This window comes from Lutra lutra, chromosome 17, assembly GCF_902655055.1.
Source record: "Lutra lutra chromosome 17, mLutLut1.2, whole genome shotgun sequence".
In the NCBI taxonomy this organism is placed as follows: domain Eukaryota; kingdom Metazoa; phylum Chordata; class Mammalia; order Carnivora; family Mustelidae; genus Lutra; species Lutra lutra.
Genome location: NC_062294.1, coordinates 33126031 through 33269600, shown reverse-complemented (window position 1 = coordinate 33269600; position 143570 = coordinate 33126031). Strand labels below are relative to the sequence as shown.

Genomic DNA, 143570 nt, shown 5'->3' with positions numbered 1-143570 from the left:
GGGTGGCCTCCAGAGACTGGCCTGGGCTGTTTCTAATCCTCCTCCAGGCTCCCCTCTCTTTGTACCTGTGGTTCCAGAACAGAGAACCCAGATGATGGGACAAAGCGGCTGAGACTCCTATAACAGAGGCTGCCGTCTGGAGTCCCCACAGGGCTTGCCAAGGAACTCCATGAGGATGCAGCCCGGGGCACCCCTGCCCTCTTTACCCGTTTACCCCCGGGCTCACTCGTCACTCCTACCAACATAAAAGTGTGTCCCTTCCCTATTGAAACTTGCTCTCTCTGTCTCTCTGACTTGTCCATTTTGTCAGAGTCACAAGAAGAGATAATTCCCTTTCCCACCAACTCCACCATAAGCAAAGCAGTAATGCAAACCCAGTAATCAACGGCTTCGGGGCCAGACAGGCAATAGGGAGCAGTGGGGTCTGCAGCTCTATCTTGAAGGGTCTGGGGCTGCCTCTTGTTTCCAGCCGACCTGCAGTGAAAACATCAGCCGCTGTAACCCAAGGTTCTGATTGTACAGTAAAAGCTGGATATCCGGAAGCACATGAGAAATCTCCTCCTTTCTTAATCTGAGTAACCAATTCAGACACCAAACGGTCATGGCTCAGGCCAAAGAAAACATGTCTGTAAGCAGGATTGGCTCAAAAGCACAGAAGGAAGGGTGAGTTCGCTCCAACCTACCAGGGATGAGTCAGGCTGGAAACCAGAAATCAAGGACGGGACTCCGGCTGGTGAGATGGGGTGTCGGGAAATGAGGAGCAACAGAGCGAAGGCCCGGCGGCCAGACCACGTCTGCTGTGGCTAGGGCTGGCCAGCGGGCCATCAGTGTGGCCGTGACAGCCAGAGCGTGCCCAGAGGAACTGGCCCCAAAGAGAGGCCGAAGGATCTAGAATTTATCCTGCCTGGCTTTTGCATTCCATGGGAGGGTTTCTAAATCTTTAAGGTTTTAAGGAGACTTTTGCTAAATCCTTAGCCATGCCCCTCCTTCCTCCCCCAGAAATCCAGGCACCCCTTCCCTCTGGCAATCTCCATAGCTCACTCATAAATTATGAGCGCGTTCATTTGCATGTCAGAAGCTCCGCCAAGAAATTAGATAAAATTGATCCGCCACAATTTATTCTCTCTATTTTTCCAAGAAATGGCCTCCCTCCCATGTTTTATTCATGGAGACACCCAGCTCTCTCTTTTATCTCCAACTCTCAGTAACATTTTCAATTTACTCAATTTATAGCTGCAAGACGTCCTTGGGCTGGGCAGGAGGGGAGGCCACCCAGAATGGGCCGCAGCTCTCCCACTCCGGCGGCCGCGGCTCCAGGTTCCCTCAGCCCCCAGCGCTCTCAACCGAGACGGAAGGTGGTTCCAGCAAGAGCTCGCCAGCCCTGGGTTCGGGAGAAAGGTTTCAGGGGGCAGCCTGGAAAGACGTCTCAGAGCACTAATGAGGAGGGCCTCTGCTCCGGGGTGAGCCGAGTGGGGAGCTGGGTCACTGCTGACTCTGGAGAAGCTTCCAGCTGCTGCTGGGGCCTCAGGGAGGGAGGCCCACCTTTGGCCTGACACAGGGGGCATCTGCTGGGGAGAGAGAAATGCCTGCCTCTGACAGCCTGGCCTGTCTCCACATGCCAGAGAAGGCCGGAGAGGCCTTCTCAAGGAAAGAAGTTGAGAAAGGATATTTTCACATCTTCAGCGTCTCCTTTGGAGAAAAGCAGATTTGTAGAAGGCCATAGTATGGGTTGGGTTTACCTTTTTATTTCAGAGCCATCTTCCTTTCTGAGAGGCACAAGTTCGAGGGAATTGGCATCTAGAAGGGGGATTTGGGGCAGGGGTCGGCTTGTGGTGTACACAGAGCCCCCCCAACACCCATCCAGTGACACCCCCCACCTTCCCGCAGCTCGGCTTCCATAAGCAGAGATTGCAAACTCAAATGCTCTCCAGGGCCGTGCAGGTAGGAGTGGTGTGAGGCGACAGGGCTTGGTAGGGACTGCGGCAAATGGGAGGGCACCCCCTTGTCCAGCCTACTATTGCCATGAGGAAGTGATGCAGACCTGCTGTTGCCAGAGCTTCAAATGTTTCCAGAGTCTCCAGAAGTCCAGATCATACATGATTTGTTTAAGTTTCAAGGATGGCAGGTTTTTTCCTTGTTAAACATTCTGTTGCAGAACAATTCATAACTGTGACAGCCATTTCTGTTGTGGTCCGCCATCCACACTAGACTTGAGATTAACGAGCATGTCCTATTTATCTGTATGTGTCACAGCCTAGCCCTGTGCCTGGTATACACTGGGTACTCAGAAAATAAACCAATGGAGGTCGAATGCCTCGTAGTAGAAGCTGCTCTTTACTTTCCCCAACAGCCATTCTTTCTGTACTCTTTCAGAAAGTTATCAAACCTTCGTTTTTAGGTGGTCGTGAAAATTATGGCCTAGAAGACACATTTCTCAGCTTCCCTTGTAACAAGGACTATGTTCCAGCTGGTGAGAAGGGAGCGTAAGTGTTGAGTGGGATTTCCTGGAAGGATGTTGAAAAAGGACCAACAGATCTGAGAGGAGTTCCTGTTTGCTCTTCTGCATTTTCACATTCCTATGATCCTGGTCATGATGGCTGGAGCTCTGGCAGCCATCTTGGACCATGAGTGACAGGCAATTGAAAGCCAGTGCCAAGGTTGGTGGGGCAGGAAAGGAAAAGGAGCCTGGATCACTGATGGTAGAGCTGTCCTCTCATCATGGACTATTCACATTTGGACTTGTTTTGCAAGAGAGAAATTAACTTTACTGTCTTTAAGCCACTATCATTTTGAAGTTTTCTTTTATATGCAGCTAAACCAAATCCTAGCTTATGTACCTGTTTCCAAGATATGACTGACTGCTCAATACCACATCCACAATTCTCCACCTGGGAAAAGAAGGTGTCCCCAGAGGAAACTGCCCCAGCTTTCTGAGGCCTGAGGCTTTCCCCCACACGCTGGGCTGTGGGCAGTGCTTCAGCAGAGCTGTTCCAGAATACAGCACAGAGCCTGTTTCCCCGTCCCTGCTGGGCCATGTGCATGACAACACTCTCTATGGCCTGGGACAGCAGGGTAGGAGACAAATATGCCAGGCTCAGAAACAGCAAAGGCACAAAGACACTGCAGGGAGCTCAGACCTAGGGGTGCCTGGGCGGCTCAGTGGGTTAAGCATCTGCCTTCAGCTCAGGTCATGATCCCAGAGTCCTGGGATTGAGCCCCAGTTCCAGCTCCCTGCTCCTCAGGGAGTCTGCGTGCTTCTCCCTCTCCCTCTGCCTGCCACTTCCTCCGCTTGTTCTCTCTCTCTCTCTCTCTCTCTCTCTCTCTCACTGTCAAATAAATAAATTCCTTTTTTTTGTTTTTTTTTAAGATTTTATTTATTTATTTGACAGAGATTACAAGTAGGCAGAGAGAGAGAGAGAGAGAGGGAAGGAGGAAGCAGGCTCCCCGCTGAGCAGAGAGCCTGATGCGGGGCTCTATCCCTGGACCCTGAGATCATGACCTGAGCTGAAGGCAGAGGCTTTAACCCACTGAGCCACACAGGCACCCCTCAAATAAATAAATTCTTTAAAAAAAAAAAGGAAGAAAAAGCAGCCCTCAGACCTAGAGTCTGTGTTCCCCCTAGGTCTCAGCTCCACCACTTTCTAGGTGGGTGATCTTGGGCTGATTAGTGATTTTGGTTACAAGTAATGGAAGACCCAACTCGAAATGGCTTAAACAATGAGCTGGGGGTTTTTTGTTTGTTTTTTGTTTTTTGTTTTTTGTTTTTTGTTTTTTTAAATAGTAGTCTCCCCGCCCAACATGGAGCCCAGCTCAGGACTTGAACTCATGACCCTGAGATCAAGACTTGAGCTGAGATCAAGAGTTGGAGCTTAATCAACTGAGCCACCCAGGTGCCCCAACCCTTTTTTTCTTGAATAGCCAAAAGCTCCAAGGTAGAAGGCTCCAGGCTTGGCTAATTCAGCAACTCAATCGCATCATCAAGGAGCCATTCCTTCTCTCTTTCTGCTCTGCTTCTTATGGTAGACTGGGACAAAGGCCCCACTGTTTACCCCCTCATCCATGCCCTCTGCCCTGTGACCTGGCAGTGGCCACGTTCCAAGAGGAGTCACCAGCTCTGCCCCCTTTGACACTAGGCTAAGCCAGGTGGCTTGCTTTGGTAATAGTACCCAGATACAGGCAGAGGCTTGAAATGGTCATGCCCATGGAGGTTTGCCCTTTGCCCCTCTGCTGTGGCCCTGAGACCCTGCAGAGGATGAGCCAGCCTAGATCAGCCAACTCCAATCACATGAGCAGTAAATGCTTCTTGCTGAACGCCTCTTGGGTTTTGAGGTTGTTTGTTATGCAGCATTACGGGGGCCGTAGCTAACTGATACACATCCTCAGCATATCAACTTGCACCTTATTCTGACTCTCTTCATGGCTCTACTGGCTACCACAGTTCCAGAAATTAAATGCAGCCAACAATGACCAGAGGCAAAAGATAAAAGGGAGTCACCCTGACATGGGTCTTTTTATCAAAGCAAGGAAAACCTCCCTATCACACCCCAATGGGCTTCTCTGCCACCCTGCATCTCCTTCCCATGCTCAATGCTGGGCAAGAGGAGGAGATCAACATGTCTTGGTCAGCCAAAAATCACCCCCCGTGCAATGGAGTGACCCACTTCCTTTGGGCGAAAACACAAGGAAGGAAAATGGGGGTGAAGAAGGGTATGTGTTGGTATGAGGGGTGGGGATGGCTGTGGAACAGGCAACCAACATCATCTCCCACTCACAGTGTCTTGGAAACTCAGTTTTCCCATCTGTCAAATGGAAGTAATACTCGCTCTACCCACTTCCCTAAGTGAAACAAGTCCAAACAGGAAAGCAGATGTTATAATTATATGACTATAATAGAGAGAGCCCATACGTCCACCAGATATTAGTCCTATCCCCTGATAGAGTTTCTAGGGGCACCTGGATGGCTCAGTTGGTTAAGCGACTGCCTTCGGCTCAGGTCATGATCCGGGAGCCCTGGGATGGAGTCCTGCATCTGGCTCCCAGCTCCATGGAGAGTCTCCTTCTCCCTCTGACCTCCCCTCTCATGCTCTTTCTCTCTCTCTCTCTCTCTCTCAAATAAATAAATAAAATCTTTATTTATTTATTTTTAAAAGATTTTTATTTATGTATTATTTGACAGAGAGAGAGAGATCACAAGCAGGCAGAGAGGCAGGCAGAGGCAGAGGGAGAAGCAGGCTCCCTGCTGAGCAGAGAGCCCGATGCGGGGCTCGATCCCGGGACCCCCCAGATCATGACCTGAGCTGAAGGCAGAGGCTTTAACCCACTGAGCCACCCCGGCGCCCCTAAAATCTTTATTTAAAAAAAAAGAGTTTCGAACAATGGGGACCAGAAACTTGCTGGACTATTTCCTCAGCCTTGCCCCTGCCCCAGGGGTGAGAGCTCCCGTACGGTGACAGTGTGGTTGAGTTGCCTATGTCACAGCTTGTCCAACAGGACCCCTCCTCCTTTGGGCACAGCACCTCACTGCCATCATCTGCAGAAGCGGGGAGGGGGTCATGTCCAGGGAGGAACCAGGAACAGGCTGGCATTGGCAGGTAGGACAGGTCCGCAGGGGCCTTACTTGCAGGGTACTAGGGGCCAGACAGTACTTTCTCCCGAAGAGGGAGTGGTGGGGCAGAGCCCCTGAGGGAGCCCTTATGAAATAGGCACCCTCTTCAGGCACCCCTGCCATCAACAGTTTCCAAAGGAGCAGGAAGCCCAGGCAGGAGAGGTTCTCTAGGGACCAGCTGCCCCAACCCCCTGTCCCTCCAGTGTGGACCCCTGGGAATCCAGAAGTTTCTTCACTCGGGTGATGGCAAGGTCTGGACGTCTGTAAAATTCATTTTCGTATGTGCTTCAGCTCACACCACAGGCAGGTGCAAAATAAGGTTCAGGCTGAGGAAGATTGCTCGTGAGTCAAGTCAGCAAAGCCAAGCCCTGAAACCATCGCTACAGGTCTCAGGCCTGCCGGCCCCCACCCCACCCCTCATTATGGCTCAGTCAGGGACAAAGGCACAGACTACTCAGGCTGAGAGCATTGTTACTGCAGGTCCCTGACTTAATACAGGAGCCTGTGGGGTGCCTTCCACTCGGCAAGCAAGTGCACACAGGAGCCAGGCTACGGCTACAGCACTGTGTGGGCACTTGGATGTCTGCTGGCAGGGGACTGGCTAGCAGAGCACAGACCATCGGCACAACTAGATTTTTTGTTAATAAATAAAAGCTGTTATTATCATTATTATTATTATTATCCACACTATAGGGCAAGTCTCCCCTTCCTCTCATCCCAACTCTGCAGGATCTTCCAAGAGGGACACACAGAACCCACACTCTGTTTCTTCCTTCCTCTCCAATCCACCTCATCCCTTACTTCCCCACCGGTGCCGCCCCCTCCCCTTAGCCCCGCCCCTTGCCCCCTCCCTTCTCCCTTTGCCCCTCCCATCAGCCCTGCTGTGGCGCGGTGCTGACCAGGCTTTCCATATAGTTTTGTGGGATGGCGACGAAGCCCACGTGTTTGGGGGTAGGCACGGAAAAGGAAGAAGCCCCGCTCCAGGAATGGACATAGAAGAGCTCCATGGTGTAGGCCTAACGGGGCAAAAAAACTAAGTCCAGAGCAGTGTGTGCGCAAACTGGGGCTCGGGCGGCTTTCTCTGGAAAAATACGCACTAGAAGCTGCTAAGAGGCTGCCTCTTGGGGGAGCAAGGAAGGAGCAGCAGAGCAAGGGCAGGAAGAACACCTACTCTGTATCTGAGAGCCTGATTTTGAAAAAGCATCATTTGAAAACGTCATGGGAGCCTTTTCCCTGTTTAAAATAAACAGACTCATTTTCAAAGTGTTTTAACGACTCCTCTCTCTCTCTTTTTTTAAGATGTTACTTATTCATTTGAGAGAGGGAGAGACAGAGAGAGCACAAGCGGGGGGGGGGGGGGAGGCAGAGGGAGAGAGAGAGAAGTTGACTCCCCGCTGGGCTGGCAGCCCAACCTGGGCCTCGATCCCAGGACCCAGAGATTGTGACCTGAGCTAAAGGCAGACACTTACCCCATTGAGCCACCCAGGCACCCCAATCACTCCCCTCTTGATCTCATCAGACCCTCCCTGTGGGGGAGGTATGGTTATCGCTATTTAAAAGAAAAGAAGGCTGAATCCCCAAGACAAAGTAACTGGCCATGGTCCCCAGGAAGACTCCAGTCAGGCCTGGACCAGCACCAGCCTCCTCGCTCCCCTTCGGGAAGGGTTCCCAGTGTCGGCATGGAAGCTCCCTTCAGCATGAGACCCTCTTTGGCGAGCTTCCCCAGCTGCCAATAGCCTGGCTTGCAGGCGCCCTCCAGTCTGGGCCCTGAGGGGCTGGGATGCTGAGCCAGGGACTGCTGAGCCCCTACGAGGGTCTGCATCAGACCGTCCTGACCCAGCTCAGTGGCAAGGCCTCCACTAGCCCGCCAACCCTGTTCCCAGCACAGTGCATTGCTTATAAAATACGTTCTTAAAACGCCTGTCACATTTTATCTGATGTTTAAAATTGATTTTCTTTTTGGATGACACACAATACGAACCGACTGCTCAATGATCTCTTTATCAGCCATAGACTCCAGCATGACACTCATCATCCATGTCTGGGCGCAGGGAGCAGCCCTGGAACTGGCCCAGACACGGCGTTCTGGGAAGGCTTTGAACCTGGTGCGAGTGTGGGGCCGAGGAAACTGCCCAGAGGGTTTTCCAGTGACAAACAGGGCTCCTGTTTACTTGCTGAGACCACTGAAACCTTCTTCTTGCAACACTGTCACAAGATAGGCAGCTCAGAGCCCCCCAAAAACCCAAATCCACATGTGTATTGAGCAGCTACTAAGAACTGGGGTCTGCACTTGGCACTGTCAGCCTCTCACTCCCTCTACTCTGTGTAACAGCCAGTGAGGCTTGAATAACTTCTTTTGATTTCTAGAAGGAGTCTTCCTGAAGCTAGCACAAATCACTGTTGGGGGAAGGGATGGGGCAGGGGGGACGTCCCAGAGTGACAAGGATGACAGACTCTTGTGGGAACTCCGTGGTTCCTTCAACAAATATCTGGTGAAGGTCTGTGAGGAGTTAGGCACCTTTCTGGGTGCCCCGGTTACATCAAAGACCAAGTGAAAAAGAAAAAAAAAATCCCCCCTGGAGTGGTAGGCACTTTACATTTTTAATTTATTTTTTAAAACTTTTTAATATCAAAGTTGAATTTTATTGTTTTAACTGAAGTATAACAGTGCTATGTAAGTTTCAGGTGTAGAATATAGTGAGTCAACAATTCTTTTTTTTTTTTAAAGATTTTATTTATTTATTTGACAGACTGAGATCACAAGTAGGCAGAGAGGTAGGCAGAGAGAGAGGGGGAAGCAGGCTCCCTGCTGAGCAGAGAGCCCACCCAAAGCAGCCTTATCCATCCCAGGACCCAGAGATCATGACCTGAGCTGAAGGCAGAGACTTTAACCCACTGAGCCACCCAGGCGCCCCTGAGTCAACAATTCTATACATCACGGTCTTTATCGTGGTAAGTGTCCTCTTAATGCCCTTCACCTATCTACCCCCCGCCCCCGCACTCACCGCCCCTCCCCACCAGTTTGTTCTCTGCGTTTAAGAGGCTATTTTGGGGGCCCCTGTGTGGCTCAGTGGGTTAAAAATCTGCCTTCGGCTCAGGTCATGATCCTGAGGTCCTGGGCTCGAGCCCTGCTCAGTGGGGAGGCTGCTTCTCTCTCTCCCTCTGCCTAACATTCTGCGTACTTCTTCTCTCTCTCTGTGCAATAAATAAAATCTTTTTTTAAAGAGTCTATTTTTTTCTCCTTTTTTCTTCATTTGCTCAGTTTCTTGAATTCCACATGTGAGTGAAATCATACAGTATTTGCCTTTGTCTGACTTATTTCACTTAGCTTAATACCCTCTAGGTCCAACCAGGTCACAATGGCAAGATTCCATTTCTTTTATAGCTGAGTGATATTCTGTTGCATGGGTGTGTGCGTGGGTGTGTGCACATGTATATATCACATCTTCTTTATCCGTTTGTCTTTCAATGGACATGAGAGCTGCTTCTCTATCTTGGCTATTGTAAATGCTGCAATAAACATCAAGGTACATGCATCTTTTCCAGTTAGTGTTTCCATTTTCTTTGCGTAAACACCCAATAGTGCAAGTACTGGGTCATACGATCCTTGAATTTTAATATTTTGAGGAACCTCCCTATATTTTCCACAGTGGACGCACCAGCTCGCATTCCCACCGACAGGGCAGGACGTTTCCCCTTTCTCCACCACCTCACCAACACTTGTTATTTCTTGTGTTTTGATTTTAGCCATTCTGATAACTTATGGTGGTTTTCCTTTGCATTTCCAGGGGTGCGCAGTTTGAAACTGGAAGGTTCCCGCGAGGACGCACGGTCACATCTGAAGGACAGCAGGGGCCAGGCTGAGGAGGACCTGGAGTATGGAGAGTGGAGACAGCCTGGTCACAGCGGCATTGGCCCCAAGTCACAGCATCAACTGTTGCCAGCCTGTGACCGGCGGCCCTGCGTCAGGAGCCCGCCCCTGGCCCAATCAGCGGTGGCCAGGGCGTGTCCTGAGGGGGGTGTGTCCCGCGGAGGCAGAGCTGATTCACTGGGAGGGGCTGTGGGTGGCCACCCCCCAAGCAAGGAAAGACCACCTTCTTTCTACAAATGGACCCTCGAGGTGCGTCTGGGTGGCTCAGTGGGTTAAGCCTCTGCTGGTTCAGGTCATGATCTCAGGGTCCTCGGATCGAGCCCCACATCAGGCTCTCTGCTCAGCAGGGAGTCTGCTTCCCGCCCCCTCTCTGCCTACTGGTGATCTCTGTCAAATAAATAAATAAAATCTTAAAAAACAAACAAAAAACCAAGTGGGCCCTCGGAGGGCTTACTTCAGAAGCTGCCCGGTCAAATAGTCCTTCCTGGTGTCTTGTTCTAATTGAGCCAGCACTTAACATGGGAAATCTCATGTAACAACTCAGGTTTTTTAAAAAAATTCTCCTGAAAATAATCATCAGCTCTGACAACTCCGGCCGCTCAATTTTTCTCCCAGGTACCAGGAGGCCAAAGTAACCAGCCCTGCAGGTGGGGCTCAGCTGGGGCTCTTCTGGGTCACCCCAGGGACTCTTCTGCCCCCTGCTGCTATTTGATGCGCAAGGTTAAGCCAATGGTTTGTCTGAGGTCACAGAGGACCTGCTGGGTACCAGGACAGGGCCTCTGATCCCGGGGCGCTATTTGGTTGTGCCTTTTGCCACTTGCCCCCGACTGCTCTGGCAGCCATTCCAGGGTGTCCTTACTGCATCCTGCCCCTAAAAGATGTCCTGAACCAACAGCAAAAAGGGCAGGCTCCCGGGGGGCTCCCCCCTCACTTCTGCTGGTGACATGTCATTCTTGATGGCTTAGAGTTGAGTCCTCTAATCCCTTCCCCTGGGCCACTAAAACTTATTTCTTTAGAAGTTTCTCCAAGCAGAAAGTCTAAGCACTTTTGGGATAAGCTTGGGATCTGGGGAGCAGGGCTGATTATCCCTCCTCTTGGTATCCTCCAAGTCTGAGCACTGCATGGCTCAAAGCGCCAGCCTGAATGGTGACCGAGTAACGGGCCGTTGCTGCATACCAAGTCCAGAGGTCCCACCGAGGGACCCAGAAGGAACATCTTTCCCTCCGGCAAAGGGCTAGAGGTGGAATTCAGGGGAATGGAGTGCTGGGGCCTCCACTTTCCGAGGCAGGTGGGCTTGGGACAGGGGTTGAAGATGGTGGGATGAGTGAGGTCTGAGAAGCAAAGCCTACCTCTCTCTGACTAGCTCCAGACTATGACCAGGGGGGCTCCCTGCCTGGGAATTCGCAGACAGACAGATCAGCCCGATCCCTGCAGGAAGCCGTAGATCTGTGGGAAATGAGCAAGGTGAATTTCTAGGACAGGGAGGAGCGAGCCCCTGGTGTGGCCTTGAGTATGGCTCAGATGCCTGCCTACGTACCCTTGGGTTTAAGGCCAAGCTTCCCACTCAGCAAGCCTCTCCTTGAGGGAGCAGACAGATGCCTCGGGGCTCCTCTGTGCCCCTCATCCATTCCTGCCTGTCTTCAGGTACATTTGTTGAGCACCTACTAAGCATCTGGCACTGAGCTGGCCATGGGACTCAGAGTTGCCACTGACCAGTGGTGACGCCAACAGCCATGAGATTTAGAACAGAACAGAGAGCTTGGAGACAGGACGAAGGGTCCGGGTGGCCAGGGAAGCCCTCAGAGGAGTCACACCAAAACTGACACCAAGGGCAAAGAGGTATTGGCTGCACGGAGCAGAGGAGGGTCAGGCAGAGGCAGAGCAATGCATGACGGTCCAAAGGCAAGGCAAGGGTTCAGGAGACCCAGAAGCAGTCCAGGTGGCTGGCAGTGAAGGGGAGGGAAGTGGGGGGAGGCCGGTGACCCCAGGTGAGGAAGGCGGGCAGGGCAGGTAAAGGCCTGGACTCCATCCTGAGACCGTGGGAGTCACGGGAAGCCTTTCAGCTGGGGGCCAGCCTGGGGCTTGGGAAGAGGCCTGGGGCTGCAGGTGGAGGACTGGCTGGCTGGGAGTCAAGCCTCTACACAGGGACGCCAACATTTGCGCCACGACCTGGGACAGCGTGTGCAGGAGGGATGCCAAAAATATCAGGGTTCCCTGGAGCCCCAGGTGACACAGTGAGGCCTCTCCTGGTGGATGAGTCTGGGTTGGTGGGGCTTTTCCTAATTCTGGTGTGAAAATCCATCATCACCCTGGGAAATCCAGGGCCCTTCAAAGGCCCAAGCTGGAGCTCGCATTAATCTGGGCAGACACCCTCTCGTGGCTGCGTGTCCAGCTTGTGTCACTTTAAAATTCTCTTTGTTTCAGCCACCTGAGAGCCTGGGCTGCCGGGGGTGGGGAATCCACAAAAAGACTCAATGTAGGCAGGGACCAGGGTCTGGGACGCTGGCTGCTGGGCTCAAGGAGAACGTACTGCTGAGGAGCCTGTCCACAAGGAACACCCAGCAGCCCCCCCTTATACCCCCCCACCCCCCCGCCACCGCCATGGTTGCTGGGGAGCAGGGGACTGGCTGTTAGGGAGCTGGAGGGAGGCACCAAGTCTCCCAGCACGCCAGCCTGGAACTGTGATGCAGGAGGATGTCCCGGAAATCTGCATCTCTGCCCTCCACAGTGTGCTGGCTCTGGAGGTCTCCAGGGCCTGAAGGGCGTCCCTGAGCAGTGGCTAGGCTTACGGGTGGCTTGGGGCAACTTAAGCCCACCCAGAAGCTCCGGCAGCTTCTCCAGCCACCTCAAGTAAATACACAACAGGTAGAGCTAGTTTCCTGTTCTTCAGCCTCAGGACCAACCCCCAGCACGCCCACTCATAGCCAGCCTGCCGACCTCCAAGCTGGTCCTGTGGGATGACCTGACGCAAGCATGGGGTTGGTTGGGCTCCTCTGAACCAGATCACACCTGAAGCTCTGGAAGAGTCAGGCCCAGCCCACAGGTTCCCAGCTTGTCCTGAGGTGGTCCTGGTCTTGGAGGCGGCCTGGCACCTCTGTCCCCTCCCGCCAGCATCCTCATTCACCCATTGTGTCCCGGGCTTCAGAAGTCACAGTCTGCCCCCTTCTGGTGGCCAGGAATTCTCAGGAAGCCTCGGGCTGGCAGGAGCTCCATCCAGCCCAGGTGATGGGATGAAGGTGCTGGGCTGAACCCGCCTTGGCATTGCCTCCTTGGTGCCCCTCCCAAGCACTGACTGAGGGGGCGGGGGCTTGGGCCCACGACAAGGGCCTCAAATGTATGACCTTCCCTCCAGATGCTGTTATGCATGGCCCACAGAAACAGGATGGAAATGAGCAACATTCTCCAACTTGAAACTTGTGTCCCATCACCAGGCAAGGCTGCCTTCAGTGACCTATAAGTTAATTTTTTAAAAAGGGAAATGTTAATTACCCTGACACAGTTCAACTGCACAGTCATGTGTGTGTTAGGAGCATTCACGGGTTAAATCTATTCATATGAAGCAGACGACAATGGCAGAGATTTGTTTCAATGCTTTCTCACCCTGTAACATATGGAAGCCACAAAACATATGCTTGCACACTGTGTGGGACCAAATGCCAACTGGAGGGCTTGCATCTTGGTGAGGTCTGGAGCCTGGGGCAGGATCTGTGTTGCCTCTGCACCCTCAAAGGGACCAGAGCTCTGGGGTCAGCCAATCTGGGCTCAAGAGCAATCTTCTTGCTGTGTGGCATTTGGCCAGTGACTTAACTGCACTGTGCCTCGGTTTCTTCATCTGTAAATGGGGCTAATAAAGCAGTCTTGTCGCTCCAGTAGCAGAGCAGATTAGATGAAACCGCACACATAAAGTGTGTGGCCCAAGGTGATTGTCCACTGAGAAGGCTCTGTGTTAGTTCCACATGCTAAGGCCACCAGTGCCTTCCCTAGCACACCAAGGGCCAGGCTTGTGATCTTCTTGCCATGGGTAAGGCCGCAGGAGCTCGGAAGAGGCCCAAACAAATCACGGGATCTTTGCAGAGCCACACTGCCTTCCTTTAGATCTGTTCTCCAAGTCCAGTGCTCTCTCCTTGTCACAAGCCTTCCCTTGTCTAGATTTCCAGATGATCCTGTTTCCTGCTGGGCTGTTTTCCTTTTTCCATTCAGCTCACCAAGCAGTTGGCAAGTGGCAGGCAGGGTACCAGAGCCTATGAGGAAGGGTGACTGGGCTCCAGCTCCCCCTAGACCCCCACTTTCCCAGAAGGGGACAGACAGGCAGACAGACGCCCAAGCAGCCGTGTTCCTGGGAGGCACTACTCTGCGATACCAAGGCAGGGCCACAGGTGGGTAATGGGGCTTGGAGGGCTTTAAGGTCAGCCCCAGGGATGAGTGTTGGGAGTTAGCAGGGAGTAATGGGAAAGGCTCAGGTTTGGGGGGAGTTTCAAGATTTTATTTGTCAGTTGGGGCGCCTGGGTGGCTCAGTGGGTTAAAGCCTCTGCCTTCGGCTCAGGCCATGATCCCAGGGACCTGGAATCGAGGCCCACATGGGGGGGGTGTCTCTGCTCAGCAGGGAGCCTGCTTCCTCCTCTCTCTCTGCCTGCCTCTCTGCGTACTTGTGATCTCTCTGTGTCAAATAAATAAAATCTAAAAAAAAAAATTTATTTGTCATAGAGAGAGCACGAGCGAGCACAAGGAGGGAGAGGCAGGGAGAGGGAGAAGCAGGCTGAGCAAGGGGCCCAATGTGGGACTTGATCCCAGGAGCCTGTGGGATCATGACCTGATCCGAGGGCAGAAGGCTTAGGCGACTGAGCCACCCAGGCGTCCCAAGGCTGGGGTTTTAGGGAAGAGAAAGTCCTCTTTCCTGAGCGTCTGGAGTTTGCCTTTCCAGAACCAGGCGTGAGCAGACAGCCCTCTGCCGTTCCTAAAGGGATGCCAGTTTGGCCTCATTCACTTTGGGGTGACACCACTCAAACTGGATTAAGTATAAAAGGGTAAAAGATTTACGGGCTCGTGGAACTGAAAATGCCAGGGCATGGCTGCCCTCCAGGTACCACCCAGGGCTTCAGGCAGTCACGTCAGACCCAGGTTCTCTGCCACCTCTGGCCTGGGCTCTCTGCGGTGGCTCATTCTCGAGCATCCCACGCCCTCCCTTGGGTGCTACTTCCTAATCCCAGCTCCAGGACAACAGCCTACACCTGGCGCCCACACTTGGCAACCCCATCAAAACCGCCTCGATCAGCTGGTTCTCAGTGAGTTCTTCCGGAAGTCCTGGGGAGGACTCTCATTGGACCAGCTGGAGTCCTTTGAACCAATCACAGAGGTCAGGCCAGGGGGTAATGCTGATTGGCCCGGCCCCGGTCACGTGACCCCCACCTGTTGGCGCTGAACTGGGCAGTCAGTACCTTGGGCTGGGAGTTGGGAAGGGGTGGTTCTCCAAAGGGTTATCAAGGCGGAGTCCCCAGGTGAATGCAGCAGTTGTCTACTGCAAAGGTGACGGGTTCTGTTAGCTCGGGTTTATTTTTTCCTCTGTCTTGCTTTCATGCCCAAAAGCTGCTACTTTATGCCAAACAGAGAGCAGAGTTATCAGCACCAGACTGGAGCTACCCAAGGCTCCTGTAGTGGCCGCTTGGAAAAGCCTCCAGAGTGGAGAGGAGCTGCCGCCGCTCAGTCTCCGGTCCTGGAACACCAGGCTTTTTGCCTCGCACAGATCGGAGACAGCCATGACACCCATGGCCCCGCAGACTGGGTAGGTCTTAGCTGCCAGGACCCGTGGTTGGCATCCTGAGACCACAGCGCCAACACTGAGACATCTTCTACTCCAAGAAGCAGTGCAGGGTACACTGCGCTTCTAGGAAAAAGCATGATCTACGATGCATGCTTTCTCACAAGATATACTAAGTATATGAAATTAGGATACGCTTTACATTATCATGCATCTTTCAGACCCTCGTCTCCCCAAATCTTTCCTGAGGTAGATGACCAAAGTAGCAAATAATTTTAAAAAATTTTAAAACTGATTGTTCTGCTTCTCTATGTGGAAAATCCAAAAGAATCAACAAAAAAAGCTCCTGGAGGGGCACCTGGGTGGCTCAGTGGGTTAAAGCCTCTGCCTTTGGCTCAGGTCATGATCTCAGGGTCCTGGGATCGAGCCCCTTATCTGGCTCTCTGCTCAGCAGGGAGCCTGCTTTCCCCTCTTTTTCTGCCTGCCTCCTTGCCTACTTGTGATCTCTGTCTCTCAAATAAATAAAATATTTAAAAAAAAAATCCTTGTTCAGGTCACAGAGAGGCCTTCTGCCAGGTGGTTTCGGCCTGGTCATCAATTAGAAGGTTGCTAAGTGTGGCCTTACCAGGGGCCCTCTCTGCCCCTGCCCTCCCACCAACTTCCCCTTTCTCCTGGCCAGCTTTGGTTCATCAGCCCTGGGCCCATGGTACTCCCTAAGGAGTACCTCCTCTTTTCCACATGAGGACCCTGGAGCTCGCCAGGTCTTAAGAGCTCAGGCCTGCGAGCTGCTTTGATTAGGACATCTGGCCCTTGAGCGTGAGGCCCCATCCCTCGCCCTGCTGGGCCATCTCTGCCTCACCTGCTCTAAGCCAGAGCCAGTCACCTCCCTTGGTCCCTATGCCTCCTTCAGCTTTGCTTGGGCTCACCCACATCCCATCCCACACTGTCTGGCCAGCCCCCCAGGCGCTCAATTTCCTTCTAGGGCTCGGTAGCCACAGGCCCTCATTCAGAGCCGGGGAGCCAGTGCCCGGGCGTACTGCCCAGCACCCCCTCTCCTGCCAAGCATGATCCCGGCCCTGCTGTGCTCATGCGCAGAGACCCCACTGTCCTGCCCTCCACAGGAGCTGCTGGGTCCTCACCAGGTGTTGGCTTCCTCTCAAAAGCTCTTCTGCCAATGATTACGTATCACCCAGGCCCGAGATACATGGTTAGGCAGCGGTAAGCTGTCTGTGTGCCTGCGTGTCGTCAGGCAGGGTTGTGGGCTTCAGGGGCACAAGGACGTCCTTTGTTACCTGCCGCCGCTCCCAGCACATACCGGCACTCACCTGCTGAATGCACGAGCGACAGGATGAACGAACAAATGAACGGACAAGGTCTTAAGAGTTGAGTCGCCGTCTGCCTGTTAAGGGAGCTAAGCGTTACCCCAACCCCAACCATACCTCCCACAGGTCGCTTCGGACTGGGCCAAAACCTGCTTGCAGCTTTCTTCAAGGTTTAACACGGTGGACTTGGCAGAGCTGCCTCCCTCCTCTTCCCGCCTTGTCACCCCCACCCGTCTCCACCCCCACCCCCCCCACCCCCACAACCATTGTCACCCCCACCTGGCCACAGCACAGCCAGACGCTGGTCAAGCAGCGGAAATCATCTTGCAGCTCAGACTTTAAAAGTTAATGTTTGCTTCTTAGGCATGCATATAATGCACACTTTAAAATGAATGGATGGATGGATAGAAAGGAGGGAGGGAGGGGAAGAAAAGAAAGAAATTACAGAATGAAATTCACCCATATCTCCAGGACATAATTACTATGAACATTTCTGTGTATTTTCTTTCAGTATTTTTCAAAGCACTCAGGCTTGTGTTTGCACAGTTGAAAGTATACAACATACGTATGTTGTAACCTATTTTTTCCAAAGCATTCTAGCATGAATACTATCATTAAATTCTCTCCATAAATTTAATACTAACGTATGTTTTAATGGCTGCCTAATATTCCATCTTATGAATACGCCACAATTCAAGCCATTCTTCCAGAGCTGATCCTTTGTTTGGCATCTTTTTCGTGAGGTTGTAAGCAAGTCACGGGCTTTGCAGCCTGCCCGCCCAACACCCATCCTTCTTTTGGCAAAACCACATCCGCCCAAATGCCCTGGAACCCTTCCCCTTCCCAGAGGGGTGCAGGTGCACAGGGCCTTATTTGACATCCAGCTCCGGGAGAGGACGTGACTGAGGGCTGACCAGTTGGCGTCGCCCACCCCCTGGCCACAGGATTGGATCCAGAATGAACATGTGGCCCCATCAAATCCGGATGGCTGACAACTCTTGCAAAGAGAGGCGTGCTCATTCTCTGCTGTTCCTGGTAAGTTAGGGTGAAAGTTGGGAGATGCCGGTGTGCATCTTGCCACCAAGGGAAGAGCAAAAGCAGCACGTGAGCCCCTGCAACCATTTGCGCCTAATGCTGGTGCTTTTCCTTTTTTTTTTTTTTTTTTAAGATTTTATTTATTTATTTGACAGAGATCACAAGTAGGCAGAGAGGTAGGCAGAGAGAGAGGAAGGGAAGCAGGGTCCCCGCTGAGCAAAGAGCCCAATGCGGGGCTGGATCCCAGGACCCTGGGATCATGACCTGAGCCGAAGGCTGAGGCTTCACCCACTGAGCCACCAGGCGCCCCTCTTTCTTTTTTTAAAATCACATGAGCTAGTAAATTCCCATTCTGTCACTTCGAGTTGGGTTCCTGACCTTAAGTCTTATTGAATTATTTGTCAGACACATACTTTTCTATGATGCCAATCCTTCATTTCCTTAAAAGATGGACGCAAAAGTGTAAATTGTGGATCAAAGCAGAGTGTTTTTATTTTTATTTTTTTTTTGAAGATTTTATTTATTTGACAGAGAGAGAGATCACAAGTAGGCAGAAAGGCAGATAGAGCGGGAGGAGGAAGCAGGCTCCCCGCTGAGCAGAGAGCCCAATGCGGGGCTCGATCCCAGGACCCTGGGACCATGACCTAAGCTGAAGGGAGAGGCTTTAACCCACTGAGCCACCCAGGCGCCCCAAAGCAGAGTGTTTTTAAAGCTGTTAATATGGGGGCGCCTGGGTGGTTCTGGTCATGATCTCAGTGTCCTGGGATGGAGTCCCACATCAGGCTCCCTGCTCAGCAGGAAGTCTGCTTCTCCCTCTCCCTCTGCTGCTCCCCCTCCTTGTGCGCTCTGTCAAATAAACAGAATCTTAAAAAAAAAACTAAATAAAGTTCCTAACACGTACAGACAGATTGTTTTCCAGGCAGTCTGACGATTGATCCCCCCTTCCCGAGTAGGGAGAGATGCCGCACTGTGCTCCCAGCGTGACCTCTGCATGTTTGGAAACAACCATGCTGGAATGCTGGTGCCAAAAGAGGCGTGGACCCAACACTCAGCCTGCAACTGCCCAGCATGCAGGGGATGGACTGTGGAGCCAACACCTGGGGCTGGATGTGAAGGGACCCTGCAGCCTGGGACCTTGAAGCAATGCCTGGGTCACAGTATAGTAAGACACACACAAGGGACAGCAAGCAGGTGGTACCAGAAGGTGACAGCTGCCAGGAACCCATTCAGCAAGTCACTCGGGGCCAACAGTCACTATTGTGTGTCCCATTCCCTAACCTCCCTGCCCCACCCCGATAATGGTCATTTCTCTTCTACTAACCCCTCTTGCTCAGTGTTTGGAGTGGCCCAGAATCCTTTTCTCCCGAGAATCAAGAGCCAAAGACGAACTCTCAGTGAGCAAGGGCATTCATTTCTAGGAAGAGTCTAGATGGAATAGTCACTCGGCCAAATGCATCAGGAGGGAAAGGATATTGGGAAACGTTGAAGGCGATTCAGAAACATCAGAACTACCCACATGAATCAGAGGACTGAGCCCGCTCATTTCACTGCCTGTTTTGAAAGCCTGGGACGCGGGGCGCCTGCTGCTCCCTCAATCCTGTGGCAGGCAGCAGAAGAGCTCTTATGGCTCTCACCCATTCAGCAGGTGCCTGTCCACTGTCACTGCACTCCTCCCTCAAAGGACGGGCTGCAAGTCCGGCAAGACACCTGAGCTGGTTGTTCTCTGCTTGCCTCCTCCACTTACCAGCCTGCTCTGTGCCCTGGGAGCGAACACATGGTACCCCTCCCCTGCATGTTCAACGGCCCAGCCGCCATTCCTACATGTGCAGGGGGGAACGGACTTGCGAGGCTGTGGGGGGGGGGGGGGGGGGGGGGGGAGGGGATGGCCAGGGGGCACTTCTGGGCTCTGGCGGTGGCTGTCTCTCTTAAAGGCCACAGCTCCCAGCCATTTCTCTCCCACTGCTCCAGCTTTGGCTGAGCTCCATTAACTGCACTGCCTCTCCTGGCCCCTCCAGGCTGTGCGGCGGTAATGGCTTTGTGTGTTCCTAGTCTCCGAGCCCTCACTATGCTTTACCGGGTCCCCACATCTCAGTAACCAGCCCCCTCATTAGCCGCTCTTGAGTTAAAACCCTTTCAATATGCCATGTATGTGTCTCCTGACATCAAAATAGCTCAAACACCCCAGAATTCTAACATGCAGAGCTCTGCAAGTCTTCGAGAGGGTTATCTTTTCTCGCTGTTCAAACGGGAAAACTGCAGACCAGAGAAGGGACTGGTCCTGGTCAGGCAGTATAATTCACAAGGTAAAGCCAGAGTGAGAAGGGAACCCACTCCCTCACAAGATCCCCCTGCTCGGGGCACAGGACTGACACAGTGGGTTTGCAGTTCTGCTATTCAGCTGTGTGACCTTGCCCAAGTGACCCAGCCTCTCTGAGATGATAACGTGTACTCACTTCAGAAACTACGTGTGGGGATTAAATGAAATGATACACCTAAGCAGTTAACACAGTTTATACACATAACTTGCAGCTGTCGTGGCTCTCAAAGAGTTTGGTGGCGAGGTCTGACAGCTGCAGGGTGAGAACGACCAGCCCTAGACACCTCCCCTAGCATTACAACGGGCCACTTAAACGAACTATGAAGATACAGAAATTAGCCAGCTTGCTGCTGTGGAGGAACAGAATGGACTCTAAGAAGGCCTTCTTTCCTGGATCTGTTAATGACCGTGAACTCCATGACGTTAGGGACCCCTATTCCAGAGGAGCCCAGGTGTCCCTACTGAAGGACTCTTGCATATGGCGGAGATGACAGAGAAGGGTGTGGTGTCGGACCTGGAAGGGAGAGGGTATTCATCAACTCTCTGCGTCCCTGGGTCTTCTAGGAGTGGGGTATACAGTGGGGAATGAAACGAGACCTTGACCATGTCAGGCTCACCTAAGATCCTATAACCTAATTCTGCATTTTAACAACGAGGAAGCTGGGGTCCTGGACAGGGACTGCCTCCCGTCAGAGATTCACACATAGTCAGTCAAGCCACTGATGTTGAAATGCCGTGTCCTTCCATGTTCTGCTTCGGGTTTGGTCTGCACTCAGTGATGGACAGGAGGCAGAGGCAACTGGTTCATTTAACTTTTTTTTTTTTTTCTTTTTAGAGAGAGCATGAGGATGCACACTGTGGGGAGGGGTAGAGGGAGAAAGGGAACTTTTTTTTTTGCCTTAAGATTTGTTTTAGTGAGAGAGGGAGAGAGAATCTCAAGCAGACTCCCCACTGAGTGCAGAGCCTGACACGACGTTCAATCCCATGACCCTGAGATCAAAACCTGAGCCAAAATCAAGAGTCGGATGCTCAACCAACTGAGCCACCCAGGTGGCCCTGTTTCATTTAACTTTTGTAGGATTCTGTTAGGGAGGTTTGGCAGCTGGTCAGAAAATAACTTCCTCCCAAACATTAGGAGAAGCATCCTGTCCAATCCCAATCACCTGCTCTTTCAACACTGAAAGGGTACGAATGCCAGATACCCTTCAGATATCAAGTGGAGACGAATGAAAATCTTTCAGGCCGTTACATGAAAAAAAGCAAAGCACTTAACAGTGCTTTAGGACACTCTATTCCTAGGAAAACAGTAAGGACATAGCTATATGTTTGCACAGCCATAGAATATTTCTAGAAGCGCACACACACACACGAAACTGTTAACATCGGTTGCCTCTGGGAGAAGACTAGGGTCTGGGGGCGGAGGGAGATGTACTTATCATTCTGAACTGTTTTTCACACCAGGTGCAAATTTTTCCATGAATTACATTTCCAGTTAAAACAGGGAAAATTAGGGGCGCCTGGGTGGCTCAGTGGGTTAAGCCGCTGCCTTCGGCTCAGGTCATGATCCCAGGTCCTGGGTTCGAGCCCCGCGTCGGGCTCTCTGCTCCGCAGGGAGCCTGCTTCCTCCCCTCTCTCTCTCTGCCTGCCTCTCTGCCTACTTGTGATTTCTCTCTGTCAAATAAATAAATAAAATCTTTAAAAAAAAAAAAAAACAGGGAAAATTAGGACAGAAACAAGCAAAAGCCATAAATAGAACAACTCCTTCTTTGAATCTGAGTGTAAGAGAGGAGCCAAGGTGGTGACAGTGACAAGGCTGTTTGGGAATCCCTGGCTGCTGACACGCATTTGGCCTCTAAAGGGGCAGCTCTTCGCAACAGCTGTGCCGGTCTCAGCCCTTCAAGTTTAACAACAAAGTCTATGGTCTCCATTGTTCTCTGAATTCTGTGTATGCCCAGGCGACGAGATGAAGCTGAGCAGCAAAGCACAACGTTCTTTTAGACACAGTCCCAGTAAACAGAGCCTTCGCTGCCACGCGGGTGTGCCGGCTCCTCTTTCCGAAGATACAATTTGGAAATACGTATATGCATATCTAGAAGCCTTTAAAAGTGAGCCCCTATCAACCCCAGCGCTATGAATGTATCACAAGGAGAGAACTAGCCCCATGCCTGGCTGGCTCAGTCGGTGCAACGTGAGACTCTTGGCCTCGGTGTTGTGGGTTTGAGCCCCACATTGGGTGTAGGGATTACTCAAAACTAAAATCTTTTTTTTTAAAGATTTTATTTATTTATTTGGCAGACGGAGATCACAAGTAGGCAGAGAGGCAGGCAGAGAGAGGAGGAAGCAGACTCCCCGCCGAGCAGAGAGCCCAACGCGGGGCTCGATCCCAGGACCCTGGGACCACAACCCGAGCCGAAGGCAGAGGCTTCAACCCACTGAGCCACCCAGGCGCCCCAGTACTTCATTTTTTATTATGACTTTGGGATGGGTACTTTTATTGTCCCCATTTTGTAGATAAGGGAACAGAGCCAAAGAGCTAACATGACTTGTCAAGGTCATATTAACCAGTAAGCAGTCCATGTGGCCCCAGAGTTTGTGTTACTTATTTTATTTTTTTATTTTTATTTTAAGATTTTAAGATTTTGTCAGAGAGAGCACACAAGCAGGTGGAGTAGAAGACAGAGGGAGAAGCAGGCTCCCTACTGAGCAAGGAGCCCGATGTGGGACTTGATCTTAGGACCCTGGGATCACGACCTGAGCTGAAGGCAGATGTTTAACCAACTGAGCTACTCAAGAGTCCCTGTGCTTTTTATTTTAAAGATTTTATTTATTCATTTGAGAGAGAGAGAAAGAGTCCTCGCAAGTTGGGGGAGGCAACTGTAGATTAATATTTTGGTTTGTTTTTTTTTTTAAAGATTTTTATTTATTTATTTGGTAGAGAGCTACAGAGAGAGCACAAGTAGACAAAGCAGGAGGCAGAGGGAGAGAGAGTAGCAGGCCGTCCGCGGAGTAGAGAGCCCAATGTGGGGCTTGATCCCAGGACCCTGGGATCATGACCTAAGCCAAAAGCAGCCGCTTAACTGAGCCAGCCAGGCGCCCCAATATTTCGTTTTCTACATGAATGACATTTGTTAAGTCAAACTTTTTTTTTTAGATTTTTTTTTTAAGATTTTATTTATTTATTTGACACACAGAGAGAGAGATCACAAGTAGTCAGAGCAGCAGGCAGAGAGGGAAGGGGAAGCAGGCTCCCTGCTGAGCAGAGAGCCCGATGCGGGGCTCGATCCCAGAACCCTGGGATCATGACCTGAGCCGAAAGCAGAGGCTTAACCCACTGAGCCACCCAGGTGCCCTTTCTTTAGATTTTTAATAAAATAAAATAAAATACCACACCCAACATGGGGCTCGATGACCTAAGATCAAGAGTCACATGCTCCGCTGACTAAGCCAGCCAGGCGCTCCACGTCAAATCTGTTCTTTCTTTGGTGTTAAAAAGTGTATATTCCCTTTGATTCAAGAACTCCATTTCCAGGGGCGCCTGGGTGGCTCAGTGGGTTAAGCCGCTGCCTTCGGCTCAGGTCATGATCTCAGAGTCCTGGGATCGAGCCCCACATCGGGCTCTCTGCTCAGCAGGGAGCCTGCTTCCTCCTCTCTCTCTGCCTGCCTCTCTGCCTGCTTGTGATCTCTCTGTCAAATAAATAAATAAAATCTTTAAAAAAAAAAAAAGAACTCCATTTCTGGGGCGCCTGGGTGGCTCAGTGGGTTAAATCCTCTGCCTTCCACTCAGGTTATGATCTCAGGGTCCTGGGATGGAGCTCCGAGTCAGGCTCTCTGCTGAGCAGGGAGCCTGCTTCCCTTCCTCTCTCTCTCTCTGCCTGCCTCTCTGCCAGACTGATCTCTGTCAAATAAATAAATAAAATCTTAAAAACTCCATTTCTCAGAATTCATCCTCAGGACAGGATAAAGGAAATGCCAGCTAAGACGCATGAGTAAAGATGCATATCACAAGATAAATGTAATAACAGGAAATTAGACCCAACCCAAATGTCCAACAAGGGGCTGGTGAAGTAAAATGTGTATCTACGTATGGTAAAAGAATAACCACTGACATAGTGAGATGTTTATGCCCTACTGAGGAGTGCAAGAAACAACGAGCTACGTTGGTGAGATACAGCCATAAATGTAGAGGAAATGTGTGGGAGGAAACGTAGGGAAAAAGCGCCAGCAACCACCTCGGGGTGTTGAAGTGGTGCCTTTTTTTATTCTTCCAACTTTCCTGCCTTGTGTGCGTTTTACCCCTATAGTAGCAAAAACTGTTATTTTTATAAAATGGTTGTCACTATTACCCTGCTGAAATACCAGATCTGAGGCAACAGAGTCCCCGGGGGGTTACAGTGCCTTCACTAGGACTCTCAGGAGACACGATGCAGGGTTCTACTAGTGAAAAAAAAATAGTAATAAATTAAATTAATTTCTACCTAAACAGCCAGCTTCTGCCAGAATATCAGGAAAAAGTCAAGAGACATTTGATGCTGCGGTACCTTCAGTGTCTCCCCGCGCGGCAAGCCAGCCAGCAGCCCCTCTCTGGTCCGACAGTGCTGGGGAGTGCAAAGGTCAATCAAATATGGATACGCAATTCAAACATTTACTTTTCTAACATCTTCAGAAAGTTTATCATACACAAACAAGCACGAGAGAGAGAAGAAGGGTTCAAGTTCAAGCCAATTCATTTGCCCAGCAGCCCCGGGGAACACGAGCATCATACAGTGAGTCGACCACGAAGTGCCACAGGGGTGGTTCCTCTTGACGGCCAAAGAGCTTAGCTGGCCGGAAAAACTCACCAGATTTGGTGGCTGGCTACAAAACATACTGTAGACTAACCAGAGTATAACCAGAGTCATCACCAGAAAGAGTAAAAAGCCAAGTGAGCACGAGAGGGAAAATAATGGGAAAATAATTCAAGGAAAACTTTGGTGTGTCCACAATTGTCCGTAAGCGGCTCGTGCAGTGCAGTTCAGCGAACACTCAGACGTATAACCAAGTGAGGCAGATTTTAAGGAAAACTGCAAGATAATATGCAAGCAATGCTTCTTTAGAATCTTATTTCTCAGATCTGGTTTTTTTTTCCTTTTGCAAACCATTTGCTGGTAAGGGAAGAAAATTATCCTCGATCCATCTTGAGCAGAGTAATCACGGAATGTTAAATGAGCATCTATGATACATACGGCAGGATGCTGGACAACAGCAAACCTCCCAGCTCCTTAGGGCACTTGATCCAATGCCAACCTGGTAACAAAGCTGAAAGGTATCTGGTGTGACTACAAGCTCCTGGGCATAGACAAAATCACGTGACAGTGTGTATTACGCACCTGCTGGGTTCCAGGCACAGAAAGGCAGAGAACTCGGTCCTGTCTCCTGGGGGCTCATAGTCTGTTGCAGAGACAGACAGGTGGACCCTTGATGGCATCAACGAGATAAATGCTGTCACCAAAGGCCTTCCTAGAACAGAAACTAGGAAAGAGATGTCACCCTGGGATGTCTGAGGCAGCTTCTGAGGAGAAGGAACATAGAGGTGAGTCCAGAAGGTAGAAAGGAATTGGGTGGGTATACTAAAGGCTCAGGGTCAAGGAGTTAGGGTAGAAGCCATAGCACAGGATTCATGGGGACAGAGATGGGACATGAACGTGAGCCCGCACACGGAGGTCCCTGTAAGCTGGGCATAGGAGTCTGGCTTCAGCTCACGACCCAGTGCTTTTCAAAGCTCACACAGATACAGACAGATACACACACACACACACACTCTCTCTCTCTCTCTCTCTCTCTCTCTCTCTGAGAAAAACACCGCATGAACAGTTAAACCCCTATCACTCTGGATGTTCTCTCAGCACCAAAGCAAACCAAACAGAAATTCAGGCACTTAAAATCGCACAACAGGATCAATCATAAAGTAGTGATCCAGATAATCTAGTGTAAGCTTTTATTAAAAATGTCTTGAAGATTATCATGAAAACTGAAACACAAAATGAAAATATCCTCATAGAACTCACAGTCATCTTGGTACAATTTTAAAGACCCCCAGGGGTCTGTGTCTCTAATTTGAAAAACACTCCTATGGGCATTGAAAAGTTTTTTTTTTGTTTTTTTGTTTTTTAAAGATTTTATTTATGGGCGCCTGGGTGGCTCAGTGGGTTAAGCCTCTGCCTTCCGCTCAGGTCATGATCTCAGGATCCTGAGATCGAGTCCTGCATCTGGCTCTCTGTTCATCGGGGACCCTGTTCCCCTCCCCCCCGCCCCGCCTGCTTCTCTGCCTACTTGTGATCTGTCAAATAAATGAATCAAATCTTAAAAGAAAAAAAAATTTTATTTATTTGAGAGAGAGAGCATGAGCAGGAGAGAGGGGCAGATGGAGAGGAAGAAGTAGACTCCGCATTGAGCAGAGAGCCTGATGCAGGGCTGGTTTCTCAGGGCCCTGAGATCATGACCTGAGCTGAAGGCAGATGCTTGACTGACTGAACCACCCAGGTGCCCCAGTGAAAAGTTCTTAGCATATATTTGGGGTGGGGAAAAGCACAATGGGGACTGGATTAGCTTTCCACCACTTTTCTAACACTCAGTGATACAGAACAATGCCGCTGACAGCAGGCAGGAGGGCTGGAGTGAGGGCACCAGTGGGGGACACCTGCAGCCCCAGAGGCATCGAGAATGGAGAAGGAGACTACGTTTCCTGGCCATCTTCTATTCTAAAGCCAGAAGCTCACACATGGAGACTGCAGAGAATGGGTACCTGACTCCTAGAACATGGGGAGGCTAGATGAAGATCTAAGACAAAAGATCTAATAAATCATTAAAAAAAACAAACAAACAAACAAAAAAAAACAAAAACCAGGGCACCTGGGTGGCACAGTAGGTTGGGCACCTATTTTCAGCTCAGGTCATGATCTCAGGGTTGTGGGATCGAGCCCCAAATCAACTCCCTGCTTAGTGGAGAGTCTGCTTCTCCCTCTCGCTCTGCTGCTCCCCCAGCTTGTGCTCTCTCTCTGTCAAATAAAGGAGTAACATCTTTAAAAACAAAACAAAACAACAAAATGACTTAAATGTCTGTCAACAGATAAGTGGGTAAAGAAAATGTGGTATATGCATATATATATTTTTTTCCTTAAAAAAGGAAATACCAGAGTGCCAGGTAGCTACATCAGTTGAGCATCTGACTTTTTTTTTAAAAAGATTTTATTTATTTATTTGTCAGAGAGAGAAAGAGAGCACAAGCATGGGGAGCGGCAGGCAGAGGGAGAAGCAGGCTCCCCACTGAGCAGGAAGCCTGATGCAGGACTCGATCTCAGGACCCTGGGATCACGAGCCAAGCCGAAGGCACATGCTTAACCAACTGAGACACCCAGAAGTCCCATTTTTAGACCCATTAAGACTGGCACATAAATATGCACAGCTTTTTTAATGTCAATCACACCTTAATATAAATATATATATGCATACATACATAGAAAAACAAAACAAAAAAAAGTTTAAAAGTCCATCATAGAAAGTGGGATTCGGGGTGTCTGGGTGGCTCAGTCAGTTGTGTCCAGCTCTTTTTTTTTTTTTTAAAGATTTTATTTAGTTATTTGACAGAGATCACAAGTAGGCAGAGAGGCAGGCAGAGAGAGAGGGAGAAGCAGGCTCCCCGCTGTGCAGAAAGCCCGATGCGGGGCTTGATCTCAGGACCCGGGACCATGACCTGAACTGAAGACAAAGGCTTTAACGTACTGAGCCACCCAGGTGCCCCTGTGTCCAGCTCTTGATCTCAGGGTCATGAGTTCAAGCCCTGTGTTGGGCTCCACGTGCTAGGCATGGAGCCTATGAAAAACAAACAAAAACTAGAAAAAGTAGGATTCTACGAAGGGCAGACTGTCCTTTGAACAACGAGCCCACTCCCCACAGTAAAGACTTCAAGGCGAGTGAGAACTTAAGACATTAAAGCTTGGAAAATTGGGGCATGAAAACACCGTCCAAAGAAGCAGAAAAACAGCTTCCATGGAACGTGCTGGAAATCAAAGGCGCAGGTCCTGCTTGTGGAGGCCAGTCTACAGGTCCTCCTGAGTGCTCACGGAGCAGCGCAGTGCTTTCCACCAGACATACTCAAGGAAACCCCAGGGCACCCCACTTTGTTGCCACCCTCCCCAGGGCCCGGCTTCTAATCCCCCTTCTTTGAAAGCACAAGTCAGGGTGAAGTATGGTGCCATGAGATGGTTCCAGCAGGCAGACTTTCTCTCCATTCAGAAAAGCAAACTCTTAAACTGCTTTTAAAGGTTACTTTCCTCTGGCTGGATCCTGCATAATAAATACTTCCCTTATGAAACCACCCTCAACTTTTAGTCTACAGACATCTGTACCCGCTCTTGCTGGGGACAGGCGGCTTTTTCTACCTGCAGTTTCTCATCTGCCTGGTATCCTTCCTTGAGGGCATCCTAAATAGGCTCTGCAGCTTCCCTTTGGTAGCCCTGGTCAGATCTGAGCCCCAAGCACAAGTTCAGAGACCGTCCCTATAGACTGGAGGAAAGGGCTTTCCCCACAACAGTCCAACTTAGATTTCTTAAGACCTTTGAAAGGGAAAGAGTTAAGAGTTTAAAGAATCGTGTGCTTGGGTGGCTCAGTGGGTTAGAGCCTCTGCCTTCGGCTCAGGTCATGATCCCAGGGTCCTCGGATCGAGCCCCACATCAGGCTCTCTGCTCAGCAGGGAGCCTGCTTCCTCCTCTCTCTCTCTCTCTGCCTGCGTCTCTGCCTACTTGTGATGTCTGTCAAATAAATAAATAAATCTTTAAAAAAAAAAAGAGTTTAAAGAATCCCAGAGGGTACATGCGGATGGTAGTGGAGGGAAATAAGTTTCCAGCATTGTTGTACAGACTTTGTAGTGAGACAACTCCTTTCTGTTGTTGGACAATAGTGTTAGGAACCATTCGCAGCCCAGATAGCCAGCTATTAAGGAAAGAACATGATGTTTTAGGGTTGAAGGAGAGAAACAGAGAAGACTCTAACAGGAGAGATCCCTTCTGAAAAGCCAGTGGTTTTGAATAAAATGGATGTAATCAAGGTGGGAACGAGCAGAATTGCTCACGTATCCACTGCGGTTTAGGGACTGTCTCACATAAAAAGGTAAAGATTCATTATTGCCCAATTACTAACTCTTTGTATAGGAACAAAGGTGTAACAATTCTAGGTCACCTCCCCTGTGACTGCAGCACTCTAAACTCACAAACACGCTCTGTGGTAGGCAGAAATCTAAGATGACCCCCAAGATTCCTGTCCCCTGGTACACATGCCTTGCATAATCCCCTCTTTGAGTGTAGGTGGGACCAGTTAATATTATGGGAGATCACCCTGAGTTCACCAAATGAGAGACTGTCCTAGGTGGGTGGGCCTGACCTAATCAGGCAAGCACTTTAAAAGGAAGCCCCCAGGGGACCTCGGTGGCTAAGTTGGTTAAGTGTCTGCTAGGGTCAGGATCTCAGGGTCCTGGGACTGACCAAGCACGCGCGCACACACACACACCCCAATCCCATGGACTTGGCCCCCAAGGAGTTTTACTCAAATCACCCATCAGCATTTTACTCTAGTACCATGCTCTGATCCCTTAACTGCACAGAACCCCTGATGGACCGACAAGTTTAGGCAGGGCCAGCAAGGACCCTCACCAGCACAAGGCAGATACTAAAGACCAGACCTCCACCCAAAGGCCAAAGATTTGTCATTATCCATGTGTCAGGGGGAATGCAGAGGCCAAAGATTTGAGAAACGGAAGCCTGAGTAAAACACAAGGGCCCACGGCGGCCACTGGGCTGAATGCAAACAGGCCCATCAGGGGACCCACCTCAAAATACCCATAAGCCCTAGCTGACCAAGGGGCTACTTACAACTAGGCACAGGTACCAAAAAAGAAAATTTCTATACATCCCCATACCTCCTCACCTGCCCCTCTTAAGTGCAGCACCCCCACAAGTGCCTCCTGGCAGACAGTCTCTCAGTTGCTGTCCTGCCCTCTGCTCCCTGGCCGTGTATTCAGTACACTTCTATCTCCTTAAAAATAAAACATTTTAAAAAATTTTTTAGAAGTTAGAAAAAAAAAAAAAAAAGAGGCCTCAGAAGCCTCAGAGGCTCTCCCAAGTGGCCTGGAGAAAGCAAACGCCGTGTTATCTGAGGAGAGGCCACACGGCAATGACTTCCTGAGAATCCCCAGGAGCAGAGAAGGGTCTCCAGCTGGCGGCCTCTAACTGATAACCAGTAAGAAAATGGGGCCCTTGGTCATACAGTCACAAGGCAATTACTCTGTCAACAACCAGTGAGCCTGAGGGGCGCCTGGGTGGCTCAGTTGGTTAAGTGTTTGCCTTCGGCTCAGATCATGATCCCAGGGTCCTGGGACTGAGTCACAGGTCCAGCTCCCTGCTCAGTAGGAGGCCTGCTTCTCCCTCTCCCATGCTTGTGCTCTTTCCCTCTGCTCTCTTGCTCACTCTGAAATAAATAAATAAAATCTTTAAAAAAAAAAAAAAAGAGAGAGAGAGATTGAGAGTCTGATTATTGATTTCAGCTCAGGTCATGATCTCAGGGTTGCGGAACTGAGCTCCAGTTTGGGCCCCTCCCTCAGTATGGGGTCTGCTCTCTCCCACTCCCTCAAATAAATCAATCTTAAAAAATAAAAATAAAAATAAGAAACAGTCAGGAACTTGGAAGAGGACCATGAGCCTCAGATGAGACCCGCCTCTGCCCATCCATTGCTTTTCAGTCTGGTGACAAACTCGCTAACACGTACCCAGACTCCTGCCCCACGGACACTGCAAGACAATAAATGTGAATTGTTTCAGGCTCCTAAGTTGGTGCTAATTTTTTACACAGCAGGAAGAAACTGCATATCAAAAGACCCTAAAAAAAAACCTAGGCAAAGCCTTCAGCCAGTTCTTGTCTTGGCTCACACAAGAGCTCAGACAGACCTGCTTTGCTCCCAAGGGCTTTGAAACAAAAACCACAGACCGAAGTGGAAAATAGAAATGTATTTAGCACACTGGAGAAAAAAACAGTATTAGAAGTTTCAATCAGGACGCCTGGGTGGCTCAGTGGGTTAAAGCCTCTGCCTTCGGCTCAGGTCATGATCTCAGGGTCCTGGGATCAAGCCCCGCATCGGGCTCTCTGCTCAGCAGGGAGCCTGCTTCCTCCTCTCTCTCTGTGCCTGCCTCTCTGCCTACTTGTGATCTCTCTGTCAAATAAAATCTTAAAAAAATTTTTTTTTTAAAAGTTGTTTCAATCTAGTCAACATTTTTTATCCAAAATCCAGTGTGGGGATAAATCAGCATCTATCATTATACCCCAAATTTCCTACTGTAATGTGAGAAAGCATACCTCATTGCACCTTCTTTCCAAGTATGATCCTATCCTACTAAGCAATGGCCCGATGATAAGCATAAATGTTTAGCCAAAGTGATATAGTTTTGTTTGTAAAATTCACAACATGAGGTTTCTTTACACTCCTAATGGCAGAAACCCACTTCTGTCATTTCCTATTGAGTAGTAATTGGGAATATGTGAAACTGGCTCTAAAACTTGTTGCTTAAGCAGCGCAAGGTTAGAAATGACGTACACTGCCCATCGATAAGATCTGATGAAGTAAACAAAGGCAAGTCTATACTTCAGAATGATGTGTAATCACTGAGAAGAGGCAGTAATACATCTGATTTTACAATCATTTTCAAGACGGAATGAAAATCTAAAGAGGTAAGATACTGTTTACAGGATGTTACCATCTGAGTGTTAGTCTGTATATACTTGCTTCCATGTGAATAAATATCTGTATAATATTTATGAGAACCCAATACTAAGTTAAGAAACAGAAGTGGGAGAACTATTTTTCACTGTTTACTTTTTTTTTTAAGATTTTATTTATTTATTGGACAGAGAGAGAGGTCACAAGTAGGCAGAGAGGCAGGCAGAGAGAGAGGGGGAAGGAAGCAGGATCCCTGCCGAGCAGAGAGCCCAATGCGGGGCTCGATCCCAGGACCCTGAGACCATGACCTGAGCCGAAGGCAGAGGCTTTAACCCACTGAGCTACCCAGGCACCCCTACTGTTTACTTTTTGATTCTTCTGAATGTTGTATTGTGTGTCTGTATATGATCTATTTTTCTAAAACACTAATTTTTAAAAAAGAATAAGCCAACTTCAGAAAAATCTTTGCTTTCAAGAAATATACAGACTGTCTTCAAAACCTTAACACAAGTTACTGTTCTAATCTCATTCTACTCAATTATTTACGTCACTATAAGAAAATAAAGTCTTTCCCCTGTAGATGCTGGTGATTCATCTAAGAACCCTGATCGTCTCCAGAAAGTTTATGTGTATTTATGTGCAAGAGAGAGCTCAGGCGCAATAAGAAGTCTCGTGAAGATGGGATGAGGGCTTCGTGACTAACCCAGCAGCACCTGAAGGCAGACTCATAGGGAAGGACACAAGGGCTCTACAGGGATGAGTTTCTCAACCTCCTGTCCCTCTACTACCTGGTATGGGGCCATTGACTAGGGCTTCCAACTGGCCCCATGTCACCCATTTGATAGGGCACAGACACTGAATGTCAACAGAGCAAGTGAAGAAACCCCCAGCCAGGATGTAAGCCTTCACACTATGCAAGACAAGACTTGGAAGTTCCTGTCATTTAAGGACATGCCTTGAGACAAAGTAAAAAAAGGTTTCTTTGTAAAGCTGTGGAAGGAAAAACCATGCACAGGGGACAGACCACATGGAGACATGCAAGGACTGATGGCCACATGACCACAGAGGCAGCTTGGGACGGATACTTCTACAAACCAAGGAACACCAAAGATTCCTGCGAAATGCCAGGAGCTAGAAGAATCTAGAAAGGATTCTCCCCCTACAAAAAAAAAAAAAAAAAAAAAAAAAAAAAAAAAAAAACTTTAAAAAACAAAGGATTCTCCCTAACAGGTTTCAGAAGGAAGCATGGATGGCCTGGCTTGATTTTGGACCTCTAGGCTCCAGCGCTGTGGGACTTTTCGGTTATTTTAAGGCAAAGTGTGGCCCTTTTTTACTACTAAATGGCAGCCCTCAGAAACAAATACACTGACAAAAAGCCTCCATGAGTCTTCACTAGTCCCTTCCCTAAACGGATAAAAAGTGAAAAAGAAAAACTGCTCAACATCACCGGTCACCAAAGAACTACACTAAAACAGTAACGAGAGACATTTCGTACTCCTCCAAAAGACTGACAACACTCAAAGTGAGAGAGGGCGTGGGGGACCCAGAGTTCTCAGCCACTGTGGGGGGCCACATAAATGGGAGTGTCACTTTGACGATTCTTCCTAAATTAAATATACGTCTATCCTATGGCCCGGCAATTCCACTCCTAAGTATTTACCCAAGAGAAACGAAAATATAGGTCTACAAAAGGACCTCTATAATCAATCTTATAATAGTCAAATACTCAGAACAACCCCAAAAGTCCATCATCTGAAAAATGGACAGCCTGTGGCATAGCCATATAATGACCTCCTGCTCAGCCACAAAAGGGAGTATCTACAAGCTCCTGCAACAGTCAGGGTGACCTTCTAGAGCATTCTATTAAGCAAAAGAAGCTAGTCTCAATAAAACAAAGATTGCTGGGGGCGCCTGGGTGGGTCCGTGGGTTAAGCCTCTGCCTTCAGCTCAGGTCATGATCTCGGGATCGAGCCCCGCATCAGGCTCTCTGCTCAGTGGGGAGCCTGCTTCCCCCCGTCTCTCTGCCTGCCTCTCTGCCTATTTGTGATCTCCCTCTCTCTGTCAAATAAATAAAAAAATAAAAATAAAAATAAAGATTGCTGGATTCTGGTTTTTAAAAATAAACATGGGTTAAAGATTTTATTTAAATGACTATTAAGGAGGAGACCAGTAAGGTGTTGCAACCGGTTAAAACAACAATCTAAACAAAGCCACATTTTTATTTATTTCTTTTTAAGTGAATTTTTTTTTTCTTCACACAGAGAGAGTGAACACACACGTGTGCACGCACATGAGCAGGAGGCGGGCAGGGGGGAGAGAGAGGATCAGAAATAGACGGCGAGCTGAGCACAGAGCCCAGTGTGGGGCTTGATCTCGTGACCCCCGAGATCAAGACCTGAGCTGAAATCAAGAGTCGGATGCTTAACCAACTGGCACCCTTAAGATTTTTTTTTTTTAAAGATTTTATTTATTTATTTGACAGAGAGAGAGGGAACACAAGCAGGGGGAGTGGGAGAGGGAGAAGCAGGCTTCCCGCTGAGCGGGGAGCCCAATACAGGGCTTGATCCCAGGACCCTGGGATCATGACATGAGCTGAAGGCAGTTGCTTAACGACTGAGCCACCCGAGGCGCCCCCAGACTTTTTAAGTAATCTCTCCACCCAACGTGGGGCCCAAATTCACCATCCTGACATCAAGAGTCACACACTCCACCCACTGAGCCAGACAGGTGCCCCTACAGTCACTTTTTTTTTTTTTTTTAAGAATTTATTTATTTGGGGGCACCTGGGTGGCTCAGTGGTTAAAGCCTCTGCCTTCGGCTCAGGTCATGATCTCAGGGTCCTGAGATCGAGCCCCACATCGGGCTCTCTGCTTAGCGGGGAGCCTGCTTCCCCCTCTCTCTCTCTGCCTGCCTCTCTGCCTACTTGTCATCTCCATCTGCCAAATAGATAAATAAAATCTTAAAAAAAAAAAAAAGAATTTTTTAATTTGACAGACAGAGATCACAAGTAGCAGAGGCAGGCAGAGAGAGAGACAGAGGGAGGGAGGCTCCCTGCTGAGCAGAGAGCACAATGCGGGGCTTGATCCCAGGACCCTGGGATCATAAGGCTTTAACCCACTGAGCCATCCAGGCGCCCCTACAGTCACATTTTTAAATCAGAATACTGAAATGAATGTATGAATCAAAGCAAAACTGGATCCTTCTACACTGGAGAAGGAAGTCGATAAAAGCTCTACTGGAAATAGTTTACCTGAATATCCGTAAGAACTATTTCTAGTTTATTTTCTGTTGCTGAGGAATAACTGACATACAACATTATATGTTTCAGGTGTACAACACAATAATTCACTATCTGTATACTAATCATTGCAAAATGATCATCGCAGTACGTCTAAATGATTCCATTTACACTAAAAAAACAGACAAAACTAAGATGACAGAAGTCACTGGGGGAAGGGGGGCAATGCCTGGAATGTTCTGAGTGATGGGAATGTTTATACCCTGTTTTGGGTGCTGGTTACCAGGGTCTGTACAACTACTGAAACTCAGTAAACATTTAAGATGTTGTACTTTAATTAAAAGGGAGGATACAATATAATATTTGAATCAGGCAAGAATTATCAATGGACACTAAAACAGTAGGGTGAAAGTTGGGGAACAGGCCATTTGCTTGACACCAAAGTATAATGCCTCAAGGGAAAAACCTACCTGCTCCATGGTCACCCAAGGGACCAGGCGCAGCAGCATTCCCAGCAGGACAACTCTTACGTGCTTTATGACACAATCCAATAGGAATTCGCACCCCCTGTGAAACAGCCTTGCCAAAATGTAGGACTTGAATCAAATCAAGCCTCTAGACCAAACTGTCAGTGTCCAGAAAATATAAGGAACAGAGGAACAATCCAGTGACACCAGGAAGAAAATCAGACAAATCCAGAATGTAGGATATTCTACAACAGACGAGCGGTTTGGACTCACAGCATCACTGAGGGGTGAGGGGGAGGTGTAAGAAGACTGTTCTAGATGAAAAGAAACTAAGCACACATAAAAAGCCAAATGTGGACGTCTGGCTGGCTCAGTAGGTAGAGCACAGGAATCTTGATCTCAGGAGCAGGACTTCAAGCCTCACATTGGGTGAAGAGGCGGGAAAAAAAGGCCATGAAAGGGGCAGTGGCAGGCTCAGTCGGTAGAATGTGAGACTCTTGATCTTGGGGTTTGAGCCTCACAATGGGTGTAGGGATTACTTAAAAATAAAACTCTTGGGACGCCTGGGTGGCTCAGTTGGTTAAGCAGCTGCCTTCGGCTCAGGTCATGATCCCAGCATCCTGGGATCGAGTCCCACATCGGGCTCCTTGCTCGGCGGGGAGCCTGCTTCTCCCTCTGCCTCTGCCTACCACTCTGTCTGCCTGTGCTCACTCTCTCTCTCTCTCTCTCTCTCGAACAAATAAATAAAATCTTTAAAAAAATAAAAAAATAAAAATAAAACTCTTTTTTTTGTTGTTTTGTTTTGTTTTGTTTTAAGGCCATAAAAGCTCTTTGAGGACAAATGGGAAAATTCAAATCTGGGAACCAGATATTCGATATTACACAATTATTATTAATTTTTAAGGTGTGATATCAGTATCATAATTATATAGGAGAATGTTCCCATTCTTAGGGAATGCATGCTACAGGCTTAAGTATTTAAAGGCAGGATGTCATGAACTCTGGAACTTACTTTCATAGTAGAGAAAAAAATTTTATTTACACAGACATATGTACAACAGAAGAAATGGCAGAGTGCTCAGCATCAGGGAAATACGAATCAAAACCACAATGAGATACCACCCCACACCAGTCAAATGACTAAAATTAACAAGTCAGGAAACAATAGATGTTAGCGAGGATGCGGAAAAAGTTGAACCCTCCCACACTGTTGGTGGGAATGCAAGCATGTGCAGCCACTCTGGAAAACAGTATGGAGGTTCCTCAAAAAGTTGAAAATAGGGACACCTGGGTGGCTCAGTTGGTTAAGCGGCTTCCTTTGGCTTAGGTCATGATCCCAGTGTCCTGGGGTCGAGTTCCACATCGGGCTCCTAGCTTGGCAGGAAGCCTGTTTCTCCCTCTGCCTCTGCCTGCCACTCTGTCTGCCTGTGCTCGCTCGCGCTGTCTCTCTCTCTGACAAATAAATAAATAAAATCTTTAAAAAAAAAAAAAGTTGAAAATAGAGCTACCTTATGACCCAGCAATCGCACTACTATGTATTTATCCCAAAGATACAAATGCAGTGATCCGAAGGGGTACCTGCACCCCAATGTTTATAACAGCAATGTCCACAATAACAAAGAGCCCAGATGTCCATTGACGGATCAATGGATAAAGATGTGGTGTATAGGGGCGCCTGGGTGGCTCAGTGGGTTAAAGCCTCTGCCTTCAGCTCAGGTCGTGATCCCAGGGTCCTGGGATCGAGCCCCACATCGGGCTCTCTGCTCAGCAGGGAGCCTGCTTCCTCCTCTCTCTCTGCCTGCCTCTCTGCCTACTTGTGATCTCTGTCAAATAAATAAATAAAATCTTTAAAAAAAAAAAAAAAAGATGTGGTGTATACATATGCATATATAATGGACTATTACTCAGCCATAAAAAGAAAAATGAAATCTTGCCACTTGCAATGATGTGGATAGAACTAGAGGGTATTATGCTAAGCCAAGTAAGTCAATCAGAGAAAGACAATCATCGTATAATCTCACTCATATGTGGAATTTAAGAAACAAAACATGATCATAGGGGAAGAGAGGAAAAAATAAAACAAGAGAAAATCAGAGAGGGAGATAAACCATTAAGAGACTCTTAATCACAGGAAATGAACTGAGGGTTGCTGGAGGGGCGGTGGGTGAGGAGATGGGCTAACTGGGTGATGGACATTGAGGAGGGCACCTGATGGAATGAGCACTGGGTGTTACATTAGACTGATGAATCACTGACCTCTAACCTCTGAAACCAATAATACATTATATATTGATTAAATTTAAATTTAAAAAAAGAAATGCACACAAATTTTTTAAAAAGGGGAATGTGTTGATACAGATATATGGGTGTTCATTGTATATGTTATTCAAATCTTCTGTGTACTTCAATGTTTCATAATAAAAACAGTGGAACATAATGAAGTCAAAATCTAAACGTAATGAGGCACCTTCCTGAAACAGAAAAATGACATTAGCAGAAAAGCTGGTAAAATACGAATTAAGTCTATGATATAGTGAATATTCCTGTACTAATGCAAATTTCCCAATAAAGATACCATGGTTTTATAAGATGTCAATATCAGGGCAAGTTGGATAAAGGGGGCTCCCTTTATTATCCCTGGGAATTTTCTATAAATCTGAACTCATTCCAAAATAACAAGTCCTTAAAAAGTGGCAACTGGTATGTAAAAGCTAAAAGTTTTTATTTTATTTTAGTATGTATATAATTGAACAACTTCAAGATCCAATTTCTACAACAATGACCTTCCACACATCTCTACCTGGCACAGAGACTCCAAACAGGAAACACGTTTCCACGGGACCACGTTACTGGGCAGAAGGGACGCACATCCACACCCACGGCCCAGACAGCAGTGCCATGGGGTCAGACAGGGGCCTCACTCAGTCCTTGAAGGAGGGTGAAGCCGCCATCTGAGCAGCAGCCACTCTGTTCTCCTGGCTCCGGGAGCTTTCCTATTTCAGCAGAGATGGGGGCTGCGCCGTCTGCTTGTGCGGCACTGACTGAAGAGCTGCAAAGAGGAGGAACCAGCAGCATCAGTGACGTGTCCTGCCTGGTCTGCAGAGGCCCAGCTGGCCCACAGCCCTCCAGCCGCGCCCACCTCTGCAGGCAGAAGCACGCCCACCTCTGCAGGCAGAAGCACACCCACCTAGCTGCGACCTCGGCAGGCGGACATCTGTGCCATGCTTGGGGCATCTTAAAAGTTTTTCATGCATATTATCTCACTTAATCCTGGTGGCTGGTGCTAGACCTAGTCTTACAAAGCACTAGGGGACACCTGCCCCCAACACCACCTTCGCTGAGTTAGAAACACTTCACCCAAAGGTCCCTCTTTATCCACAGGAGATCCTGGTGCCTCTCCCTCTCCAGACACACTAACACCCGACTTCCTCCAAAGCCAGCTCTTGGCTTCCTGGAAGCCCTGGACAAACTACAACCACTCCTTCCCTCAAAATTTCTGCAGTCCTCCCCCCGAGGAGGGAAGGATGTGGCTGAAATCCAAGCAAAACTTGACAACTTTCTGGACTGTGTGGTGGGTAAGAGCACTGAGCATGGAGTCCCATGGCTGCTGTGCAGTGTCTGCCCCACCAGTACCACTGTGTGACTCTGGCCAGGCTCCTCACCCTCTGAGCCTTAGTGACTCATGTGGAAAAGGGAGATGATCTCACTATGTACCTCGCAGGGTTGTTTGAAGACTAAATGAGATTACCTCAATGCCTGCCGCAGGACAAGAACTCAGTGCGTGGTAACTACTACCCTTATGCCTTGTATAGGCAGCCTCCATGTTTTCACTCTTGTTTTTTAAAAATGTTTTCTCGGGGGTGCCTGGGTGGCTCAGTAGGTTGAGCCTCTGCCTTTGGCTTGGGTCGTGGTCTCAGGGTCCTGGGAAGTCATCGGGCTCTCTGCTCAGCGGGGAGCCTGCTTCCCCCTCTCTGCCTACTTGTGATCTCTCTCCGTGTCAAATAAATAAATAAGTATCTTTTAAAAAATATTTTAAAAATGTTTTCTCTACTAATCCTGGAGTTTGGGGCACAGAAGGCCATCTTAGGGGGTAAGGAAAATTCTCGAAATTTCCCCAAAATGAGGTCTATCAGATGAGGATCTTCAGAATGAAATAGACTGTCTAGGTTCCCAGGAGGGTAGGGATCACGAACCTATACGTGTTCCGTGTCTTGTCACCGTTTCATAAACACACATCAATTATACCACAACCACAGCAGGTACATCTTGCAAAACCAGATTTGACTAAAACACAGAAGATGAGACTTCACTTATTTTTTTAGAGTGAACTCTACCTCTGATGTAGGGCTCGAACTCACGACCTCGAGACCAAGCAACAGAACCAGCCAGGTCCCCGAGGACTGAGACTTTAAAACGGCAGTCATTATCATGAAAAATGTGTCCTGCATGAAGAGCAGAGAGGGACAAAAGCTCACTTTCCTAAGAGCTGGGGTTTAGGCATCAGATCTCAAAAGAGAACTCAAAGCTAACAGTGAACCCAGAGAAACTCTGGGCAGCGCCTTTACTTACGCTCGGAAAGCCTGAGTGACTAGAGATGAAGTCAGCAAAACGCCTGCTTGGCTGCCTTCCAGCCCGGCGTCGCAGCTCTCCCCGCCACCTTTGTGCCCTGCTGGGGTTGAGGGCAGCTCTGGGGCCTCTGGCCTCATCTCCCCCAGCCATACAGGAGGAAAGGCAGCACCAGAGAAGAGCTGGCCAGGCCTGCACTTGGAAGGAAGAGAGAGGAAAAGCCTGTCTTCCTGCGCAAACCTGGGCCACGGCTGCGTATCAATCTGTCACGACCTTAAGTATATGACAGGTCGGGTCCCGGCGCCCTGCCAGGCAGCAGGGGGGCTGTGTGCCTCCCCAAGCCAAGCAGGAACAAAGCGCACCCCTCCAAGGGACGTCAGCGATATGTGGGCACATGATTACACGACATCCAACCTCGTGAGAATATGCTCCCTTTGCAAACTTCTTGCAATCCTCCTGGAGAGTCACGGTCAAGGAGAGTTTCTTTTTCTAGTAGTGCTGGTTTCCCATTAACACCTCCCTGACCCTCAGCAATCTCCTTTCTTAACCAGAAGCTAAAAAAGTCCCACGCTCAGAGACTGAGACCAGCAGTAGTTTCCAGCAGAAATACTCTTCTGTGGTCTCCTTATTAGGGTTACCTTCTATTTTACAGTGACTGACAATAATGTCCACTTATGTTAGAAATGTATTTCCCTTTTTAAGTACATCTGCAGCTTTAAAAAGGGGGGGGGACGAGGAAAATAGATTTCTACATGGTAAAAACATAACACACTTTATTGCCTACTGCTATAGCCTCTTATCACATCCAGTAGCCTAGAACCACACTGACCACTTAGGCAGCCCCTAGCCACATGTGACTACTCTGTAATTACTATGGGATGATACTCACTCAAATTAATTACACTTAAACACAACTGAAAATTCAGTTCCTCGGTCTTAACTAGCCACATTTCAACAGCCACCATGCGGCCCACAGCTGTCACATCCAACCACACAGCTGCAGAACATCTCCTCTCTCACAGAAAGCGCCAGTGGACAGCATGAGCTTAGAATGTCACTCCCAGCTCGCTGGCTACTCACCTGGAGGTGGTACTAGAAGGCCTGGTTTCTCCCCAAGCAGTGGGCGCTTGGCACGCTTGGGCGGGAGGCATCCCAAAGGAGCAGGTCTCTTGGAGGGGGCTGCTGGGAGCAGGGGAGGGGCAAACAGACCTTTGGGGTTGCCCAGTCCTGCAGAGAATGAAAAAACAAAACATAAACCAGAAGATACATGATGAAGCTGATTTCAGCTGCTCCAACAAAGGGACTTTTCCTTAATCTTTAGAGAAGGGCTGAGCAGAAGCACCTGCCACACACACAAATCTCAACTCCTCCGAGCTCTACCAAGCCCCCTCTGGGCCCTGACTAGGCCTCAGTGTTTATCCAGGGTTTTATCCAGGGTCTGGCAAACTAGAGTCTGGGGGCCAAAATCAGCCCACCGTCTGTTTTGGTATGACCCATGAGCTGAGACGGTTTTCTCATTTTTAAATAATTATGCTTTCAGGGGCGCCTGGGTGGCTCAGTGGGTTAAGCCGCTGCCTTCGGCTCAGGTCATGATCTCAGGGTCCTGGGATCGAGTCCCGCATCAGGTTCTCTGCTCGGCAGAGATCCTGCTTCCCTCTCTCTCTCTGCCTGCCTCTCCATCTACTTGTGATCTCTCTCTCTGTCAAATAAATAAATAAATAAAATCTTAAAAAATAAAAAAATTAAATAAATAAATAAATGAATAATTATGCTTTCAATGATTATAGAAGTACATACACAATATCCTTAACTTTGCTGCTTGGCCTGTAAACACTAAAAATAACATATTTACTATTTGGCCCTTAAAAAGTCTGCAAACCCTTCATCTAGTCCACGTGTGCGTGTTTGTGTGTGTCTTTACATCCCGGTTCTCCACCCTAACCTTTCCACAAGTGGGATTTGTTCCAAATGTTCTCTTTGACACTTGGAATGTATTTTCTCAGACATCAAACATTTTCCCAGACAGGTCATAAAGGCAGATCCATAACATACCTGAAGCACTCTGTTCCTAAGAATCTAACATCTGTCCCCCCGGAACATCGGCCTGGACATGGTCCTGGGGGTCTCCCACATGGCCTAGTAACCTGTCACTCTCTCTCGGGCAGTCGATCTGCCCTGCTGTCCTCACCCTGTTGAACAGGGCATTTATTCCCACAGTTCATGCCAAGGCCCTGAAGCAAGAACCCAGCCCTTTCTGAGGTCTGAAAGAATTTTGTTTCTAAACTTTCAGCAAGGATGAGAAGCAACTCAGAGCAAAAAGAGCTCCCCATGAGCCTTTCTTTTCTTAACTCACTGGCTTCTCACAGGAACCAGGTGTAAGAATGCCCAGGGTGGACCAAGGGACTGGGCTGAGGCACAGGGGAGCGTGGTTGAGTGCAGCAGAAGGAAAGGAACAAGCACAGGGTATAGCAGGAGAGCCTCTGTTGTGACAGGAACAGAGAAGACATGGAACTACACTCCCAATCATCCCAAAGGTCACCAGGTCAGAAAGGGAGGGGCTCAGAAATTTTCACCCCTAGGGCTGTGATCTTCAACACAGACTGACTTCGCTAATAAAAGACATACACATGTACAGCGACCAAAGCAAAAGGACACATTCTCTCTATTTTGATCCACAATAATAGCCAAGGTGGAAATATTGTGCTCATAAGGTTTTTGGCTAAAATGATCCCTGCTCCCATGAAAGACCAAAGCAATATTTGACTCTTAGACACGAATGCATCCAAGGTCCAAGTTTTATTTGAGACCCAGGAGAAAAGCTGCCTTTCTATGAAGACTTCACTGCCAACTTCTGTCTTTAACATGGCAGACTGAAAACATGCTCTCATCCAGCCTCTTCTCTGCTCCCACTGTTAATACACAAGGAACACAGGAGAGGGGACAGAGTGTACCAACAAATATTTGGAAGATGAGAACAGAAGGAGTGGGACTGCATTCCGGGTACCTACAGAGGAGTTAAAACTCTTTAACCTTGGGGCGCCTGGGGGGGCTCAGTCAGTTAAGTGGCCAACTCTTGATTTTGGCTCAGGTCATGATCTCGGGGTCGTGGGGTCAAGCCCTGTGTCAGGCTCCCCACTCAGTAGGGAGTCTACTTCTCTCCCTTCCCCTCTACTCCTCTCCCTGCTCGCACATGCTCAATCTCACTCTCTGTCAATAATTAAGTTTAAGTCTTAAAACAAAAAACCTCTTTACCCTCAAGAGGCAGGAAAGGCTCAGATACCAGCCACCCCAGGAACCAGAGGTATAATGGACACTGGGCTTGACTGGAACTTGGTACCCCAAGTGGTTAGTGCCACACCCAAGTCTCCTCCCAGAGTGAAGAGATGGATGTCTGTAACAGGCTTGAGCAGCAGGCTCCAGTTTGGCTGGAAGTGAGTCAACCCTGGGCATTTTCAGTTATGTAAGCCAGTCAGGTCTCCTTGTTTTAAGCTGAGTTAGGTCCCTGTCACTTACAATGGAAGGAGTCCACAGTAATACAACCTCATTTTAGGCAGATGTCAGATACTATTTATGCCAACTACTCAGAAAAGCCTGGAAAACACTATGGAATTCAGAGTGCATATTAAGGGAACTCTGTTTAAGCCATCCTCAATGTGGCCACCAACCTTGATAAGAAAGCTCCTCTACACGTCCCCCATGTTAAAACTTAAGCAATTCACTCAAAAGAAATGGCACCCACTGAAACCCCAGATGTCTCTTCTGGTCTTCTGAAATCTTAGCATTCGCTGAGACTATGCCAAAAGACACTGCAACTGTTCTCAACTGTCTGCTCTCTCAGAGCCATGCGCGTAGAGGCAGCAGAGCCACCGTGAGCTCTTATTCCTGGAGGGAAGCACTGACCTGGTGGTGGAAGGAGACCCCCTCCCGGTCTGTCCCCTAACAATGGGGACTTGGCAGGAAGTGGGGGATGAGGGCCCGAGAAGGAGGGCTTTCCAGGGGTTGGAAGAAGCGGAGGCGGCTTGCCCACGACAGGGGTATTCCTTCCTTGAAATGAGGAATGATCACTGGTAGCCAAAGACTCAAGTGTCTCAAAGCCTGGAAAAATGAAGAAAATGAATGGTCACCGGAAGTCTGCTGCAGAGGCTCGAGCTGCAAAAGGAACAACTTGGGGAAGTCAAAGAAGACCGTAATTTTTCTAACTTAGAGGTTTCTACAATCAAAGAGAAACAGGATGTTAACTAGACTTGTTGTGGTCACCATTAGATGATATATACAAATATCAAATCATTACGCTGTATACCTGAAAGTAATAGAATGTGTCAATTATACTTAATTAATCAATTAATAAATGACATAAGCACTCGGAAAAAAAATTGTGTTTCAAGTTTATGAGCCCCCCCCGCCACAACCCTGAGAAGAAGGTACCAAAAAATGTACAAAAATAAAATACATGTTGGGGCACCTGGGTGGCTCAGTCAGTTAAGTGTCTGCCTTTAGCTCAGGTCATGATCCCAGGGTCTTGGGATCAAGCCCTGTGCAGAGGGGAGTCTGCTTCTCCCTCTCCCTCTGTGCTCTCTGTCTCAAATAAATAAATAAAATCTTAAATAAAATACATTCTACATTTTATAAGATGAACTATTTCTTCAAAGCTTTAACATGGCCCTAGAAGTTCAGCTATGTTTCCCCACAGGGACAAGTGATTACTATTTTCTTTTCACCTACTCAACTCAAAACAAATAAACTGAAAAGTCACCATCTTAACGAGTTTGGCTCATAACTGGAATGCTCTTTAAAATCTTCAAGATTAGGAACTACTTCTTTATGTTTACCATACACTTAAAAATAATCTACAAATGTATCAATTAACAAGCTGAAACTTTTGAATCACAAAAGTAAACCGACAAGGAACAGAAACTATTTCCCACCTGTCCATCTATATAGAGAAGTCATCCTATTCATACATTAAAAATCTGATTCAAAAGGAAATTTAGCTTAAAAAAAAAAAAGCATTTTAGTCTATAAAGGTTACACATTAAAAAACTGTGTAATTCCTGTGAGGAACATGTTCCTATCAGACACCTTTACATTACAGATGTATAGTCTCTCAATTAAATAAAAAATTCTTAGTTTTACTTTCACATAAGGATTTGCAGAATAGGATTTCCTGGGGTTTAAAAATGGAGAGGGAAAACAGACAGTGCCAAATACCTTCCAGGTGCCCTTTCCTGGTCTTCAGGTAGTCAATGAGCAGATTCAACTCATTCCCATACAAATGCATTCCCTCACTCAACAGGAAGAGGAGGTGCTGAATGCCCGATGGGACGGAGTAGCTGGTCAGGCGCTCCCGGGCCAAGAAGTCATCCACCAGATCTCCAGCCTGCAAAGCAATTCCAGCCCGTTCCCGCTGCTCCCGTTTCGAGAAAAATCTCCTGTATTCTTTAGCCACCAGGTCCAGGGCATCTTCCAGGGGCATATGACGATGTACTAGGGACGAGAAAGAGCCTGATTTATATCAAATGGGTGCCCCTGATTCCTTTTAAAATCAGAAAATAACATAGTTAATCCAACTACATGTTGTTTAAGCTGTGTCAGCTTTCAGTACAGATGTGACTGTCTACTGATCCAACTGGCCTGGGACCCTCCAAAGCAGGTGCCTGTCGATTTCAAAATCAAACATTACATTGTTTCAAAATTGTAACATGTGCAGCTTGATTTCCCTTTTCCATACAGACCCGCTTTTCACAATTGGACAGCTCCTCGCTATACTGAGAGAGAGAGAGATAGAAAGAGAATGGAAATAGGTGCCATGTGTATCAATGGGAATTGCTAATGCTAAACAAATCTAGCCTAAAAAAGGGCAGAATGCAACTTCACCCATCGCTGGCTACTGGGAATGTTTAAAGGAAAGAAAAAAACCCTAAAAGTGAAGGTGTCTGATTTGGTTCCAGCAATCCACGTGGATAACCTGAGACAAGAGTGATTCACAGAAGAAACAAGTAGAAGCAGAGAACAGAGCCTTCAAAGAAGCGAGCAGGTGAGACATGGGGCTACTGGTTTTCATTACACACCTTTTAGTGTTAATCTCTTCACTCTGTATATGTAATACTTTGATTACAGGCAGACACACACACAGACATGTGGTGCAGGACTTCTAGGCTCTGTCACTGTAGGCTGAGGAGTAACCCACAATCCTCTGCGTGGCTCTGCAATCTTTAGCTCAGGCCTCTGGGATCTTAAATCATGTTAAAAGCCTTTCCAGGTCAGGTCAGGAGTGCTCCAGGCCCTAAATACTACATATAAAATAAATTCTAGACACTAGGAATGGCTTTTACATAACTTAATGGCTACAGTCAATGCATAGGTGTCTCCTAATCTCTCCTGGGTTTACCTACTGAGAATAAGACTTCATGAAAGTTTCATTTTAGATGAGAGGCCCCTACCCTGTCTTCCATGCATCACATCTGAACAAATTTAGGATCCAAGGGGCACTACGGAGCTACAGCGGAAATGATGGTATTTGGTTAAATCTTAAACTGTTTATTAGGGTTACATTTAGGAAGAAATGAATGTATATTTGCCTACAGGTGAAGTTTCATTGTTAGTGACTGTCTTACATGTTTGTCTCAGCACAGAAGCCGCTCCACAGGCTTCTGCATAATGGCTGTGTGCAAGGTATAAAACAACACTGTCAGAAATAATGCAACGTCAAAGAGAGGCCTACTTACTTTAGTGGTTATTTCCTCAATGATCTAGCATGAATGTAAACAGATGTGATTAGTCCTCGGCACAACCTGTTCAATTAAACTCCCCCACCCCCATCCCCAGGAAGGTAGGACTTGTAATTTCTGAGAGGATGCCTTTTCTTTTACACTTTGGTTTAGTCTTATTATTTCTTTAAAATAAATTAGACATTTTCTTTGTTGAGAAAAACCATCGTTTCATCCTCTTGGGAACAGTACTGAACCAGAGCTGGCTAGGTGGGTATAGGTGACGATACAGAAGCAAAGCAAATGCAATAGCCAGAAGATGTCCTGGCATCCCCCAGATTATTGGGAAGCCAAGTGTTCCTCACTACTGTTTTTTCCAGACCCAACACTATAGCTGGATTCTAGGACATCAGTCTGACACCGACTTCTGTGAAGGATATGAATTCAACTACTAGCGCTCCACTATGTATCTGCCCAGGGGAAAGGTCTCCCAACTCAGGGTGAAAATCCTACACTGCTAGGGCGACTCAAGCTGATAATGTGCCTGTTGGAGAAGCAGCCTGGCTGCTGCCTACCTGAGCGGAGGAAGGAAGCAGGGCTGGCCTGCATCTCGTACAGTGCCTGGTGCGCATGAGGAACTCAGGAAGTGTGGACTGCAGAGAACAGCACCAAGAGCTTCCACAGAGCCAAGAGGACTATAGAACCCAGATTCGTCTGGGTCTGACTCCAGGGGGGCCACTGAGGGACCCTCCACAAGTCAGACTCTCCTCTCTGGAAGCAGCAACTCCGCCCAGGAGGCAAATAGGAGAATGGTCTAGGATGTGTGCGTCTGCCTGAGGCTATGTATTTTAGGGTAGAGAAGGGCTCATTTTTGTGCACTCTCATGAGCCTAAGAACAATGAAATGTCTGAGGTATCGCAAGAGAGGCAAAGCTGGCAAGAAGGGTCGTCTAAGAATGCATGAACATTGTAGACTTACCACGGAGGGCAGAAAAGATGGTGGTGAGATTTGGTCAAAACTTCTTCCACACAAGAGAACTGACTTGTTACATAATATTTTGGACAAAATATTCTGGATTCTTAAGTAAGAAGCAATAAAGATGATTTAAGTTTCAAATACCCTAATACACAGGAGAGTACTTTGTGATACCTATTCAAGTCACCATTTACTCAACTAGATCAAGGTTAGTTACTGACAAATATGAACCTTCGAAGTATACCAGCATATGAAGAAAAACTATTATATTTTTAAAGCAGGATCCATTTTAAATGATAGTTCTAGATGGAGCTAAACTTACTTTTGATAGACTCATGAAGTATAATTACAGTGCAAGAGGAAAGTTTTACATTAGACTGTTCAACAAGAATGCAAAATGGCGACCTATCATCCTTAACTTCCTGGAGCGCTCTCATAAGACTTGACTCGGAGGAGAGGTGAATCATTTCCACCACAAGGCCGTGATCCTGTAACCGATGACCTATGCCTGTTGCATATTCCCTTTAAAAAAAAACACACACACACATACCACACACACACAAGAAAAAGGTAAGGTTATTGTCAATCAAACGAGAGGAGAAAAAAAAAAACAAAAACCCTTCATCACCAAGCAGTTGTTCCACAGATATTTTGATGACAAGTTTAAGTAAGGTGTAAGATATTATACTATTACTGTACTTGGGAAGTGAAGTGGAAGATGTTGTATTTTTTCAAAAACCATGCAGGCCCCACAACTTGTTTTCATTCTTAGACACATTGAAAACATATAGTAGAGGGGCGCCTGGCTGGCTCAGTGGGTTAAAACCTCTACCTTCTGCTCAAGTCATGATCCCAGGGCCCTGGGATTGAGCCCTGCATTGGGCTCTCTGCTCAGTGGGGAGCCTGCTTCCCCCTCCCTCTGCCTGCCTCTCTGCCTACTTGTGAGCTCTCTGTCAAATAAATAAATAAATAAATCTTAAAAAAATTTTTCAGGAGTATGTTATCCCTTTGATGTAATCAGTAGGAGAACTGGAGGCAACTCTAACCAAAGGAATCTTACTTTTCTGAAAATGTGGTGTCCTCATACGGTTGACCATATACAGAATTTTATAAAAGAAGCAGAGCAGGTGAGAGCCGTGTTTTTGTGTGGTGTGATACACTGGGTAAGTGAGATAAACACGGCCAGCATTTTTCAAGATGGACTCATTCAAATGTTATTTGATGAAATCATTTCAATTTAAAGACCATGAAACAAAATGTAAGATTGTTTGAAAGAACAGCTAAGACTAGTATCTTCAGAAAAAATAAGAGAATGCTCATCTACAATTAGTTCCCGGGACAGACCAGTATTTGTTGAGGTCACTGCAACTGCGACAATTCCTTGCTAACAAGTGAATGGATGAGGGGTGCCTGGCTGGCTCAGACAGCGGAGTGTGCGACTCTTGATTCCGGGGTTTTGAGTTTAAGCCCCACACTGGGGGTAGAGTTTACTTAAGTAAATAAATAAACAAATAAGTAAATGTATAGCCAAACAAACATGCAAAAAAGAGTAAACAGGTGATACTAGAGTTAGCCATCTCAGTCATCACCAACATCCCATAACCAACCTTGGATCAAACCCCAGAGTCCTCTCATCTCCCATTGTCTCAGCCTTGGGTCTTCAAGTCCTAGAGAATCTATCCCAGAACTCTCCTTTGCGTTTCTGCTTCCCTTCCTGCCCAATACTTGCTTAGAAACCTGCAAAGAAACTTAAAATCGCAAATGACATGATTCCCTGAAACGTCCCTGATTTACCTCCTTGGACCCTACAACGGTAGTCTGCTCTTCCTCTTACATATCCTCTGCTTAGAGCAGGAACGACTCAGCATTATCGCATCTTCCACTTGTTAGTTATGCGCGTGTTTTACCTTATCAGGCTGCCTGTGGTACAAAAGAGGAACTGTCACTTAATTACCTGTATGTTCCTCGCTGAGGAACATAGCACACATAACAGGTACACATTAAGTGCCATGTTCTGTGAATTAAAAACTAAAACGATGGCCGGAAAAATGCTTTCTAGGAAATTTAGGAACATAAATGATGATTTCGGAAAACAAATTCAAGAGGAAAACAAGAAAAACAAGACATGGTTCCTATTTACAGAGTAACAGCCCATGAGTCAAAACTCTCACAATAATTAAAAAAAAAAAAAAAACCTATCACAATAATAATTCACATCGGAGGACATGATTTGAAAACTAATTACTGTTTAGGAGTATAAAGGAATGAATTAGCCAACCAATGTATCACTACAAATCTTTTCCGACATCAAAGTGACAACAGAGCAGGCAGCGAGGCCCAGTTCACAGACTCTGGCAGATGCAGCCTGCCCTCGGCCGAGGAGTTCCTAAGCTGCACCCGCGGAGGGTCCTAATCCGTGGCTAAATGCCAGAACTGCGGAACGCCGGGCAGAGGAGCGGTTTCCAAATACCACCCCAGATGGTGGGGGAGCAGAAGAGCAATCTCGAGGACTCCTCTCCACCACACAGCACTGTACTCCAGTCCACACCAGCCAGCCTGACTTTGAGTTGGGAGACTGGCAAGGGCATCAGGGTGCAGGAGTCAAACGGCCGCTGGAGCCCATCACCGCTCTAAAAGAGCTACAAGGTGCTACAGATCTGATGTGATGCCTGCTACAAGTTCTAAGAAAGCCAATTTAGTCAAAGATTAATGCAGTTTCCCTGGCTGATGCAAATGACTGTAGCAAAGTTGCTAAATGTTGAGGGAAAACCAAGCCACTATGCATGCTGAGTCTTTACTGCCTCTGGTTCAAAACTGGTTTAAATTACCACATGATCAAATTAATCCAGGGCATGTCTGCTTGTCTTTCAATTATTAAAGGGAAATCCCATAATTTTCTAATGTAAAAGGAATTGGCCTCTCCACCCTCCCCATGCTGTGACTGACCTCATTTCTTCCAGGACGTTTTCTCCCAAGATCCAACCCAAATACCCTCCAAATGAGATGAAGCTATAATTTTGGTTTCACAAACTCTAACAGTAAAGATGCTACCTACAAATACGTTAGGTTTCTGTAAAGCAGGTATCACAGAGTAAGAATTCTGAGTCATTTCAAGACTGTCGATTTTCACACAGAGTAAGAACACCAGTGCTGCCTTCATGCTGAGTTATGTTTTGTGCGTGCCTGGTCTCCTGTTCAGGAATGATTAGTTCTCATGTCTGAGTCTGCAGGATCACTCACTCAGCACCTAGCCTGGAGTACGTGCGCATGCCTCCCACCAACCATTTGTCGACATGGTCTTCTTCACCAAGCACTACGAAACCCGACAGAATCCAGAGACAATTATCATCACACATTAATTCTCCTGTCTGCCTTCAAGTGACAGCCAATGGTGCACAAGATCAGGGCATTATGCGGACCCAAAGGACGAGCTGGAGACCGTCAAGAGGGCAGGAGACTGGGCCAAAACAGGTCAAAAGTGGCCTGGATGAGTTACAGGTGTTAAGTAGCCTATACAAGTTACAAGTGTTATTACCCTGCACGAGTTACAGATGGAGAAGAGGGAATGGGCATTCCACATGGAAGGAAAAATAACAAGGACAAAGGCTGAAAGGAATTCAATAAGCAGTTAAGAAATGAGAGGAACCCATCTCTGAAATTATCAGTGAGGCCAACTTGTGGGTCCTACACTAGACTGTCAGCACCCCAAGGCAAAGGTTCGTCTGTTACGTTCACTCAAGTACCCCCAGAGCCTAGGACAGTGCCCGGCACACGGAACCCAGTCTGAAAATAGCCTTGTGTTTTTTTTTTCCTGGTTATGAAATCGATGGATACTCATTGTAGAAAACTCGAGCAATACAGAAAACTGAGTAAGAGAGTTATCATCAAAAAAAAAAAAAAGTTATCATCAGAAACCTCCCCAGCCACAGGATGGTAAACCCAACAGCACATTCTTGTAATTCCTAGAGCAGTGTTCTTTTTTTTTTTTTTAAAGATTTTATTTATTCATTTGAGAGAGAGAGCATGAGAGGGGAGAAGGTCAGAGGGAGAAGGAGATTCCCCATGGAGCTGGGAGCCTGATGCAAGACTTGATCCCAGGACTCCGGGACCACGACCTGAGCCGAAGTCAGTGGCCCAACCCACTGAGCCACCCAGCACCCCCTAGAGCAGTGTTCTAACAGCATTTCCTGAGTCTTACCATTCTCTTTTAGTGACATGTATGTAAGGCTGAATACTTAATTATTCCATTTGTACACATTCTCATTCGACAGGCTAAAAAAAAAATAAATATACCTTTGCTCATTGTTGATAGAAACAATAACACAATCTGAAGGTCTCTCTCGATCACGTTCTTTCTGAACCACTTCAAAAAAGTGCTGGAAAAGCCGTTCTTTCCGAGCGTCCCTGCCACCGGCATCACCTGAAAAATATTGACGCGTTCATGCTCTTGCAAGGGCAAAAGCAATCACTGAAGGTTTTCAGGGTTTTTTACAAAAGTGAAAATGAATGGCAACAGCTCTATAAAGAATAGATGAGGAAAACAGGAGGATCTCAGCAAGACTCTTACCGAACTGAGTGGACTGGGGCCGCTTGTGGTTCTCTTCGTGCCTTTTTGAATAATCAGCCACATTCCGCCGTAATTCTTTAACGCTATTGGATGCATGAAAACATAATAGTTTGTGCAAACTGAGTCTCCCTCTGTGTCCCCAAAAGCCGAGAAATAAACACCAGGTCACCTGGCACAATGCGTATGCACCAAAAGAAGGGCCGTGTCTACACAGGGATAGAAACACGCTCAATAATCCGTTCTCATTTTAGAATTATGGCGAGTTTCTGGAGTTTTTCAGTTCTCTCCCCATTCACTTCCTCTTGCCTGTTATGACGAAAAGTACTACGTGGAGCCATTGATCTTTGTCAAGACAGACTGATACAGACAGAAGCCCATACATGAAGGTGTTTATTTTAAAGAGGAGATAATTCTAGCAGCCGTGTACACCATTTGAAGAAGAGGCGCTTACCTCTGAAGGTCTTCACTGGCTATGGGTAAAAAATGAGGCAGTGAGGTCTGCTCACTTTACTCCTAAACACTCTACAGCCCCTGTGAGCCAGTCATTTTCCCTTGCTGAAGGCATGCAAAATAGCGCACAGATGCTGGGTAATCTATTAGCCATTTCAAGTAGTCCCCTTTGCTGTGATTTAACAGAAGAAAAGGGGGGAATTCGAGGCACTCTGTACCCTAAATCAGGCATTTTTACTGCGGCTCTCCAGCATCCAGACACAGTGTGTCTGTCCACAAGGAGGGTCCTGCCAGGAAGAGAACCGCCTCGGCAGGCAGCCATCAGTTCCTTTCTCACCAGAGGCGTCGCGCCGCATGGCAAAGCGGCCCCGGAACACGCTCAAACCGCAACTACTCAGAGGCTGCCAGCAAACGTCGATCCCTTTGCTCGTCCCCTGTACGATTTTCATTTGGGTTGTTGGCCACATCCAATTCCCTGACACAGCAAAGACGTGGCTCCAGACTCTTAAGAGGCAAAGCTTTTGCCTGAATCCAGGTCTCCCCTACTGCCTGAGCACCCTGAGCTCCCCGAGAGTGCTTCCTTCCCCCACACAGACTTCATCTTTGTGTACTGTCTCCGACAAACACTAGCCGTTGGCTCCCGAGGCCATTCCTCAAGCAACTGGCTTTCTCTACCCCTTGCTAGGCTGTGTTCTTGCTGGCTTTCTCTCACAGTTTATTCAGAATCTTTTACAAAGTGGTCTGAAAACGGCTCACCACCACTCTAAGTAATCAGACAGGGTTGGAGAGGCACCCCAGAAGCTGGTATGTGGCCATCCAGGAAAGGCAGCATGATGTTGAAATTGCAACTGCCTGGGTGTGAATCTCAGTGCTGTCACCTACTAACTGGGAAGCTTGAAAGACTTACTTAACACTACTATGCCTCAGTTTCCCCACCTGTGAAATGGGGCTATTGGAACCTCCCTAGAAGTGCTGTTATGAGGATTCAATGAGTTAAAGTAGGTAAAGCCCTTAGAACAGTGTCTGATGCAGGAGAAGCCTTCAACAGATGCAAGCCATTATCATCCATCTCTGCCTTTAGGCTTCCTTCACACCAGAGCTAAGAAAATCCCTCCTTCAGAAGATTGCCTACCGGTGCAAGTATTCGGAGTCTCATTGTCAGGAAACATTACCTGAGAGAGACTAACCCCTATTAACAGTCACTCCTGAATTCTATACTTCCAAGTGCTTCCGCAGTCGAGGAAGGCATTTTTCAATTTTGAATTATTAATCTAATCTGACACAAATCTCATCTTTAATGCAGGCAAGAGAGAGGCCCTGTCAAGGTTCATACATATAAAAATCAATTCAGATACAGTTCAAGGAAAACTGCTTTTACCAAAACTACAGAGGTAGATCCAAAGCAGGAGTCCTGTAGTGCCGTGTTGATTTACCTCCTTAGTTACTTGGAACTCCACTGCTGAATGTGAAAGACAGACTAAACTACGTGAGATCACCTTCAAAACTGGTTTACAGACTTTGGAATCCTACATGGTGGTCAAAACCGATGAGGATCAATAATCCTCCGTGACATTGTTACTTGAGAGAAAGTTCTAGAACAATATACCAGGATGAGCCATTTCAATTAAAAATAAGGGGCAGGGAAAAAAAAAAAAAAAAATAAGGGGCAGAGTGGGGCGCCTGGGTGGCTCAGTCGTTAGGCATCTGCCTTCAGCTCCAGTCGTGATCCTGGGGTCCGGGATCGAGCCCCGTGTTGGGCTCCCTGCTCCGCGGGGAGTTGCTTCTCCCTCTCCCACTCCCCCTGCTTGTGTTCCCTCTCTCACTGTCTATCTCTCTGTCAAATAAATAAAATCTTTAAAATAAATAAATAAATAAATGAGGAAGGGTGGGGCGGACTCAAAATAAATAAGGAAGGGTGGGGAAGACTCTGAAAGGGATTTTTATTATTTATTTTTAGTATCACTGTTTTATCTGTTTATCCGTTCCGGAGAGAAAGAGAAAACGGGAGGGGGAAGGGACAGAGAGACAATCTCAAACAGACTACAGGCTAAGCACGGGGCCGGGCACAGAGCTCCATGGCACAGCCCTGAGATCATGACATGAGCAGAAATCAACAGTCAGATGCTTAACTGACCCAACCACCCAGGTGCCCTTTCCCTTGCATTTCCCTTCCAAACCATTTTTCAGGGACTTTATTTGTACTGGAATACTGATTCACCTCCTAACTAAAATAAATTCGAATTTTTAGAGCATCTACCCATGGTCAGATGGTGGCACAAAAAAGGTGGGGAGGTGTGGAAGAAGGGAGTGAAGGGCCTGCTGCAGCGGGTCACCCAGGCAGAGCTCACAAAGGGGCTCGCGTTTTTGAGTCCCTTCAGTCCGTAAGTCTGTTTTAGTTACTAGAGTCCAAATGGCTATGGGAAGGGAGAAGTTAAAGCAGAATGGCTTAATATGATCAAGCGGACCTGAGGGACTTCCCAAAAAGCAAATATTAATAGCATCAATTTTAACAAACACATAAGTCTGCACAGTAAGAACACATCTACATTACTACTAAAGCTTTTAGCAAATTGAGCCAGAACAATAAAACTTTACCTTAGCATGTCTTCACCCTCCTTTAAGTAGCCCTCTTGGGGAGAATAAGAAGTCGGCAGAAAAGGTTTATATGGCTTGCTGCTAAAAAACCAACAAAGACAAAATTACACTTAAGAAGAAATTATTTCCCATAGCCCACATGTTAGTTTCCACAGTTCTGGTACACTCAAAGGTGATTAAATCTTCGGTGAGACTGGATTTTTAAAAGTCGAACAATGCTTTTCTGAAGATTTCTTTTTTTTTTTTTTTTTTTTTCAGAATCTCTATTCTATTTTGTAATGCTTATTTCTATTTTTGTCTAGTTTGTTTGCTCAATGCTTTTCCAGAGTTGACAACTGAAGGCAGAGCTCTCTCACAAGAGAAGACCATTATAAATGCACCAAAGGAAAGGGGCTTCAACATAATGAATCAGATTTACCCAAATGAACGGAATTAAACCAAAATAGAAGTAAGAATGCAATGCTAGTGGTGTTTGGCAATTTTTTAAAAATCCGATTTTTTTTTTTTTAAAGATTTTATTCATTTATTTATTTGACAGACAGAGATCACAAGCAGGCAGAGAGGCAGGCAGAGAGAGAGGAGGAAGCAGGCTCCCTGCTGAGCAGAGAGCCCGATGCGGGGCTCAATCCCAGGACCCTGAGATCATGACCCGAGCCGAAGGCAGTGGCCTAACCCACTGAGCCACCCAGGCGCCCCTGATTTTTTTTTTTTTTTAAAGCTTCTCTTTGGTAGATGCTCCAGCAACATCACCATAAATTTTCACAAATTATCAGGCACCTTTAATGTATGTATCTGACACCAAGCCCACAATGGCACTTATCAAGAACGTTCCTGAATCATTCGTGTGCATCAATTCTAAGCACTCTTAGTCCTCGATTAAAACCACTGTTAGGTTTACATGCCAAATGCATGCCATGCACGTCGACAACGTCTTCCTCATTTAGAAGTGGTGTGGTTAATGAATTAACACTGGTCTAAGTCTAAGACAAAAACAAGGGGCAAAGCCTAAGAAGAAAATGCCTGCTCCAAATTGTTGATTGAAAGAAACAAGGGGCTAAACAAGAGGAACTACGACGAATTTGGACTGAGAGGGTTAAAGAGTTATTAGAAAGCTTTCCTTTTCCAAAAAGGATCAGGAGCACAGATGCTCCACTCGACCCTCTTCTCAATGATCCTCGCCAAGTTTGAAGGCCATGAGAAGGAATAAGCAGATGGTTCAATGTGAGTAAGTCAAAAGGAAGTTGCATTTGCCTTATTCGGCTTCCTAGCAACTAGACTGAATGATGCCAAGAAAGCCAGCCGGCTCTAAGGAGAAACACTGCAGGACACTTGGAACCCAGTGGCCGGGCAGGGGAGAGAAGGCCCCAGACACCCTCACCTGGCAAAACAAATCCAACGCCGCCTGACACCCACACTTCCCACCTCATCGGGACCTTCCCTTTCCCCTGCAGTTCCCACTCTAACCGACCTGGCCACACTAATGCCAACAAGACAACTTTTCAAACTCCAGTAACATCAGATGAGCAGTCTGGCCCGGCCATCAAAGAATAACTCCCACTTCTCCGTGGGAGAGAAGGCCCAAAGCACTCATTGCACCTCAGCCAGCTGGACAAAGGAGTCCGCAGGCCAAAAGGCCCGCACTCAAACACGGCAGCCCCAGCTCTGAGAAAGGCAGACAGCCGTGTGCACTGGCTGGGATCCCAGAGGCCTGAGAAACAGCCCTCCCAGAGCCACGGTGTGTTCCTTTTCTCCTCCTTAAAAACATTCCCTAAGTACCGTGGATGCTGGCGGTTCACAAATGGGCTACTAAAAGGAATCACACTCAGGAAGGAATTGTCTTTGTGTAAGTACATAAATAGGAACATGAGATAAATCCACAAATGGCCAAAGGAAGGCCTGGATGTTATTAAAAACTGCAAGGTTATCTTAAGCCCTGGCATTTTGCCATGTATTCTGGGCCGCCCTCTAACTGGTGGCACCCATTAAAACTTCAATTCCTCTCCAACTCCGCGGGTAGCAGATCAGTCAGAAATGGGACTTCTAATTACAAATATATCTTGGGAAATGAATAGTTTCCAAGATGTTCAATGAAAATGTTTTCAATGCATTATACTTAAGACTTGTAACAACCAGGGGCGCCTGGGAGGCTCAGTGGATTAAAGCCTCTGGCTTCAGTTCAGGTCGAGCCCCACATTGGGCTCTCTGCTCGGCGGGGAGCCTGCTTCCTCCTCTCTCTGCCTGCCTCTCTGGATATTTATGATCTCTGTCTGTCAAATAAATAAATAAAATCTTAAAAAAAAAAGACTTATAACAACCAATCAAGCTGGGTATTACCAATCTCCCAACACTTTTTAGAAAGAGAGGAGGAAACAGAGTCAGTTCACACGACTTGCTACACAGCTAAGCCATAAAGCCCAAATTCAAATCCAGGTGTGTAGGACTCAAAAGCCCAGGCTCCCTCTAAAACCTCATAGCCCAGAAAGTCTGGGCTTAACACAGAAGGTCTGCAAGCAAAATAAAACTAGGAAAAGCCATGAAAGAAGGATAAAATCTTAATGAATAAAGGTATTAAGTCATTCTGTATTTTTATGGAATGTAAATTCACGTGGGCATAAATTCCTATTTGAGAACACTCTAGAGAGTACGGCAGCGGGCTCCCCAGGGAAATGGCTGCCTGCCACGTGCGCTAGCAGGTGGAGAGCCTCCTCCGCGCATCTGGGAGGACCACCTAAGGATGAGCGATTCAAAATTCAAGCCTCAAGACTGATATAGAGGAACCAGAATTCTCATATGCTGCTAGTATGAATGGTACAATCACTTCAGAAAATCATCTGGCAGTTTCTTAAAAGGTGAAACGCATAATCAAGCCAGTAGATATTTACCAGACAGAAATGAAAGCACAGATCTACTCAAAAACTTGTGCAGGAATGTTCATAGCAGATTTGCAAAGAGCCAAAAACTAGAAATGTCTAAACACAGGAAGATGACAAAACAAACTATGGTGTATCCACAGGTCTTAGCCTGCCCAGGCCACAGTAACAAAGCATCACAGTCTGGGTGACTAAAACAACAGAAGTTTACTGTATCAGAGTCCTGGAGGCAGGAAGTCCAGGATCAGGATGTCAGCATAGTCCAGTTCTAGTGAGAGCTCTCTTCCTAGATTGCAAAGTCCACCTCCTTGCTGTGCCCTCACACAGTCCTTCAATGGTGCGGAAGGAAAGACTCCTCCTCCTCCTCCTCCTCTTATAAGGCCACCAGTCCTACAAGATTAGGGCCCCACCCTTTTGACCTCATTTAACCTTACTCAGCTCCTAAAAGCCCTTGTCTGCAAATACAGTCACGCTGGGGGGGTTAGGGCTCCAAAATGCAATTATAAGGAACACAATTCAGTCCATGGCACCATAAATTGGAATTACTACTCAGCACCGAAGAAATAGAAGTACCGATCCACCCAACAATATAGATGAATCTCAAAATAATTACTCTGAGGGAAACCAGAAACTTCTCCATACAAATATACACTGTATGATTCCATTTAAATAATTCACATAAATTATATATACAATATACAGAAACTTATAAAAAACGCAAGCTAGGGGAGCCTGGGTGGCTCAGTCGGTTAAGCAGCTGCCTTCAGCTCAGGTCATGATCCCAGGTTCCTGGGATCAAGCCCCGTGTCAGGCTCCCTGCTCAGTGGGGAGCCTGCTTCTCACTCTTCCTCTGCTTGTGCTCTCTCACGTGTCAAATAAATAAATAAAATCTTAAAAAAAAGAGAGAGAGAGAGAGAAAATGCAGGCTAATCATGATAAAAGTGACAGACTAGTTGTTGCCAAGACGAAGGGTAATGACAATGACGAGTAAGGAAACTTTGGGGAATGATAGCCGTGTTCATTACCTTGATTGTAGTGCCGGTAGGTCATCCACATGTCAAAAACTGAAGCTGCACATTTTAAAAATGTGCAGGGTATTTACTATATATCATTACACACCAATAAAACTCAAAAAAATCCAAGCCTTTCTCCCGTTTCATACTTTCCCTCTGTCACATCAATTGTGTTTTCTTTCTTTCCTTTCTTTTTTTTTAAGTTTATTTTTAAGTAATCTCTATACCCAATGTGGGGCTCAAACTCACAGCCCCAAGATCAAGAGTCACACAGTCTTCCGAATGAGCCAACCCCACACCTCAACATCAATGTGTTTTCAAAATGTTTCAAGTTTTAGCACCAGTCAGGAATCATGCAGATTCTGATGTCTTTACATGGAGAGAAGCTTACACATCTATGGAAAGAGAGTCCGTCGAAACACTTCCTCACCATTTCAAATTAAATGTACATGTCACTCCCAAAGCCTCCAGGAATGCTAGTACGATTATTTTTAACTTGTTACTATTGTATCTCAATTACTTCAACTTATTAGACAGCTGATCTATTAAGTTCTCAGGGTAGGACCCACTGGGGATAAATTTTAAAATTAAAAAGATTTTTAAGAATCTACTCTTAGAAGTTCCATCATAATTTCAAATTTCCCTGAAAACAATTTGAATTTTAACACTCCTCTGGAGAAATTTCAATCAAGCCTCCAGAAATAGGAAAAGAGTAGTAGCATGGCACTGTCAAAGGACACAAATCAAAGAAAGTCATAGGTTTCCTCTATAATATTCTTTAAAAAAAAAAAAAAAAAAAAAAAACAAAACAGGGTGAGTAACAGCTGAACAGTGTCACCATGCGATTCAGCAATCACACCCCACTGATTTGAAAACGTTATGTCCACACAAAAACCTCCACATGAATGTTTACAGCAGCTTTATTCATAATGGCCCCAAACCGGAAGCAACCAAGATACCCTTCAGTAGGTGACACAGATAAACTGACACATCCAGACAATGAGAATTATTAAGTGATAAAAAGAAAAGAGCTATCAAACCACAAAGAGACTTGGCTTAATCTTAAATGCGTATTGCTAAGTGAAAGAAGCCAGTCTAAACAGGATATATACTGTATGGTTCCAATTACACGACATTCCGGAAAAGGCAAAACTATAAAGATGGGTGAAAAGATCAGTGGTTGCCAGAGGTCTGACAGGATGGAATTGAATAGGTGAAGCACCGGGGTTTTTTCCAGGCGGTGAAATTATTCTGCATGAAACAGTGACGGTGGATACATGACACTATGCATTTGTCAAAACCCACTGAACTTCACAGCATAAAGAGTGAACCTTAATGTATGCAGATTTTAGCAAATCATTTAGGAAGTCGAGAGAATCCCAGGATGGAATACAGAGTGTGACAAAACAATTAGAAATTGTCTATGAACGTATGAAACCACCTCACAGAAGGGAGGGAGGGAAAAGGTAGGAGCTCACCTTTGTACAGTTTTGCAGAGAACCCGGTGGGATAGAATTTGGCCCGCAGTTGTAGTTTTCCAACCCTTGCTCTAAAGCCTAACGAGGCCCTCAAGTGGTAACTTTCAGAAGCCTGTGAAAGGAGGGCCATGTGATGTGGGATCTGTGCCACAGGGAAGGTGGCCAGACCCATGGCTTTGCCCGCATCTGGTCCAGAGTCAATGCCAAAGTCCTGATCCGGACTTAAAAGATACCTAATGCCCAGCCCCCACCCTGCCACAGCCCCCCCACCGGCCTGACCTAATTCTCTACTTCTACCTGCACTCCTGGGGGGCTATGCCTTCTAGGGCCTTGCACCTTTCGGGTCTCTCTGTCTTAAACACCACCACCCCACCCCACCCCTGCAAACACCCACGTGGCTTCCATCCAGGGCTCTGCCCAAATGTTACCGTCTCTGTCCGGCCCTCCCTCACCATCCTTACCACCTGTGCTCCCTACCCTCTGACCCAGCTTCATTTTTCTCTCTGTCATTCATACACACACACACACACACGTTTTAAACATAAACTTTATTTTTTACAGCACTTCTACATTTTCAGAAAAATTGTAAAGACAGTACTATGTAAGAAATCTCCCAGATAACTTACACTTAGTTTCCCCCATTATTAGCATCTTTTAAATTGGACTACATTTATTACAACTAGTGAACAAATGCTGATACACTCTTATTAAAAGAAGTCCATACTCTATTCTGATCTTCTCCCTTTTTACCTACTGTCTTTCTTTCTGGTCCAGGATACCACATTTCATTCTTTGGTCATGTCTCCCCAGGCTCCTCTTGGCTGAAGCAGTTTCTCAAACGTTCCTTGTTTTTGATGACCTCAAACAGTGTGGAGGAACACTGGTCATATACTACATATTTTTACTTATTTGGATATTATCTCATCCCAAGAAGAAAGGTAAGCTTCTAGAAGATAGAAGATATCTAGAAGATAGAAGGTAAGATTCTAGAAGGTAATCTTCTAGAAGATTTTTGTCTGTCTGTTTACAGTTTCCCCAGCAACTGGAACAGGGCTTGCCACAATGTAAGCTGTTCAATGAACTAGGGAATCAATGAATTTGCTAAAATGAATTTTTTTTTTTTACTCTAGAACTCCTTAGACTTTCAGGTTTCATAAAGCCCAGCCCTTCTCATTTAGCACATGAAGACAATTAGGTCTTGAGGGGATAGGTAACTTTCTTTTGGTTCTTAAGATTTATTTATTTGAGGGGCACCTGGGTGGCTCAGTCGGTTGGTTAAGAGCCTGCCTTTGGCTCAGGTCATGATCTTGGGGTCCTGGGGTTGAGCCCTGCATCAGCCTCCCTGCTTGCTGGGGAGTCTGCTTCTCCCTCAGCCTGTAGCTGTCCTTGCTTGTGCACTCTCTGTCAAATGAATAAATAAAATCTTAAAAAAAAAAAAAAGGATTTGAGGGAGAGTGAGCATGCAAGCAACAGGGAGGGGCAGACGGAGAGAGAGAAAATCCTCAAGTCGACTCCTTGCCAAGCCCAAGCTCAACACAGGGCTCAATCCCACCACCCTGACATCATGACCTGAGCCAAAATCAAGAGTTGCACACTCAACCAACTGAGCCATCCAGGCACCCCAGGCAAAGGTTAACTTTTTAGTTACAGGAACCAGAACTGGAATTTCCTTGACCTTTTGTGACCGCCACACACAGAAAACCGGTATTTCACTGTACACAAGGACATCTCAACCACTGCCGGTCTGACACTTCGTGTTACCCACAGGGAACTTGGGAGCTGATACTCATTCTCAGCAATCTCGACAGCTTTTTCTGCATAATGGTGTTTATTTAGGTCAATGACTTGAGTATTTTACTGCATTTTTGCCCTTATTATTTTATAAGTGTAAGTGGAAAAAAAAAAAAGGGAAAAAAATGCTGACACCGGTAATTAGGAGAAGTCATCTAGCAGGTGACAAAGAGGAGTGAGATCTTTTAGGTCAAATCAGATTCTGCGCAGGCCTTGGATGATCACCTAAAACCAGCACCAAGTGCTAGAAAACCCTATGAATGACAGTGTGTAAATGGAGAGACGTGAATTCCAGACACGACAGACAGACGGTTCTATTTTTTTACTCATTCTTTCCTCTTTAGTATCTTTTCAGGAAAAGATGTCAGGGATTCTCCCCACTCATTATACCTGTTTTGCAACCTTTCAACATGTGCTTTAGTGATAACCAAATGGGAATCCAGTAATTACTGAATAAAATCGCTAAGCAAGAACTTCAAATATAGGGGTGCCTGGGTGGCTCAGTAGGTTAAAGCCTCTGCCTTCGGCTCGGGTCATGATCCCAGGGTCCTGGGATCGAGCCCCGCATTGGACTCTCTGCTCAGCAGGGAGCCTGCTTCCTCCTCTCTCTCTCTGCCTGCCTCTCTGCCTACTTGTGATCTCTGTCTGTCAAATAAATAAATAAATAAATAAATAATCTTTCAAAAAAAAAAAAAAAACTTCAAATATATACTTTCTCAACTCCCCCAGAGCCCAATACATAGCATGTGTTAAATAAATACTTATGGAACACATGAAAATCAAGTGATTCAAAACTTTATCAGAAATGAACAATATGTGGGACGCTTGGGTGGCTCAGTTGGTTAAGCACCGAACCCTTGATTTCAGGTAAGGTCATGATCTCGGGGTTGTGCCCCATGTAAGGCTCTGCACTGGGGTGTGGAGCCTGCTTAAGATTCTCTTTCTTCCTCTCCCTCTGCCACTGCCCTCACCCTCTCTTAAAAAAAAAAAAAAAAAAGAATGCTGCATAAACATGGAAAAATTATTTCTAGTGCTTCTACTCGTCTATATATTCCAGGCAAATATCAGCTTTAAAGAAAATACTCTTTAGATACACAGAAGTGTCCTCTGCCAAACCCGTATTCTGGGAAAATTTATGAACTTCAAGCATATCAAACAGACAGACTTAGGAAAATTTTACTTATGTGTTTTTTACTCTATCTTCTTCCAAAAACCTTAAGGGTGCTACCTAAGAAAGTTGATTCAGGGGCGCCTGGGTGGCTCAGTGGGTTAAGCCGCTGCCTTCAGCTCAGGTCATGATCCCAGGTCCTGGGTTCGAGCCCCGCATCGGGCTTTCTGCTCAGCGGGGAGCCTGCTTCCTCCTCTCTCTCTGCCTGCCTCTCTGCCTACTTGTGATTTCTCTCTGTCAAATAAATAAATAAAATCTTTAAAAAAAAAAAAAAAAAGAAAGAAAGTTGATTCACTACAGAAAGAACATTCCACCCAACAACAGCAGAATACACATTTTTCAAGTGTATACTGAACATTCCCAAGGATAGACCATGTTAGGTCAAAAAACAAGTCTTAACAAATTAAGAAACATTGTGATCATAAAAAGTATCTTTTCCTGGGGCGCCTGGGTGGCTCAGTCGTTAAGCATCTGCCTCTAGCTCAGGTCACGATCCAGGGGTCCTGAGATCAAGCCCCGCATCAGGCCCTCTGCTCAGAAGGGAGCCTGCTTCCCCCTCCCCACCCCCGCCTGCCTCTCTGCCTATTTGTGATCTCTCTCTGTCAAATAAAGAAATAAAATCTTTAAAAAAAAAAAAAGTATCGGGCGCCTGGGTGGCTCAGTGGGTTAAGCCACTGCCTTCGGCTCAGGTCATGATCTCAGAGTCCTGGGATCGAGCCCCGCATCGGGCTCTCTGCTCAGCGGGGAGCCTGCTTCCTCCTCTCTCTCTCTGCCTGCCTCTCTGCCTGCTTGTGATCTATCTGTCAAATAAAAAAAAAAAAAAAAAGTATCTTTTTCTGATCACAATAAAAATGGAGAAATTCATACCCTTTTAAACACCAAGGGGTCAAAGAAACCAGTGAAAAATCAGAAAATACCCTGACACCATGAAAATGAAAACACAACATAGCAAAACTGAGAGGCAGTGAAAGTAATGCTAAGAGAAAAATGTACAGCTGTAAACATTTACATGAAAAAAGGTCTCAAATCGGGGCGCCTGGGTGGCTTAGTTGGTTAAGCATCTCCCTTCCACTCAGGTCATGATCCCAGGGTCCTGGGATCGAGCCCCACATCAGGCTTCCTGCTCAAAAGGAGCCTGCTTCCCCCTCTCCCTCTGCCTGCCACTCCCTCTGCTTGTGCTCTCTGTCAAATAAATAAATAAAATCTTTTTAAAAAGATCTCTAATCGGGACACCTGGGTGGCTCAGTTGGTTGGGCAGCTGCCTTCGGCTCAGGTCATGATCCCAGCGTCCTGGGATCGAGTCCCTCATCGGGCTCCTTGCTCAGCGGGAGCCTACTTCTCCCTCTGCCTCTGCCTGCCATTCTGTCTGCCTGTGCTCGCTCTCTCTCCCTCTCTCTCTGACAAATAAATAAAATCTTTAAAAATAAATAAATAAATAAATAAATAAAAAGATCTCTAATCAACAACCTAACTTTACCACTTAAGGAACTAGAAAAAGAAGAACAGATAACCCAAAGCTAGCAGGAGGAGGACATAATAAAGATTAGATCAGAGATAAATAAAGATTAGAAAAACAATAGACAGGGACGCCTGCGTGGCTCAGTTGGTTAAGCAGCTGCCTTCAGCTCGGGTCATGATCCCAGCGTCCTGGGATCGAGTCCCACGTCGGGCTCCTTGCTTGGCAGGAAGCCTGCTTCTCCCTCTGCCTCTGCCTGCCATTCTGTCTGCCTGTGCTCGCTCTCGCTTCTTTCTCTATGACAAATAAATAAATAAAATCTTTTAAAAAAAAAAACAATAGACAAAAATCAATAAAATGAAGAGTTAGTTCTTTGGAAAGACCAACAAAATTGATAAGCCTTTAATCAGGATTAAAAAAAAACACACAGAAATAACTAAAATCAGTTATAAAAGAGAAAACATTACTACCATTTTTACATAAATAAAAAGGATTGTAAGAGTACTATGAGGGCACCTGGGTGAAGTCACCTGTATGTCCAACTCTTGGTTTCAGCTCAGGTCGTGACCTCAGGGACATGACCTCGAGGTTGTGGGACTGAGCCCCACATGGGGCTCAGCACAGTAGTGGGGCTCAGTCCCAGTCTGCTTGGGATTCTCTCTCCCTCTCCCTCTCCCATTCATAGGCACTCTCTCTCAAAAACAAGTATTAAGGGGCGCCTGGGTGGCTCAGTGGGTTAAAGCCTCTGCCTCCGGCTCAGGGCATGATCCCAGGATCCTGGGATCGAGCCCCACATCGGGCTCTCTGCTCAGCAGGGAGCCTGCTTCCTCCTCTCTCTCTGCCTCTCTCTCTGCCTGCCTCTCTGCCTACTTGCGATCTCTGTCAAATAAATAAATAAAATCTTTAAAAAAAAAAACAAGTATTAATAAAAAGAGAGGACTATGTGTAATGATACACGACAAATTGGATAACCTTGAAGAAATCCACAAATTCCTAGAAATACACAACCTACCAAGACTGAATCATGAACAAATAAAAAATCTGAAAAATCTAGGGGCGCCTGTGGGTTAAAGCCTCTGTCTTCAGCTCAGGTCATGATCTCAGGGTCCTGGGATCGAGCCCAGTATTGGGCTCTCTGCTCAAGCAGGGAGCCTGCTTCCTCCTCTCTCTCTCTGCCTGCCTCCCTGCCTGCTTGTGATCTCTGTCTGTCAGATAAATAAATAAATAAATCTTTAAAAAACAAAAATCTGAAAAATCTGTAACTAGTAAGAAGATTAAAAACTCCATAAAAGACTATACTTCCAGGGACCATTTCTATAGTTTGTTACTAGAAAAGTTTCTCTGAATGAGTGGAGTACTGAATACACTGAGGAGGGGCGTATATTCCCTCCTGAGCATGAAGCCAGCTCCGGCTGTTGCTTCCGCAGCTGCCTTTTGCCACTGTTGACTGTTCTTATCCTTCGGGAGAGCAAGAGGTAAAATGGAAATAAAAACAAGCAAGCAAGCAATTTCCATAAAGAACACTAAACCCGATGGCTTCACTGGTGAACCCTACAAAACATTTAAAGAAGTAACAGATCTTTCTCAAACTCTTCCAAAAAACTGAAGAGAAGGGAACACTTTCTTACTCATTCTATGAAGCCAGCATTACCCTGATACCAAAGCCAGACAGACACTACCAGAAAACTGTGTATCAATGTACTTTATAAACAATGCTGCAAAAATCTTCCAAAAATAGTTAACAATTAGGATTCAAAAGAACATTAAAATGATTATTATACACCATAACCAAGCACAATGTATTCCTTTAATGCAAAGATGGTTCAATATATGAAAATCAATCAATGAGCACTAACAGGATGCAGGAATTCATATGATCTTAACTGATGCAGGAATCACTTGACAAAATTCAATAACCTTTCATGATTTAAAAAAAAAGTACTCTACGACTATTCTACAAATTAAAAATACAAGTAAGCTACCTCAACATAATAAACGCTATATATGAAAAGCCCAAAGCTAACATTATGCTCAATGGTGAGACTGCAAGCTTTTCCTCTAAGATCTGGAACAAGACAAAGATGCCCACTTTCTTTTTTTTTTTTTTTTTTTTTTGAAGTTTTTATTTATTCATTTGACAGACAGAGATCACAAGTAGGCAGAGAGGCAGGCAGGGGGTGGGGGGGAAGCAGGCTCCTTGCCCAGCAGAGAGCCCGATGTGGGGCTCGATCCCAGCACGCCGGGATCATGACCTGAGCCAAAGGCAGAGACTTTAACCCACTGAGCCACCCCAGTCGCCCCAAAGATGCCCACTTTCACCACTTCTTTCCAACGAAAGACTGGAAGTCCTAGACACAGCAATTAAGAAACAGAAAGAAGGGGCGCCTGGGTGGCTCAGTGGGTTAAAGCCTCTGCCTTCGGCTCAGGTAATGATCCCGGCGTGCTGGGATCGAGCCCCACATCGGGCTCTCTGCTCCGCAGGGAGCCTGCTTCCTCCTCTCTCTCTCTGCCTGCCTCTCTGCCTACTTGTGATCTCTGTCTGTCAAATAAATAAATAAAAATCTTGGAGAAAAAAGAAAAAGAAACAGAAAGAAATAAGTGGCATCCAAATTGAAAAAGAAGTAAAATTATCTCTGTTGATGACATGATGTTATATATGTAGGGAAAACCCTACAAAGCACTGCACCAAAAACAACTTAAAAAAAACCTGTTAGCCCTGGGGCTAATAATAGATTCTATGTTAATAAAAAAATAAAAAATTAGGTGCACCTGGGTGGCTCAGTGGGTTAAGCCACTGCCTTCAGCTCAGGTCATGATCCCAGGGTCCTGGGATTGAGTCCCGCATAGGGCTCTCTGCTCGGCAGGGCGCCTGCTTCCCTCTCTCTCTCTCTGCCTGCCTGCCTCTCTGTCTACTTGTGATCTCTCTCTGTCAAATAAGTAAATAAAATCTTTAAAAAAATAAAATAAATTAAAAACAAACAACAACAAAAAAACAATGGGGCGCCTGGGTGGCTCAGTGGGTTAAAGCCTCTGCCTTCAGCTCAGGTCATGATCCCAGCGTCCTGGGATCGAGCCCCACACTGGGCTGTCTACTTGGCAGGGAGCCTGCTTCCTCCCCCACCGCCTACTTGTGATCTGTCTTTCAAATAAAGTCTTTAAAAAAAAGAAAAACCATGTTAGAATAATAAACAAATTAAGCTAAATTGTAGGACACAAAATCAACTTGCAAAAAACAGTTGCAATTCTATACACTACCAATGAACAATATGAAAGGAAATTTAGAAAACAATTCCATTTACAGTAAGAACAAAACTAATAAAATACTTAGGAATAATCTTAAACAAGGAGGTCAAAGACTATGTACGCTGAAAACTATGAAGTGTTGTTGAAAGAAGTTAAAGAAGACACCAATAAGTGGAAAGATATCCCATCTTCACGAGCTGGAATATTTAGTATTATTAAGATGTCAATATTACCTGAAACAATGTACCGTCTCAGTGTAATTCCTATCAAAATCCCAATGACTTTTTTTGCAGAAGCTGAACATTCCATCCTAAAATTCATATCGAATTCCAAGGGACCCAAAATAACCAAAATAATCTTGAAAAAAAAAGGACAAAGTTGGAAGTTTCACACTTCCTGATTTCAAAACTTATTACAAAGCCCAGTAATGAAAACAGTGTGGTACTGTTATAAAACCAGATACACAGACCAAAAGAACCAAAAGTCCAGAAATATACCCTCAAATATGAGGGTTAAATAATTTTTTAGGAAGTGCCAAGACCATTCAATGGGAAAAGGAGAGTCTTTTCAACAAACTGGGCTGGGAAAACTAGTATCCACATGCAAAAGAATGAAGTTGGACCCTTTTACCTTTCACCATATACAAAAATTAACTCAAAGTCTATCAAAGATTTAAATATAAGACCTGAAACTATTAAAGCCTTAGAAGAAAAGATAGGGGATAGCTTTATGACACTGGATTTGGCAATGATTTCTTGAATGTGACACTAAAAGCAAAGATGACAAAAGAAAAAAACATAAACTGGACTACACCAAAATTACTTTTGCACATAAAAGGTCACTCTTACAGGGTGAAAAGGCAACTCACAAGATGAGAGAGAATATCTACAATTCATATATCTGATAATTAGAGTCTTATATGCCAAATACATAAAGAATCCTACAATTCAACAACAAAAAAACCAACCCAATCCAAAAATGGGCAAAGGACTTGAATAGATATTCTCCAACAAGATATACAATAGGCACTCAGCACCTAAAAAGATGCTCTATTTCACTAATTATCAGAAAAATGCAAATCAAAACCACAATAAGGTATGCCCGGCTGGCTCAGTTAGTAGAGCATGCAATCCCTGATCTCGGGATTGAGTTTAAATTGAGTTTAAAACTCAAGCCCCACACTGGGCATAGAGCTTACTTTAAAAAAAAGAAAAGAAAAGAAAAGAAAGAAACAGAGAGAGAACACAGTAAGATATCACTTCACACCCATTAGGATGGCTACTATCAAAAAAAAAAAAAAAAAACAGAAACAAGTATTGGTGGGGTTGGATAACAGTTGGAACCTTTGTGCACTGCTGGAGGGATTATAAAATGGTGTAACGGCTATGGAAAATAGTCTGGAAGCTCCTCAAAAATTTAAAATTAGAACTTCCATATGATCTCACAATCCCACTTCTGGGTATTTTTCAAAAGAGCTACAATATCGAAGAGATATTTGCACATCCATGTGCATAGCGGCATTATTCATAATTGCCAAGAAGTGGAAGCAATCCAAATGTCATCAATGGAAGAAGAGAGAAACAAAATGTGGTTTACACATACTGTATTTGTTAGTTCTCCAAAGAAACACAACCAATAGGATGTATACATAGAGATTTATTATAAGTAATTGGTTCATTTGACTACAGAGGCTGGCACATGTAAAATCTGCAGGGCAGACTGGCAAGCTGGAGACCCAAGAGAGCCAATGTTCCAGTGTGAGTCTGAAGGTAGTCTGCTGAAGAACTAGCGAGAGCTGATGTAGCAGATGAAGTCCAAAGGCAGTCTACCGGAGAATTCTCAATTGCTGAAGGAGGTGGATCTTTTTTGTTCTCTTCAGGCTTTAACAGATTGGATGAGGCCCGTTCACATTTTGAAAGGCAATCTCTTTTATTTAAAGCCCACCAATTTAAATATTACTCTCCTCCAAAAACACCCTCACAGAAATATCCAGAACAATGTTTGACCAAATACCTAGGCACCACATGATCCAGCCAATATATAAAATTAACCATCATACATACCATGGAGTATTATGCTGTCTTAAAAGTAAGGAAATTGGGGCGCCTGGGTGGCTCAATGGGTTAAAGCCTCTGCCTTCGGCTCAGGTCATGGTCCCAGGGTCCTGGGATCGAGCCCCGCATCGGGCTCTCTGTTCTGCAAGGAGCCTGCTTCCCTCTCTCTCTGCCTGTCTCTCTGCCTACTTGTGATCTCTCTCTGTCAAATAAATAAATAAAATCTTTAAAAAAATAAATAAATAAAAATAAAAAAAATAAAAGGAAGGAAATCCGGTCACATGCCACAACATGTATGAACCTTGAGGGCATTATGCTAAGTGAAATAAATCAGTCACAAAAGTACAATGATAGGATTTCACTTAAAATATGAGGTAACTAAATGCAGGTTAAGTGCCTGACATTAAGCTTCTGATTGCCAAGACATCAATTTCAAAGATACCACCTTGAATAAACATATTGCCAAGGTATATGACACAGACATTAGGTAAAACGACCAGATTAGGAACTAGGTCACCAGTGAAGTTCCCCTTATAGAAAAATGCTGGGTGACATAGATAACTGACCACTTAAATGATCCTGCTTCCACTCTCCCATGCCCTCATTTCTGCTCTTATGCTTCAAATTAGCCAATAATAAGTGACCCCTCAAAACCCCCAGACATTCCACCTGCAGACCCTAATGAAGTCAGAGCCCCAGACCTCCAGCCCAGGTCTCTCTGCTTGGGACCTTAACTTGTATCATGTACCCTCCAGGACTTGAAGTAATAAATCCTGTTCCTCAAAATTCCCTGATTTGTTTTTGCTGAGGTGCATCCTGTGATGATTAAGAACCAAAACCAGGGACACCTGGGTGGCTCAGTGGGTTAAAGCCTCTGCCTTCAGCTCAGGTCATGATCCCAGGGTCCTGGGATCGAGCCCCGCATCAGGCTCTCAGCTCAGCAGGGAGTCTGCTTCCTCCTCTCTCTCTGCCTGCCTCTTCACCTACTTGTGATCTGTCAAATGAATAAATTTAAAAAAAAAAAAAAAAAAGGCGCCTGGGTGGCTCAGTGGGTTAGGCCGCTGCCTTCGGCTCAGGTCATGATCTCAGGGTCCTGGGATCGAGTCCCACATCGGGCTCTCTGCTCAAGCAGGAAGCCTGCTTCCCTCTCTCTCTCTCTCTATGTCTGCCTCTCCGTCTACTTGTGATCTCTCTCTGTCAAATAAATAAATAAAATCTAAAAAAAAAAAAAAAAAAAAAAAAAAAAAACAGTCACAGCCCCAACCCCCCCGAGGGGAAAGTATCAGTGGAGCCCGCCATCAGAGAGGCCCAGGCGAGTGCCTCAGGTATTCCTAGCTGACAGCATCACCATCAAGAGGTGGGGTGGAACACAGCACTTAAGTAGTCAAACTTCTAGAAATAGAAAGTAGAATGATGGTTAATAAAAGCTGGGAAGGGGGGTGCCTGGGTGGCTGAGTGGGTTGGGGCCTCTGCCTTCAGCTCGGGTCATGATCCCAGGATCCTGGGATCGAGCCCCACATCAGGCTCTCTGCTCAGTGGGGAGCCTGCTTGCCACCCACCCCACACCCCGCCTACCTCTCTGCCTACTTGTGATCTCTGTCAAATAAATAAAATCTTTAAAAAAAAAAAAAAAGAGGGCAAAGTGACTTGTTCATTAGGTACAGAGTTTTAGGGTACCTGGGTAGCTCAGTCAGTTAAGTGTCTGCCTTTGGCTTTGGTCATGATCCCAGGTTTCTGGGATCAAGCCCCATATCAGGCTCTCTGCTCAGTGGGAAGCCTGCTTCTCCCTCTCCCTGTTCCCCTGCTCCTCCCCCTGCTTGTGCTCTCCAGCTCTCTCAAATAGTCTTTTTTTAAAAAATGGCTAAAATGGTAATTTTTATATTATATATATTTTACCCAATAAGAGAGATAGTCAACTAAATGTAATATGTAGGCTTTATTCAGATCTCAATTCAAATTAAATAACTATAAGATAATCAAGAAAATATAAATGGTGTCTAGATATCTAATGATATTAAACTATTGATTTGGGGGAGTTATATTAGTAAACAGTGACTATGTAATAAAAACAGAGTTCTTAACTTCCAGAAACACATACTGAAATATAAATATATAAACATGTTCTCAGAGATTGGCTTCAAAATAATTTCAAGCTGGGGTGAGGACCAAGACTAGGCCCAAGGCTAGCCAAGGGTAATACTGGAAAAAAAGTGATGGGTACAGAGCAGTACATTACACTGTTTCTCTAATTCTGCTTATGTTTGAAAAAAAAAAAGGGTTTTTTTGGTTTTTTGTTTTTAAGGAATGGCATCTTCGAATTAAAGAAACAGTAACAGTGCTATCCCATCACGGAGCAATGCTCTCGGGTACTACTGAGACCACTGGTCCTAATGTCCTGTGGCAGGCAGAATGGCCTAAGATACATCCACATCAAAACTGCTAGAGCTTGTGAACAGGTTAGTTTATGTCCCAAAGGGGTTTTAGAGACATGATTAAGGACGCAGACTTCGAGCTGGGGGTACCACACCGAATATCCGAATGAGTCCAATATAATCACTAGAGTCCTTTAAAGCAGAGAACCTTTCTGGTCTGCAATTAAGAGAGAAGAGTTGGAGGAGAGATCTGAAGCGTGACAGGGACTGGCTCTGAAGACAGAGGAAGGGGTCTCAAGCCAGGAATGCCAGTGGCCTCTGGAAGCTGCGAATGGCCCTCACCTGACAGCCAGCAAGGAGATGGAGACCTCAGTCCTACAACTGCGAGGAACTAAATTCTACCAACACTCTGAACAAGCAAGGATGTGTGCGGTCTCTTACAACCTCTCCAGAGAGGAACATAGCCTGCTGACACCTTGAATTTTAGGCTGGAGAGACCCAGGTTCCGCTTCTGACCTACAGAGCTGTAAGGCAACGAATGCGTTCTTTTAAACTGCTAAATGTATGCTAATCTGACATGGCAGAAATGGAAAGCCACACATGGTCCAAAACATCTAGAACTTTTTTTTTTAAGATTTTATTTATTTATTTATTTATTTATTTATTTGACATGGAGATAGAGAGATCACAAGTAGGCAGAGAAGCCGGCAGAGAGAGAGGGGGAAGAAGGCTCCATTCTGAGCAGAGAGCCCGATGCAGGGCTCGTTCCCAGGACTCCGAGATCACGACCTGAGCTGAAAGGCAGAGGCCCAACCTACTGAGCCACCCAGGCGCCCCAAATGTCTATGACTTTTAATGTTTCTGTCTGCTTTCTACATTTTTTCCCTACTGTCCTTTGGTGTAAGGCTATAGGCTATGACTGCTGCTTATGCACCACTTCATATGTACTATGGCAGTGGGAAGCAAATACACGTTCGCTCATTCAGTCAACACCAGTGAGCAGCTATCCCAGCAGTCCCTGCTCTGTATCAGGCAGGCGGCAAGCTGGACACTAGGGCTGTCATGGGGACCAGCTTAAGAGACTGGTGTGTGTACCCAGACCTACAGGGGCACCCACACTGGCTTCATCTACAGCACCCAGACTCCAAAAAACACAACCAGCCATGAGTACTGGGTGGAGCTATTCTTCTCAGGCTGCAAAGTTTCTCAGATAATTGGTACCAGCAATTTGCTGGTTCTAAAACCCAAAGCAGGAGACATACAAGCTGCATAGTTAAATGTGCATCTCCCTTGGCCCAAGACTTCAAAAACCAGCAGGGATGCGGCTTGGGAATCTGCATTTTATCGGGCTCTTCAACTGATTATTAGGCATCCCTAAGCTTGAGAAGCAAGCCACAGTGGAGTCCTGGGGGCCTAACCCCATCTTTCTGGGAGTAACAAGGCTCTGAGTAAGGGCTGCAAAGTCGGTAAGTAAAAACTTGTCTAAAAACAACAGTTCAGGGGCGCCTGGGTGGCTTAGTGGGTTAAAGCCTCTGCCTTCGGCTCAGGTCATGATCTCAGGGTCCTGGGATCGAGCCCCGCATTGGGCTTTCTGCTCCGCGGGGAGCCTGCTTCCCACCCCCCTCTCTCTCTGCCTGCCTCTCTGCCTAGTTGTGATCTCTGTATGTCAAATAAATAAATAAATAAATAAATAAATAAATAAATAAATAAATAAATAAAAGATAAAAACTAAAAACAACAGTTCAGGGGGAAAAAAATAAAAACATCTAACAGTAACTGTTTTGGTGACTGAAGAGGTAAAATGCTGAGTATACAATTAAGAAGTTAGGGCGCCTGGGTGGCTCAGTGGGTTAAAGCCTCTGCCTTCGGCTCAGGTTAAGATCTTAGGGTCCTGGGATCGAGCCCCGCACTGGGCTCCCTGCTCAGCGGGAAGTCTGTTTCTCCCTCTCCAACACCTCCTGCCTGTGTTCCATCTCACTCCGTGTGTGTGTGTGTGTGTGTCTGTGAAATAAATAAATAAAAATCTTATTATAAAAAAAAAGAGAGAGAAGTTGGTTTGCAAGTTTCTCTAGCAACATAACAAAAAGCATGAAGCGCACGTACCAATCTGTTAACAGTGCCAAATGCTCAAGAGTGGGCTTATAGAAGATTTGTACTTTTTTGTAAGGTAACGAATGTTACCTTACCAAATGTTACCTTACCAAAACTTAAATGAATGTTATACATTTCAGTGTTCTTTGAAAAATTAAAAACAAGTATTTACTATACTTCTTAAGCATCTATATTCCAAAATAAAAAGTTTAAAGAAAGTGTTACTTTTGCTCTTAGAAGACTGAAAAAAATGTCATTTTGTAAGTTATATAAACTAAAAGTAAAATCAGCAACAACTGCTAAAACTAAATTTTTTTTAAAGATTGTATTTATTTTATTTATTTGACATAGAGAGAGATCACAAATAAGTAGAGAGGCAGGCGGGGGGTGGGGGAAAAGGATCCCTGCCAAGCAGAGAACCCAATGTGGGATTTGATCCTAGGACCCTGAGATCATGACCTGAGCTGAAGGCAGAGGCTTTAACCCAATGAGCCACCCTGGCGCCTCTAAAATTAAATCTTGACATCTTCATCTAATTTTGCTATTTTACCCTGGGAACACGTAAAAACCAATACACATATTTAAAAAATATTTCACTTTACCTTTTAGCTACCGAAGAGCTTCCATATTGTCTTCTGCGAAGCCTGGCAGATGAAGACATCTTAAGTCCTAGGAAAATAAATTGAGGGTTTTTTTTTTAGGATTAAATTAGAAAACCATTTTACAATCAATAGCAATGTGAAACATTCACAAGCAGCAGTGCTTGCTTCCAACCTCCACCCATAACAACTCTTCAAGCAAACACAATCATGAAGACCAGCTAATCACAACCCTAAAATACCCTCCCAACTCTATTTCTCAGCTAAAGAAAAAGTCGAAGTCAACACAACATCTAGGGAAGTTACAAGAGGCACTGGCAAAAATGCTCACAGATTGGAGGAAAGGAAAAGAGATAAGTATGATTTAAAATACACAGTGGCAAGGTGAAACAAATGAAACAAACTTGATCTCACTGATTTCAGTTCCACTATGGTGTCCTGTCTTCCTATAGAACCAGTGATGCTTGACAAGGAGACATGGCAAAGGCAAACGACCACAAAACACACTGTCCAGATTTGGAGCCAGAAAGGATAGTTTTCTTTTCCTTAATGAACTGATTTGTGCATTACCTACACTGAAAAGATGCTGAGATGTCTATGACTAAAAGGGAGAACAAATAAACCATTAAAATAAGGAGAAAAAGGGCGCCTGGGTGGCTCAGTGGGTTAAAGCCTCTGCCTTCGGCTCAGGTCATGATCCCGGGGTCCTGGGATTGAGCCCCACATCGGGCTCTCTACTCGGCAGGAAGCTTGCTTCCTCCTCTCTCTCTGTCTGCCTCTCTGTCTACTTGTGATCTCTATCTGTCAAATAAATAAATAAAATCTTTAAAAATAAATAAAATAAAATAAGGAGAAAAAGAAGCACCAAAATAAGGAATTTTTCTATTATTTTTTTAAAGATTTATTTGAGGGCGCCTGGGTGGCTCAGTGGGTTAAGCCACTGCCTTCGGCTCAGGTCATGATCCCAGGTCCTGGGTTCGAGCCCCGAATCGGGCTTTCTGCTCAGCTTGTGATTTCTCTCTGTCAAATAAATAAGTAAAATCTTAAAAAAAAATAATAAAAATAAAGATTTATTTGAGGGAGAGCACATGTGTGCACGCGCACGCAGACATGCGCGCAGGCGCACACAAGCGGGGTGAGGGGGAGGGGCACAGAGACATTCCCAAGCCGACTTCACCTCAAGCCTGAAGCCTGATGTGGGGCTCCATGGCACATGAGATTAAGAGTCAGCTGCTCAAATGACTGTGCCACCGAGGTACCCCTCCATTATTTTAAATGATATAATTCACACACCATAAAATTCACCCTTTTAAAGTTAAATTTTTATGGTGTTTTTTAGTACATTCACAAAGTTGTGCAACCATCACCACTTCTGAAATTCCAAAACATTCTCATCATTCTCCCTCCACCAAAAAAAATTCCAGCAGCAGTCACTCTCTACACTCTCCTCCTCCCAGCCTCTGGTAACCAATCATGAACTTCCAGTCTTTTTGGAATTATGTTATTTCAGACTGTGATATAAATGGAATGTCCTCTTTTATGTCTGGCTTCTTTCATATAGCATGCTTTGGGTTGTCGTAGGATGCATCAGTATTTGTTCCTTTTATGGCTAAATACTATTCCACCTTATGGATATACCGCTTGTTCTTCCATTCACCAGTGGAGGGTCCTTCGGGTTGCTTTCATTTTTGGGTTATTATGAACAATGCTGCTATGAACATTTGTGTAACAGATTTTTGTGTGAACACATATTCAATCTCTTGGGTACGCACTTAGGAGTGGAACTGCTGGGTGATAGGGTAATTATGTTTAACTTTTTGAGGAACAGCCAGACTGTTTGCCACATATGCTGTACTATTTTATTTTACATTTACATCAGTAATACCATACATGAGAGTTTCAATTTCTCCCCAACCTTGCCAACACCTGACATCAACCTTAAACAGGAAGACATTCTGTGCGGATCATAAGCATCAGCATGACGGCTACTCTCAACACAACTGCAGGCCCCCAGCTTCCACAAGTACTCTTTCTCACACGGACTTGATCTAACAGACTGAGGAAAGGCCTGTAACCTCCTTCTCCTCTCCTCTCGCTCAATCACACTATCCCACCACACACAAGACAGACCAACTGCCCACCACCCAGAATCTCACTTGATCCAGTGGATTACCCCAGTATAAAAACTTCAGAATGAGATTAAAGTAAGTGGAGAAGGTAGAGCAATGCAAATAATTTCAACAAGACATACTGAAGGAAACGAGAGTCTTATTTCATCCAATTCCCAGCATGGTTCTAGCACTGTCCATCCTAGAAGACTGGAATGTTCAACATAAAGATGGACATGTTTGATTACACCATAACCAATAATCAACTAAAAACTGATCACAGACCTAAATAAAAGAGTCAAAAGTATACAATTCTTAACTTTTTAAAATATTATATTTATTTATTTGTCAGAGAGAGCGAGAGAGTGCACAAGCCGGGGGAGTGGGAAGCAGAAGGAAAAGCAGGTTCCCTGCTGAGCAGGGAACCCGATGTGGGGCTTCATCTGGGGACTCCAGAATCATGACCTGAGCTGAAAGCAGATGCTTAACCTACTGAGCCACCCAGGTGCCCCTACAAATATTTTTTTAATGGTGTCTTTTAAAGCACAAAATTTTAAAGATTTGATAAAAATCAACTTGTCAATTTTTTTCTTAAAGATTTTACTTATTTGACAGAGAGAGATCACAATTAGGCAGAGAGGAGGGCAGAGGGGGAGGGGGAAGCAGACTCTCCACTGAGCAGAGAGCCAGATGTGGGGCTTGATCCCAGACCCTGAGATCATGGCCTGAGCCGAAGGCAGATGCTTATCGCCTGAGCCATCCAGGCGCCCCCAACTTGTCAAGATTTTTACTTTTTTTTTTTTTACAGCATACGATGGAGGGGAGGGGCAGAGGTCAAGGGAGAGAGAGAATCTTAAGCAGGCTCCATGCTCAGCACAGAGCCTGTTGTGGGGCTTGATCTCATGATCCTGAAATTAAGACTGAGCTGAAATTGAGAGTCAGATGCTTAACCAACTGAGCCACCCAGGCACCCCCCAGCCTGTCAGTTTTTTAATGCTTGTGCTTTTGGTGCCATAATCAAAAATCTTTCTCTAACCCAAGGTTGTAAATATTTACTCCCGTGTTTTCTTCTAAGAATTGCATACTTTAGGGACACCTGGGTGGCTCTGTCAGTTAAGTGTCTGCCTTTGGCCCAGGTCTTCATCCCAGGGTTCTGGGACTGACTCCCACATCAGGCTCCCAGTGCTCTTCATCCCACTTGTGTTCTCTGGCTCTCTCTCTCAAATAAATACATAAAATCTTTTTTTTTTTTTTTTTTTTTTTAGGATTCTATGTATTTATTGACACAGAGATAGAGATCACAAGTAGGCAGAGAAGGCAGCAGAGAGAGAGGGGAAAGCAGAATCCCCACTGAGCAGAGAGCCTGATGTGGGGCTCAATCCCAGGACCCTGAGATCATGACCTGAGCCGAAGGCAGAGGCTTAACCCTCTGAGCCACCCAGGTGCTCCCAAATACATAAAATCTTAAAAAATAAAAAAAGGAAGAAAGATAATACAAAGAGGAAATCTTTAAAAAAAAATACTTGTAAATCTTGTATTGACCTTGTATTCAGGACATATAAGGAACTCTTACAATTCAATAATAAAAAGAAAAATAACGCAATTTTATTTTATTTTTTTTTAAAGATTTTATTTATTTATTTGACAGAGAGATCACAAGCCGGCAGAGAGGCAGGCAGAGAGAGAGGAGGAAGCAGGCTCCCTGCTGAGCAGAGAGCCCGATGCGGGACTCGATCCTAGGACTCCGAGATCATGACCTGAGCCGAAGGCAGCGGCTTAACCCACTGAGCCACCCAGGCGCCCCAAATAACGCAATTTTAAAACAAGCAAATGGGGAAGCCTGGGTGACTCAGTCAGTTGAGCCACTGTCTTTGGCTCAGGTCCTGATCCCAGCGGGGATTAAGTCCCGCATCGGGCTCCCTGCTTGGTGGGGAGGCTGCTTCTCTCTCTGCCTCTGCCTGCCACTCTGCCTGCTGGTGCGCTCTACCTCGCAGGCACTCGCTCTCTCTCTCTCTCTCTCTCTCTCTGACAAATACATACATAAATAAATAAAATCTTTAGGGGCGCCTGGGTGGCTCAGTGGGTTAAAGCCTCTGCCTTCGGCTCAGGTCATGATCCCAGGGTCCTGGGATCGAGCCCCGCATCGGGCTCTCTGATCCGTGGAGAGCCTGCTTCCTCCTCTCTCTCTGCCTGCCTCTCTGCCTATTTGTGATCTCTCTCTGTCAAATCAATGAATAAAATGTTTAAAAAAATAAATAAATAAATAAATAAAATCTTTAAATAAGTAAAACAGGCAAATGATTTTTTTTATTTGATTTGATTGATTGATTGATTTTAGAGAAATAGCACAAGAAGGGTGAGGAGCAGAGGAAAAGAATCAAGCAGAGTCCATACTGACCGTGGAGGTCAACTAGGGGGTCAATCCCAAGACCCTGAGATCATGACCTGAGCCAAAACCAAGAGCTGGACATTCAACTGACTGAGCTACCCATGTGCCCCTAAAATGGACAAAGGATTTAAGTAGACATTTCTTCAAAGAATATGTACACATGGCACAAAATACATGAAAAGGTGCTCAACATCATTAGTCATAAGAAAAGTACAAATCAAAACTACAATGATATCACACCCATGAGGATGGCCACTATCAAAAAACAGAAAATAATAAATGTTGGTAGATGTGTGGAGGAATTGGAACCCTTACACACTGTTGGCGGACATGTAAAATGGTGTAGCCACTATAGGAAACAGAATGGCAGTTCCTCAAACAATTAAAAACAGAATTATCGTATCATTCAGTAATTCCACTTCTGGGTATATACCCAAAAGAACTGAAAGCAAGGTCTTGGGAGACGTTTGTACACCCAAATTCATGGCAGCACAGTTCACACACAACAGCCCAAAGATGCAAGCAATCCAAGTGTCCATCAGTGGAAGAGTGAATGAACAAAATGTGGTATATACATAGACTGGAATAGTCACCCTTAAAAAGGAACGAAATTCTGACACACGCTACACCATGTATGAGTCTCGAAGACATTATACTGGATGGAATAAGCCAGTTACAACAGGCAAACATTTTATGAATCCACTTATATGGGGTTATCTAGAGGAGTCAAATATATAGAAACAGAAAGCAGAATGGAGGTTGCCTGAGGTTAGGAGGAGGGAGAATAGGGAGTTGCTGTTTAATGTGCAAGAAGTTTCAGTTTTGCAAAAAGTCCCAGAGACTGGTTGCACATAAGGTGAACATACTTTCTGCCACTGAACTGGACACACAAAAGCACTTAAGATGAAAGCACCTGGGGGGCTCAGTCAGCTGAGCATCTGACTCTTGATTTTGGTTCAGAGCCCCACGTGGGGCTCCACACTCAGCTGACAGTCTACTTGAGATTCTCTCTCCCTCCCCCCACGCATACACTCTCCTTCTCTATCTCTAAAAATAAATGAATGTTGGGGTGCCTGGGTGGCTCAGTGGGTTAAGCCTCAGCCTTTGGGTCGGGTCCTGGTCTCAGGGTCCTGGGATGGAGCCTCATGTCGGGCTGTCTGCTCAGGGGCGAGCCTGCTTCCTTCCCCCTCTCTCTCTGCCTGCCTCTGCCTACTCGTGATCTCTCTCTCTGTCAAATAAATAAATAAAATATTTTAAATAAATTAATTAATTAATAATAAATGAATGTCACAATCAATAAATGCATAAATAAAAAATAAAAATAAATGAAGGTCTTTCTAAAAAAATGGTTACGACAGCAATTTTGTCATGTGTGTCTTACCACAATTTTTTAAAATTCATGTACCAGTGACACACATCCCATTCCTTTCAAGTGTGCCACCCAGTGACTAGTGACTCAACAAGTCTATACATGGCACTGTACTCACCGCAGTGTCGCCAGCATGTGTCACACACAGCGCTATTACAGTACCACTGGCTCTAGTCTCGGTTTTGTTTTGTTTTTTAGTTTAAATCACAAAGAGACAGCACTTCATTGACTAGGATGGGTATCACCGAAAGTGTTGGGTGAGCGGCCCTGGGAATGCAGGAGAACAATAAAATGGCCTCCAGGCCGCCATCTTCCCCTACTCAGGACTTTCCCACCAGAAGGACATCTGAGTCACCCTGAGTAAACCAAAACCTATACCAGAAACAGAAACCAGCCACTTTGGGACTTTCCAACCCCAACCTCTAACCTTACCAAATACGGTTATGAGCCCCCACCCTGCCCTGGCCTAGTAAAAGTTCACTTAACCCCTTACCGCACAACTTCACGCAGAACCTCGCCCGAGGGCGCCTTTAATAAACCTTGCCTTGTGCCTATCTCACCTGGTGTCGTGTATCTCGCCTGTAAAACCTTACAAAAAGGACAGGGGCTGGTGAGGAGGTAAAGAAACTGGAACCCTCATCTATTGCTGCTGGGAATGTAAAATGGTACAGCCCCTCTGGAAAGCAGTTTAGTAGGTTCTTAAAAAGTTAAACATGAATAGCCATTCAACCCACCTAACCGAAGAGAAATGAAACACACGTCCACACTCAGACTTGTGGGCCAATGATCACAGAAGCATTACTCACAAGAACCAAACAACGAAAACAATTCAAATGTCCATCAACTGGTGAACGGGTAAAAAAAAAAAAAATGTGGGATATCCGTGCCATGAAATACTACTCAGCAATAAAAAGGAATTAAGTATTGAGATATGCTACAACATGCATGAATCCCACACCACCACAGTGGAAGCCAGTCACCAAAGGCTACATGTTATTGGTGGAGGAGGTCACTGAGAGGACATGACCTGTGAGCAGGATCTCAGCAACAGGAGGCTCCTTGCCCCCTTCTCTGTCCCTGGACTATGCATCCAGGTTGCCATTCCTACTCCCAGAGGCTGTCCTAGAACAAAGCCTTCAGGGAGCGATGTGATGTTGAGACCATATGGACAGCACATGACTGAATGCAGGTTAAGATCTCTATAGAAACTGGTAAGATTTGGCAGGTGGGTGTAGAGATCTACTTACCTTGTAGCTGCCCAAGACACATCTTCTATTTAAGCTCCTTTGCTTATTATACCTCACACCTCCCAATCGGCAGTGGTCTGCCTCTTGCTTGGGTCTCTCTCTGCCCTCCGCCCATTTCAGATTATACCCAGAAGCTTCCAAGAAGCTTACAAACCAACAATTATATAATTATGATTCCATTTATATGAAATATACAGAAAATGTGAATTCATAGAAACAGAAACCTTATTGGTTGCCCAAATGACTAAAAAGGGGTACGGGGCATCTTTCTGGGGGGACAAAAATTTTCAAAATTGACTGTGGTAAAGGTATTGTGTAAATTTACTAAAAATCATTAAATTTAAAATGACTGAATTATGTGGGATGTAAATTACACATCTCAGTAATATACTGTTTAAAAAAGTGAACTCAGACTTCTCGGTTAGACACTGAGGATCAATTTGGCCTGATCGGTGCTTTGCCATTTAATTTCCATAAACCAAATTGAGTGCAACCTACACCTCCTGGATTTTACTCAAAATAGGACTAAAACACACATATGAAAACCACAGCATAGGATGGTCATGATACCCTTTGCAAGTCCTTCGAAGTGTAATAAAAACATACGTTAGTTGTCAATTTACAAGTGTGTAAGAAGGAGATAAATTTTTCCACCATGAGCTTGGGAAGAGGGTCACCCCACAGGTCAGCCTGTCATGGGAACTAGCAAAATAAAACCTCACCCTAGAGACGGGTGGTCACCCACCCAAACACAATAGCATTCTCAACACTTAGCTAAGGGCAGGATTAGAAAGCCAACACTGAATTGCAGGTAGCCTATAGTCTGCTCCCACTCCCCCATTATGGCAGAGCCATGGCCGGAGGCATTTGCCTTGCAAAATAGGTAGCCTCAAAAAAAAGAAAAAACAACAAAACAAAAACAAAATAGGTGGCCTCTTGGCCCCCACTGCCAATGGGACTGGGATAAAGCTGAATTACAAAGATGACCAAAGGCAAAACAAAACCATAAACCTCAGTTTGGAGCTTTCAATATTCAATTCCTTCAAGAGTCGTTATTTTATTTATTTAAGGAATCTCTACACTCAAAAGGGGGCTCAAACTCAGGACCCCCAAGAACAGTCTCACACTTCTCCCACTGAGCCAGCCAGGCACCCTTCCTTCAAGAGTAATACTGACCTTAACTCATTTCTTTCCAGGTCACCAAACTCCCACAGAAGACCCAACATGCCATACTTGCTCAAATGCCTCTTTCAGACAGGGCACAACCCTCTTGATCACTCCCATACTTCCAGCCTAGCCAACCTTGGCCTCAGATTCCCCCACTCAGGCATGGAGCTTAGTGCAGGGGATACAGGGCAAGAAGGTAAGAACACTGTCTTGCTCTCCTGGGAATAATTTATTAATCAAGCATTACGCAGTCAGAACGGTTACTAAATAATCACTGAAGCAAAATTAGAACTGTATGGTAATAGGCAGGGAAGCACAGGCACTTTGGAAATGGTGCAACAGAATGTATCTGTTCTAAACTTTTATCCATATTAACTCATCGAACCATCAAAAGATCCTATAAAGTAAGATCTATCACTACCCTATTTTGGGGATGAGAAAGTGGACACAGAGAGGTAAGATAACTTGCCCAGGGACACACAGCTCGTCAGCGGTCCACCCACATGCACACACGCGTCTGACCGCAGAAGCCTGGGGCAATCACCAAATCCGCTGCCTCGGTAAATACTGGCAGAAAGAATGAACTGGAGACAGTCACAGCACATTAGCAAGAGCCCACCCCCCACTCCCAAGGAGGTAAAGGGAGGCCGAGGCAGGGCTAATCCAGACAGCACCAACCTGCTGCTGACGACGAGGACACGCCAAGGCAGGAAGGCAAGAGGATACACAGGCAGGCTGTAACGGAGGCAGGGGAGGGTGCCGGGGTTCCCGGTTCATCCCCAGCTAATGCACCAGGCCCACCTGCCCACTTCTCAACTGGAGAAACTGAGGTCCCCAAGGAGCCAGAACATAGGTTCTGAGGCACTGGCCCGCCTCCGCCTCCCCAGGCTCTCCAGTCGGGAGGTGATTAGGGGCACAAGGTCGGCAGGGAGGCAAGACCGGGGCCCCTCTGCCCTTGGTGGAATACTTACCCCGCCCGACCAAGGTGTTCTTCCAGGGTTCCCTCACTCAGCGTCCCGCGCCTTTCCTCCTCAAGCCTTTCCACTCTCACCTCTCCCTGCGCGCCTGCGCGCCTGCGGCCCCGCCCCCCAACAGGCCCCGCCCCCCACACCTCACGGGCGAGCAGCCCACAGCGCCCCTGCAGGCTGGGAGGTGTAGGCCCACACACTGTCTTGACTGGTCTTTCTTGTTCCTTTTCCTCTGCCCTTTCCTTGCACATCCCTCCTTGCCCTTCCCTCCCCCCCTCACCTTCCCTTTGCCTTTCATGTTTTCTTTTTTGTTTTTTTTTAAGATTTTATTTATTTATTTGACAGACAGATATCACAAGTAGTAGGCAGAGAGGCAGACAGAGGAGGAAGCGGCTCCCCATGGAGCAAAGAACCCGATGTGGGGCTTGATCCCAGGAACCTGGGATCATGACCTGAGCCAAAGGCAGAGGCTTTAACCCACTGAGCCACCCAGGTGCCCCTACCTTTCATGTTTTCAATCACGCAGTCGTTCTTTCACTCATTCCAACATTTAACAATTATGTGTGTGCAAAACAGACAAACAACAACAACAACCAAACAAAACAATTAAATGTGCTCCAGAAATTGCTCACTGGGGAGAATGCAGGGAAGACAAAAATCCTGTGCCCATCAGCTTACATTCTAGAAGATGACAACAAATGAGTGACTTTCTAACTTTGTTATCCCCACCCACAGATGCAACACATTTTACATCCCTTTCCAGTGTATACACACACACACACACAAACACACACACACCCATAAAACTAAAACTCAAGTTTCACAAAGTAATACTTGATGGGCAGCTCGTCAAAAGACAACCAGAAAACTTGTGACCAAGCACAACTAACTTTGTTAGACTTCCTGCAGTAATGGAGAATTCTACATTGACAGTCTCAATAGTATCTCAGAAAGGGGGGACAAGGAAAGGAAATTTATAGGGTTGGGGGTCTGGGCTTGGGTAGTTCAAGCAGGTCTTTCAAAACAAGACCTAATAGGCAGGAAAGACATTGCAAAGCAGGTAGAAAGATTGAATTTTAGAAGGACATTTTATTTCCTTTAGCTTATTGGCTATCAATTATTGAATTTAAACGGCTATGGAACTTCCTCTTTAATAAAGATTTTATATATTTGTTTGACAAAAAGAGAGGGAGACCACAAGCAGAGGGAGCAGCTTTCAGCGGGAGAGGGAGAAGCTGGCTCCCCGCTGAGCAAGGAGCCTAGGACTCTGGCTCATGACCTAAGTCAAAGGCAGATGCTTAACCAACTGAGCCACCCACATGCCCCCACCTTTTTTTTTTTTTTTTAAGATTTTTTTTTTTTTAAGATGAGCCCAAGATGGGACTCAAACTCACGACTCTGAAATTAAGACCTGAGCAGAGACCAAGAATAGGTCGCCCAACCAACTGGGCCACCCAGGCACCCGATGATACATAGCTTTAATGAAAAATATCCTCTTTTTTTTTTAAATTTTTATTTATTTATTTGAGGGAGAGAGAGAGAGGGAAAGCACAAGCAGGGAAGAGGGGCAGACAGAGAGAGAGAGAGAAGCAGACTCTCCGCCAAGCAGGGAGTCAGATGTGGAATTTGATCCCAAGACCCCAGAAGTATGACCTGATCTGAAGGCAGACACATAACTGATTGAGCCACCCAGGTTACTCATTCTCCTAGTTTGAAAGAAATGTTAAATGTAATTTCCTTGATATTTATGTACTAAATAAATTGTAAGTTTGAATTATTTTTATCGGGGCACCTGGGTGGCTCAGTGGGTTAAAGCCTCTGCCTTTGGCTCAGGTCATGATCCCAGGGTCCTGGGATCGAGTCCCTGTTTCCTCCTCTCTCTCTCTGCCTGCTGCTCTGCCTACTTGTGATCTCTGTCTGTCAAATAAATAAATGAAATCTTAAAAAAAAAAAAAAAAAAAAAAAAACAAGGATTGTCTGAGATTGGGCAAATGTCTTGACATAAATTTTAGGATTAGAGAACACATCAAGGCAAGGGTCTTAAAGCAAGTCTCAGTAAGTAAAACTGTTTGACGGGCAACCTGTTCTCCTCGATGAGCAATCCCGATGGGATTCCCAGTGTGAGAGCCCATCCTGCAAACTGTCCAGAAAAATAGGTTTAAACAAATTCCTAAACCAAACAATTATTTACTGATTTACAGACTTATCTTACTGAGCACAGCATCATTTTTGCTGTATTCTACAGGGCAAAGCAATAGCAAAGAGCATCCAGACTCAAGGAAAGGGGAAGAGACCCCCATCTCTTGATGCAAGGAGTATCAAAGAATGTGACCAACTTAAATCTGCCACACATTTGAGGGCACCTGGCTGGCTCAGTAGTTAGCATATGTGACTCTTGATCTTGAGGTTGTGAATTCAAGCCCCATGCTGGGTGTAGAGATTACTTTAAAAATAAAATCTTTTTTAAAAAAATCATCCACATTTGGATTATTTGGAAAATAAGGAGTTCCTTAGGGAACTCTCCTATACCCTTAGAGATATAGGAGAAGCAGGCCACATGGATTGGCTGATCATTGTAAATTAAACTTTACTTCTAGGGGCACCTGGACGGATCTGCCTTCCTATCAGGTCATGATCCCAAGTTTGTGGGACTGGGCCCTGCATCAAACTCCCTGCTCAGTCGAGAAGTCTGCTTCTCCCTCTCCCTCTGCCCTTCCTTTTGCTCATGCTCTCTCTCTCTCTCAACGAAATAAATAAAATCTTTTTTTTGAAGATTTTATTTATTTCGTTGAGAGAGAGATCACAAGTAGGCAGAGAGGCAGGCAGAGAGAGAGAGAGGGAAGCAGGCTCCATGCTGAGCAGAGAGGCCAATGCGGGGGCTCGATCCCAGGACCCTGAGACCATGACCCAACCCAAAGGTTGAGGCTTAACCCACTGAGCAACCCAGGTGCCCCAATAAATAAAATCTTTTTTTTTTTTTTTAATTTTAAAATGAGGGGCCAGGGCCTGGGTGGCTCAGTGGGTTAAACCTCTGCCTTCGGCTCAGGTCATGATCTCAGGGTCCTGGGATGGAGCCCCGCATCGGGCTCTCTGCTCAGGGGGGAGCCTGCTTCCCCCTCTCTCTCTGCCTGCCTCTCTGCCTACTTGTGATCTCTCTGTCAAATAAATAAATAAAATCTTTAAAAAAAAATTTTTTTCAATGAGGGGCACCTGAGTGGTTCAGTCTGTTGGGCATGTGCCTTCAGCTAAGGTCACAGTACTAGGGCCCTGGGATTGAGCCTCGTGTTGGGCTCTCTGCTTAGTGGGGAGCCTGCTTCTCCCTCTCCCAGTGCCTGCCATTCCCACTGCTTACGCGTTCTCTCTCTCTCTCTCTCAAATAAATAAAATCTTTTTAAATTTTTTTTTTAAGTGAAATAAACTTGGGGCGCCTGGGTGGCTCAGTGGGTTAAGCCGCTGCCTTCGGCTCAGGTCATGATCTCAGGGTCCTGGGATCGAGCCCCGCATCGGGCTCTCTGCTCAGCAGGGAGCCTGCTTCCCTCTCTCTCTCTCTCTCTGCCTGCCTTTCTGTCTACTTGTGATCTCTCTCTGTCAAATAAATAAATAAAATCTTTAAAAATAAATAAATAAAATAAATTAAAATGAAATAAACTTTCTTTCTGGCAAGGAAACCTAAATATAAATACTCTTAACACTTTCTAGTGCCAACCTTGGGTCTCAAAAGTTGGGTCCAGTCTTTCCAAATACATTTTCCTTTTCTGCAAACTATATCATAACATGAATTAGGGCTGGTGTTTGTTAGGTCTATGACTGTACCGATTTTCTTTTTTTTTTTCTTTTAAAGATTTTCTTTATTTATTTGACAGAGAGAGATCACAAGTAGGCAGAGAGGCAGGCAGAGAGAGAGGAGGAAGCAGGCTCCCCACTGAGCAGAAAGCCCGATGGGAAACTCAATCCCAGGACCGAGATCATAACCTGAGCTGAAGGCAGAGGCTTAACCCACTGAGCCACCCAGGCGCCCTGTACTGATTTTCAAGGAAGTCCTATTCCCCTATGCTTTTGTCTCTGAAAAGGTGTTTTACCTGTTTTGGCTGAGAAATGGGGAATATTGGAAAGCGACCAGCATACAAAGCAAAATTGGAAATATGCGTAGTGATCACTTTTTTTCCAAAGATTAGATACTGAAAGCCATTTGTAACCAGCTATAATAGCATACCCAGAAAAAAAAATGATAAAACTAAAAAAGAAAAGGTTAACATAAAAGCAATTCTTTCCATCTTTATGGTACAGTAAATAGGCAGAGAATGCAGAGGAGCATGACTAGAATTGGCCTACGAAGATCTCAAGAGCAAAACCAGAAAGACAAGGTGAGAGTTTGATTCAGAATTTGTAAAGTATTCTTCATTTCATCTACTTGGTCTGATGATCTTGGAATAGCTGTTCTTCTTCTCATGCTGCTTGCTTCTAGAGGAATCCGAGAATATTGAGATGGCAGCCCAATTGTCAGAAGGTAATGAATCGATAACAAAAGGTGATAGATACATATAGTGGAATATTATTCGGCCTTCAAAGGAACGGAAATTCTGACACATTCTGACACATCCATGACGTGATGAACCTTGAGGACCAAAAGTTAAGTGAAATCAGCTATTCACAGAAGAGTAAAATACTATTTGATTCTCCTGACATGGGGTACTAAAGTCAAAATCATGGAGACAAAAAGCAGAATGGTGGTCACCAGGAACTGGGGGAAGGGAAGGTGAGTGTTTAATGGGTACAGTTTTAGTTTTGCAAGATGGAAAGTATTCCGGACTTGGTGGTAGTGATCATTACACAACTATGTGAATGCACTTAATGCACCAGAATTGTACATTTAAAAATAGTTAAAATAGGAGCACCTAGGTGGTTCAGTCAGTTGGGCGTCTGCCTTCAACTTGGGTCATAATCCCAAAGATCCTGGGATCAAGCCCCAAGTTGGGTATCCTGTTCAGCTGGGAGCCAGCTTCTCCCTCTACCTCCCCCCACCCACCCCCCACCTCATGCTGTCTCTCCCTTTCTCAAGTAAATAAATAGAATCTCTGGAGCACGTGAGTAGCTCAGTGGGTTAAGCGTCCACCTTCAGCTCAGGTCTTGATCTCAGGGTCTTGGACTTGGACTCCTGGCTCAGCTGGGAGCCTGTTTCTCCCTCTCCCTCTACCCCTCCTCCCTGATCGTGTACTCTCAATGTCTCTCTCTTTCAAATAAATAAATGAAATATTTTTCTAAATAAATAAAATCTTTTTAAAAAAATAGTTAAAAACTATTTTTAAAAATAGTTTAAAAAAATAGTTAAAATAAGGGGCACGCTCAATCACTTGAGCGTCTGACACCTGATTTCAGCTCAGGTCAGGATCTCAGGTCATGATCTCAGGTCCTGGGATGGAGAGCTGCCTTAGGCTCCATGCTCAGTGTGGAGTCTGCTTGTCCCTCTCCCTCTGCTCCTTTCCCCACTTAAGCTCACTCCCCCACTCTCTCTCTCAAATAAATAAATAAATAAACCTTTTTAAAAGCATTAAAATAAAAAATAGTCAAAATAGTAAATGTTGGGGGGCCTGGGTGGGTCAGTCATTAAGCTTCTGCCTTTGGGGGCACCTGGGTGCCTCAGTGGGTTGGACCTCTGCTCAGGTCATGAACTCAGGGTTCTGAAATTGAGTCCCGCATTGGGCTCTCTGCTCAGCAGGGAGCCTGCTTCCCCCTCTCTTTCTGCCTGCCTCTCTGCCTACTTGTGATCTGTCAAATAAATAATAAATAATCTTAAAAAAAAAAAAAAGAAAAGAAAAGAAAAGAAAACTCACTTAAAAAAAAAAAAGCTCTGCCTTTGGCTCAGGTCATAGGTCCAGGGTCCAGGAATGGAGCCCCACATCAGGCTCCCTGCTCAGCAGGAAGCCTGCTTCTCCCTCTCCTACTCCCCCTGCTTGTGTTCCCTCTCTCTGTCTGTGTCAAATAAATAAATAATAAATAAATCTTTAAAAAAAAATAGTAAATGTTGTTCTGTTTATTTTACTATAATAAAAAATACATTTAAAAGGGCAATAAAACCCAAAAAGTGTTAAAGAGTCTTTCCTTGGGGCACTTGGGTGGCTCAGTGGGTTAAGCCTCTGCCTTCGGCTCGGGTCATGATCTCGGGGTCCTGGGATCAAGCTCCACACCGGGCTCTCTGCTCACCAGGGAGCCTGCTTCCTCCTCATCTCTGCCTGCCTCTCTGCCAACTTGTGATCTCTGTCTGTCAAATAAATAAATAAAATCTTTTAAAAAAAAAGTCTTTCCTTTATATCTTCAATAAATTCACCTTTCTTGCTCTTGTATCAGGGTAAGAATCTTTTTTTTTTTCCCCAAGATTTTGTCTGTCAGAGAGAGAGAGAGAGCACGCAAGAGCACAAGCAGGCAGAGCGGCAGGCAGAGGCAGAGAGAAACAGGCTCCCTGCCGAGAAAGGAGCCCAATCCAGGACTAGATCCCAGGACACTGGGATCATGACCTGAGCTGAAGGCAGTGGCATAACCGACTGAGCCACCCAGGCGCCCTCAGGGTAAGAATCTAATCTATGTTCACAGGAAACTGTCTCTAGAACACCTTTTCAAACATCTGCAGCTTTACTAAACCCCTCTGGCTTCCAATACAATTTGGATCTTTTAGGTCACCTTCAGGGTTGTGTAAAATAATAAAAGGAAATCTCACTAAAATAAAGCCAGGAGGCCAGAAGGGGGAGGTCTTATGCCATACCACTTGATGTCAAACACAGGAAGAATGGTCAATTACAGACCCAGCAGAAGAATAATCACAAGAAAGAATGATCATTACAGACCCCAATAAGGAAAGATGTTCACTTCATCTCCTCTATAATCAACTACCCCAGCAACTCAGCCAATGAGAACCATCATCACGCTGAAATCTTGCTTTTCTCCAGGGGACTTTTGTTCAAAACAACCTCTCCCAGATTCCTCCTTCTTCTCCATAAAATAACATTTCTCTTTCTTTGTTGTACTAGCCTATGGATTTTGCTGCAGTGGATCTGTCCAGAATTGCAATTTTCTGATATTCCCAAATAAACCCATTTTTTGATGGTAAAGTAAGTTTTATGTTTAGGGACATTACTTGGTGTCATAAGTGGGATCCAGCAAGGATGCGAGCGCCCACGCGCGCGCACACACACACACACACACACACAACTCCAAGATTGGTAAGCAAACAGGAGCTGGTATCCATAGGGCCCATTGAGCTCATTGCTTTCTTGCTGACTCTAGAGTTGAAGTGACATATGTCTCTCCTGAATTTCTAACACTGCTCTCTGCATTTTAAGCTCCCTGGCCTTTATTTGGGATCTGTCTGAAGGATTTTCCTTTCTGAGATTACTCATTTGGCCTTTAGTCTGACTCCATTTTGGAACTGTACTGTTCCTATCACGATTGTGCTGGCTGTTAGCCCAATTCCTTTTGGGAACTGGGCCATTCCTATTAGAATAGCAGTTTAGGAATTTTTCTTTTTGCTCTAGAGAAAAACCCTTAAGGGGCGCCTGGCCGGTTCAGTCAGTAGAGCATGTAACTCTTGATCTCAGGGTTGTGAGTTCAAGCCCCACATGGAGTGTAGAGATTACTTAAAAATAAAATCCTAAAAAGAAAAGAAAAAAAAAAACCTCTAAGAAATGGGATTCCAGTCATCAAAATGTTTGGAGTCACCCCCCCACACACACACTATTTCTGGGACTCCTGCCAGTTTTATGTTTAAAAACTGTGGTCTTGGGGTGCCAGGGTGGTTCAGTCGGTTAAGCATCTGCCTTCAACTCAGACCATGATCCCAGGCACTTGGAATCAGGCCCCCAGGACAGGCTCCCTGATTAGCAGGGAGTCAGCGTCTCCCTCTCCCTCTGCCTCCTCCACCTGCTCACATGCACATACTCTCTCTCTCTGAAATAAATAAAAATTTTTTTAAGATTTTATTTATTTATTTGACAGAGAGAAATCACAAGTAGGCAGAGAGGCAGGCAGAGAGAGAGGAGGAAGCAGGCTCCCCGCTGAGCAGAAAGCCCGATGCGGGGCTCGAACCCAGGACCTGGGATCATGACCTGAGCCAAAGGCAGCGGCTTAACCCACTGAGCCACCCAGGCGCCCCTGAAATAAATAAAATTTTTAAAGAATGAATTTAAAAGGGCACCTGGGTGGCTCAGTGGGTTAGGCCTCTGCCTTTGGCTCAGGTCATGATCCCACCTGGGATCGAGCCCCACATCGGGCTCTCTGCTTGGCAGGGAGCCTGCTTCCTCCCCTCTCTCTGCCTGCCTCTCTGCCTGCTTGTCATCTCTCTCTGTCAAATAAATAAATAAATTTTTAAAAAATAAATTTAAAAAGACTAAAAATAAAAATAAACACTTTGGGGTGCCTGGGTGGCTCAGGTTGTTAAGTGTCTGTCTTCAGCTCAGGTCATGATCCTAGAGTCCTGGGATGAAGTACCACATGGGTTCCTGCTCTGTGGGGAGCCTGCTTCTCCCTCCACCTCTCTCTCTCTCTGTCTCTAATAAACAAATAAAATCTTTAAAAATAAATGAATGTATGAATGAATGAATGAAAATAAAAACTCTGATCCCTTGGTGAGCCTAGTTGGGTCAATCAGGAGAGTGTGTGACTCTTGATCTCAGGGTTTTGAGTTCGAGTTCCACAGTGGGGTGTGGAAATTACTTAAAAATAAACCAACTTTTTAAATAAATAAATAAATATGGGGGGCCTGGATGGCTCAGTTGGTTCAGCATTTGCCCTCAGCTCGGGTCATGATCTCTCTGGGTCCTAGGATCAAATCCTACATAAGACTTCCTGCTCAGAAGGGAGTCTGCTTCCCTCTTTCTCTCCCACTGCTCATTCTGTCTCTCTCTCAAATAAATAAAATCTTAAAAAAAAAATAAACTACAAAAATAAATAAATAACTAGAAACTATTTTCTAACTAAATGGACTGACGTAACCAGAAATAATTCCGAACACCGATGCCCATTATAGGCAACTTTCAATCTCCCCAAACTTACTTTCCTCAAAACCAAATTGCACAACCATGGCTTTAGAGTTGTCAAAGCTGAAATGGATGCCTATTTTGGTAAGTATTATGAAGCTTCCAAATATCATCAGGAATCTAAAATTGCCACTCTGGGATGCCTGGGTGGCTCAGTCGTTTGAGCGCCTGCCTTCTGCTGGGGTCATGAACCAGTGACCTGGGATCAAGTCCTTGCTCAGCAGGGAGCCTGCTTCTCCCTCTGCCTGCCGCTTCCCCTGTGTGCGTGCTCTCTTTCTCTCTGACAAATAGATAAAATCTTTTTTCAAAATAAATAATAAAAATAAAAAATAAAGTTGCCCCTCTGCAAATTACAATTTCCAGGCTAAGTGAGACAAACAATTAGAAAAAGACAAAAAGGTTTCTGGAGGATCAAATAAATATGAAATTTCTTACATTCCCAGGACAAAAGCCGGATTGTGAGCCACAGAAAAAAGAATTTCCTAAAGTGACTGAGGACCTCCATAGGTTTGCTGATGAATTTAACATAGTTATTCAAACTGACCCACCTGGTTTCTCAGATCTGTATCACTGAGCCCACATGCTTGCTGGTGACAGCCAAGCCAAACATTGGATGACATCTGTCCATGGGAGCATGCTGAACAGGATTTAGAAAAACAAAACCCTAACTTTTGGTAAATGCTGAAAACACATGCAGAAAACTTCCACTGAGCAATTGTGGTAGCGTCTAGTCAGCCTGTCAACTGGAATAAATTCAGGCTTGCGCACAAAGATTTGAGGAACTTGTTTATGACTCTTATACTACAGATTGTTTTCAAAAAAAATTCTGGGCTTCCTTCAGATGTTGAATCCAGTTGGGTAGGCTTTAACTCCGTATTTGTTAATGGCCTGAACCAGGAAATTTCTCTTTTAAAGGACAAGGATGGGGGGGCCTGGGTGGCTCAGTGGGTTAAGCATCTGCCTTCGGCTTGGATCATGATAACGGGGTCCTGGGATCAAGCCCTACATCAGGCTCCTTGCTCAACGGGGACTCTGCTTCTTCCTCTCCCTCCTCCTGCTTGTGCTCTCTGTCTCAAATAAATATATTGTTTTAAGATTTTATTTTTTTACTTGACATAGAGACAGATCACAAGTAGGCAGAGCAGCTGGCAGAGAGAGGGGGGAAAGCAGGCTCCCTGCTGAGCAGAGAGCCCAATGCGGGGCTCGATCCCAGGACCCTGAGACCATGACCTTAGGCAAAGGCAGAGGCTTCACCCACTGAGTCACCCAGACACCCCTAAAAATAAGTAAATTTAAAAAAAAACTTTAAAAAAATAATAAAGGACAAGGATTAAATGGGAAACTGTGTCTGCTCCACATTGAGTTAATGTGGCAAACCAGCTCACCTGCATGCTAGGTGAGTCACCTAAAAGACAGCCACTAAAATTCTTAATTTTGAATCCTGACAAATGGAGGCTCCTAAACAAAACCCAAAACCTCATGGTCTCTGCTGTTACTGCAAAGAGCCAGAACACTGGGAAAAAGATCGTTACCAACTTAAGGCACCTTCAGCCCACCAGCCAGCCTTTTCCAATGGCTTCCTAATTCCCAAAGATGGCGTTCCAAGAAACTATCAAGGATCTTCCCAATCCTCCCTTCTATTCAGCCTGGAGAAAACACTCCCCAGATTAGGAATGAATCTCTCTGTGTCCTTACTGACACCAGCGCTGCACCGTCAGCGCTTAATCCCACTGCTATAAAGCAGGCCTTGGCTCAGAGTACTAAAATAGTTCAAATAGTGTGGTTCTCTAACAAACCTTAACAGATTCCAATTTCTGAACTATTCCGTTTTGCTTAGGCCCCTTTACTTACCCACCCTTTCTTTTGCCCTTAGTTCCTTTCTCCCTCTTTTTTTTTTTTTTTTTTTTAAAGATTTTATTTATTTATTTGACAGAGAGAAATCACAAGTAGGCAGAGAGGCAGGCAGAGAGAGGAGGAAGCAGGCTCCCTGCTGAGCAGAAAGCCCGATGTGGGGCTCGAACCCAGGACCCGAGATCATGACCCGAGCCGAAGGCAGTGGCTTAACCCACTGAGCCACCCAGGCGCCCCTCTTTTTTTTTTTTTTAAAGATTTTATTTATTTATTTGAGAGAGAGACAGTGAGAGAGAGCATGAGCGAGGAGAAGGTCACAGAGAGAAGCAGACTCCCGGTGGAGCCGGGAGCCCGATGCGGGACTCGATCCCAGGACTCCAGGATCATGACCTGAGCCAAAGGCAGTCGTCCAACCAACTGAGCCACCCAGGCGTCCCTTTTTTTTTTTTTTTTTTTTTTTTTAAATTTGACAGACAGAGATCACAAGTAGGCAGAGAAGCAGGCAGGGAGAGAGGAGGAAGTAGGCTCCCTGCTGAGCAGAGACCCGGACACGGGGCTCGATCCCAGGACCCTGAGGACCGGAGCTGAAGGCAGAGGTTTTAACCCACTGAGCCACCCAGGTGCCCCTAAAGATTTATTTATTTATTTGACAGAGATCACAAGTAGGCAGAGAGGCAGGCAGAGAGGGAGAGAGGAGGAAGCAGGCTCCCTGCTAAGCGGAGAGCACTTTGTGGGGCTCGATCCCAGGACCCTGAGATCATGACCTGAGCTGAAGACAGAGGCTTTAACCCACTGAGCCACCCGGGCGCCCCCGCTTCCTCCCTATTTTTACTGGACAGAGATTTCTTAGAAAAGTATCATGCTGGAATTTCTTTTTCCCAAAAGGGGTTAAATAATTCCAGAAACTGACAGCAGTAATCAAACTAGCCAACTGGGTGAATTAAAGGACGCATCGATACTCTGATTTGCTCTATCTCTGACACCACTACACTTGAGTGGGGGACACTGATTGTGTATCCTTACTGGATAAGCTACCAACCTCATTAGGAGCAAAATCTTCAACTGATATTGGCAGAATCCACAGTGCATCTCCCCTAGATCACTCAAAACCCCTCCCCAGAACTAGTCAATATTCTATAAATAAAGAAGCCCTTCATAGTATCAAGCCCATAATAGAGGATTACAAGATTCAGGGCCTCATTATCCCCTGCACTCATTCCTCTAATACCCCAACTTTACCCATGAGAAAACCCAATGACTGAGGATGAAGTTTTGTCCAGGACTTCCAAGGAATAAATAACACTGTTATCCCTTGGCACCTTATTGTTCCTAAGCCCCATCTGCTATTGATAACCACTGCCACTGAAAGCAAATTTTTTGCTGTCATTGACTGACACAGGACATGTTTTAGTATTCTGGTTAAGTACAGTCAACCTCTTTTTGCTTTCACCTGGGAAGAAATGCAATATACCTACACAGTGATGGCTCAAGGCTTCAGAGAGCCCTTACTTTCCACAAATCTTACAAGCTGATTTGCAGGATATAAAGCCTTCTGCAGCCTCTACTTTGTTCAACGCATAGACTGCTTCTCTTCTCCACTTTTCAAACCTCTTCACAGGAAGACAGTCCACTTGTTAAACTTTGGGCCTTAGGACGCATGGGTGGCTCAGTTGGTCAAGCGTCTGACTCTTGATTTCAGCTCAGGTCATGATCCCAGGGGCCTGGTATTGAAGCCCTGCATAGGGCTCCATGCTCAGTGGGGAATCTGCTTTTCTCCCTGTTCCTCTGCCCCTCCCCTTGGCTCATGCTCTGTCTCTCTGGTTCTCTCTCTAAAATAAACAAATAACTCTTTAAAAATTAAAATATAAAAAAATAAATGGACTTTAAATTTAAAGCACATGAAGTCTTCAAAGAAAATTGTAGTCTGCTCAAGCTCAGGTTTGATACTTAGGGCACCTGATCTCAGAACAACGGTTACATTTGGGACCAGGTAGATTTCATGGCATCCTGAACTTCCTCAAACCTAAAACTAAGCAATAATTACAAGCTTCTCTTGGACTAGCTGGCTACTGTCAAAACTGGATTCCGAACTTTTCTTATGGCTCAACTTCTATGCGCTTTACTAAGAAACAACCAACACCCACGCCTGGGTGGTTCAGTTGGTTAAGCCGGTGCCTTTGACTCAGGTCAGGATCCCAGAGTCCTGGGATCGAGCTCCACATCAGGATCCTGGCTCAGCGGGGAGCCTGCTTCTTCTCGCTCTGCCTCTGCCTGCCCCTCTGCCTGCTTGTGCTCTCTCTCTCTCTCTCTGTTTCTGACAAATAAATAAATAAATAAAATCTTAAAAAAAAAAAAAAAACTGACCCTATTATTTAGAAAGATCAGGATGACATAGCTCTTGGGACTTTAAAGAAAAGCCTAAAATAAAGTCCCCTGCCCTTGGCCATCCTATCAGCTCTTATTTCCTTTTTGTATGGGAGAGGGAAGGACATCCCTTGGAGTGCGCACCCCAAAACAGAGAGACCATCATCAATCCATAGGGCATTATAGCAAACAAGTGGATCCTGGGGCTTGGGGACATCCCCCTTGCCTTAGAGCCATTCCTGCCACTGCCCTATTGGTTAAGGCGACTGAAGAAACTGCCAAGGACCTCCTGCAGCAAAAGCCCTCCTGATTCCATCACTCAACCCTTCGCTGCCAATCACCTCACCTCCTATGACATCTTCCACTAACTGCTCCTCCTGTAACTTTTTTTTAAAGATTTTATTTATTTATTTGACAGAGCGAGCAAGAGAGCACAGCAGGGGCAGCAGCAGAGGTAGAGGGAGAAGTAGGCTCCCTGCTGAGCAAAGGAGCCCAACTCAGGGCTCAATCCCAGGACTCCAGGATCATGATCTGAGCGGAAAGCATATGTTCAACCTTCTGCACCACTCATGCACCCCTCCTATAACTTCTTGAAGCAATAACCTCCACCCTGCTCGGATTCTACCCACCACACCCCCCCACCCTGCCTCCACAGATGAGACCCCTCATGACTGCTTCACGCTGACTGATCTTGCCTCCCCGTGACTATTTATAGAAAACTTCTCTAGCTGAAGATTTTTCATGGCTTACTGATGGGTCCTTTTTGATTTTTTTTTTTTTTTTTTTTTAAGTAATCCCTACACAAACATGGGGCTCGAACTCACAACCCCGGGATCAAGAGTCGTACAGTCCACTGTCTGAGCCAGCCAAGCGCCCCCTGGTGGATGTTATTTAAAGGATGAAAATGCGGGACGCCTGGGTGGCTCAGTTGGTTGGACGACTGCCTTCAGCTCAGGTCATGATCCCGGAGTTCTGGAATCGAGTCCCGCATCAGGCTCCCAGCTCCCTGGGGAGTCTGCTTCTCCCTCTGACCTTCTCACTCATGCTCTCTCTCACTGTCTCACTCTCAAATAAATAAATAAAATCTTTAAAAAAAAAAAGGATGAAAATGCTAAATATTGTGCTGGGCATGCTACTACAACTGTTTGGTTCAGTGAGGCAGGGTGTTTGCCTCTGGTTCCTTCACCCAATGGGCTGTGATACACCTTTACTCAGGCTTGTACCTCAGACAGAGGTAAAACCGCAGACATTCATACAGATAACTGATATCCCTTTGAAGTAGCTCATAACGTGGGAATGGCATGGAAACAGTGAGGTTTCCTTACCTCTAATGGGAATGAAATTTAAAATGGCTTCTATACCCAAAATTGATTGATGCCCTAATTTTGCCAGCTGCTCCAGCTATTAAATGTCCTTGGCATTCCAGACACAACCGCCTGGAGGCCAGCGGAAACCACCTCACAGATTATTTCCAGCCAAAATTCTCTCTCAAGGAAACCAATAGTCAAACCTCTGTCACGGTCCAGAGGGATGTTCTCTCAAATGACAATTTGAAAAAATTGACCAAAGACACCAAACAATTGGCCCAAGAAAAGGAAAAACAATATTGGAAATCTAATAAATGTTGGTTCAATAAAAAAGAGAGAACTCTGGTTTGGACCCAATACTGTTCCAGCCATTCCAGAAATTCTAAAATTCCCACTACTTACTACTGTATGTGCCTTAAAGCAAAGTGATAGCATTCCTGAACAAATAATGGTGGAGGAATATTAATAAGGCTACGAAGTGCCTACCTCTTGTGTACCACCTGTCCAAAGTCCAGTCCAAGGACCCGTGCTCGGTCTCCACCCAGACCCTGTGAACTGCCAATGGCCCACTGGAGGTCTGGCCAATCGGTTTCATACAGCTCCTCCCATCTCATGGATGGGATATGTTTCAGTCATGGTTTGTATGTTTTCTCACTGGTCTAAGGCTTTCATCTGTAAATGGGCCACTACTTCTTGTGTGGCTAAAATTCTGTTTAAAAAAGACTATACAGGGGCACCTGGGTGGCTCAGTGGGTTAAAGCCTCTGCCTTCGGCTCAGGTCATGGTCCCAGTGTCCTGGGATCGGGCCCCACATCGGGCTCTCTGCTCTGCAGGGAGCCTGCTTCCACCTATCTCTCTATCTGTCTGCCTCTCTGCCTACTTGTAATCTCTGTCTGTCAAATAAATAAATAAAATCTTTAAAAAAAAAAAAAAAGACTATACATACCTGGAGAATCCTTCCTGGACTTCCTAGTGATCAACGAACCCATTTTCCCGGTGAGGGGCTTCAATAAATCTGTGCTCTTCAGCCAGTTTTACAACACTTTCACCGTGCACCCCATCCTTAATCCTTCAGTTCAGCACTAATGGCACCATTAAGATTCAATTGGCAAAATCTGTAGAAATCCTAAATACTTTTTGAGGCACCTGGGTTATGCATCTGCCTTCGCCTCGGGTGATGGTCACAGAGTCCCAAGATCCCCCACCTCCAGCTCCCTGCTCAGTGGGGAGTCTACTTCTTCTTCTGCCCCTCCCCCCCAACTGGCCAGCCTTCTTTCTCTTTCAAATAAATAAATCTTTAAGAAAGAAAGAAAGAAAGAAAGAGAGAAAGAGAAAAAGAAAGGAAGGAAGGAAGAAAGAAATCCTCTAACGACTTTGACCACAAGCATTGCTGTTGGTCCTTCTGAATCTCAGATCCACCTTTTTCAGAACTCACCGAGTCTCATCCTTTGAGACAGTCATAGGACGCCCATTGCATTTGGTCCCTGCCTCCTTTGAGCCACAGCTGATAAAAGATATACTTCAATAGTGTAAAGGCCTAATTGCTTCTATTAAAAATAGCCATGCTGGGATGCCTGGCTGGCTCAGTCGGTAGAGCATGAAACTTTTTTTTTTTCTTTAAGTAGGCTTCATGCCCAGCATGGAGCCCAAAGCAGGGCTTGAACTCACGCCCCTGAGATCAAGACCTGAGCAGAGATCAAGAGTTGGATGCTTAACCAACTGAGCCACCCAGGCGCCCCCTTGAGCATGCAACTTTTGATCTTAGGGTCGTGGAGCCTACTTTTAAAAAAAATGCTTTGGTAGAGCAGTCTTTTTACAGTGTGTGCTCAGAAGATGGAGATCTTAAAGCATCACATCTTGCAACCTGAAGATTTTATCTATTTAAAAAACACACACACACACACTTCCAAAAGACTCTCTTAAGCCTCACTGGAAAGGCCCCATCAGGTACTGCTAACCAATCCCGTGTGACCAAATTCCAGGAACTAGACTCTGGGATTTGCATGACACATTTAAAGAAAGCACCAAATCCTGACTGGGCCTGCACACCATCTGGTGACCTTCAAGTGTATGTCCCAGAATTGAAGACATCTGATGACGGGGCACCCGGCCGGCTCAGTCAGTGGAGTGTGCAATTCTTAATCTTGGGGTTTGGGGTTTGAGCCCCACACTGGGTGTACAGATTACTTGAGCCTGGGTGGCTCCGCTGTTAAGCGTCTGCCTTTGGCAGATCAGGTCATGATCCCAGCATCAGGCTCCCTGCTCAGTGGGAAGCCTGCTTCTCCCTTCCCCACTCCCCCTGCTTGTGTTCCCTCTCTCTCTCTGTCTCTGTCAAACAAACAAATAAATAATTTTTTTTTTAAAAAAGGTATCTGGTAAGAGGACATCTGACAATAGTTTTCCCAAAACGCCCAGGCCAGGCCGATTATAAGGTTCAGGACTCAAAGAAGTCTGTATTTTTTCAACTGGACTATTAGCTGATCCTGGGTTCATTTTTGGGGGTTTTGGTATTTTGGGGTTTTTTTTTAAAGATTTTATTTATTCATTTGTTGGGGCGCCTGGGTGACTCAGTCGGTTAAGTGCCTTCTTTTGGCTCAGGTCATGATCCTGACATCCTGGGATCAAGTCCTGCACTGGGCTCCTTGCTCAGCAAGGAGTCTGCTTCTCCTTCTCCCTCTCCCTGCTGCTCCCCCTGCTGGTGTGCCCTCTCTCTCTGACAAATAAATGAATAAACACGGTCTTAAAAAAAAAAAAAGAGAGAGAGAGAGATGGGTTCTGGAGGGAGACAAACCATAAGAGACTCTTAATCTCAATGAACAAACGGAGGGTTGCTGGGTGGGGGGGGTAGGGATAGGGTGGCTGGGTTATGTACATTGGGGAGGGTATGTGCTATGGTGAGTGTTACGAAATGTGTTAGCCTGATGATTCACACACCTGTACCCCAGGGGCAAATAATACATTACATGTTAATAAAGAAAAAATGATTTTATTTATTCGAGAGAGCGAGCATGAGGTCGGAGTGGGGGGCAGTGAGGGGCAAAGGCAGAGGGAGAAGCATTCTCCACACTGAGCATGGAGCCCGACATGGGGCTCCATCCCAAGACCTCAAGATCATGACCTAAGCCAAAGGCAGATGATTAACTGACTGTGCAACCCAGGTGCCTCCTGATTCGGGGTTCTTATCTGAGTTCCTGATTTCTAAATTTACAACGTTACAAGCTATATTACTGATCCCACCTTTGATTCCAGTTATTCTGAGCTAACAATGCTGTTAACATGTCTGTGAAGCGCTGATGTTCTGCAAAAGTTTCATCAGCTATTGCTGCCTGTTCACACCTGCACCGTGTCTTCCTAAATGCCCTCGCTCAACTCTCCAGCTGTGCATCTGCAGTACCCACGGTTCTGCCTCCGTGGCTGCTTTAAACAGGGACTTCCAGAAGGCAAAGTCGACTCCGGGTTTGCCTGGAGTCAGAGGGAGAACTTTTGTCCTCTAAGTCAGGAAAAGTGTCAACGAATATTTTCAATTGGCTACTTTCAGACCCTGGGTCCTGGCTTAGAACCACCGTATGATGTGGAATTGTCATGTTATCTTCATTCTGTACTTACTGCCTATTAAACCTTTTGTAGAAATGATGGGCCCAAGATGATGATCTCCAATGCTCACGATCTTAATAAGTACGGACAATACATGGTAAGTGCCTGACTTCTCCCTCCTACCCCTCCTTGTCGCACAAAGGTGATGGTAGGTTTCTTGTTTCTTTTTTTTTTTTAATGATTTTATTCACTTGTGTGTGTGAGAGATAGAGAGCACAAGCAGGCAGAGCAGCAGGCAGAGGGAGAAGCAGGCTCTCCACTGAACAAGGGGCGTGATGTGGGACTTGATCCCAGGATCCTGAGATCGTGACCTGAGCCCAAGTAAGAAGCTCAACTGACTGAGCCACCCAAGCACCCCTGGTGACAGCAGGTTTCTAATCGGTACAATTTCCCTCCAGCCTGGGACATGACACCCAAGAAAGGCCCTTCTTGGCACCAAAGACAAAAGGCCAGGGAATTAAGAAAACATGACTCTTGATCAGTGATGCTTTCAGAGAAGTATCTGGATCAAAAGGAGGAAATGTGAAAATAAAGAAACTCCTCCCTAAAATAAACTCAGGAGGCTAGAATAGGGAGCCATACACTCAGTGTCAATTTTAGGAAAGAATCATCAACCACCAAAGGAAGAAGATGTACACTGCATCTCCCACAAGAAATCGACTACCCCAGCAACTCAACCAATGAGAAACCACTGTTACCCTGAACATGTGGGTTTCTCCAGTGGATTTCACTCAAAACAACTCCTCCCAACTTACTCCTACTTCCCCATAAAATAACATTTCTCTCCTTTGTTTATTGGGCTAGCTTTTTTTTTTTTTTTTTTTTTTTGCTTTATTTTGTTTGTCCTGAATTGCAATTCCCTGCTATTCCCAAATAAGTCCATTTTGGCTAGTAAAATCACTGATGACAATTTCATTTTTTAAGACAATGGGACTTCTTTACTGTAACTTTTTTTTTTTAAGATTTTATTTATTTATTTGACAGACAGAGATCTGTCAAGTAGATCTGACACGTAGGCAGAGAGGTAGGCAGAGAGAAAGAGGGGGAAGCAGGCTCCCCGCTGAGCAGAGAGCCCGATGCAGGGCTCAATCCCAAGACCCCGAAACCATGACCTGAGCCAAAGCAGAGGCTTAACCCACTGAGCCACCCAAGCGCCCCTCTATTCAATTTTTGCAGCCAAGCACCTAACCAATCTACGAACCAATTGATACAGATCTAGGGGTGCCTGGCTGGCTCAGTCGGTGGATCAGGATCAGTGACTCCTGATCTCAGGGTTGTAAGTTCGAGTCTCACATTGGTTATAGAGATCGCATAAAAATAAAATCTTGGGGCATTGGGTGGCTCATTTGGTTAAGCGTCTGCCTTCAGCTCAGGTCATGATCCCAGGCTCCTGGGATTGAGCCCTTCATCAGGCTCTCTGCCCAGTGGGGAGTCTGTGTCTCCCTTCTGTCAAATAAATAAAATCTTTAAAAAAATCAGATCAAATCAACTCTTAAAGGAGCACCAGAGTGGCACAGGGGTCCAATTCTTGGTTTCAGCTCTGGTCATGAGATTAAGCCCTGTGTCGGTCTCCCTGCTCAGTGCAGAGTGTGTTTAGGACTCTCTCTACCTCTACCCCCTAAAATAAATAAATAAATATTTTCAAAAATAATAAATAGAAAAGAAAATCTTAATAAAATTTTGATACAGATCTGGAAGTCTGGGACTATATGTTCCCAGAACTATTTCAAATTCATCTGTATGGATTTTTTTCTTTTTATAAGTTTAACCTTCTATTCCTCCAACACTCTGAATACAAGGGAATCTGTATGCTCTTGGTATGGGTTTTTTAATTACTATTTTTATTTACAGTAAAGTATGCATAATATAAAATCTATGACAGATTTTAAGTATACAGTTCTGGCTCATGAAGCCTATACACAATATTGTGCAACCATTACCACCATCCAGAACACTTTTCTTCCTTTTTTTTTTTTTAAGGTTTTATTCATTTATTTGACAGAGAGAGATCACAAGTAGGCAGAGAGGCAGACAGAGAGGGAGAGGGAAGCAGGCTCCCAGCTGAGCAGGGAGCCCAATGCGGGGCTCGATCCCAGGACCCTGGGATCATGACCTGAGCCGAAAGCAGAGGCTTAACCCACTGAGCCACCCAGGTGCCCCAAGAACACTTTTCTTCTTATAAAGGTGAAACTTGGGGCACCTGGGTGGACTCAGTTGTTAAGCGTCTGCCTGACTGATAAAATGCACTTTCACTTGAGCCCTGTTTATACTTGTGAGCTATTTCAACCGACTAAATGTCCACCAATTGTGAGCTGGTTAAATATCTACCCAAACTGAAATGGAAAGATTTCCATGTCGTATTTTTAAAGATTTTATTTATTTATTTGACACAAAGGGAGAGATCATAAGCAGGCAGAGAGACAGATGCGGGGCTCAATCCCAGGACCCTGAGATCATGACCTGAGCTGAAGGCAGAGGCTTAACCCACTGAGCCACCCAGGCACCCCTCCATGTCATATTTTTAAATGAAGCAAGCATCTCACACAACAGTAAAGGATGCTATCCATGACTGCAAAAAAGAAAAACAAATCTGGGGCACTTGGGTGGCTCAGTATGTTGGGTCTCTGCCTTCCACTCAAGTCATGATCCCGGGGTCCTGGGATCGAGCCCCGCATTGGGCTCCCTGCCCAGTAGGGAGCCTGCATCTCCCTCTCTGCCTGCCACTCTGCCTACTTGTGATCTCTCTGTCAATAAATAGATAAAATCTTTAAAAGAAAAACCCTGTATGTATATAAATGTATTTGGTATATATGCAAAAATGTGTAAGTAGATAAAATAAAGATATTTACCAAACCAGCAATAAATGTGGTTACCCTGGAGATGGGGCGTGGGTCTGAAGAGTGGGTGGTAAAAATAAACTTAAATGTATATTCCTTATAGTTCTGTATCATTTGAAGCTTTGACAACTGTAATACATTCCATACGGCATAAACGACATGATTTTTAAAACCATCAAGGCCAGGGCACCAGGGTGGCTCAGTGTGTTAAGCCTCTGCCTTCGGCTCAGGTCATGATCTCAGGGTCCTGGGATCGAGCCCCACACTGGGCTCTCTGCTCAGCGGGGAGCCTGCTGCTTCCCTCTCTCTCTCTGCCTGCTGCTCTGCCTCCTTGTGATCTCTCTCGTCAAATAAATAAATAAAATCTTAATAAATAAATAAATAAAACCATCAAGGCCTTTTTTTAAAGTAAACTCTACACCCAACATGGGTCACGAACTCAGGACCCCAAGATCAAGGGTCTCATGCTCTACCGACGAAGCCAGCCGGGGACCCCCTCTATGACCTTCTTGAAACCCAGCCCACTTACTTCTGACCCCTTGGATCCCTTATTTGGCTTTGCTTCTGCTTTCCAAGCTATAGGATAGAAGTCCCTCTCTCCCTTCCTCTTTCCTTGCCTTTGGTCCTTTGACAAACATTTTTTGAGTATGCATTATGTACTAAACAATGCACCAGGTGCGACGGTGAGCCAAAGAGCCAAGGTCTCCCAGGGAGCTTGTAGGCTGTTCAAGAAACCAGACATCAGGCAGAGACAAATGAACCAAGCAACTGCCAAAGACAATAGAGTTAGAAGGGAAAACAGAGCACTCTGTTTGGCTATCAAAGGGCATTAACTGGGGCACCTGGGTGGCTCAGTGGGTTAAAGCCTCTGCCTTGGGCTCAGGTCATGATCACAGGATCCTGGGATCCAGTCCCACATCGGGCTCTCTGCTAGGCGGGGAGCCTGCTTCCCCCTCTCTCTGCCTGCCTCTCTGCCTACTTGTGATCTCAGTCTGTCAAATAAATAAATAAAATCTTTGAGAAAAAAAAGGGGGGGCATTAACTGAAGGATTTTGAGTAAGAGGTTCAAAAAAGGTATCTATGAAATAGAGATCTGAGCTGGATGCTAGCCAGGCAGAAGGTGGACAGTGGGACAATGGGAAGTCTTCTAGCAGAGGGGAAACACTGGCTGACTACTGCTGAGGTAAGCAAGAGGAACTGACCAGAAGACCGTGACACTGGCCAGTTCTGGGTGAGGGTGCCCGTTTTATAAGATAAAACTGAAGAGACAGGACCAGGTTGTATGTGTTTAGGTAAAGAATTTGGGTTTTATTTGAAGGGCAATGGAAAAGGATTATCAAGTTATAACCAGGGAAGGGAGATCTAATTTACATTTTTTAAAAAAGATTTTATCTATTTATTTGACAGAGAGAGGAGACACAGCCAGAGAAGGAACACAAGCAGAGGAAGTGAGAGAGGCAGAAGCAGACTCCCCACTCAGCAGGGAGCCTGATGTGGGACTCGATCCCAGGACCCTGGAGTCCTGACCAGAGCCGGAGGAAGATGCTTAACAACTGAGCCACCCCGGAGTACCTAACTTACAATTTTTTTTAAACCCTCTCTTAAATCTACCCTACAGAGGGGGTGCCTGGGTGGCTCAGTGGGTTAAGCCTCTGTCAAAGAATGAAACCAGGCCATTATTTTATGCTACACAAAAATCAACTCAAAATAGATTAAAGTTGGGCGCCTGGGTGGCTCAGTGGGTTGAGCCGCTGCCTTCGGCTCAGGTCATGATCCCAGGTCCTGGGTTCGAGCCCCGCATCGGGCTTTCTGCTCTGCAGGGAGCCTGCTTCCTCCTCTCTCTCTGCCTGCCTCTCTGCTTACTTGTGATTTCTCTCTGTCAAATAAATAAATAAAATCTTTAAAAAAAAATAAAAAAAAAAAATAAAAAAAATAGATTAAAGCTTTGAATGTTAAGACTTGAAGCCATAAAACTCCTGGAAGAAAACATAAGGAGTTAAGTCCCTGACCGCAGTCTTGGCAATGATTTTTTGGGAGTTGTTGACAGAAGCAAAGGCAATAAAAGCAAAAAGAAAGAAGTGGGGCTACATCAAAGTACAAAGCTTCCATACAGCAAAGAAAAACATCGACAAAATGGAAAGGCAACCTACGGAGTGGGAGAAAATATCTGCAAATCATGTATCCGATAAGCGGTTAATATCCAAAATGTATAAGAACTCACACAACTCAATGGAAAAAAAAAAAAAAAACTGGTTAAAAAGTGGATAGAGGGGGCACCTGGGTGGCTCAGTCATTAAGCATCTGCTTTGGCTCAGGTCATGATCCCAGGGTCCTGGGATCAAGCCCCGCATCAGGCTCCCTGCTCTGCAGGAACCCTGCTTCTCCCTCTCCCTGCTTGTATTCCCTCTCTTGCTGTGTCTCTCTCTATATGTCAAATAAGTAAATAAAATCTTTTAAAAAAAAGTGTACAGAGGGGCATCTGGGTATCTCAGTCAGTTAAGCATCCGACTCTTGATCTCAGCTCAAGTCTTGATCTCAGGGTCATGAGTTCAATCCCTGAGCTGGGCTCCACGCTGAGCATGGAAACTACTTAATTAAAAAGAGAAAAAAAGGGGGCACCTGGGTGGCTCAGTCAGTTAAGCATCTGCCTTTGGCTCAGGTCATGATCCCAGGGTCCTGGGATTGAGCCCTGCATCGGGCTCCCTGCTTAGCAGGAAGCCTGCTTCTCCCTCTCCATCTGCTGCTCTTTATTCTGATTTTCTATACTGGATAAGTATTATTTGATATATTTTTTTAACTTGAAGGTAAAAATACCTTAATAAATAAAATAAGTGAATCAAACCTGTGAGATACTTTAATATGTCAATACATAATTAAGTTTTAAAACCAGTTGGTTTGGGGGTGCCTGGGTGGCTCAGTGGTTAAGTGTCTGCCTTCAGCTCAGGTCATGATCCCAGGGTCCTGGGATTGAGCCTCGCTCAGCAGAGAGCCTGCTTCCTCCTCTCTCTCTCTCTCTCTCCCTCTCTCTGCCTGCCTCTCTGCCTCCTTGTGATCTCTGGCTGTCAAATAAATAATCTTTAAAAAAAAAAAAAAGGAAAGAAAATTGAAAATAGAACTACCATGGTGCCTGGTGGCTGACTCAGTTGAGCATCCGACTCTTGGTTTCAGCCCTATTCCTGATCTTGGGGTCATGGGATTACGCCCCATGTCCACTTGGGATTTTCTCCCCCCCCTTGCCCCATCCCCCTGCACTCTCTTTCAAATACATTTTAAAATCTGTAAGAAAAAATAGGACTACTAGGGGCAATAAAGAAAAACTGCCCAAGTTCTTGGTGACTAAAGATTTAAATTTTCAAAATTTGTTAAGCAGAAAATTTTGGAGGCTATCTTTATGAGTTCAGAAAAGAGAAGAATTTTTTTTTTTTTAAGATTTTATTTATTTATTTGTCAGAGAGAGAGAGGGAGAGAGAGCAAGCACAGGCAGACAGAATGGCAGGCAGAGGTAGAGGGAGAAGCAGGCTCCCCGATGAGCAAGGAGCCCGATGTGGGACTCGATCCCAGGACGCTGGGATCATGACCTGAGCCGAAGGCAGCTGCTTAACCAACTGAGCCACCCAGGCGTCCCAAGAAGAATTTTTTTTTTTTAATTCAAAAAGTACAAACTATAGGGGCGCCTGGGTGGCTCAGTGGGTTAAAGCCTCTGCCTTCAGCTCAGGTCATGGTCTCAGGGTCCTGGGATCCAGCCCCGCATCAGCAGGGAGCCTGCTTCCCCGCCCCTACCACCTGCCTCTCTGCCAACTTACAATCTGTCTGTCAAATAAATAAATAAAAATCTAAAAAAATAAAATAAAACTACCATGTTTAATTCTAATATGGGGCTGGTAAGGGGTCAATTATTTTAGCTACTTAGGAGAGCAATTTGTTCTGATAAAGTTGACTATGCTCACACTCCCTGACCCAGCATCTCTCTCTAGGTACATACCCAAAATTGACCACAGGTTTTTCTTTTTCTTCCTTTCTTTTTTTCCTTAGGTAAGCTGTACTCCCAACGTGGGACTTGAACCCCAAACCCCGAGATCAAGAGTTGCATGCTCTAGTGACTGCGCCAGCCAGGCTCCCCTAGACTAGGGGATTTTCCACACTGTGGATTGGTTGGTCATTTAATCATTTTGCAGATCAACAGCTTTTTAAAATTAAAAAAAAAATTCTTTTTAGGCATTCAGAACGAAATGCTCTCCATCCTCCTGCTTGCTTGCTTGCTTGATTTCAAGTAAGCTCTAGGCCCAACATGGGGCTCAAACTCATGACCCAACTCACAACCCAGAGATCAAAAGTCACATGCTCTGCGGATGTTGTCAGCCAGGCGCCCTGGATCATCTTCTTTTCTATTTATTTTTTTAAGATTTTATTTATTTAGGGGTGCCTGGGTGGCTCAGTGGGTTAAAGCCTCTGCCTTCAGCTCAGGTCATGATCCTAGGATCCTGGGATCGAGCCCCACAACCCCACATGGGGCTCTCTGCCAGGGAGTCTGCTTCCTCCTCTCTCTCTCTGCCTGCCTCTCTGGCTACTTGTGACCTGTGTAAATAAAATCTTAAAAAAAAAAAAAAAAAAAGATTTTATTTATTTATTTGAGAGACAGAGAGAGAGAACAGGAACAGGGTGAGTGGCAGAGGGAGAAGCTTAGCAGGGAGCCCCATGAGGGGCTGGATCCCGGGACTCCTGGATCATAATTTGAGCGGAAGTCAGACGCTTAAACCCGACAGAGCCAGCATCCCTCAACTTCTGTTTTAAAAATGAACTAGAGGGGGACGCCTGGGTAGCTCAGTTGGTTGGGCGGCTGCCTTCGGCTCGGGTCATGATCCCAGCGTCCTGGGATCGAGTCCCACATCGGGCTCCTTGCTTGGCGGGGAGCCTGCTTCTCCCTCTGCCTCTGCCTGCCATTCTGTCCACCTGTGCTCGCTCTCTCTCCCTCTCTCTCTGACAAATAAAAAAAAAAAAAAAAAAAAAAAAAAAAAAAAAAAATGAACTAGAGGGGCGCCTGGGTGGCTCAGTGGGTTAAGCCGCTGCCTTCGGCTCAGGTCATGATCCCAGGTCCTGGGTTCGAGCCCCGCATCGGGCTTTCTGCTCAGCGGGAAGCCTGCTTCCTCCTCTCTCTCTCTGCCTGCCTGTCTGCCTACTTGTGATTTCTCTCTGTCAAATAAATAAATAAAATCTTTAAAAAAATAAATAAATAAATAAAAAATAAAATAAAAATGAACTAGAATAGAGGCGCCTGGGTGGTTCAGTCGGTTAATCATCTGCCTTTGGCTCGAGTCAGTAACCCAGGGTCCTGGGGTCGAGCCCTGCGTTGGGCTCCCTGCTCAGCAGGAGTCTGCTTCTCCCTCTCCCTCTGTCTCTCCCCCTGCTCATGCTCTCTCTCACTCTTGCTCTTAAATAAACAAATAAAATCTTTTTTAAAAAAATGAAATAGAGGGGCACCTGGGTGGCTCAGTGGGTTAAAGCCTCTGCTTCGGCTCAGGTCATGATCCCAGGGTCCTGGGATCGAGCCCCGCATTGGGCTCTCTGCTTGGCAGGGAGCCTGTTTCCCTCTCTCTCTCTCTGCCTGCCTCTCTGCCTACTTGTGATCTCTCTTTCTGTGTCAAATCAAATAAATAAATAAAATCTTTTTTAAAAATGCCAAGTTGCACCACTAAAAGCAGGATAAATGTATGTGTCTAGTGTACTGGGTCCTGACAAAGAGAGGAATGGGGGTGGGGGGGATGAAGGCCAGTACTTGCAAGAAACCCCTATGGGAGTGCACCAGGAGACACGCACAAGCATCGTTCGTGACAGGAATAAGACAGAAAAGCAAAGTAGCAATCAAATGCCTATTAGCAGCAAATAATGGATCCTACGTTGGATTACTAAGTAGACAGAAATGACTGTCCAGGGACACCTGGGTGGCTCAGCTGGTTGAGCTGCTGCCTTCCGCTCAGGTCAAGATCCCACCATCCTGGGATCGAGTCCCGCATTGGGCTCCTAGCTCCTCGGGAACCTGCTTCTCCCTCTGCCTCTGCCTGCCTGTACTCTCTCTGTCTCTCTGACAAATAAATAAATAAAATCTTAAAAAAAAAAAGAAAAGAAAAGAAAAGAAATGACTGTCCAGTAGCTACATCCACCAACACAAATGGATCTTAGTATCAGTACTGGTAAACAAGTCAACCAATTCTCAGAAGAGTATTCACAATGGGACACTATTTTTGTAAAATTTACAAGCAAAAACAGATAATAAATTGCTTAGGAATATATATATATGTGTAGTAAAACTATAGAAGAAAGCATGGGTGGGGAGCCTGGCTGGGTCAGTCAGAAGAGCAACCAACTCTTGATCTCGGGGTTATGAGTTCAAGCCCAACATTGGGTGTAGAGATTACTTGATTAATGATGATAGACAGATAGATAAAAGAAAGAAAAGGAATAGTTTTAAAAGAACTTTTTTTTTTTTTAAAAGAACAAGTTCCCAGGTAGTGTTGAGGTCATTTAGGACATCAAAGATTTTACTACTGTTCCATTTCCTAGGTGGTGAGGTAGGCTCACAGACTGTTCTGTGGTCATGCTTCTTAACCTTCACCGGTGTCCTTCTGTATTTTTGTACATATCAAACATTATGTCATTTTAAAAGAAGAAAGTGGTCTCTTGGATTGCACTAAGCGATGTGGGAAACAAAGGCAGAAGAAAAATTATTAAATTCCCTTACTGCCCATTGACAAGTCCTTGAAGCAGGCGGTGTGACTTTCCTCTAGAGACTCAACTGCCTGATACTGATACTTTTCTAAGGGCAAAGGGAAATCTTAGCCCTACCCCCAGGACCCTGTAAGTTTACTTGAACATAGAAAAACTTCCTTTGGAATCTTCCTTCATCTCTACCCTCCCCCAAGATTTATCTTGGCAATCATTCCCCCCAAGTATAGGACCCACCCATATGCACAAGAAGGGTCTCATGACTAAGATTTTCTTAGACGATAACAAAATGACCCTTTCCCAACATAGCTGGCCCCCTCAACGTCCTGGAAACCTCGCTTCCAAAATTCCTTAGAGACTGACACTATCCCTAACCCCCTCCTAACTTGTAAGGATACAATGGGCCACTCCTCCTGACCTCGGTACAGCTCTTTCTGCCCACGGGTCCTGTCCCTGTGCTTTAACAAAACCGCCTTTTTGCACCAAAAATATCTCAAGAATTCTTTCCTGGCCGTCTGCTTCAAACCCCAACATCTTTCCTACATCACTAAGGAGAATGGCTAGAGATAGGGGAGTTCCACCGGGAAAAGGGGCAGGTAGGCAGTAGATCGGAGCCATTGCGATTGTCTCTGAGAAATGATGGCGGGGTGGCAATGCCACAGAAACAGATTTGAAAGGTGTTTTGAAGGTAGCACACACTTGCTGATGCAGTGCCCATAAGGAATGAGGAGGAAGGAAAATCATTAACCACTGGCCAATGGAACAGACTCCAAAACAGACCCCTGCACGCACAGAAACTTTTACAGCACAGCACTCTCCAGGAAGACCAACAGGGAAGAGGTTGACTAGGAGTAAATAGTGCTAGAACAACTGGTAGACCACATGGAAATGAAGACACATTGGATATGTCTCTGAACGGGATAAAGACGAGTAGGAAAGGCAAAACTTAAGAATATTTAGAAGAAAAAATGAATGGTTCCAAGATCCATTCTGAACACTGGAAATGGCGGAAAGGGCATGAACAACTCCTAGATTTTTGGCTTAAGTATCTGGATGGATAATAAAAATATTAACAGCAAACATTTCCGTAACACTAACGATGAAGAAGGTGGGGACTTCTCTAAGCATTTCGCATGCTTTATCGTGCTCAGCCCTCACACCAATCCTGGAAGGGAGCTTTTCTTATTGTTGTTAACATTTAAAAGGGAAAAACAGCAGCAGAGGAAGTCAGTCGGGTAACTTACCTGAGATCCAGCGGCCGGTAAGTGGCACGTTTGACTGCAAAAACTCTGTCCATCGAAGAGTGACGAAACCGGTGAGTGACAGGCTGAGGGATTCCAAAAGCACTAGGAGGAAGAAGAAAGCCAAGTTCTTCTAGGAGAATTCAACCTCAGAGGCAGGACTCCTGGGATTTCCTGTCCCCACCTCCTGCTCACCTCCCCAGGAGGGCACGCATGCTGATGAACAGAATGAAAAGGAGGAGTGTTATGTTAATTAAAAAAAAAAAAAAAAAAAAGTCCCTGAAACCTGCAATCCCAAACTGTCCCCTCTCGGAGGGGCTAACCATTCCTGGGATGCTCTGTCATTCCATTTTCTTTTTTTGTAACCATCAAAGCTATCAAGTATGTATTACGTGGCATTAGTGTACATTTTCTTTTTTTTTTTAAAAGATTTTTACTTATTTGGACAGAGAAACACAGAGAGGGAACAAAATGGGGGCAGAGGGAGAGGGAGAAGCAGACTGCCCGCTGAGCAGGAAGCCCGACGCGTGGCTTGTGGCTCAAGCCGAGGACCCTGGGATTATGACCCAAGCCAAAGCCAGACGCTTATCGACTTGAACCACCCAAGCACCGCACTATACATTTTCTTATTTGGTAAAATACATCATTTTAGCCATTTTTAAGTGTACAACTGGGTAGCATTAGGTACACTCCCATTGTGAGCAAACATCAAGCTTCATTCACATTTAACACATCTTGAGCTTTTGATATGTGCCAGGCAACCATTCTAGGCACTGGAGGAGATAAACCTGATCTTCACCCACCCAGGGTTTCTGCTTGAGAGGGATAAGGACTAGCTGTTCTGGATGGAGCTCCCCAGGCCTCTGAGGCAGGGTCCAAGCCACTCTCCCTCCCTCCAATCACCGTTGCTATGAAGAATTTACTTTGTTTCAGCAGAGATTTGAGGCCCAAGCAAGGGGTATCTTACTATGTCCGCCATTCCAGCCCTTTGGGGATAACGCCCATCTCTATTTTGTGGGAAGTGAAGCACAGAGAGCCTCAAATTCCACAGTGAATAAGTAGGAAGGCATGGGGGCCCGACAATCATGGTAAAAGCTGGAATGATTCAAGGACTCCTGAAGGAGGGAACATTGAGCCGAAGCCAATATGCAAGAGCAAACCAAGGGCAAAAGAGCTCCACGACAGGGGAATAGCAAGTGCAAAGGTCCTGAGACACCTGGGCCTCTCAAGGAACAAGAAAGCGCCCACGTGATTGGAGTCAAATAAACCAAAGAGGGAAGTTTAGGGAATGGGCGAGGAGACATAGGTGGCAGGAAAGTCTTGTAAGAAGCAGTGACAGAGGCTGTCAGAGACAGAACCCACTGAGCCAAGCCGTGTGACTGATCAATTATCCAGTTCGGCCCAAGACAAACTGGTCACCCTAATAAGTAATATTATTCAAAATTTATGCTACGTGCAAAGGAAAGCAATGGAAATTTTTACATAAGGGAGGGACAGGACCCCTGGCTACATCTGGAGGAAGACTAGCAGGATGGGAGGCAGGAGAAAGGGAAACAGTTGAGAGGATCTTGCAATCTTCCAGGCAAGGGTGATGGTGGCCCAGACTTGGGCAGCAGAGGTCAAGGTGAGAAGTGAGAAAATCTGGGATTCAGTTTGGGAAAAAAGTGATGGGACATGATGGATGGACTTTAAGGAGTGTTGGGGGAGGGGAAAAGAGAAATACCAAAGCTGACCCACAGGTTCTTGGCTGAACACCTGGCGGATGCTGGGCCGTTTACTAAAACGGTGAAGATGGATAAACAGCAAGTTTGGGGGAGAATCCAAGTGAGTGCACGTCCTCCAAGCAGTCCCCCAGCGCCCAGACTGAGACAGCAAGGGAGGGGAGGCTCCAAAGAACCAGAACGCCCATTCCCTCACTCTGGGACTGCAGTCTCCTCTCCGGCGATTCCCCGCCCCCACACCAAAGCTCACTTTACAGAAGAAAGGCCCATCTCCAGCCACTCTGAATTACAATGGAGCGGGCCGGGTGTGGAAAAGACGGGCAGACGGAGGCGGGGGAACCAGTCAGGGCACCTTATGTTTTTTTTGTTTTTTTTTTTAATTAAAGACTTTTCTTTTTAATTTTATTTTTAAGTAATCTCTACCCTGAGATCAAAAGTCATATACACCACTAACTGAGACCGCTGGGTGCCACCAGGGCCCCTTGTTTGAAAATGAGGCATCTCGGAAGTCTCTTAAAACATGGAACGTTGGGGCGCCTGGGTGGCTCAGTGGGTTAAAGCCTCTGCCTTCGGCTCAGGTCATGGTCCCAGGGTCCTGGGATCGAGCCCCGCATCGGGCTCTCTGCTCGGCGGGGAGCCTGCTTCCTCCTCTCTCTCTGCCTACTTGTGATCTCTCTGTCAAATAAATAAATAAAAATCTTTAAAACAAGGAACGTTAGAATGCCTGGGTGGCTCAGTGGGTTAAGCCCCTGCCTTCGACCCAGGTCATGATCTCAGAGTCCTGGGATGGAGTTCCGCATCGGGCTCTCTGCTCAGCAGGGAGCCTGCTTCCTCCTCTCTCTCTCTCTTTCTCTGCCTATTTGTGATCTCTGTCAAATAAAAAAAAAGGGGGGGGGGCACGTTAAATCCATCCTACACTCCTGGGTTTCTTGTCTTGTACAGATTTCTGTTCAGAGTGAAGTACAGTTTTGGATACAAGCAATTTTGGCTCCTGTTGTTTTTCTCAGGGATTTGCATTGAAAAAAAGTAACGTTTCTGGCGGAAACAAAGTGTGATTTCGCTGATTGGTTTTACAATGAGGACCAATTTGGGCAACTAGAGTAGACAGTGAAGAATGTATAAATTAAATGTATAAATTAAATAAGTCCAACCAGTTCCTTCCCACTTCTGATGAAAACATATTGAAGAGGACGCCTGGGTGGCTTGATGGGTTGAGTCTCTGCCTTCAGCTCAGGTCATGGGGTTCGTTGCTCAGCAGGGAGCCTGCTTACCCCTCCCCCTCTGTCTGCCTCTCTGCCTACTTGTGATCTCTCTCTTTCTCTCTGTCAAATAAATAAATAAATAATCTTAAAAAAAAAGTATACTTAAGGCGTGTGGTTTTTGTTTTTGTTTTTTTTTTAAGATTTCACTTATTGGGGCACGTGGGTGGCTCAGTGGGTTAAAGCCTCTGCCTTCGGCTCAGTCATGATCCCAGGATCCTGGGATTGAGCCCCAGGATCTCAGCTCTGCTGAGCAGAGAGCCTGTTTCCCCCTCTTTCTCTCTGCCAGCCTCTCTGCCTTCTTGTGATCTCTGTCTTTCAAATAAATAAATAAAATCTTAAAAAAAAAAAAAAAAAAAGGTTTCACTTACTTATTTGAGAGAGATTGCCGAAGCAGGGGGAAGGGGCAGAAGGAGCGGGAGAAGCCGACCTCCCGCTGAGCAGGGAGCCGGATCCCAGGCTTGGTCCTGGGACTCCAGGACCATGACCTAAGCCGACATGGCAGACATTTAACAGACTAAGCCGCCCAGGTGCCCCTAAGTTGTGTTATAAGATAAAAGCCTTTTTATTGGGCGCCTGGGTGGCTCAGTGGGTTAAGCCGCTGCCTTCGGCTCAGGTCATGATCCCAGGTCCTGGGTTCGAGCCCCATGTCGGGCTTTCTGCTCAGCAGGGAGCCTGCTTCCTCCTCTCTCTCTGCCTGCCTCTCTGCCTACTTGTGATTTCTCTCTGTCAAATAAATAAATAAAATCTTTTAAAAAAAATAAATAAATAAAATCTTTAAAAAAAAAGCCTTTTTATTTACAAAAACTATTAGCAAAAAAAAATTAGCAAAGATGTATTTAAATTTACTAACATTACAGTGTCTCCCAATTGTTTTTTTGAGTGTGTTGGGTTAAGCAAGTTGTCTCTAAGTAAAAGAGGACCACACAAAATTAGCTCTCGTTCGATAACTCTTGCTAAAACGTTTCTGATACTTTCCAGAAACTCAGGAGATGGGAGGGTCTGAAGACAGAGTAAGACATCCTTTTGCAGAAGAGAAAGTTGCTACAGTCCTACGAAGGACCTCATCTAGTGAGAGAGCAATAAAATATTTTTTGATGATAGATTTTTTTTTTTTTTAGATTTTTTATTTATTTGTCAGAGAGAGAGAGGGAGAGCGAGCGAGCACAGGCAGACAGAATGGCAGGCAGAGGCAGAGGGAGAGGCAGGCTCCCTGACGAGCAAGGAGCCCGATGCGGGACTCCGTCCCAGGACGCTGGGATCATGACCTGAGCCGAAGGCAGCTGCTTAACCAACTGAGCCACCCAGGCGTCCCATTGATGATAGATTATTGATGTAGGAAACACATTCAGGTTCGAAGCCGATGGCCGGGAAAGAATTCTTGAGACATCTTTGGTGCAAAAAGTTGGTTTTATTGAAGCACAAGGACAGGACCCCTGGGCAGAAAGAGCAACACTGGGGTCATTAAGGAGTGACCCATTATATCCTTCCAAGTTGGGAGGGGGTTAGGGATAGTGTAAGTCTCTAAGGAATTCTGGAAGCGAGGTTTCCAGGACCCTGAGGGGCTAGCTATTACTGGGAAAGGGTCATTTTGTTATCGTCTAAGAAAACCTCAGTCATGAGACCCCAGATAATTACCAATGGATGTCTTGGTGGGTTAAAAATCTTTTTTTTTTTTTTTTTTTTTTTTTTTTTTTTTTTTTTTTTAAAGATTTATTTATTTGACAGAGAGAAATCACAAGTAGGCAGAGAGGCAGGCAGAGAGAGAGGAGGAAGCAGGCTCCCTGCCGAGCAGAAAGCCCGATGCGGGGCTTGAACCCAGGACCTGGGATCATGACCTGAGCCGAAGGCAGTGGCTTAACCCACTGAGCCACCCAGGCGCCCCGGTGGGTTAAAAATCTTAAAAAAAGGGACGCCTGGGTGGCTCAGTTGGTTAAGCAGCTGCCTTCGGCTCAGGTCATGATCCCAGCGTCCTAGGATCGAGTCCCACATCGGGCTCCTTGCTTGGCAGCGAGCCTGCTTCTCCCTCTGCCTCTGCCTGCCACTCTGTCTGCCTGTGCTCACTCTCGCTTCTCTCTCTATGGCAAATAAATAAATAAAATCTTTAAAAAAAAAAAAAAATAAAAAAAATAAAAAAAAAAATCTTAAAAAAAAAAAAAAAAAAAGTTCTTTGGTAGTGGACAAAAATCCTCTTCCAGTCCAAGAGTTTAACCAATCATTAAAGGAAAGAGATGGGGGGCGCCTGGGTGGCTTAGTGGTTAAGGCCTCTGCCTTCGGCTCAGGTCATGATCCCAGGGTCCTGGGATCCAGCCTCACATTGGGCTCTCTGCTCAGCGGGGAGCCTGCCTCCTCCTCCTCTCTCTCTCTGCCTGCCTCTCTGCCTACTTGTGATCTGTCAAATAAATAAAAATCTTTAAAAAAAAAAAAAAAAGGAAAGAGATGGATAATTCAAAGCACCCACTTTTATTTAAAAGATTTTATTTATTGATTTGACAGAAAGAAAGACAGCAAGAGAGGGAACACAAGCAGGGGGAGTGGGAGAGGGAGAAGCAGGCTTCCCGCTGAGCAGGGAGCCGGATGTGGGACTCTATCTCAGGACGCTGGGATCCTGACCTGAGCCAATGGCAGAACTTAACGACCGAGCAACCCAGAAACCTTTAAAGCAACACCTTGAGTATTCATGTCAGAGTCCCAGAAATACTTTGTGTTAATCTGGAACATACACATAGCATTCAGTGTTTATGAAAGCAGCACACGTTTCAGCTTGTGTAGCAGTTAAAATATCTAATGTTCTATTCTGTAAAACTGCTTTACACATTTGTGTTAGTTCAGTATTTAGTAGAGAAATGCTATTTTGAGCGTCACTGAGGGCTTTGTGTACTTATTAAGAGTTTCCATGTGCCGAACAACATTCCCCAGTCCCATCGAGGGAACTAAAATGGATGTTAGTTGGTCATACCAATGAGACATAGAACTTGTCCAACATTATTTTCACTTTGGATGGTTAACCAGGTTGATAATGGTCTTAATAATGCATCCGTGCCTCTAGGCAAAACCCAGGGTACAGAGGCCTGTGCAGCCTGGGGGAAGCCATGAACACAAGTTAGAGCCACATAGCCATTGGGTCCCATTAGGAGATAGTCATAGAATTCTGGGCCCCTTTAACTGCAGTCAAGATGTCAAGGGCTAGTCAGTTTGGAGGGCCATCTTTTGAATTTGTGTAATAAAAGACAGTCCATTGTTACTTTGCAGGGACACCGGGAGTCCAAATATAGGGATAATTTCTCTTAGACTTAATATTTGTTTATTTTGTGCTACGTTCTTGGCTGCACAGTTTACCAAATTGTTTCCCCTAGATCCTAAGGTCCTATCCTTTGATGTTCTTTGAGGTGAATTATAGCTCTGTCCTTAGGTAGGTGTACAGCCTTAAGAAGGGTAATAATTTCAGGCCCCTATTTGATTGGGGAGTTATGGCTTGATAATAATCCCTTGTTCTTCCAAATGGCTCAGTGAGCATGTAGGACTAGGAAAGCATATTTGGAGTCAGAATAAATATTAATTTTTAGTGCTTTGGTGATTGCAAAGCACAAGTGAACACTACAGCATACCCAGCTTTGCTTATTCCTTTTTCCATGAAACCATTGCCATCAGTAAACCAACTGTCATCTGTATTTTCAATAGGGGCATCTTTTAAATTTGGTTGACTAGCATAAACAAGACCAGTAACCTCTGAACACTTACGCTCTATAGAAGGACGATGGTCAGGTCCAGGCATAAGGGTAGTGGAGCTTAAAGTTTGACAGGTTTCAAGTATTATTTCAGGCATATCTGTAAGTGTAGCCTGGTATTTAATAAGTCAGCCTCCCATCATCCATTGGTGGCCTTTGGTCTCTAAGACACTCTGGACCTGATGTGAAGTCATTACAATCAGGGATGGTCCCATAGTGAGCTTTGAAGCTCCAACCAGGAGAACTGTTGTATGCTTGGCTAAAGCGTTTGTTTGCAATTGTCAAGAGAGGTGGCTTTTAGGATAAATATAACTAAGGGATAATACCACCAAGAAGACTTCTTTGTTTGAGGTCCAGCCTTAACAGTATGTTAATTATGAGGAATCACTGGCAAGTGGGAGAAGACTTGTCTCAGGAGATAAGGGCATCCCCAGATGCATCATCAAGTCCAATCATAGGGAAAGTGGGGTCATCCATTATCTCCACAAAGTCCATAGTTAAGCCGATAGACTGGGTGTGCTCTGACTTTTAGGAAAAAAAATTCATCATCCCAGCCACCTAGAATGCTTCAAGGTGCCAGTTGAGTTATACAATCCTTAGGGAATTGATCCCATTTCCCAGTTGTTCAAATAATCATATGCCCCTGGGGTCCTGTTATTATCCCCACAGAATAACAACCAAGAAGATTGTCTATACATGAGCTACTGTGGTAATTTCTCTGAAGTTTACCTCAAGTTCTCTAGCTTAAGTAGACAGCAAACATCAAAGACAATCAGATCTAGAATTTGACATCCACAAAGGTGTGTTATTGAAACATAATTTTTCTCTCTAAAATAATCCTCATTTTTAATCAGAGATAGCCAAAACCAGGACTAATTTATTTGAAAAACAAGATCAGTTTTGAGAGACTCGGCCTAATTTACATAAGGTCAGCAAGAATAATGATTGATCATATAGATCTTTTAGAATCTGCTTTGCTGGAACTTTTGTAAGGGATCTCTAGGTTGAATTTTTAGTAGCCTCTCCAGGCCAGAAGCCAAGCCAAGTACTTGCCATCAGAGATGTCGGCAATACCGGTCGATGTGGGCAGATTCCTCTTCATGAAGTCTCCAGTGTATTCCGAGGTTCCTGCACCAGTCCGGAAATGACATTCTTTACTCACCCGGTGAGGCTGATGGGAACCTGTAAGCAAGGTACCAGGCCAACAGTTCCAAGGTGCTTTTTGGCTCCAGGTTTCATAAAGTCAACCTCACTTCCTTAAAGCTGTTTGGTCATATCTGAGTCTATGCATGTCTCTCTCAAATAAGACAGTCCAGGGGACACCTGGGTGGCTCAGTGTGTTAAGCCTCTGCCTTAGGCTCAGGTCATGATCTCAGGGTCCTAGAATCGAGCCCCACGTCAGGCTCTCTGCTCAGCGGGGACCCTGCTTCCCCCTCTTTCTGCCTGCCTCTTTGCCTACCTGGGATCTCTCTCTCTCTCTCTCTCTCTCTCTGTGTCAAATAAATAAATAAATAAATAAATAAACATCTTAAAAAAAAAAAAAAAAAAAAGACCCTCCAGTCAAAGCCTTGGTAAAATAACCAACGTTTCCAATGGCTAAATAAAATCTTTAAAAAAAAATGATAAGTTTCCTCTTGAAGAAGATTCATAAAAAGGACTGTTAGGACAAACAACAAGTAAAGATATTCAATATCTTTAAGATCAAAACTGAAATGGGTAAGAATTTCCAGAAGTAACTAAACGCTGCATCCAAACTGAACAAGAATTAGTAACATTTAGTAACATGGGACTAAATGAACTAAAGAGATCCTCTCTTACAAGGGGAACAGATTCCCATCGAATTTATGCAAATGACAGCGATTGCCATGGAGGAAATAATACTTACTGAGACCTTTTTAATTTCAGAGGGTTCAGGCAGGAAAGTTAAATGCTTTGATTTGTTCACAAATAAATACTTCATCACGTTTCTGTAAGTCATAGATATCTTAAGAGAAAGTTTCTTTATTATTTTTTTTTAAAGATTTTATTTATTTATTTGACACAGAGAGATCACAAGCAGGCAGAGAGGCAGGCAGAGAGACAGGAGGAAGCAGACTCGATCCCAGGACTCCAAGATCATGACCTGAGCCGAAGGCAGCGGCTTAACCCACTGAGCCACCCAGGCGCCCGAGAAAGTTTCTTTAATCTTGCAGAGCAAACATTAGAGAACCAGCAGTGTTTCAAACAAGAGTCACGATAGTATAATCATCTCTTTTTTTTTTTTAATATTTCATTTATTTATTTGACAGACAGAGATCACAAGTAGGCAGAGAGGCAGGCAGAGAGAGGAGGAAGCAGGCTCCCCGCCGAGCAGAGAGCCCGATGCGGGGCTCGATCCCAGGATCCTGGGATTACAACCCCAGCCGAACGCAGAGGCTCTAACCCACTGAGCCACCCAGGCGCCCCTCATCTCTTTAGTTCATTTAGTCTCATGCTACTAATTCTTGTTCAATTCTAATGCAGCGTTTAGTTAGTTCTGGAAATTCTTACCTATTTCAGTTTTGATCTTAAAGATATTGAATATCTTTACTTGTTGTTTGTCCTAACAGTCCTTTTTATGAATCTTCTTCAAGAGGAAACTTATTCTTTTTTTTTTTTAAGATTTTATTTATTTATTTGACAGAGAAACAGCGAGAGAGGTAACACAAGCAGGGGGAGTGGGAGAGGGAGAGGCAGGCTTCCCACTGATCATGACCTAAGCCCAAGGCAGATGCTTAATGACTGAGTCACCCAGGCACCCCAGGAAATTCATTCTGCAAGAGACTGAGAAAAATTATAAATAACAAAAACTCAGATATTGACATTGTTAATGATCTGAGTTTGTTATGATGCAATTGACAAGGAAACTTGGTTATTTCTGTGACACGTAGCACTTCAAAAGACAGAATATCCAGGGATGATGACCTTATCCCAGAAGGTAACATACCAAACAAACAAACCTGATTAGTCAATGAGACTTTGTTCATGATTTTAATCTTGGGGAAGTTTGTTAAAACCTCAAAGTTTTAAAGGACATGCCCAACTAGGATTAGGAATGTTAAAGACACTCTAAAGGCAACAGAGAGAAACTGGTTTCTCTGGGCGGCCAAAGAGAAAACAACTGTTGACATTTTGTTATCAAGAGCAGATCAACAATTCAAGAAAACTTGTCTTTTTGAACTGAGAGAAAGCAAACTTTCAGTCTTATACCAGTGTACTTTAAGATCTGTTCATTTCAATCTTCGTCTGTCCTGACCACACCAAAATTCCTCTCCAAGGATTTCCCTTCAGAAAGCTTGTACAACTTTCCTTTGTATTCAGATTTTGTCCCAAGTCCTTTCTTTCCAAACAACCAGTCTCATGTAGGACAAAATTACCTTCTTTTACCTTCAACAAAAATGCAGTCCCTTTCCTTGTATCTTTCTTACGTATCTCCTACTTTTCTACATAGACTTGTTTCCCTAATTCCCGTCAGTCTTAATTACATTCTACATTAGTAGAATTTTGCACTCTTAGAAACCTTCATCTCCAGTGAAGACGAAGTACTAACCAATTGTGAACTGTTACACCAGAATTCTTTATAATTTTTTAAAGATTTTATTTATTTGAGAGAGTGAGTGAGCTTGTTTGGAGGTTCTAGCAGGGGAGCAAAGCTACTCGTATACCCTTGACCGAAGAATGGTCCTCTCCTCTATCGGGGAAGGTCGTCCTCTTCGACCGAGAGCGTAGTTTCGGGAGGGACGCACATGGAGCAGTGAGGGAGGAAGGGGACATTAGCCAGCCAGATCAGCCGAATCAAACCCTGGCGATCAATGGGGTGACAGATGTCATAGCCAGAGAGAGCACAGGAACAGGGGCAGAGAGAGGGAGAGGGAGAAGCAGGCTCCCCTGCTGAGCAGGGAGCCCAAGGCAAGGCTCAATCCCGGGACTCCGGGATCATGATCTGAGCCCAAGGCAGCAGCTTAACCCACTGAGCCACCCAGGTGCCCTACACCAAAATTCTTTAGATGGCAAATTTAAGCAGCCTCATAAACAAAAGCAGAGACATTAGCCCAAAGCAGCTCATAATTTATTTCAGAGAACTGAAGCACAAAGCATGTTTACCAACAGACCCAAATATCCTTTGTTTTTTGTAAGAAGAAGTCAAAAGCATAAACCTACATCCAGTAATTGATGCGTTAGCACTTTATCCTACCTGGAAAAGACTTAGATGTGCAATGAATTTAATCCCATTTATTGTCCAAGCAAAACTATTTTAAGTTTCAGGTTCCCAAAGACTTTGAAAGCTACCTTAATTACCCTTTGAAAACTTTGAGGCAGACAAGATTAACCATCCTTTTAAGTTGTCTTTTTGCTAACAAATTGCAACAGATAATATGAGCTTATTTGACCTTCAGCAAACCTTGATAGAATCAAAGTTTCCCGTTTAGTCCTGATATCTTTAAAGACTTATCTTAATTAAACCACTAAACTTAGTTTACATACTGAATTCTGCTCCACCTGGATCCAAACACCCATTGTTGTTTTTACCTGAGACACTGCTGGGGAACTCTGGAGTGGGTGGTGTTAGGTCTAGGGGGTGCTCTTCCTGCTCCTTGACAGTGAGGGGAGAAGGAACCCTGAGGGGAGAAGGGGCATGGTGCCTGAGGCACTGAGGATGGTCTAGAAACCAGTTATGAAGGCTGTGCCAGAAGTGGTGCAGAAACAGGAGAAGGAGTTGGGGGAGACAGAATAGGCAAAGTGTTACCAGAAGGCTGAGAAAGGGTTCCCGGTTTTAGAGCTCATCAGCTCCAACAAGGAAACAGACGCCATGTTTTCCCACCAGCAAGGGGGGAAGGGTTAGTCAGTCCATGTCGGGCCAGAGAAGATGGAATTTCCCTGAAACAAAGGGAGTTTCCAGCAGCTGCTTGAGAATATTCCTGAAAGTCCCCATCCCGAGGGAGACCAACCACAGTTGACTCCAATTATAGCCATTAACCTAAGAAATAAGTGAGGGAGAAGCCCCCACGTCTATTAGGAGGAGGAACACTGACAAGAGAGTCAGGTTCCCCTTTGCTAGGGAGGGCCTGTGTTTCCAGCACCCTGGGTTTATCTGGAGGAGGCCTGTTTAGATGATTATCTTCCAGCATTTCAGGAAAGGGTTTACTAGCCAGACACCTTTGGGCAAATACTTTCTGCCCTGTTTCCGGCGGGTGAGATCTAACTGATTAATCCCACTGTGGCCATGAAGGGTTACAGGAGATCAGTCCTTTCCTAAATTTTGCAATCTGAGTTGTTTCCAGTGAGTTAAAAGACATCCCAAGGGGCACCTGGGTGGCCCATCCTGTTAAGCATCTGACTCTTGATTTCAGCTCAGGTCATGATCTCAGGGTCATGAGATCAAGCCCGCGTCCAGCTCTGCGCTGAGCCTGCTTATCCCTCTCCCTCTCTTCCTCCTCTCTCTCTCTTTCACTCTTAAAAAAATGTTACCCCAAGGGAACCGAAGAAGAAGCCTAGTATTGAGGCCATGGTCCCAGAAAAGTAAAGAAGGTTCATTATCATTCATTATCCCACCCCTAACTCCTGGGTGGCGTCCCACTCAGGACATATCAGAGGTCCCAGGGTGTCGAAAGCAACTGGAGGAATCCCCCAAAGATTCAGAATCACTATTGATCACCATCCTGCCCTCCCATGAAGGCATTCCTGCCCTAAAAGGCCCCATAGGAGGGATGCCTGTGTCCGTCCCCTCCCCCACCGCATCCTAGGCTGCAGATGGGTGCCCAGTGAATGGACTGAAATTCCCCGCCTGGGCTGAGCCGTCATATGGCCTGAAGTTTGCCTACTGCCCTGCCACTTTTTTTTTTTTTTTTAAGATTTTATTTATTTATTTGACAGAGATCACAAGTAGGCAGAGAGGCAGGCAGAGAGAGTGAGGGGGAAGCAGGCTCCCCACTGAGCAGAGAGCCTGATGTGGGGCTTGATCCGAGACCCCGGGATCATGACTGGAGCCGAAGGCAGAGGTTTAACCCACTGAGCCATCCAGGCACCAAGGCCCTGCCACTTTTAACCCATGGAAAATAATAGAAAAGTTTTATAAGGGGGAAATTACCAAATATTGTAATTTAAGTAGTTAGTAGAGGACATCGACAGAAAACAGCAAAGATAGAAATCCATCAAAGGGGCACCAAGCAGGGGCGCCTGGGTGGCTCAGTGGGTTAAAGCCTCTGCCTTCGGCTCAGGTCATGATCCCAGGGTCCTGGGATCGAGCCCCACATCGGGCTCTCTGCTCAGCAGGGAACCTGCTTCCTCCTCTCTCTCTCTGCCTGTCTCGCTATCTGTCAAATAAATAAATAAAATCTTAAAAAAAAAAAGGGGGGGGGCACCAAGCAGGCTCTCTGCCAAGCAGAGCCACCAGGCACCCCCCGACCACAAAAATTTTTAAATAAATAAAAATGTATGAAGGGGCACCTGGGTGGCTCAGTTGGTTAACGTCTGCCTTTGGATCAGGTCATAATCTCAGGGTAGAGGCATGCCGAGGGCAAAGCCAACAAGATTTGCCAAGTGATCTGATGTACCTCGTGGAAGAAGAGAGAGAGAAAGGTCAATAGTAACTCCAGCCACAGGGTTGGAATTGATCAATTCACCTGCTCATCTATAAACTCATCTCTGCAACGGGTGTAATAGACACTCTTGGACTCAGAGCTGTTGATGGAGGGTTTAAAGGAGCTATAACAGTCCTGAAGTATAAAAGGTGTCGTGCCAAACCCCCTAGAAAAATATAACAATCGTTACCTATTGTCCTGGACTGCCCTCTTCAAAGTGGATCTTCATCTCATCCCTGATGTTTTCAGCTGGTGTTTTATTTTGTTTTCACACTGAGTTCTACCCTTACAGAAGGCAGGAATTAGTTGTAGATATCTTTGCATTCCCAGTTTATGTCCCAGTGCCTGAACATTTATGACTTCTTGTTGACTGTGTTCTTGCCAAATCTCATTGACACGATGCTTTTACAAATCTATATCCTTTGGTCTCCCCAATACCTTGGGTTCCAAATTTCCTAACCTATGAGGCCCATTTTCCTGCTCTCCTCCCTTACTGCCTCTGAACACCCAGAACCCACACATGTAGATGCTGGTGACACACTAAGAATGTATACTCTTTCAAAGACACGTTCAACATTTATTTGAGCAAAGTTGAAAATGAGAGGACAGGGAGTACCCAGGAGGTAGTCCTTGGTCTTCCTTCTGTTGTCCCAAGTTCTTGCTAGAAATAGAAACTTGCTTACCCCATCAGGCAAACAGGCTAACCTGCAATTAGCAGGTCTTGCTTTTTTTTTTTTTTTTTAAAGATTTTATTTATTTATTTGACAGAGAGAGATCACAAGCAGGCAGGAAGCAGGCAGAGAGAGGAGGAAGCAGGCTCCCTGCTGAGCAGAGAGCCCGATGCAGGGCTCGATCCCAGGACCCTGAGATCATGACCTGAGCCGAAGGCAGCGGCTTAACCCACTGAGCCACCCAGGCGCCCCCCTTTTTTTTTTTAATCATTTATTTAAGTAATCTCTATACCCCATATGGGGCTCAAAATCACAAGCTGAGATCAAGAGTCACAAGGTCCACCTACGGAACGGAACCCACCACGTGCCCGATCAGGTCTCCTTTGAAGGCAAGTTAGCAAAGCTCCCATTATCACAGTGCTTTGGACTGTCCTATTCAGCCGTCTGTCTCACTCCTCACCTCCCCAGGATCTTGCCCAGGACAGTCTGTAATATAACAGATATTCAATAACCATTCTCTAACACTGCTGGGTCCCAAAGGGAAGGGTGATTAACAAGACTTGGTGATGGAGAAATGGAGCATTGATCAAGAAGTGAAAATGGAGGGGCACCTGGGTGGCTCAGTGGGTTAAAGCCTCTGCCTTCGGCTCAGGTCATGATCCCAGAGTCCTGGGATCGAGCCCCACATCGGGCTCTCTGCTCAGCAGGGAGCCTGCTTCCCTTCCTCTCTCTGCCTGCCTCTCTGCCTACCTGTGATCTCTGTCTGTCAAATAATAAATAAATAAAATCTTAAAAAAAAAAAGAAGTGAAAATGGAGAGTTTGACTTATGGCTTAAATTTGTTGACTTATTTACCCCTCCTTTGGCTCATCATATGGAATTACTCTGTTAGTTCCTTCATACAACTATCTTTATCTGAAATCAATTACTTATTTGCATGTGTGTGTGTGTTTTAAGTAAACCGTACGCCTAACACCTAGGGGCACACTCCAACTCAGGACCCCAAGATCAAGAGTCGCATTACTTACTGCATATTTATCACCTGCTGTAATGGGACAGCAATCTCCTCTATCTTGCTCTAATAAGACAGGAATCTCCTCTGTCTTGGTCATAAGTGTATCTTTTTTTTTTTTTTTTTTTTTTTTTTTTTTTAAGAGAAGCAAGCAGAGAGAGATGGGGAAGCAGGCTCTCTGCTGAGCAGAGAGCTGGATTCAGGGCTCAGTCCCAGGACCCTGGGACCATGACCTGAGCGGAAGGCAGAGGCTTTAACCCACTGAGCCACCCAGGCGCCCCTCATACGTGTATCCTGCTAAAACACAGTGCCTAGAACATCTCCCAATAAATAGTTCTTGAATGAATGAATGACCACAAGGAAATTAGCAAAAAACATTTTAACTAAATATAAACGTAGTCTTTGCCTTCTTTGTGATTTATGAAAGTTGGTAAACTTTGGGAAAATTGGGTAACATGAGAAAAAAGTAACCAAGGGAGAAATGCTTCCTTAAGAATTTGGGCTTTCAAGGAAAGAGGTAATCTAACCTAAATCCATCATTTGGGTTTTCATCAGTTTTGTATCCCCTCGAGTCCTAGAGGGAAGAGCTAGCTCCTTTATTTCTTTACCCCTCGTCAGTGACCAGAACACTGCCCAGAAGGTAAAGGGCGCTCAATAAATATTTGAGAAATGAAAGAACCATGCAGGAAACTAAGAATACACACTTTCAAGCGAATTGGCTCCGACAGGCTGCAGTTCCTCCCCGGGGCAGGAGGCGGCGCCAGCGTTACACCAGCCCGGCCGCCGGCAGGTCTTGGTCCCTCCGGCAGACCGTCCAACGCTAGGCCCCCCCACCCGAGGCCGGTGCGGGAGCTAACCAATAGAAAGCCGTCTTAGTTGTCGGGTCTGGCAGAGATGCCCAATGACCGCAGCGGGTGTAGGCAAGGGGCGGTGCGACGGTGCGGGGAGGAGGGAAGCGGTTAGAGGTGGGAGTTGGCGTTGCGGGCCGGGCGGGGGCCGCGGAGCTGCGATGCGGACGGGGCCGCGGCGGTGACCCGAGCTGCCGCCCGACATGAACTCGCTGGAGCAGGCGGAAGGTAGAGTGGGCTTCCTGGGTCGCCCGGGCAGGTCCCGGGCTCCTCCCGGAAGCTGGAGGGGCTAGAGTCGCGGAGACCCCGCCCCGGGGAGAGGAGGCCGCGGAGGATGGACTGAAGGGGCCGGGGCCGCGGGGGCCTCGGGGCGGCCAGAGGCGACCGGACTCTGGTTCCCGCGCGCGTGGCCTGCGCGGGCGCTGGGGGACGTTGCGTCAGCTCTCCCATCTCCCCAGCTCAGACCGGGAGCCCCTAGTCTGGGCAACTTTTGTTTTTTATTCATTAACAAGCATTTCGCATTTTGCGGTTTGTGTATGCTAATTCACCCAATTTTATTTCGATAGCCCCGGGAAATGGACCCGTCATTCCTGCTGTGGTTTCTGGTTTCCTGTCACAGGAAGGGAGTGGCTTGATCTCCTTTTAAACTTTAAAAGACTCGATTGGGGAAAGCTAGCCCACCTTGCTCACTCAGGAGCACTTTGGACGCCCCTTTCAAAAGGCCTCCGAGCTTGAGCTCTGATAGTGCTCGGTGGGTCACCTGTAACCCATTCTGTGGGAGGAAAGGGGAGTGTCTCCACACCCACCCGTTAGCCCAGTCAGAAATCCAGTGAGACCGGACGCGAAGCGTAGCCATTAATTAATTACACAGAAGGGCTAGAAATCGGAATCGGGTCGTTGCGGTCAAAGAGACCTCGAAGACTTTGATGTGAGGGAATACGTTGTTCTAGTAGAAGGTTCTTGGTTCCGGCAGAATTAAAACTCGACCTGATTCTGATCCTTTTATTTGCAACCCCCAAAATTCTAGCTTTTGGCGCCGGCTGAGGCTGCTGCTGATTTTCCACATACCATTTTACGAAGCTCCTAAAAGTGAACCAGCCAGTTTCCTTATATGTGAAATTGGAATTAAAGAAACGTAATGTTTCTGTCAAGTGCTTAAAGCTGTCCTAGTAAACGAAGTAAACAGTGCAGTGATACATGTAAGTTGGTGTGTAAGACCTGAAGCAGTTAGAGTATCTAAAATTTCATCTTAATGGATGCAAACTAGTAAGAGTGGCTCAATTGGAAAATTGAAATCTTTTTACCTAGATCTCAAGGCTTTTGAGAGGAGACTTACAGAATATATTCATTGTTTGCAACCTGCCACTGGACGTTGGAGAAGTAAGTTCTTGAACATTTCTTTGGAAAATAAGCTGACAGTCGGTACTTTTATCTCTGCCTGGCAATGATTTGCTTTTGTGTAAACTCTTTTACTAACAAATGCTTTACTAAACTATACGATTTCCTTGGTGTTTTGACAGTTTTTGAATTTTTTTAACTTGGTAAACAACGCATCCTAAAGAAAAAAGTTTTCAAGATTTTATTTTTATTTATTTATTTATTTATTTATTTTTTAAGATTTTTTTTTTTTTTTAAGATTTTATTTATTTATTTGACCGACAGATCACAAGTAGGCAGAGAGGCAGGCAGACAGAGAGGAGGAAGCAGGCTCCCCGCTGAGCAGAGAGGCGGATGCGGGGCTTGATCCCAGGACCCTGGGATCATGACCTGGGCCGAAGGCAGAGGCTTAACCCACTGAGCCACCCATGCGCCCCTATTTTTTAAGATTTTTATTTATTTGACAGACAGAGATCACAAGTAGACAGAGAGGCAGGCAGAGAGAGAGAGGGAAGCAGGCTCCCCGCTGAGCAGAGAGCCCGATGTGGGACTCGATCCCAGGACCCCGAGATCACGACCTGAGCCGAAGGCAGCGGCTTAACCCACTGAGCCACCCAGGCGCCCCTCAAGATTTTATTTTTAAGTCGTCTCTACAGCCTTTGTGGGGCTCGAACTCACAACCCTGAGATCGAGAGTGGTGGGAGGCTCTACCGTCGGAGCCAGCAGGCAGCCCCACCAAAGAAATCTTTAAGGAAAGGAAGTGGCTCTACTAAAAGGACAGTATTTCATATGGTTGGATTTTCATTTTTCCATCAAAATACATGCATTTCTTTTTATTAAATACTAACTATTGATAAACGACACACACAAAAACTTCAGGAGGATCTTTAGCATTTTTATAGTTTGCCTACAAACTATCGAAATAAAATTCTGTTGAGGAAAATCGTATTTAACATACACCTGCAAAGGTTATGAAATCAGCTTTGGTCAATTTTAGCAGACAAGGAATGTGTTGCTTTGCAGTCTGTCATGGCAAACAAATTCACCTTGCAACTGGCTTTTCAAAATGTCATGAGTACTGTAAAATAGGGTTTGAAAAAATGGTTATTGCCCCATGGAAATACTTGGGAAATGCAGATAAATATGTAAACGATGACCTCAGCAAACAAAATGCTTTGCTAACTTATGTTGGGACCAGTTTTAGTTTCTTGGACGTGTGTTACTGAAATTTAATTCCTGCCAATAGGGAAGTACAACAACAGCACATGTTGAAAACATGTTTTATTTCAAAGTGTAATTCAGTTTGTGGGGCCAGAGAGCACTGTTGAAGTTAGGAGCCTTTTTCTGTGTCAGGATTTTTCATGGTATTTTTATTCAATCTATTTGCAAAGTTCTTTTTGTATGCTCTGAGAATTCTGATTGGTCAGAATTTACAAGTAATGATTTTCTCAGGTTCTTTGGCTTAAGGGAGGAATTACCCCTAAAACCTTACTTCACTGCTACTTGAAAATCTTTTAAAATGTATATGATGCTGTGGTATCTTATAATATAGTGAATATACTTTACTTTTCTGTGATTCATGGTCTCAGTGCTTACAAACAAATGACATCAGCTTGGTTAATGTACCAGCGAAAAGTATGTGTTTGAGTCCCTGCCAGTGGGTTTGATTTTGCTTTTGCTTCATTTTTCTTTTTATTTTATTTTATTTATTTATTTGACAGAGAGAGAGATCACAAGTACAAGTAGGCAGAGAAGCAGGCAGAGAAGGTTGGGGGGAAGCAGGCTCCCCGCTGAGCAGAGAGCCCTACTTGGGGCTCGATCCCAGGACCCTGGGGTCATGACCCGAGCCGAAGGCAGAGGCTTTAACCCACTTAGCCACCCAGGCACCCCTGCTTCATTTTTCAAAAGAAAAATCTGTGTAGTATGACCTATTTTTTACTAGAAATACAGCATTATAAGAAATTTTTAATCTGTTCTGAAAATGTAATTCTGAAATTTTGATTCTGTTCTTAAATACCTAAAATGAGATTGTTTTCCTGTGATTTGCCACTTCTAAAAGTAAATCACCAGGAATTCTAGGTAAAGTTTTATGTTTCTATTGCTCTTTGAATCTTGGTCTTTATATTTTAAAACTGTATGTGTCCTAACTGAAGGACAGTACCTTGATATCCATAATATTAACTAGGTCATGGTGCCCCTTTATTATTTTCTAGTAGTACCATTTATTCCTTTTTTTTTTTTAATTCCTTTTTTTCTTTAAGATTTATTTATTTTTTTAAACATTTTTTAGAAGATTTTATTTATTTATTTGTCAGAGAGAGAGAGAGAACGCACAAGCAGGGGAAGCTGCAGGCAGAAGGAGAAGAAGGCTCCCCACTAAACAAGGAGCCAGAATTGGGACTTGATCCCAGGACCTTGGGATCATGACCTGAGCCAAAGGCAGCTGCTTAACCGACTAAGCCACCCAGGCATCCCTAAGTTTTATTTTTAAGTAATCTCTACGTCTACCTTGGGGCTCGAACTTACAGCCCTGAGATCAAGAGTCACAGATTCAACCAGTGAAGCTACCCAGGCACCTCTGTATCATTCATTCTTGAGTTTTGTTTAGGATCTATTTAGAATTCCTAAAATAATTCTAACTTAGTGAGGAGAAGGTTTTCTGAGTTCTACCATCAGTAATTTCTACCCTGAACTTCCTTTAAGTCTCTGAAGAAAACCTGACACTGTTCAGTGAGCTCCACATTCTTGATAGCAGCCGTTTCAGCAGCCGTTGTTTAAAGGCAGAATCCTCTAGCCAGGATTCTCAGTGCATACATAAAGGAGTCATTGTTTGGTTTGTTTACGTAGAAAATGAGAGGTGTTTTTGTTTTTTAATTTGAATTTGTAGGATCTGCAAAATCAGCACAAAGCATGTCAAAAGTTCCTACTGCTTTTAATTTGTTGATCTTGGTAAGTTCTGCCTAAAGTAATAATGGGAACAATATCATCCTCAATTACTAAGGTTCATAGTATGTAAGAGAATTCCTCAGAGTCATACAGCAAGTTTCCTAATTCCTCAGTCAAATGTATTTTCTATTTAGTAAAGTGCTGCATCCTTTGGCTCTCATTGATTAGGAACTGGTGGTATTAGTATAAATGTATTAACAGCTTATTTCCTTACTAATTTCGTGTTTATCTTTCATCAGTGCTTCTTATAGTGGTATCTGTCTGCACAGCTACTGGTGCCTGGAACTGGTTAATAGATCCCGAGACACAAAAGGTAGAAGTTTTGATTTAAAATCTTTACTGGATTAAATGAGATAATGTAGCGGTGCTTTGTTCATTGTAAAGTATTACCCAAATGCTACCTATTATTACTAGTAGTGACATTAATCATTATATTAAATATATGCCTTATATTAATTTGGTTAAGAAAAACTTCGGTTGTGTGTTGTAGATTAAGTATCTTTTACAGGAAAAAAGACCTAAGAAATACCCCACTTACACTGCTTCTTACTCATTTCTGAACTTCTTACGTATCTTTTTACATTTCATATTCACAGTTTGTACATATTTCAGTATAAAAATTGTCTTCTCTTTTGTTCATTTAATATCATCTGTGCCAGCTTTTAAAAAGTATAAAATTTCATTTTCTTCTGTGACTTAAATTTAGTAGTACCTTTCATCATCCCACAAAGCATTTGAAATGTCTTTGCAGGAAACATGATAAAACAGCAAAATTTTAATGTAATAAAACATCAAGATCGAGGGGGAAAAAAAAGATTAGACTAGAGGATCAAAGGAGGGAAACCAGGTCACAGACAAGGTCATATGGGCCACCACACTTGCCAGAACTGAGTTGTAAATTAGTCTCTGAGTTACCTAATCCATAAAGTCACAGTTGGTTCCATGGTTTTCCTTCTCTGTGAAAAGAACACATGTATGAGTTCCGTAAGCTAGCAAAGATTTTGTTCTCCGCATTTATCTTTAAAAAAATTTCCTGCCTGAAATTTAATAGAGGAAACCCTGAGAGAACTCCCATTGGGCACTGTACAAGAACATCCCTATACCAAATGCAATAAAAGATTTCATAATGTTATTTCTGGAAGCATCCTTTTGATCAAACCTGATAGAATGTTTCTCAAAATTCTACTTCTTTCTACTAACTTGTGCCTTAATTTCAAACTGAGTTTTTTTTTTTTTTTTTAAAGATTTTATTTATTTATTTGATAGAGATCACAAGCAGGCAGAGAGGCAGGCAGAGAGGAGGAAGCAGGCTCCCCGCTGAGCAGGGAGCCCGATGCGGGGCTAGATCCCAGGACCCTGGGATCATGACCTGAGCTAAAGGCAGACGCTTAACTGATTGAGCCACCCAGGCACCCATGAGTTTTTTTTTTTATTAGAGAAGCAGTAGTCTCCAGTATTTCAGTGAAGTTTTTTTTTTTTTTTTTTTTTTGCCTCAGTGCAGCTTTATTTAGGTAATAGTGGTGTTCTAATTTTTCTCAAGTTTCAAGCCCACATCCCTTTTTATTTTTTTTTATTATTATTATTTTTTAAAGATTTTATTTATTTATTTGAGAGAGAGACAGTGAGAGAGAGCATGAGCTAGGAGAAGGTCAGAGGGAGAAGCAGACTCCCCATGGAGCTGGGAGCCCGATGTGGGACTCGATCCTGGGATTCCGGGACCATGACCCGAGCCGAAGGCAGTCGTCCAACCAACTGAGCCACCCAGGCGTCCCCCACATCCCTTTTTAAACTGTAATTAGGTAGACTGCTCCCAGTAGCTTTATTTATAACCTGTTGGTTTATACAGAAGGAAAACCTAATAGCAAAGCTTTTGTCAGCAGTCCAGATGGCAGTTCAGGCAACCAGGGGGTTATTTAGTGTGTAGTCTCCCTGCCTTTATCCATTGGGGTGGAGATATAAAAGAATAGGAGGTAGGGGAGACTGGTGATGGAATTTTACATTAATAGAGGGGTTTTATGGCAGATAGGAAACTCTCTTGTGTGTTCATTTATAAAAGTCTGCTCTTAAGGCTCTGCTTGGTGTTCATCTTCAGGGGAAGAGTGAGGAGGCTGGCAAGAAGATTGAAAAGGTCTATCTTGGGAAATGAATCTGACTTCTAATTGGGAAAAATATAAGCTGATTTCAGCTAGTTGAGATCTTAATAAAACACAGAATTAAATGTAATTTGAAATAGACCCAAAACTCTGTAGTTAATGTAATTTTCTAAATTAGGTGAGAATATAACTATTAGCCTAAGGGTTAGCTCTTTAGATTTCAGTATTTAATAACCTCAAAGCTGATAGGAGTTTTAAACAGCAATTGTCTCTAGCAGGAGTTGCAGACTCAACAGCCAGTGCGTGATTATCTGGAAGAATCCAAGGAGAGAAGGAATAGAGCAAGCTAGAAAGTACATGAATGCCCGATCTAAAGGGGGAACCGGTATTTCGATGCAGTTGATCATTGCTGTGGAGGAAAGAAGGGCGATGTCGACTGATCTATTTACAATTGACATATAAGACACTACATGTGCTTACATTGTGCTGGCCACGTGAAATCTAGCTGGCCTGTGGGAATTAAGCTCTCCTTGAAGGTTTTAAGAAGACATTCCTCTGGATTATTAACCTTTTCAGAATTTCATCCTTCTGGGAACTTCTTCTCTTCTGATGTTGTCAGTCTCTCACTTCTTCTTTTGACAAATTTATTTAACCAGTAGCGTACTAGGCCAGCTACCTGGTCTTTTTTGTAAATTTAGTTCTTGGTCTTGAAATATGTATGCATCTCTTGTTAGAAGAGTGGAGTATAGATGACTTTGGCTTAGTTCTGTTGCTCCCATTTAGTTCCTGGTCCATTGGATTTCTTTTTCCAGACTCTAAACACATCTTTTTTCCTCTTTCAAATTATAGTGCTATCCCCCAGTAGTCTGGCTTCAGTGCCCACTCTTGTTTCAGTCCTGGATCCTAGACTCTTGTCTTACATACTCCCGTTGTCTTATTTCCTGCTGTCCTCTCTTATGCCCAGATCTGAAATTAGCTCTTTGTTTCTCTTAAATGCTCATTCTTTTTTTTCTTTCTTTCTTTTTTTTTTTTTTAATTTGAGAGAGAGGGAAAGTGAGCACGACAGGTGGTGGGGGAGAAGGGCAGAGAGAGAGAGAGAGAGAAAATCTTAAGCACATTCCCAACTGAGGGCAACACAAGGCTTGATCTCACAACCCTGAAAATACAACCTGAGCAAAAACTAAGAGATGTACGCTCAGCTGACTGTGCCACCCAGGCGCTGTCCCCCCCCCTTTTTTTTAAGTTTTATCTAAGTAATCTCTGTACCCCATATGGGGCTCAGACTCACAACCCCAAGATCAGGAGTCACATGCTCTTCTGACTGACCCAGCCAGGTGCCCCTAAACCTACCTTCTTTATAGGTAGCTACTAATCATCTTTCCCTGCTTGAGTGTCCTCTGTCCATTTAAATCTCAGTAGCTTCAGGGGTGCCTGGGTAGACCAGTCAGTTAGGCGTCTGCCTTCAACTCAGATCATGATCCCAGCGTCCTGGGATTGCGCCCCAAGTCAGGCGCCCTGCTCAGTGGGAGCCTGCCCCGCATCGGGCTCTCTGCTCAGCGGGGAGCCTGCCTCCCCCTCTCTCTCTTCCTGCCTCTCTGCCTACTTGTGATCTCTGTCAAATAAATAAATAAAATCTTTAAGAAAAAAAAAACCTTTAAAGATTTTAAAATCTTTAAAAAAAAAATCTTTAAAGATTTTATTTTATTTGACAGGGATCACAAGTAGGCAGAGAGGCGGGCAGAGAGAGAGGAGGAAGCAGGCTCCCCGCTGAGCAGAGAGCCCGATGCGGGGCTCGATCCCAGGACCCTGGGATCATGACCTGAGCTGAAGGTAGAGGCTTTAACCCACTGAGCCACCCAGGCGCCCCTAAATAAATAAAATCTTTAAAAATAAATAAGTCTCAAAAAAAAAAAATAAATAAAAAATAAGTCTCAGTAGCTTTAAAACCAAACTCACTTTTTGCTTCCACAGAGAGGGGAGGATTATCCTGGAGCTGAATCTTCTGGGGCCATGTAGGAGAGGAGAAGTACGGTAGCATGTATGTGGGTGCAGCAGGAAATGGTTGGACTGGGACCAGGTTATGAATGATAGAGGCTGCCCCAGTTCTGAAAGGAAGCTTTTCAACGGGGAGAGTAACTATATCACTGCTGACTTGTATTTTCATTGACTTCAGACCAGAGACCTTATCTTCACTCGTTTAGCAGTATTAATTGAGCATGTACGTTTGCCAAGCACTATTTCACATACTGGAAGAACAGAGATGCACAAGACCACGTCTACTCCTGTGGCGCTTACAGTCTTGTGCTTTTATATATGTGTGTGTGTCTGTGTGTATGTAATCTTTATGTCCAACATGGGGCTCGAGCTCATGACTACTGAGGTCAAGAGACATGCTCTACTAGCTGAGCCAGTCAGATGTCTCTCGTCATCTGCTTTTTAAATTGTTTTTTTACCAGAGAGAGTTTAGTAAACATTTTGGTAGAATGGTTTTTGATTATAAGAATGAATTTTTAGTGGTTAAAGTCTTTGAAATTGATGGAGGGAATATTGCTATATTATCTTGCTACGTTAAAGATACAAAATAGATAACTGGTTTTATTTGCATGTTACAGCAAAACAGAACTAGGATTTTAAATTCTTCAAATCCTCATATTTCAGATGATTAAAATCCTACATATATTTATGCATAAGTGGGGAGGTAAAAATTAGTATTGTTCTGAGATCCTGAACATTTTTATATTTCAAACTCTTCTTTTCCAGGTGTCCTTCTTCACATCTTTATGGAATCACCCATTTTTCACTATTAGCTGTATTACTCTAATAGGCTTGTTCTTTGCCGGAATACACAAGAGGGTCGTTGCACCATCAATGTATCCTTTACCAAAATTGACTTTTATTCTCTGAATGAAATTAAAGCACCTTTTTGATCATCTAGGTGTTGTTTTAAAAGCTTATTCTTCATATGATAAATTTTCCTTTGACCACATTTTTTCAGCATAGCTGCTCGATGTCGAACTGTATTAGCAGAATACAATATGTCTTGTGATGATGTGAGTATTGTTTACGTTAGAAAATTGTAGATGTGCATGAAAGGACTGAAATGTTTTGGCTTGAATAAAACAGACATTAATAAATTGTCTGCATGGGGCACCTGGGTGGCTTAGTCGGTTAAGCGTCTGCCTTCAGCTCAGGTCATGAACCCAGAGCCTAGGGATCCCCAAGTCCTACATCAGGCTTCCTGCTCAGCAGGGAGTATGCTTCTCCCTTGGGCCCATTCACCCTGCTTGTGCTCATTCTTTCTCAAATAAATAAAATCTTTAAAAAAATTGTCTGCATGGATTAATAGTGGAGATATTCCTTATAGTATTGATCCTAAGACCCATATATACATCTCAGAAATTGAGATGCATCTAATTATCTGTAGTATCATACAGGTCAACTGGTAGAGTTGACAGTATCCTTTTTTTTTTTAAACATGTAAGCTGTATGCCAAGTATGGGGCTTGAACTCATGACCCTGAGATCTAGAGTCACATGCTGTACCACTGAGCCAGCCAGGTACTCCCAGTTTAATCTTTCTTTTTTTTTTTTCTTTTTTTTTTTTTTTTTTTTTTAATTTATTTTAGAGAGCACAAGCAGGCGGGAGGAACAGATGGAGGGGGGAAACAGGCTCCCCCCTGAGTGGGGAGCCTGTTGTGAGGCTCCATCCCAGGATCATGGGATCACAACCTGAGCCCAAGGCAGATGGTTAACTGACTGAGCCATCCAGGCACCCCTCCCCCCAGTTTAATCTTAATGACATAAAATCATGATGTCTTATGATTGAAGCTGTCTTAAATTCAATACACAGTTGTCATTATTGGCCAAAAATGGATTGTTGGGTGTTGGATTTGTAAACTGTTATTTATCTAATGATATTCTGTATATAGGATTTTTAAAAATAAGATTTTATTTATTTATTTTCGAGAAGGGGGGAATACAAGCAGTGGAGGAGGGGCAAAGGGAGAAGCAGAATGTTGGGAGCCCGATGCAGGACTCAATCCCAGGACCCCAGGGTCATGACCTAAGCTGAAGTCAGGTGCTTAACTGTCTGAGCCACCCAGGCGCCCTGTATATAGGATTTTAAATTAGATCTCAAATTATTTGACAGAATACAAATTTAACAAACCGACTGGTTTTGTTTGTTTTGTTTTTAAGATTTTATTTATTTATTTATTTGGCAGAGAGAGAGAGAGAGAGAGACAGTGAGAGTGGGAACACAGCAAGGGCAGTGGGAGAGGGAGAAGCAGGCCTCCCACCAAGCAGGGAGCCAGATGCGGGGCTTGATCCCAGGACCCTGGGATCATGACCTGAGCCGAAAGCAGACACTTAACCACTGAGCCACCCAGGCCCCCCAAACCAACTGTTTTTAAAAGTTAATCATGTATTGATATACTAGAGTATCTCACAGGTTTGATTCACTTATTTTATTTATAAAGGTATATCAAGTAAAGGTAACCTTCAAGTTAAAAAAACTATCAAATAATACTTATCCAGTATAGAAAATAAGAATAAAGAGGAAAAAAAAAGATACTAAGCCAGGAAAGCCACTAGATCAATGAAGAGAATAAAGACTAAACACTTTGATTTTTTTAAAAAATTAGAGGATAAGTATAGTATTTCAAGTCAAAAGGGGAGAAATGGGCTAATAGTGTTGAGGTAATTGGCTTTTCATTTGAGAAAGAAATGGATTTAGATCTCTTTTTCACATCAATTAAAAAGATTAAATTCCAGATAAAGTCTTAAATATATTTAAAAAGACATACCTATTTCCTAAGCATTAGAGGAAAGTACATATGAATGGTTTTTGTTTTTTAAGATTTCTTTATTAGTATAATAAGTAATACAACATGCACACACACATGAGTTGGGGGAAGGGTAGAGGAAGAGAGAAACCCAAGCAGACTCTCTGCTTGGTATGGAGCCCAACATGGAGCTCGAGATCATGACCTGACTTGAAACCAGGAGTTGGATGTTTAACCCACTGTGCCACCCAGGTGCCCCAGAGATGAATATGTTTATGATCTTGGTGTAGAAAAACTTTTTAAGACTCAGAGCAAAAAACCATCATGGAAGAGGTTGGATACCTTTAATTGCACCAACATTTGAAAATATCGTACAGCAAAAGGCAAGAAAATGAGCAGTGATTAGAAGAAATTGTTTGTGGGGTGCCTAGCTGGCTTAGTCAGTGAGCATGTGACTCTTCATCTCAGGGTTGTGAGTTTGAGCCCCACATTGGGTGTAGAGATTACTGAAAAAAAAAAATACATGTAAAAAGAAAGTATTGGCAAGATATCTAATAGAGGATAGAATATAAAATAAAAAAATCAATAAAAAAAGATAAATAGGGGGCGCCTGGGTGGCTCAGTGGGTTAAGCCACTGCCTTCGGCTCAGGTCATGATCTCAGGGTCCTGGGATCGAGCCCCACATCCGGCTCTCTGCTTGGCAGGGCGCCTGCTTCCTCCTCTCTCTCTGCCTGCCTCTCTGCCTGCTTGTGATCTCTCTCTGTCAAATAAATAAATAAAATCTTTAAAAAAATAAAAAAAAAAAGATAAATAGTACATTTGAAATGTGGAAAGAGGTAAGTCATCTCACAGAAGTGGGACTACAGATAGCCTCATTTGTAATTGGGGAAATGGACAGTAAAACTGAGTTATCTTTTTCTTTTTCTTTTCTTTTTTTCTTTTTAAGAGAGAGAGAGCGAACATGAGTGGAGGGTCTTGGGGGGAAGCAGAAGGAAAGGGAGAAGCAGACTCCCCACTGAGCAGGGAACCCATCCCAGGACCCTGAATTATTACCTGAGCCCAAGGCAGATGCTTAACCGACTGAGCCACCCAGGTGCCCCTAAAACTGAGTTTTCATTTGTCTTACCTACCTTTACATTGGTAGAAATTGAAAGTCCAGTACTGTGGTAAAGTAGATGAACCCATGCACTGCTTGTTGAGAATATACACTGGGATAGCCATGTTAGAGGGCAGTTTTCATCATTCCTGTAAAATGTAAAATTGGCACATCTCATGACCTAACCATTCTACTTCTCTCCATCTACCCTTGGTGGGGACCATCAGTCACATGCACACGAGGAGGCAGGTACAAGGTCATTATTGCAACATGCTTTGCAGTAGGGAAAAAATGGAAACCAGCTTTACATTTCCCAACAAGGGGATGGTAAAATAGGCTGAGGTGTAGCCACATTGTAGGAAACCGTACGTAAATCTGTCAGTATGGCCATGGAAGGCTCTGCAGGGCATAATGTGAAGTGCAAGAAGTAAATTACTGGATGATATACTCAGTTTGGTATCTTCTTTTTTGTTGTTGTTGTTGTTTTAGTTTTTTTCCCCCTAGTACCATTTTCTTTTTAATTCCAGTATAGTTAATATACAATGTTATATTAGTTTCAGGTGTACCATAGAGTGATTTCAGCACTTCTGTACATCACCGTGTGCTCGTTATGACAAGTGCACCCCTTAATCCCCATCATCTATTTCCCCCATCCCCCCACCCACTTCCCCTCCTGTAACCATCAGTTTGTTCTCTGTAATTAAGAGTCTTTTTCTTGATTTTCTTTTTTTCTTTGCTTGTTTTTTTTTCTTAAATTGCACATATGAGTGAAATTACACAGTATTTGTCTTTCTGTTTCATTTAGCATTATACTCTTGAGCTCCGTCTATGTAGTGCAAATAGCAAGATTTCATTCTTTTTTGTGGCTGAATAATACTCCAGTGTGCACGCAGTTTGTGTGTGTGTATCACATCTTCACATCTTAATCTGTAAGAAAGGTGTTTTTTTTTTTTTTTAAGATTTTATTTATTTATTTTTTTTTTAAAGATTTTATTTATTATTTATTTGAGAGAGAGACAGTGAGAGAGAGCATGAGCTAGGAGAAGGTCAGAGAGAGAAGCAGACTCCCCGCGGAGCTGGGAGCCCGATGCGGGACTCGATCCTGGGACTCCAGGATCATGACCTGAGCCGAAGGCAGTCGTCCAACCAACTGAGCCACCCAGGCGTCCCTATTTATTTATTTTTTTGACAGAGATCACAAGTAGGCAGAGAGGCAGGCAGGGGTAGGGAAGTAGGCTCCCTGCTGAGCAGAGAGCCCCATGTGGGGCTCGATCCCAGGACCCTGGGATCATGACCTGAGCCAAGGCAGAGGCTTTAACCCACTAAGCCACCCAGGTGCCCCCTGTAAGAAAGTTTTAATTAGAAAATTTCTAGACAAAAAAATGGAGAGTATAATGAACTGTGTCCCCACTGGTCAGTGTCAACAATAATTAGCTCATGGCTATTCTTATTTCATGTGTACCCCTGCCCACCTTCCTCCATCAGATTATTTTGAAACAAATCCCAAGTCGTATTTTTTACCTTCAAATATTTTAGCAAGTTAGAAACACCAGATTTTTTTTTAAGTTTGATTTATTTATGGGGCGCCTGGGTGGCTCAGTGGGTTAAAGCCTCTCCTTCGGCTCAGGTCATGATCCCAGGATCCTGGGATGGAGCCCCGCATTGAGCTCTCTGCTCAGTGGGGAGCCTGCTTCCCCCCTCCCCCTGCCTGCCTCTCTGCCTACTTGTGCTCTCTGCCTCTCAAATGAATAAATAAAATATTTTTTCTTTTTTAAATTTTACTCATTTATTTGATAGACAAAGACCACAGGTAGGTGGAGAGGCAAACAGAGAGAGGGAGGGGAGGCAGGCTTCTTGCTGAGCAGAGAGCCCAGTGCAGGGTTTGATCCCAGGACCCTGAGACC

The 143570-nt window shown here is 45.2% G+C and overlaps 2 protein-coding genes and 1 pseudogene across 6 annotated transcripts in view; 2 read left to right on the top strand and 1 right to left on the bottom strand.

Moving 5' to 3' along the window:
• Window positions 1-38051: 38051 nt before the first annotated feature.
• On the bottom strand, window positions 38052-113747 carry LOC125090007 (nuclear receptor coactivator 5-like). 5 transcript variants are annotated; one of them, XM_047712553.1, is made up of 10 exons: window positions 113537-113747; window positions 75349-75415; window positions 55211-55288; window positions 52166-52248; window positions 51892-52018; window positions 47921-48120; window positions 45125-45400; window positions 43817-44011; window positions 40997-41143; window positions 38052-38399 (listed from the first exon to the last, which is right to left on the bottom strand). In XM_047712553.1, exons 2-10 carry the CDS (start codon window positions 75405-75407, stop codon window positions 38344-38346), a joined length of 1221 nt encoding a protein of 406 aa, XP_047568509.1. In that variant the 5' UTR covers window positions 75408-75415; window positions 113537-113747; the 3' UTR covers window positions 38052-38343. The 5 variants fall into 5 exon arrangements, with proteins under 5 accessions (XP_047568509.1, XP_047568507.1, XP_047568508.1 ...); XM_047712551.1 differs by having other exon boundaries at window positions 55211-55291; window positions 113537-113745; XM_047712552.1 differs by lacking the exon at window positions 113537-113747 and adding an exon at window positions 84597-84692 and having other exon boundaries at window positions 55211-55291.
• On the top strand, window positions 66276-66470 carry LOC125090083 (uncharacterized; annotated as a pseudogene).
• Window positions 113748-129453: 15706 nt separating the features above from the next.
• CNEP1R1 (CTD nuclear envelope phosphatase 1 regulatory subunit 1) overlaps window positions 129454-143570 on the top strand; it is an 18916-nt gene continuing 4799 nt past the window's right edge. The window contains exons 1-5 of the mRNA XM_047711914.1: window positions 129454-129598; window positions 130679-130750; window positions 133933-134006; window positions 138547-138656; window positions 138782-138836. Coding sequence (XP_047567870.1) covers window positions 129574-129598; window positions 130679-130750; window positions 133933-134006; window positions 138547-138656; window positions 138782-138836 — 336 coding nt within the window. The 5' untranslated portion in view covers window positions 129454-129573. The remainder of the gene's footprint in view (window positions 129599-130678; window positions 130751-133932; window positions 134007-138546; window positions 138657-138781; window positions 138837-143570) is intronic.

What these genes read in the sequence shown, in the direction of transcription:
- LOC125090007 (XM_047712551.1), bottom strand. Translation starts at nt 75,407, where the DNA reads ATGTCTTCATCTGCCAGGCTTCGCAGAAGACAATATGGAAGCTCTTCG. An exon ending in AGCTCTTCGGTAGCTAAAAG is followed by an intron (nt 55,292 to 75,348) that starts GTAAAGTGAAAT and finishes TTGGTTTTTTAG; the next exon opens with CAGCAAGCCATATAAACCTT. An exon ending in TCTATCAACAATGAGCAAAG is followed by an intron (nt 48,121 to 51,891) that starts GTATATTTATTT and finishes TTTTTTTTAAAG; the next exon opens with GGAATATGCAACAGGCATAG.